Here is a 144,179-nt window from a genome sequence, read left to right on the forward strand (position 1 = left end):
TCAAGGGCCCCTGCGCCTCCAGTGACGCGTCCCTCGAGTCATGGGCCCCTGCTGGAGTCAAGGGCCCCTGCTTGAGTCAAGGGGTCCTGCGCCTCCAATGACGCGTCCCTGGAGTAAAGGGCCCCTGCTGGAGTCAAGGGCCCCTGCTTGAGTCAAGGGCCCCTGCTTGAGTAAAGGGCCCCTGCTGGAGTCAAGGGCCCCTGCGCCTCCAGTGACGCATACCTGGAGTCATGGGCACCAACTTGAGTCAAGAGCCCCTGCTGGAGTCAAGGGCCCCTGCGCCTCCAGTGACGCATCCCTCGAGTCATGGGCCCCTGCTGGAGTCAAGGGCCCCTGCTTGAGTCAAGGGCCCCTGCTGGAGTCAAGGGCCCCTGCTGTGAAGTGAAACGTCTTCAAGCAACTTAAAGAAGTCCAGACGCTTTTCTTTGCAAGCTCCATTGACTACGATGACCTGGATGACTGAGAACCTTCACAGACAATTCAACAACAAGGTGATTCAAAGTGCTTTACAGAGACATTAGAAACAAAAACAAATAAAAAGCATGATTTAAAAGTGATTTAAACAAGCAAACAAATAAAATCAGAAATAGATAAAATCAGTAGTTAAAATGTTAGTTTTGAAATTTAAGCTTAAAAGTGTGGATTTGGTGCTTTATTCAAATGCAGCTGAGAACAGGTGAGTCTTCAAGTATGTTTTTTAACGAGTATAGTACAGTTCCTGAAAAACCTGCCCAGTTCTCCAGTCGTTTGAGTAATATGTTGTGGTCAACTGTGTCAAATGCTGCACTGAGATCCAGTGAAACTAAGACTGATAGAGACGCCTCCAATGACGCGTCCCTGGAGTCAAGGGCCCCTGCTGGAGTCAAGGGCCCCTGCTGGAGTCAAGGGCCCCTGCGCCTCCAGTGATGCGTCCCGGGAGTCAAGGGCCCCTGCTTGGGTCAAGGGCCCCTGCATGGGTCAAGGGCCCGTGATGTAGTCAAGGGCCCCTGCTGGAGTCAAGGGCCCCTGCTTGAGTCAAGGGCCCCTGCTGGAGTCAAGGGCCCCTGCGCCTCCAGTGACGAGTCCCTGGAGTCAAGCGCCCCTGCTGGAGTCAAGGGCCCCTGCTTTACTCAAGGGCCCTTACTGGAGTCAAGGGCCCCTGCTTTTGTCAAGGGCCCCTGCTGGAGTCAAGGGCCCCTGCTGGAGTCAAGGGCCCCTGCGCCTACAGTGACCTGTCCCTGGAGTCAAGGGCCCCTGCTGTGAAGTGAAACGTCTTCCAGGAACTTAAACAAGTCCAGACGCTTTTCTTTGCAAGCTCCATTGACTACGATGACCTGGATGACTGAGAACCTTCACAGACAATTCAACAACAAGGTGATTCAAAGTGCTTTACAGAGACATTAGAAACAAAAACAAATAAAAAGCATGATTTAAAAGTGATTTAAACAAGCAAACAAAGTAACTAACTAATTAACAAGCAAAAAAACAAACAAACAAAAACAGTATATAAAATCAAAACAAATAAAATCAGAAATAGATAAAATCAGTAGTTAAAATGTTAGTTTTGAAATTTAAGCTTAAAAGTGTGGATTTGGTGCTTTATTCAAATGCAGCTGAGAACAGGTGAGTCTTCAAGTATGTTTTTTAACGAGTTTAGTACAGTTCCTGAAAAACCTGCCCAGTTCTCCAGTCGTTTGAGTAATATGTTGTGGTCAACTGTGTCAAATGCTGCACTGAGATCCAGTGAAACTAAGACTGATAGAGACGCCTCCAGTGACGCGTCCCGGGAGTCAAGGGCCCCTGCTTGGGTCAAGGGCCCCTGCTGGAGTCAAGGGCCCCTGCGCCTCCAGTGACGCATCCCTGGAGTCATGGGGCCCCTGCTGGAGTGAAGGGCCCCTGCTGGAGTCAAGGGCCCCTGCTTGAGTCATGGGGCCCCTGCTGGAGTCAAGGGCCCCTGCTTGAGTCAAGCGCCCCTGCTGGAGTCAAGGGCCCCTGCGCCTCCAGTGACGCATCCCTGGAGTCATGGGGCCCCTGCTGGAGTGAAGGGCCCCTGCTGGAGTCAAGGGCCCCTGCTTGAGTAATGGAGCCCCTGCTGGAGTCAAGGGCCCCTGCTGGAGTCAATGGCCCCTGCTTTAGTCAAGGGCCCCTGCTGGGGTCAAGGGCCCCTGCGTGAGTCAAGGGCCCCGGCTGGAGTCAAGGGCCCCTGCTTTACTCAAGGGCCCCTGCTGGAGTCAAGGGCCCCTGCTTGAGTCAAGCGCCCCTGCTGGAGTTAAGGGCCCCTGCTTGAGTCAAGGGCCCCTGCGCCTCCAGTGACGCATACCTGGAGTCATGGGCACCAACTTGAGTCAAGAGCCCCTGCTGGAGTCAAGGGCCCCTGCGCCTCCAGTGACGCGTCCCTGGAGTCAAGGGCCCCTGCTGGAGTCAAGGGCCCCTGCGCCTCCAGTGACGCGTCCCTCGAGTCATGGGCCCCTGCTGGAGTCAAGGGCCCCTGCTTGAGTCAAGGGGCCCTGCGCCTCCAATGACGCGTCCCTGGAGTAAAGGGCCCCTGCTGGAGTCAAGGGCCCCTGCTTGAGTCAAGGGCCCCTGCTGGAGTCAAGGGCCCCTGCGCCTCCAGTGACGCGTCCCTGGAGTCAAGGGCCCCTGCTGGAGTCAAGGGCCCCTGCTCCTCAAGTGAAGCGTTCCTGGAGTCAAGGGCCCCTGCTGGAGTCAAAGGCCCCTGCGCCTCCAGTGACGCATCCCTGGAGTCATGGGCCCCTGCTGGAGTCAAGGGCCCCTGATTGAATCAAGGGCCCCTTCTTTAGTCAAGGGCCCCTGCTGGAGTCAAGGGCCCCTGTGCCTCCAGTGACGCGTCCCTGGAGTCAAGGGCCCCTGTTGGAGTCAAGGGCCCCTGCTGGAGTCAAGGGCCCCTGCGCCTCCAGTGACGCCTCCCTGGAGTCAAGGGCCCCTGCTGGAGTCAAAGGCCCCTGCGCCTCCAGTGATGCATCCCTCGAGTCATGGGCCCCTGCTTGAGTCAAGGGCTCCTGCTGGAGTCAAGCGCCCCTGCTGGAGTCAAGCTCCCCTGCTAGAGTCAAGGGCCCCTGCTTTACTCAAGGGCCCCTGCTGGAGTCAAGGGCGCCTGCTTGAGTCAAGGGCCCCTGCTGGAGTCAAGGTCCCCTGCGCCTCCAGTGACGAGTCCCTGGAGTCAAGCGCCCCTGCTGGAGTTAAGCGCCCCTGCTGGAGTCAAGGGCCCCTTCTGGAGTCAAGGGCCCCTGCTAGAGTCAAGGGAACCTGCTGGAGTCAAGGGCCCCTGCTTGAGTCAAGGGCCCCTGCTGGAGTCAAGGGCCCCTGCGCCTCCAGTGATGAGTCCCTGGAGTCAAGCGCCCCTGCTGGAGTTAAGGGCCCCTGCTGGAGTCAAGGGCCCCTTCTGGAGTCAAGGGCCCCTGCTGAAGTCAAGGGAACCTGCTGGAGTCAAGGGCCCCTGCTTGAGTCAAGGGGCCCTGCGCCTCCAATGACACCTCCCTGGAGTAAAGGGCCCCTGCTGGAGTCAAGGGAACCTGCTGGAGTCAAGGGCCCCTGCTGGAGTCAAGGGCCCCTGCTGGAGTGAAGGGCCCCTGCACCTCAAATGACGCGTCCCTGGAGTCAAGGGCCCCTGCTGGAGTCAAGGGCCCCTGGTTGAGTCATGGGGCCCCTGCTGGAGTCAAGGGCCCCTGATGGAGTCAAGGGCCCCTGCGCCTCCAGTGACGCATCCCTGGAGTCATGGGCACCTGCTGGAGTCAAGGGCCCCTGCTTGATTCAAGGGCCCTTACTGGAGTCAAGGGCCCCTGCTTTTGTCAAGGGCCCCTGCTTTTGTCAAGGGCCCCTGCTGGAGTCAAGGGCCCCTGCGCCTACAGTGACCTGTCCCTGGAGTCAAGGGCCCCTGCTGTGAAGTGAAACGTCTTCAAGCAACTTAAAGAAGTCCAGACGCTTTTCTTTGCAAGCTCCATTCACTACGATGACCTGGATGACTGAGAACCTTCACAGACAATTCAACAACAAGGTGATTCAAAGTGCTTTACAGAGACATTAGAAACAAAAACAAATAAAAAGCATGATTTAAAAGTGATTTAAACAAGCAAACAAATAAAATCAGAAATAGATAAAATCAGTAGTTAAAATGTTAGTTTTGAAATTTAAGCTTAAAAGTGTGGATTTGGTGCTTTATTCAAATGCAGCTGAGAACAGGTGAGTCTTCAAGTATGTTTTTTAACGAGTATAGTACAGTTCCTGAAAAACCTGCCCAGTTCTCCAGTCGTTTGAGTAATATGTTGTGGTCAACTGTGTCAAATGCTGCACTGAGATCCAGTGAAACTAAGACTGATAGAGACGCCTCAAATGACGCGTCCCTGGAGTCAAGGGCCCCTGCTGGAGTCAAGGGACCCTGCTAGAGTCAAGGGAACCTGCTGGAGTCAAGGGCCCCTGCTTGAGTCAAGGGCCCCTGCTGGAGTCAAGGGCCCCTGCGCCTCCAGTGATGAGTCCCTGGAGTCAAGCGCCCCTGCTGGAGTTAAGGGCCCCTGCTGGAGTCAAGGGCCCCTTCTGGAGTCAAGGGCCCCTGCTGAAGTCAAGGGAACCTGCTGGAGTCAAGGGCCCCTGCTTGAGTCAAGGGGCCCTGCGCCTCCAATGACACCTCCCTGGAGTAAAGGGCCCCTGCTGGAGTCAAGGGCCCCTGCTGGAGTCAAGGGCCCCTGCTGGAGTGAAGGGCCCCTGCACCTCAAATGACGCGTCCCTGGAGTCAAGGGCCCCTGCTGGAGTCAAGGGCCCCTGGTTGAGTCATGGGGCCCCTGCTGGAGTCAAGGGCCCCTGATGGAGTCAAGGGCCCCTGCGCCTCCAGTGACGCATCCCTGTAGTCATGGGCACCTGCTGGAGTCAAGGGCCCCTGCTTGATTCAAGGGCCCTTACTGGAGTCAAGGGCCCCTGCGCCTACAGTGACCTGTCCCTGGAGTCAAGGGCCCCTGCTGTGAAGTGAAACGTCTTCAAGCAACTTAAAGAAGTCCAGACGCTTTTCTTTGCAAGCTCCATTCACTACGATGACCTGGATGACTGAGAACCTTCACAGACAATTCAACAACAAGGTGATTCAAAGTGCTTTACAGAGACATTAGAAACAAAAACAAATAAAAAGCATGATTTAAAAGTGATTTAAACAAGCAAACAAATAAAATCAGAAATAGATAAAATCAGTAGTTAAAATGTTAGTTTTGAAATTTAAGCTTAAAAGTGTGGATTTGGTGCTTTATTCAAATGCAGCTGAGAACAGGTGAGTCTTCAAGTATGTTTTTTAACGAGTATAGTACAGTTCCTGAAAAACCTGCCCAGTTCTCCAGTCGTTTGAGTAATATGTTGTGGTCAACTGTGTCAAATGCTGCACTGAGATCCAGTGAAACTAAGACTGATAGAGACGCCTCAAATGACGCGTCCCTGGAGTCAAGGGCCCCTGCTGGAGTCAAGGGACCCTGCAGGGGCCCTTGACTCCAGCAGGGGCCCTTTACTCCAGGGACGCGTCATTGGAGGCGCAGGGCCCCTTGACTCAAGCAGGGGCCCTTGACTCCAGCAGTGGCCCATGACTCGAGGGACGCGTCACTGGAGGCGCAGGGGCCCTTGACTCCAGCAGGGGCCCTTGACTCCAGGGACGCGTCACTGGAGGCGCAGGGGCCCTTGACTCCAGCAGGGGCTCTTGAGTCAAGTTGGTGCCCATGACTCCAGGTATGCGTCACTGGAGGCGCAGGGGCCCTTGACTCCAGCACGGGCCCTTGACTAAAGAAGGGGCCCTTGACTAAAGAAGGGGCCCTTGACTCCAGCAGGGGCGATTGACTCCAGGGACTCGTCACTGGAGAAACAGGGGCCCTTGACTCAAGCAGGGTCCCTTGACTCCAGCAGGGGCCCTTGACTCCAGCAGGGGCCCTTGACTCCAGCAGGGGCGATTGACTCCAGGGACTCGTCACTGGAGGCGCAGGGGCCCAGGACTCCAGCAGGGGCCCTTGACTCAAGCAGGGGCCCTTGACTCCAGCAGGGGCCCTTGACTCCAGCAGGGGCCCTTGACCCAAGCAGGGGCCCTTGACTCCAGGGACGCTTCACTGGAGGCGCAGAGGCCCTTGACTCCACTAGGGGCCCTTGACTCCAGCAGGGGCGCTTGACTCCAGGGACTCGTCACTGGAGGCGCAGGGGCCCTTGACTACAGCAGGGGCCCTTGACTCCAGCAGGGGCCCTTGACTAAAGAAGGGGCCCTTGATTCCAGCAGGGGCTCCATGACTACAGGGATGCGTCACTGGAGGCGCAGGGGCCCTTGACTCCAGCAGGGGCCCTTGACTCCAGCAGGGGCCCTTGACTCAAGCAGGGGCCCAAGACTCCAGCAGGGGCCCTTGACTCCAGGGACGCGTCACTGGAGGCACAGGGGCCCTTGACTCAAGCAGGGTCCCTTGACTCCAGCAGGGGCCCTTGACTCCAGCAGGGGCCCTTGACTCCAGCAGGGGCGATTGACTCCAGGGACTCGTCACTGGAGGCGCAGGGGCCCAGGACTCCAGCAGGGGCCCTTGACTCCAGCAGGGGCCCTTGACCCAAGCAGGGGCCCTTGACTCCAGGGACGCTTCACTGGAGGCGCAGGGGCCCTTGACTCCAGCAGGGGCCCTTGACTCCAGCAGGGGCCCTTGACTAAAGAAGGGCCCCTTGACTAGAGCAGGGGCCCTTGACTCCAGGGACGCATCACTGGAGGTGCAGGGGCCCTTGACTCACGCAGGGGCCCTTGACTCCAGCAGGGGCCCTTGACTCCAGCAGGGGCCCTTGACCCAAGCAGGGGCCCTTGACTCCAGGGACGCGTCATTGGAGGCGTCTCTATCAGTCTTAGTTTCAATGGATCTCAGTGCAGCATTTGACACAGTTGACCACAACATATTACTCAAACGACTGGAGAACTGGGCAGGTTTTTCAGGAACTGTACTATACTCGTTAAAAAACATACTTGAAGACTCACCTGTTCTCAGCTGCATTTGAATAAAGCACCAAATCCACACTTTTAAGCTTAAATTTCAAAACTAACATTTTAACTACTGATTTTATCTATTTCTGATTTTATTTGTTTTGATTTTATATACTGTTTTTGTTTGTTTGTTTGTTTGCTTGTTAATTAGTTAGTTACTTTGTTTGCTTGTTTAAATCAATTTTAAATCATGCTTTTTATTTGTTTTTGTTTCTAATGTCTCTGTAAAGCACTTTGAATCACCTTGTTGTTGAATTGTCTGTGAAGGTTCTCAGTCATCCAGGTCATCGTAGTGAATGGAGCTTGCAAAGAAAAGCGTCTGGACTTCTTTAAGTTGCTTGAAGATGTTTCACTTCACAGCAGGGGCCCTTGACTTCAGGGACGCGTCACTGTAGGCGCATGGGCACTTGACTCCAGCAGGGGCCCTTGACTCCAGTAGGGGCCCTTGACTAAAGCAGGGGCCCTTGACTCCAGCAAGGGCCCTTGACTCAAGCAGGGGCCCTTAACTCCAGCAGTTGCCCATGACTCCAGGGATGCGTCACTGGAGGAGCAGGGGCCCTTGACTCCAGCAGGGGCCCTTGACTCCAGCAGGGGCCCCATGACTCAAGCAGGGGCCCTTGACTCCAGCAGGGGCCCTTGACTCACGCAGGGGCCCTTGACTCCAGGGACGCGTCATTTGAGGCGCAGGGGCCCTTGACTCCAGCAGGGGCCCCATGACTCCAGGGATGAGTCACTGGAGGCGCAGGGGCCCTTGACTCCATCAGGAGCCCTTGACTCCAGCAGGGGCCCTTGACTAAAGAAGGGGCCCTTGACTCACGCAGGGGCCCTTGACTCCAGCAGGGGCCCTTTACTCCAGGGACGCGTCACTGGAGAAACAGGGGCCCTTGACTCAAGCAGGGTCCCTTGACTCCAGCAGGGGCCCTTGACTCCAGCAGGGGCCCTTGACTCCAGCAGGGGCGATTGACTCCAGGGACTCGTCACTGGAGGCGCAGGGGCCCAGGACTCCAGCAGGGGCCCTTGACTCAAGCAGGAGCCCTTGACTCCAGCAGGGGCCCTTGACTCCAGCAGGGGCCCTTGACCCAAGCAGGGGCCCTTGACTCCAGGGATGCTTCACTGGAGGCGCAGAGGCCCTTGACTCCACTAGGGGCCCTTGACTCCAGCAGGGGCGCTTGACTCCAGGGACTCGTCACTGGAGGCGCAGGGGCCCTTGACTACAGCAGGGGCCCTTGACTCCAGCAGGGGCCCTTGACTAAAGAAGGGGCCCTTGATTCCAGCAGGGGCTCCATGACTACAGGGATGCGTCACTGGAGGCGCAGGGGCCCTTGACTCCAGCAGGGGCCCTTGACTCCAGCAGGGGCCCTTGACTCAAGCAGGGGCCCAAGACTCCAGCAGGGGCCCTTGACTCACGCAGGGGCCCTTGACTCCAGCAGGGGCCCTTGACTCCAGGGACGCGTCACTGGAGGCACAGGGGCCCTTGACTCAAGCAGGGTCCCTTGACTCCAGCAGGGGCCCTTGACTCCAGCAGGGGCCCTTGACTCCAGCAGGGGCGATTGACTCCAGGGACTCGTCACTGGAGGCGCAGGGGCCCAGGACTCCAGCAGGGGCCCTTGACTCCAGCAGGGGCCCTTGACCCAAGCAGGGGCCCTTGACTCCAGGGACGCTTCACTGGAGGCGCAGGGGCCCTTGACTCCAGCAGGGGCCCTTGACTCCAGCAGGGGCCCTTGACTAAAGAAGGGCCCCTTGACTAGAGCAGGGGCCCTTGACTCCAGGGACGCATCACTGGAGGTGCAGGGGCCCTTGACTCCAGCAGGGGCCCCATGACTACAGGGATGCGTCACTGGAGGCGCAGGGGCCCTTGACTCAAGCAAGGGCCCTTGAGTAAAGCAGGGGCCCTTGACTCGAGCAGGGGCCCTTGACTCCAGCAGGGGCCCTTGACTCGAGCAGGGGCCCATGACTCCAGGGATGCGTCACTGGAGGCGCAGGGGCCCTTGACTCCAGCAGGGGCCCTTGACTCCAGCAGGGGCCCTTGACTCAAGCAGGGGCCCTTGACTCCAGGGACGCGTCATTTGAGGCGCAGGGGCCCTTGACTCCAGCAGGGGCCCTTGACTCCAGCAGGGGCCCCATGACTCCAGGGATGCGTCACTGGAGGCGCAGGGGCCCTTGACTCCATCAGGAGCCCTTGACTCCAGCAGGGGCCCTTGACTAAAGAAGGGGCCCTTGACTCACGCAGGGGCCCTTGACTCCACCAGAGGCCCTTTACTCCAGGGACGCGTCACTGGAGGCACAGGGGCCCTTGACTCAAGCAGGGTCCCTTGACTCCAGCAGGGGCCCTTGACTCCAGCAGGGGCGATTGACTCCAGGGACTCGTCACTGGAGGCGCAGGGGCCCAGGACTCCAGCAGGGGCCCTTGACTCCAGGGACGCGTCATTGGAGGCGTCTCTATCAGTCTTAGTTTCACTGGATCTCAGTGCAGCATTTGACACAGTTGACCACAACATATTACTCAAACGACTGGAGAACTGGGCAGGTTTTTCTAAGTGCATGTCTGCTACCACATCGCTTACAGGAATACACTGTATCCTCTTTGCTGGGCTTCTGCGACATATTCTTCCTCACGTTCTTTTTAACCATAGCTATTCTTGCACCATCATGTACTGCAGCGACGCTCGTCTCATTAAATGTCTTTGCATGCTGCAGGGCTAACTCACTCGCATGACACAGTCTTTCTGCCTCATCCAGAGTTAGCTTGGAATCTCTGAGCAGCCGTTCCCTAGTCCGTTTATCATGGATCCCATACACAATTTGATCACAAACCATAGAATCTTTCAGCTCTCCAAAATCACATGACTGTGCCTTCAGCTTCAAATCAGTCACAAAGCAATCAAAAGTCTCTTCTGGTTGCTGCATCCGAGATCGGAAAACATACCTTTCATATACTGTGTTCTTCTGTGGTGAACAGTGTGCATCAAACTTTTCAATCACTCTGTCATACGTACTCCTGTCACCAACTTCCTCAAACTCAAACGTGTTGAAGACTTCAATGGCCTGAGGACCAGCTACCGTGAGCAGCAATGCAATCTTCCTGGCATCGGGTTTAGAGTCCAGTCCCATGGCATCCATGTACAGCTCAAACTGCTGCTTAAAACACCACCAGTTGATGTCCACATTCCCCACCAGTTTTAGTCCATCCGGAGGCTTCAAAATTTCCATCTCAAACAGAACTTTGAGCTGCTATAGCTTCCGCTCTCCCACCCCACTCCTGGTACCATGTGTTGTCTTCGTATAGCTTTGAATAATTACACAGCATCCACTTGTGTTTTGCGAGCGTCTGCTCCAAACATTTTATTATCATTCACAAGTCAGCCTTCTTTTATAGAGGCATTCATGAGCCCTCTCAAATACAGCACCCCCTACTGGCAAAACCCCATTAGCACATGAACACCCACACATTACCACAGCCGCGTCCTGCGGAAAATGCGCTCATAATTGGGAGGTCGCCACAGCCTCCAGCAGAGCTCTTCCTCCAGCTGGGCGATCACTGCCCCCTGCCGCTTGTACAGCTCGCAGTCTGCTGGGTCCATTACATGGTCGTTCTGTCATGAAACAGTTGTGCAGGCAGGTGCGGACCCAAATGCAGACTCTCAGAAACAGGACATAACTCAATAAAACAGCTTTAATTGCTGAATGCAAAAACAAGACACATTGGGGAAAATTTTAAGGGCAACTCACGGAGGCAAGCACAGACAATAAATACAAAAGGTGAACAAAGAGGCAAAGAGGGAACAGCTGGGAGACACGGCTGAGGATAATTACACATGATAAGACAGGGAGGACACAAAACTGAATACACTGACACAAGACGCGGACCTTCAACGTAAATCAGGAAATACGACATGCATGCTCAAATACTATGACAACAGAGGGAACACAGACTAGACACAGCACAGTGGAAAAAAGAGTTTCTAACCTTAACTTCCTAGCCTAAGTTATGACCTTGGCTTACTGTGCATTATGTTCTGTTCTTTTCTAATCAGACAAATAAGGCCATGACTCTCTGAAAACAGTATTTCTTATAACTCAACAGTATCATGCATCATAAAACAATATCATTCATTCACAATAAATCAGCAGTCTAATGTAATGCAAATCAGTTTAACAAATGCAATAATAATAATAATGGATTGGATTTATATAGCGCTTTTCAAGGCACCCAAAGCGCTTTACAATGCCACTATTCATTCACTCTCACATTCACACACTGGTGGAGGCAGCTACAGTTGTAGCCACAGCTGCCCTGGGGCAGACTGACAGAAGCGAGGCTGCCATATCGCGCCATCGGCCCCTCTGGCCAACACCAGTTGTAGTTATCACCTTCTTCTAATTCAGGAGAATAATGCAAACTAAAACGACATAATAATTCACAATCTTTAATTAGGGGTATAACGTGGCATAAGATAATATTATAATCTCACAAAAGGCAGACGAGAGTGAGCGAAGTCAATTTCATCTTGTAAATAAAGAATAAAAACATCCCTGCCTGCTAAAACAAGTCTGCATATCTGAGAGAGAAGCACAGCAACAACATGAAAGCTTCAGGATTATTTCTTCTGATTTGGTCCAAGACTGTATATGAACTCAAAGATTAGCTTCATGCTGTTCTGGTGTAGTACCTGAATGGAGGAGAAGCCTCCGTAATAGTTCTGCTGCCCAGTCAGCCACCTGATAATACCAGAGGCATATCCCAGATCCTCAGCAGTCGGGGAGGCGCTGAGTTTGGCCAACAGCACATAAGAACTGATCTCCACTGACAGGGAGGCTGATGTTTCTGCTGCTGTCTGAGACCAGCAGAGGAAACCTCCTACAAACACACAATAACAGTCACAGTGATGCTAATAAAGCCTGAATGATGTCCTGCTAAAGGATGACACACCTTCCCTCACTGCAACTGTGTCTAATTCAATTCAATTCAATTTTATTTATATAGCGCCAAATCACAACAAAAGTCGCCTCAAGGCGCTTCATAGATACAGAGAAAAACCCAACAATCATATGACCCCCTGTGAGCAAGCACTTTGGCGACAGTGGGAAGGAAAAACTCCCATTTAACAGGAAGAAACCTCCGGCAGAACCAGGCTCAGGGAGGGGCGGGGCCATCTGCTGTGACCGGTTGGGGTGAGAGAAGGAAGACAGGATTTCAGCTCATCTCCTTTATACGCACCTTTAACAGGAAGAGTTTTATACAGCTAGTGTTCAAAATCCAGTGTTCCTCACAGTACACAGGTAATGAGCATAATGATTTGAGGTTTGGAGTCTTCTCTCACCCCCGCTCTCTGCAGCCCGCTGGAGCAGGGGGGCTAGGAGGAGGAGTTGGCCGTCCGACTGCGGTCTGGGGTGTGGGGCCTCCCTGCTGCTGCGGAGTCGGGGCGGTCTGCCTCTCCCCACCGCAGGGAAAAGGGTAACACCACCTGGGTCTGGGTGCAGTTCCCCCCTCCAGGGGCAAGGGTACCTAGACCCGGTTCATAGAGTACGCTTGGGGAGTGTGATTGTGTGTACAGCGTCTCTTTATGTCTGTCTCCACGTTGGTTGAGTGTGGAGCAAGTGCATATGAGAGCATGAGGGTGGGAATGGATGTTTGTATCTGTGTGTGCCTGTATGTCTGTGTCTATATGTCAGGTTGGGTATCAGACGCCACCTCTCTGGGGACATCTCAGGCCCTCCAAGGTTTGGAGGCCTATCTCCCCCCACCACCGCTTCCCCTGCCAGTGGCGGACTCCCTCAGACATCGGTGCGTTGGTGGTTCTTTGTGTCTGGGGATGGGCGTCCAGGTACACACCAGCTCACTCCTTGGCGGCCGCTTGTCGGGGCCTGGAACCTGGGGCTCGCTCGGTCCACTTCGGAGGTGGGGTGCCCCCGGCCTCTCGGCCTGGAGCTCGGTCACTCAGGCACAGCTGGCTGCCGGCGGAGCTCACGGGCGCGTCACTGCAACTCCCCCTGGCTTCTGCTCCGCGGCTGCTGAGTGAGCCCTCATCCGGGACTCTCCTCAGCTCTTTCTGGGACAGTGGCGCGGCGGCCCCTCTGTTGGTCTTCCTTGGTCTCTTGTGTTCTGAGGGCATCTGGATGTAGTATTTACTGTCATATTCCCATATATCATTGTGATGTTGTTTATTCTATTACTCTTGTTCTCTTCTGCTTGTTTTCTTTTTTCTTTCTCAACAGGTGATCCAGGTGATCGATATATGCATTTTCTTTTTCTTTTCTGCCCATTCTGTTGGTTTTTGTTTTTTGCCCTTCTCCCCCGTCCCTCTTCTCAGCTGTTTCTCTCTCCCTCTTTCTTTCTCCCCTTCTTCCCCCAGTCAAGTCTGTCCCGTATTCAGCAAATGAAAATAAAATAAACAATAAAAGGTGAATCAAATAGACCATTATGGCAAGGCTGGGATGGTCAATTTGGTAAAGTAAATCCGTTGGGCATCTTTCTTTGCCTTTAGACAATAATTCTGATGGCAAAAGAGCCAAACGGGACAGGCAAAAAAAAAAAAAAAAAAAAAAAAGAGCATAATGATTACTGAATTACTAAAATTTTCTAAAATAATTGTTTTAGTTAATATTGTATGATAGTGTAAACAGAATTATTAGCTCAGTAGGCAGAGTGGTCGCCCCATGATTGTAAGGTCAGGGGTCGAATCCACCGAATAGTTACCTTGTGGTACCCCTGAGCAAGGTACCATCAAGGTACCAATCATGTGCACTGGATTGGTAGCACTCATAGTCTCATAGGTTTAAAATAAAATTTAAAAAAAAGGTTCAACATATAAACAAATTTAATTTGATTACATATATTGTTTGGGTTTTTGTTTTGTTTTTTCCCTCTCTCTCTCAGACTGAGCAGCTGTAACGTCTCAGAGGAAGGCTGTGAAAATTTGTTGTCAGTGGTCAGCTCCCAGTCCTGTAGTCTGAGAGATCTGGACCTGAGTAACTCTGACCTGCAGGATTCAGGAGTGAAGCTTCTGTCTGCTGGACTAAAGAGTTCACAGTGTGCAGTGGAAACTCTCAGGTCAGGATTCAAACTTTTCCACAGATGATCATTTGAAATGTGATTTATATTATCGTATAAACATGTAACTTTTATACAGCTGTCAAGTGAACTTTTATTTACATTTGAGTGGATAATTGGACTCTGAATTACTAAAAGTTGTTATAGTCATGTCTTTGTTTATTTAAAAATATACATCATGTACTGCCTAATTTAAAGATTTAGGCTCCTTTGGGCCCATAATATATATATTTGATTTCTTTTTGAATGAAATTAGGAGGACATTGGGGACTACTGATTGGCTCGCTGTTTGTTTTTTATTCACAGTACTTACTTAATTTTAAAGGCTTATTTCTCAAAATGAGATGTTTATCTTTTCTTCTACAACACTTGGAGCCACCAAATCTTCTTGCTTGATTTATTCATTACAGTTTGATTTAAAGAATATTAGACTGGTAACATAATAAATACATTTATTTCACTTCTTCTTGAGAGAAAGAAAGGGATGACTGGGTGAGCACCAGTGGTTCATCCCAGCAGAGAGAGCGGCACACTGGGCTGTAAATGATCACAGTAGTAATAGCCATAGTTTGATAAAACAGGCAGTCTTACCCTGTAGATAATACAGGGTTCTGGTGCCGATGTGGAGGAGGGGACTCACCCGGTACTAACTACATACTACTAACTACCTCATCCAGATGTCTTCCCTACTAAACCTGATAAGAAGTAACTGCAGTAGCCTTATAGGTCAAATCAGTTTCACCTGTTAAAGTTAGCTCCACTATTAATGGTGTCACTTGTTATTTCTGGGATGAGTTTAGTAGCCTGAACAGCTGCTCAAAGGAAAGGTTATTTTTATTATTATTATTTAATCATTAAGTCTGGGGGAACCTGCAAGAGCTTTTTGCACAAAGAATAATACTCAGACTTTTAGGTTTTATTGTTTTACACAAGGTTTAAAAGTGAATGTCCACCATTGAATTGCAGAAAATGTTATTGAGCTAATACTGATGTAGTTGTTATCTTTGGTAAGGAGACGTTGGAGGAAGAATGAGCACAGTCAGGCCTAAAGATGCTCTTAATAATAATAATGGATTGCATTTATATAGCGCTTTTCGAGACCCTCAAAGACCCTTTACAATTCCACTATTCATTCACTCTAACACACTGGTGGAGGCAGCTACAGTTGTAGCCACACCTGCCCTGGGACAGACTGACAGAAGCAAGGCTGCCATATCGCGCCATCGGCCCCTCTGGCCAACACCAGTAGGCGGTAGGGTAAATTCATTATATTATATTACATTATATCCTCTTTCACATTAGAGCCACAACAGGACCCACTAGAACACGGGAACATGTAAAAGTGAAATATAAGAATATTCTACAGAATGGTAATATTTATCACTTATATTGCTTTTAGTCTCTTGGAAAGAGACCCTGAAATAATCTGTTTGTATGTTTATAACAGCAACCAAGAAAAGGGCAGAGCAAAAAAAGACAGGTGGTGGTCCTGCACCCCCTCGTCAACAAGTTGGTTAAGTAAATAATACCCTCACGGGAAAATCGATATCTCTCAATGAGCACACTGTGGCGCTGAGCTAAAGGATCCTGTCTATCCCGCAATATACGCTGAATTCTGAAAACTCTCCTTATCAATCTTGCACCTTCCGCAATGGGTTGCTCGCGTATACGAACAGGACATGGCTGCGACAGACTTCCCAAATCCACCTTCGCTTTTATAGCCGTGGTCTCTCATCTTGATTACACGAAGTAATTTACTATTACTACTCTAAAATATGAATTACATCTGAAATAATCAAATACATGAAATAGAATGATTAATAGTACATTTCCCCTTTTTTTTAGGAAATGACCTGTATGCATCTGTGTGAAATCAATAAAAGAATCAAATACTGCATTTTCTTTAGTTACATTGATAATATTTATTTATGGTAAAACGGTGGTAAAATATCGCTGTTGCTTTCATATAAATGAAGCGGACATACCTGAGTGGCCGCGATCTAATCCTGTTTACATAAAGTAAGCCTGCCTCCCAAGCAGTAGGCAGGTCATAGCCTCCCAAGCAGTAGCCTCCCGGATGACTGTCATAGCAAGTCATCCGGGACTTGCTATGACAGCAAGTCACTGCTGGACTCACAGCTGGACCAACGAGGCCGAGTGTGTCCGCCACTCTGAGCTACATTCATGTTTGTGTACTTGTAGTTTGTACTTTGTGAGTTCACTCAGAGCCCACAGAGGACGCAGCGTACGTGATGACGTCACAGCCCTTTACCTCCTTTACTGTCACTGTGATTAATATTTACACACGAGACACCTGCAGAGCTCTGACGCTAAGCTAGCCACACAGCATGCTAACACTAAGCTAACGCTACGCTAACACTAAGAGTTCTTACAGACACGAGTTAAAAAGCTGCTTTTAGTGTTTAATCAAAATCCAGGACTGAGAGCAGCAGCAGAGGTGATGGATGATGAATTACTGGATGGAAGAAGCTTCTCATTAGCAGTGAATCAGTGTGTGTGCAGTTCTCTGCAAACTCAGCAGGAATAATTAGTGTGAAGCTTTAACTCTGTTGATCCTCTTTGAATCATGGATCAGCTGAAAGGTAGTGATGTGCGGATCGATCCTGAAATATCGATTCCTCCGATACCAAACATTTATGTTCTAGAATCGATTCTCACATTAAAATATCGATATTTTAGTAATTTAGTGTAAATTTGTAGTTTATCATTAACAGGAACACAATGGAAAGAAACTATAACATTCGGATTGTCTACATTCAAAGGAACTACTTCCTCTTCCACCTTTCATAGTCATGTGCGAAATACGACTGTATAAATGTCTCGCAGCCCCTTGGCGCGCGCACTCACGACAATGGCTGAGCCTAATTGTGCGGACGTATTTTACCTCCACAAACAGCTGAGATGTGGTTTTCAATAAATGTGGCAGAAAAGTGAGGTGTTGTGGCCATACTTGCCAACCTTGAGACCTCAGAATTAGGGAGACATTCAAAAGGGCTGTTGTTGGGGGGGGGGATAAATATATTTTACAGGGTTTTTTTATCGGATAAAATACGTTAAATGTCACCGTTATTATTGGCCGGCGGGGAAACAGCGGGGGTGTCCAAATTCAGAGGCTGCTTCCACCTGAGGACCCGGCCTTCTCGGTCTAAAGAAAGCCGGGTAGTACGTCACGAGCTCCCTCGGTGGAGTAAAACTCAGCCGTCTGCTCCTTGCTATCTAAAATATAACAGGACACTGACGTAAACTCTTCTGTTTAAACAGTTTTCTGTTTGACTTTTATTCAGCTGTGTGAAAACCCCGGAGGAACCCTCCCGAGGGAATAATAAAGTTTAATTTGATTTAATCTAATCTAATAACTTTAATCTCAGCCAAACCGATTTACTCACAAACAAATAAAACACTGAAAAAGCCAAACAATAACATTTTGAAGTTATCAAAGTGACTTGTACATCATGTTTAACCCGAGTGGTGAAAGACCGTGGGGGTTTGAAGACGATGTGTCGGTCGGCTCAGATATTTGAAGTTTACACAGCTACATTCTCACCTGAAAATATGTTAAAAGTTTTTTTGCGACCCAGAAAGAGAAATAAGAGTGATATTAAAACTAAGTCGCTGCCGTCATTGTTGGAAACTGGAATTGGCTGGGCCACGCTATGAATTCTGCGATATGGTTTTTCAATTTTGTTGTCCGGGTGGAAAATCTGGAGAAAGGTGGGATTCTCCCGGAAAAATCGGGAGGGTTGGCATGTATGGTTGTGGCAACATCACGAGCGTATGTTGAGGTGAACTGAAGAGGAGGAGAGGGACAGGTGCTGCTAGGGTGAGAGTCTCTCACGGAGTCCTTTAGTCCTTGTGGACAAGAGATATTTTATTTTGTATTCTTATGGTGACATTTTATAATCAGAACTATCATGGATTAATCATTTATCATTGTTGAATCTGATGACAGTATAATCTTTGTTTTATATCTATGGTAATCTGAGTAAAGATTAATGTATGCATATTATCATCATTTTAATCAAGTCTCAAATGGTATCCACAGCATTGTATTCACCGTCCATAACTGGAGGGTCCAGCAGGACCTTGTTCTAATTCATTTGCAGGCCTACATCAGAACATGCACATACGGAGTTATGTAAACACGCACGTTCACATACACACTTATTTACACAGGGAGGTCGTGTCAGGACGTTCTCTAGTTGGACTCACAGTCTCACAAACTGTATCATCCGATGTTTATATAAGGAGAACTTTGGACTATGGGGAGACTGTTATCATTTCCAGTAAGGTCTAACTGTGTGATGTCATCATGGGTAATATAAGGATGGGGACCGGTCCACTCTTTGAGGAATCTGTTGCAAGTTTTCTTCCCACACTTCTGCGCAAAGTGTGTAATTAAAGATCACTATTTTGACACCTCCCTGGACTCAGCCTGCTTTCTTCTCTTACCCAAATCGAACGAATCTTAACAATTCTTGGTGCCGAAACTCCGGTGGGGAGGAGAGGAGCTTGTGGCTGCGTGGAAGGTGCCAAAACGAACAGAGATCAGCAGCTTATCTGAGTGAGTGATGACAAGCCAGGCGAAATAAAAGGTGAGTGCCACCTGTTGACTTTTATCCAAAGGCGCTAAAATTGGAAGTTAAAACTAAATTTAATAAAATAATATTCACTCAGTATGGGCTTCTTATGTCTGTTCATAGTGATTTTGGGGTAATTAGTGTTAAAAGCAGGGAATATTGGACTGATTAAATGTATTGCTGTTTATTTTGGGAGTGAACTTTTGAGTTAAGAGGTTATGTGTTTAAGTTAATACGATTTAAAAGGGTTTAAAGTAATGGGGTTGACTGGGTGCCAGCCAGTCAACCAGTAGTTCAGGGTATTTGGTTTGTTTGACCAGCAGAAACGCGGTTTCGGGCGTCGAAATAACTGGGGGCGAAGACCTCGCAGTGACGCTTATAATACACTTGAATAAATTGTCTAGGACTGGGGCGTGGCCCCTAAGGGCGCAGTTGCTCAGCACGTGGCGGTGACCCCTGATCATGGACGCGTGGTCAGGTTAACAGCCGGGGTGGTCCCCCGGGGATTTCGGGCACCCCTTAAAAACTAAAGTGAACAAGGGGTTCACTTTCCTTACTGCGCTAGATTGATTGACAGAGTCGGACTCGGCTGTGACTATTTAAACGTCAGGAACTTGTGAACTTTAAGTAAAGCCAAAAGCGTGATCTGGGGTATTTCACGCGGCTGGTGGAGGTCCTAGTCACCTGGCGGGAAGCAGTTATAAATTAATTAGGGCTTAGGAATCTGACCGCTCTCGAGAGGGCGTTCTTGAAGCGAATATTGATCAGCAAGGCGCGGCCTGGGCTGAAACATGCTTTTAAATTAGTCAAAAATTTAGGAACACCAGCAGAGAAATAGAGAAGATAAGTTGTTCTGGCATATGGTGTTTTTCTTACGTTTATACAGGCCCGTGTGTGTAAATAATGTAATGTAAAGAATGTACATTACCCCTGTGTGTGTGTAAATAAGTGTGAATTAGTTGGATCTGTTAATTTTCTCCTGTGTGCTTGGAAGAGAGAAAAAAAAGGAAAACGCTCTCTTTTCTCTGAGCGCAGGAGAGGGGGACTCTCTGTGTGTGTGTATTTCTTCTTAGGAGAAGGAGGGGTTGGGCTGTGTTGTGCTGTAACGCACTCGCGAGCGCACGTGGTGTGTGTGTGTGTAACTGCTGGCGTGGTTCCATCGCCCTCTCCCTATTTCTCCACTGCTCTGCTTCCCAGTTTCTAAAACCTTGTAGACTGCCTGGAAAAGGCAGAGAGGTGTGTGCGTTATTCTTGATGTGGTGTATATAAAGTTTTTAAAGATTGGTTGAGTCTCTTGCTATAAGGAGGGAAACGTATAGTATTACTACTATATATTTATAGTAGATTGATTGGATTATTTGCATGTGTGAAAACTTTGTAGTTGTTAGGGGAGTGAATGTGAGAGTGAATTTTCGCTGGCTTTGGGTGCTTAAACTGTTGCAGTAGACGTTTGTGAAGTTTTGTTGTGAAAGGAGGATTAGAGTGTGTGTGTGTAGGTGTGTCTGTGAGAGAAAGACAAGGTGGGGGCCGAGTGCTGTGTGTGTGTGACTTTCTGCATGACAGAAGAGGAAGGAGAAGTAGGTCAGTTGATTTTCTGTGAAATAATAACAGTCAAGAAAAAAGGGAAAACAATAAAGTGTGGAAGTGTGAGTGAGATATTGTCTCTGACTGGGGAAGCAGTGAGAGTAGAGGTCACCTTATTCCCCTGCTGGACACAAGAGAGAACATGATTTGGAGTGTTGTGGAGGAAAATAATTAGTAATAACATCAAGCAGTTTTTGTGTTTGCAGTCAAGAACATATGAAATTTTTACTTGTGGGGTTTAAAGTTAGTAAAGAGTTAAATCTACCCTCCTCAAGACTAGGAGTGAGTGATAAATACGGGAAATGAAGCAGGATTTATAAGGTCTTCAACTGATGCTTGGTTCAGTTCAATAATATAGGCAGTTATGTTTATACAAATACTAAGTGTATGTTTAGTGTATTCATACAGGTGGTTTTTTCTTAACCTGGAAACCTGAGTACGGCAGCAGAAGACAGGCCAAGCTTTGGCTCAAAAATTCACGGCTGGACACCAGAGTTGTCCCCACCCGGGAAAAAGAGGGAAGGCAAGTTTTAGGCAAGTTTCTCTCGCTGAACTGTTCTTGGTGCTGTGTCCCTGAATCTCACCAGTGTTAACCTCTGGCGGAAGACATGGAAAAAAGGAGAAGATGTTCCTGGTAAATGACTGAAACAAATTAAACCACACACAACCAGAGAAAGGTATGAGAAGTGTGAGGAACAGACACATGTGCGTGTTAGAGAAATGCCTCATTTGAGAAAAAGTTAAATTAACCCACATACAGACGCACCCACACATGCAATGAAGAAACAGCTTACATACGTGTGCACGTACAAGCAAGGTTAAAATAGCGACACTTAACATACACCGGTTTTTAAAGGATATAGTTTATCCACTAACTCTCTGGGTTGCAGGACAACAACTTAACTTCGAAAGAAAAAGAGACTGGTCTGACCATCCAGTGAGGACACGACAAATTTAGTGGTTAAAAGAGTCAAATTGGGACATGTTTTTGTTGATTGCTTAATACAAATGATTACTGAATGACAGAAAATTCCTTTTTAGGTTTTTAAACATGATCTTAAGAATTTTAACACGCACCTGTGTTGTCCTGCCAACTTGGGGGGTTATGAGTTGATTATATGGTAAGAAAAAACAAAAAGGGGGAGAGGAGGCCCCGTTGTTTCTCCCCTCTCTGAATAACACAGCCAACACAACATCATTTTCCTGTTCGCCTGTTTTTGTTTTGTTTTTTCTTTATGTTTGATTACTGGCTGCTTTGACGGCCCTGAAAGCCGAAGCTGACCTGAACTCCTCCTCTCCCCGCTATCATCGTTGCCCTCTCCGCTACCATCTTTGACCCTTTGACCCCTGAAGGCCACACCAGCTGGACTCATAACAACAACTTGAGGATGTCAACAGTGCTGCAGAAAACAATCTCATGCAGCGGAGATGGAGAACGCTAAAGCTTCAGCTGACAGAGCTGTGACGAGACGCACATTAAGCCCGGAGGAAAAGGGAGGGTGAGCAAAAGAATGCTGACCTCTGAGAAGAGCCGAACAGCAGAGCTGCAGAAGGCCGTGGAGCAAAGTAAGGACAACAGAAATAGACTCCGATCTGACGTGGAAGGAAAAGATGCTGAGCTTTTTGCCCTCAGTAAGAGCTTAAGGCATCAGAGCAGAAACTGAGCATGGCTCCGGAGGAGATGGCTGCTAATTGAACCCATCAGTCAGACTTGGAGTCCCACATACAGGACTTGAAATCAGGCGGAAGCTTGCTGGAGCAGGAGGTCGCCAGACCTGACGCAAAGCTCCAACAGTAAGAGCAAGCCCTGAAGGAGCCACAGAAGCAAAAGGGTCAAGTTACAAGGAGAAGATGCAGGCAGCTGCAACAACGGATGCAAACAGACCCAAAGAGGAGGGCAGGACCTCAGGGCATGCTTCAGGCCACTGGTTTACCCAAACAACAGAACAGGAAGGTGATGAACACAAACACACCCCAACACACAAAAAGAGAAACACACACATGAACACTTATGCACTCGTTGAGTGAGTGAAAACTGATACACACCCATGCACCAAAATCAAAATGTTGATTCAATTCACTAAGAAGTGACACACAATGCTCCAGCTGCTGCAATGAAGAATGCTTTATTGACAAAGGCTCAATGCTGCACACAACAAATCCAAATACAGAATCTGTTACAATAATAAGCCCAGAGGGCATTTGTGTGGTTTGGGGAGCAGAGTCCAGAGCAGTTTGGTTATGAAAACGATGCCCGTGCGAGATATCTGGGGCTTAAGGCCTCGACTCAATTGTTTACTGTACACTAAAAAAAGAAGAAAAGAAAACAGCCTGAGCAGTGGTGCAGAGTGAAAAAAGATGAATTAACAGTGTGAGTCTTATTTCAGAGCGCCACATCATTGTGATGGAGATTTAATAAAAGGAGGAACACACGGACAAAGAAGAAGAGAAAGGGGGGGGGGGGGGGGGCAGCCCTTGAATACGATTGCCTGAGGTATTAAAGATCTGTACTAAATTCTGGTTTCCAGTGGGAGAAAAGCCACGCAGTGCCAGTGTTAGAGCTAGGTTGAGTGATGATTCTAAATTAGTGTAAGTAAATCATTGTAGACCCGTTCAAGTTTCATGATAACTAGGATCTAGACTTTGTTGAACCCTAGGCAATTTGAACAGGTAAGATTTGAATGACCAAGTAGCAGTTGAATAAAAGTTCTTGAATGAGTGTTGAGGTAAACTGGCAGAATTAAGAGAACTAAAACATTTCAAGAGCTCAAATTACTTAATATGGAAACGGTTCAATTTTGTTTCACGAACACAAAAACATATAGGTTTAGGAATATGAAAAGGTTGAGGTGGTGTTGATTTGACTCTGTTTAGGTTTAGGTTTGGCATTTTTACTGATAGGAGGAATATTCAGTGACAAGTCCTAAGACCCGGGCGTCTGCATTTTTGTTTTTGTTATCTTTCATTTTATTTTGATTTATATTTTGAACAGTGCACTGATTTTTGTTTCTGAAATCTTTTCTTTAAGCAGATCTGCACATCGGAAATTACAAGCATTACACGTCGGCGAGAAAAAGTGTTGTAAGTGAGTTTCTCCACATTGAAATGGGCTCTGGAGGAAACCACTTATGGGGACAATTAGAAATGAGAGTCCCGGCCCAAAAAAGGATTCAGCGAGGTAATCCAATCTCAAGTTCTTGTTTTTCTTTTTGAAATGACGTCATTTTGCTGAGGGCGGAAATCTAAATGCGGCGAGGGTTTCCACTATCAGCAAAGAAAGAAAGAATGGATGAATGAATGAATGGATGAAAGACTGGAAATAAAACAAACGGACTGACTGGTAAAAGATGACAAGACTTGACTACGACTTAAGGTTAACCTCCACCTAGATAGAACAAGAGGGTGGATGAATTTATGTGTGATTCTTTTTACAGGAAATCTTTTATAGCATCTCTGGTATGTAGATGGCTGACCGCGGTCAATGTGTTGATAATGTTTGCTTTGCATTGTTAAGAATGCGTGAGGAGGGTGCAGTGGAAAACAGACAAGTGGCATGAAAACAAAAAATAATAATAACAAATAACAAATTTGGGGACAGTTTGACGTAGAGCTCACTAACTGGCCATTAGGGGGCTCTTAGTGATAAACAAGTGGAGTAACATTGCCCAAGTGTGAATAAAACAAATTGCGGCAATAATAGTGATTTAATGATCGGAGAAAACCTGAACATGATACTTGCCTGTTGTGTTGAATCTTTTATTACTCTTATGATTTACAGGGGATTGTAAATAAGCTTTTAGGTGAATTGGGAGTTAAAGGAGCTTAACAGGTAACTGCTGACTAATGTTTTTATACAGGGTTACAGGTTGGCGGGAGAGTGTTTTAGAGAGGATGTGTAGTGTTCTTGTGCAGTTTGCAGTAGGGAGATTGCAAATACAACTAGAACTATTAGTTGAGACTAATTAAAACTAACCTGACACTGAGGAGGTTCTATATAAGGAAGAATTAAAACAGATATAAAATGCATCTGATCTTTAATTGCAGGTGTAACCATGAAGATTTTTGGTACATATTGCAGGTTGTTGCTCATTATAGAATTGTGCTCAGCTTCATAAGGCAAAAAAGCTATATCAGGGGTCTATGATTTCGTTTGTGTTTTAATGATTTAGGTATGGCAAAATTAAAGGTTTCTAGACAATTTAGGGAACCAGTGAGAAGCATAATTAGATGATCAGAAACTGAGTACTAGACTTAAACTTAAGTTAGAATTAAGAATGCCCAATTTGTTTGAGGTCTGTTGTTCACTTTTATACACACATTGCAAATGTGCTTATAAGGAGCTGGCACTTAGTCTGTGAAGGTCAAAAGCTTCATCCGACAACGGATCGGATTGATATATTGGAGGTATTGACTTCAAGTGCAGAGGGTTAAATGCATGCACGCTTACACACATAGGCATAGCATAGGATTGGAATAAACAAAGTCAACAACATTAGGTTAGGAGAGCCAGCGAGGGAGATGTGTTGGCTTTCTGTCTCTTGCAGAGAAAGGAGTAGACACCAGAACAATGAGGTCTCGGGAATGCTTGGATGAGACGTGAGCGGAGAGAGGCGTCAGGGATCATCTTGAGCAGAACAGCGGAAATGGCACAGAGAGCTGTGCTACTGAGCTTCCAGGAGATGGAGGGAGTGTGCCAAGCTCCGGAAGTAATAGTTCTGCTTCCAGTGGTCTCAAGGTGAATGAGCAGAGGGGAGCTCAGGGAAAAGCTCATTCCAAGTCACAACACGGGTGGTAAAACAGAGGCAGAATAATCCTCTGCAACGTGGCTAGCTCACTCAGTAGTCTACCTGGGGAGCTGAAGAAAGAAGAATCGGAGGGCGTTTCTTCACTCCAAGAGGAGGTGGCGAAGAGGCCTGAAGCGTGACAGGCTGAGACTCGAGTCTGAAGCTAAAAGGACAGCTGGGTTGTGGGGAAATTGGAACAATGGACAACTGTACCCTCAAACACACAATAATAACATGGAGTGAACCACCACTCACAACCACTAGCACTTTATATAGCCTCTGTAGAAACTATCTACACCCTCACTTATCTTAACTGCACTACTGTATAGCTCTGTGTAAATAATCATTCTGTACATTCAATAATCTTTAATCCTACAATTGTTTACAACTTGCATAGTTCCCATTTCTGTATAGCTGTATATCTCAGATTTCTGTAAAGTTATTTATTTCATATTCTGTATAGTTTTTCATATTTATATCCTGTTCATAGCCTGTACATAGCTTGTACTCACTACAGCCTGTACATACTTAGTTATAGAATATTCACAACATACTTCATACCGTGTACATTATAACATACCATAATAGACCCATTTCTGTAATATACTTACATATCTATACTATTGCTAATATATATTGTAATATATCTATATCACTAAGCACTTCTGGATGGATGCAAACTGCATTTCGTTGCCCTGTACCTGTGCATGTGCAATGACAATAAAGTTGAATTCTAATTCTAAATTCTAAAGGGGGTGTTGACATGTATGAGTGTTGCTACATGTTTGTTTTTTGACAGACGGGTGAATTGCCCAGACGCAGAGGTCTACCCGCTCGAGAGTCCAAATTGATTGAGTCGCCGGATGGGATGGCTCAAATTGATAAAGAACAGCAAGTAGATGATTGTGTTGCTTGTGATATTGCCAGGCCTCGTCTGTTTACTGAGCCTGCGCCTCTGTATCCAGAGGATGACTGGGGTTATCAGTGCATTTCGAAATTAACTAGAGAGGCTGTGGACACAGGTAACTGCACCACCTTATCAGGTTTATATCCGCGAATTGACAAACGTACGCAAACACGTCGATCCACACCTAAACGAAATATTTACACATGTCTTGAATTTGCGACGGACGTGGTGAAAAACACTTTAACAATGCATGTACATCCAGGGGTGAACACGGCGCTGGAGGATTGGATGACGTCTGTCTTTGGGCAATGGAAGGGTGTGTTTATGTCTGCCATGTTTTCTCTTATAGTTTTTCTAGGTATATTGATGATCGGGTGTTGTCTCATTCCTCTGGTGAGGCGGCTCTTGGTAAAACTGGTAAGCAGGGCCCTAGACTCTGGTTCAGCTGGTTCAGCTGGTCCGGGGTATATGATGCCGTTGCGAGAGGCCGCCTGGACGGAGGAGTGAAACAAATTTGGGTAAAGGTTGGCCGATGGCCAAAGAGGAGGAGTGTGGACAAGAGATATTTTAATTTGTATTCTGATGGTGACATTTTATAATCAGAACTATCATTGATTAATCATTCATCATTGTTGAATCTGATGACAGCATAATCTCTGAATTATATCTATGGTAATCTGAGTAAAGATTAAAGTATGCATATTATCATCATTTTAATCAGTCTCAAATGGTATCCACAGCATTGTATTCACCGTCCATAACTGGAGGGTCCAGCAGGACCTTGTTCTAATTCACTTGCAGGCCTACATCAGAACATGCACATACAGAGTTATGTAAACACGCACGTTCACATACACACTTATTAAGGACAGGGAGGTTGTCTCAGGACATTCTCTAGTTGGACTCACAGCCTCACAAAATGCACATCATATCACACACTTGTTTTTCTCTAAAGTATCATCTGATGTCTATATAAGGAGAACTTTTGGGGTGTGGGGAAACTGTTATCATTTCCAGTAAGGTCTAACTGTGTGACGTCATCATGGGTAATATAAGGATGGGGAGCGGTCCACTCTTTGGAGAATGTGTTGCAAGTTTTCTTCCCACACTTCTGCGCAAAGTGTGTAATAAAGATCACTATTTTTGACACCTACCTGGACTCAGCCTGCTTTCTTCTCTTACCCAATTCGAACGAATTTCAACAAAGTAAATGTACTGTGATTTTATTTCACCTGTGAAATGATGAAAAACAGCAGAATAGCTCACGCTAACAAACGGGTGTTGAAATGTTTCATTTTCTGCTGTTTCACAGGTCAAAAAGGGCGTCGAACCAAACTGAAGCTGCTGCTGCTGTTGTAGTGCAGCATCTGCTGTGTGCTTCATCAGAGAACCTTCTGTACACAGCAGACAGAGGCTGCTGCCACTGAAGTCCATCTGCTAGAGAGCTTTAAACACTGGTTATTGAAGTGGCTTTGATGACACTGATACACAGTCTTTGCTGCTGTCACAGGACAGGGATCCACCAGGGAGTAGTTGTCAGGATAAAGAGCCTTCGCTTCTCTAAATATAAACTGGATACTTGTAGGAAACTTTGGGAAGCAGCATTTTTCCTCATATCGTCTAAACTGAAGTTAGCTCAGGTGCTTCTTCCATACTTGCTCTGCAGAAAGCCAAAGAGTTTGGAGCTCTGCAAACATTTGCAGCACAGCTGGATGTTTGTAACTTTGGTCACCTCTGTATCATCCCTCAGATTCTTTCTGCACAGCTTTGAAACCATGACAGCACGAGTGATGCTGAGGAGACGTCCAGTTTAAACAGACCTTTATTCCTGGAACACAAACACATGAAGTGATGCTGCTAAAGAAGAACATTTAATCGCACTAATGAATCAAGCATCTGTATGTTTGTCTGTCAGTCTGTCAACAGTTCCTCTGGTCGACTTCAGACTTGGTGGGTATTTTGTTTTTGCAGCTGTCAAAGTCGATCAGCGTGTTGCTTTGTCTGCTGTAAATCTGCCTGTACAAAGGGAAACCTGGTTTGTGTGTTGCCGGGGTTGTGGGCGGGTGGGTGCATGGGAGCCCATCCCTGGCGCAGGGTGCCGCCGGTGTGTCGAGTCGCCTGTGGGGCTCTTCAACCGGTGGGGGAGATTGTTACACCTTGCAGGAGCTTTCCTCCCCTCAGGAACTCTCTGCAGGAGGGGGAGATAAAGGAGAGGTGGAGGAAGATCTCAGCCTGGGCGTCTATTGTCTCATGTAGTCTGGAAGACGAGTGGATGGTGGGGTGGGTGTAGTTTTCTCTGTGGTGGGGTTGGGTGGACTGTCCCGGGCTCTGTGGGGCCGGGGGGCGCTGCTGCGCTGGGCCCCGGTCTGGATGGGCCTGGGCCCCCTTTTCCCTGGCGGGTCGCGGAGTGTGGGAGTGCCTACTGGGGTCAGCGGGGGAGCTGGCCCCAGGGAGGGGTCACTGCCCCTCCCTTCCTTCCCTCCCCATCTCCAGCTGCCTCCCTCCTCCCGCTCCACCACAACCACCCACACATGCAGGGCCTTGGAGTAGGGGTATGTCACCAGGATGCAGAGGAGGCTACCCCCCCCCCCCCCCCCTCTGTCCCCTTCTGGCTGCCTCTGCCTCAATTTTATCCCACAACTTAGACATTCACATTACTCACACCCTCACTACACATACATATAGGATCTTGGGGGTGGGCACAATACACGGAGTCCAAGTCGCCATCAGGGTGTACACCTCACCCCTGGCATCGTTGCCCACCTCTCAATTTTAAATACATGTAGACATTGAGGGCTAACAGGAGGGACTATGCGCTTACCTGCTGCTCTCTGGCAGGTAGCTCCATGCCCTCCTGGGTTTTAATTGCACCTTAGAACACACATGCGTCAACACTACAATGAGCGGGTGGAGGGAGGTTTGGAGTCTTCTCTCACCCCCGTTCTCTGCGGCCTGCTGGAGCGGGGGGGCTAGGAGGAGTTGGCCGTCCGGCTGCGGTCTGGGGTGTGGGGCCTCCCTGCTGCTGCGGAGTCGGGGCGGTCTGCCTCTCCCCACCGCAGGGAAAAGGGTAACACCACCTGGGTCTGGGTGCAGTTCCCCCCTCCAGGGGCAGGGGTACCTAGACCCGGTTTGTAGAGTACGCTTGGGGAGTGTGATCGCGTATACAGCGTCTCTTTATATTTGTCTCCACGTCGGTTGAGTGTGAAGTGCACATGAGAGCATGAGGGTGGGAATGGATGTTTGTGTCTGTGTGTGCCTGTATGTTTGTATCTATATGTCAGGTTGGGTATCAGACGCCACCTCTCTGGGGACATCTCGGGCCTTCCAAGGTTTGGAGGCCTATCTCCACCCACCACCACTTCCCCTGCCGGTGGCGGACTCCCTCAGGTGTCGGTGCGTTGGTGGTTCTTTGTATCTGGGGGTGGGCGTCCGGGTACACACCGGCTCACTCCTTGGCGGCCGCTTATTGGGGCTCGCTCGGGCCATTTCGGAGGTGGGGTGCCCCCGGCCTCTCGGCCTGGGGCTCGGTCACTCAGGCGCAGCTGGCTGCCGGCGGAGCCCACGGGCGCATCACTGCAACTCCCCCTGGCTTCTGCTCCGCGGCTGCTGAATGAGCCCTCATCTGGGACTCTCCTTAGCTCTTACTGGGACAGTGGCGCAGCTGCCCCTCTGTGGGTCTTCCTTGGTCTCTTGTGTTCTGGGGGCCTCTGGATGTCTGGAGTTTTGATCTCCTCCATACCCGCTTGATACCATAAAGGACAGGGCTGTGGCTCCCCACACTCCCTAACAGATCATTACATGGAGAAACCTTTGGAATGCAAGCATGCTGATCCACACAGGTATGCACACAGGTGTACACATGGGTATTCACAGACGCAGACTAAAGCTTTCTTGGCTGCTGCCTCAAAGCACACTGTGCGCTGTCTATCTTGCGTGCTGAACAATATCGTCTATTATTTAGTAACTATTGATATCTATGACTAGTTAGTTTATTGTGATGGTGCTTTTTTTTTCTATTATTATGTTGCTCTTTGTTGTTTGCTGTCTCCTCTGTTTGTTTGTTGTTGTTTTTTTTTCTCCATACAGGTGACCCAGGAGTTTGTTTTTTTTTGTTGTTTGTTTTTTTTTTCTCTCTTCCCCCCCTTCTCACCGTCTCTTCTCCCCTTTGGTTTTCTTTCTTTCTCTCCCCCTCTTTCTTTGATTCTTTCCCCCTGTCCTATTAAAAAAAAAAAAAAGATGACAAAGGATGAACTGAAGCTCCGCCATCACGTGATGTCACATGCTACTGTTTCTGATGTCACTTAAAAACAAAAAAAAACAAAAAAAACAAAAAACAAAGGGAAACATGCATGTTTTAGATGCAAACTTACAACATGGCTGCATTTTTGTGATTATGTGTATTTTATATTGATTTATTCTATTATGTTTTGTATATGAATCTTTACAAGTGTGTCGATACAAAGGCTTGATTAAAACAAAGGTCTCAGCTGTGCTGTTAGGGATGCTCTCATATTTGTTTCAAATGTAATAAATCAAAGGATTTCAGGCTTTTCATCCTTTTTATTTGTTTGGTTCTAACAGCAGGTGGATAAAAACATGCAGGTGATGAATATAATTGTGTGATATTATGAGCATTGCAAATAAAGAAAGAGCAGAGATAGTAGAAAGGAAACAGGTGATGGACGTGAGATTTTCAGAACAAAAGCTCCTCAGTGAGACGATCACCTGGACACAAGGTCAGGCAGCTGGGACTCATCTAGAGAGCAAAATGGAAAAGTGATCTGTGCAGAACATCACTGTTGATTGCAGTTATTTACATCAGACTTCTTCTCTGAGATAAGAGCACCATTTGTGGGAAAGATGACAGTATTTCCAGGCTGGATGCTGTTTGCAGGGAGAACTGAATGAAACTCTCCTGCACCTCAGCGCTGAGGTCCACACCTGTGAACACAGATGAGGTCAATCTGCTGCAGCACGTAGAGCTTTACTGATCAGCAGGTTCAAAGGATTCAGCAGAGCGTAGAGTCAGAGCTAAATGCCACATCACCATAGAGTTTGTTAACAACAGCTTTCTTTGCCCTTTGTCTCGATGGACTGAATCAGGGATACTCGTCATATTTCACCTCAACCACGTCACTGAGAGACCCCAACCTGACACAGCAGCAGAGATGATGAAAGCAGAAACAGCAAACAGATGCTTCAGTTGTGTTTCTCTCTATGTGTGCGCTCACGCCCACTTGTGTGTGTGAACTTTCCACGTACCTCAGCTTGTTTCTCCAACATGAGCCATCAGGGCTGAAAAACATCACTAACACATGAATTCTTTCTCTTTTTGTTATCACCTGTGATCATGTGTCTTATGTTTCTGTCATTCACCAGTTCTTGTATAGTTACGTGTAACTAGACTTCTGTGGGACGTAAATGATTGTTTTGTATGCAGATCTGTACAAAGGATGTAAACACTTGATTACAAAGGAGATCTCAGCTGTGTTGTTATGGATGGACTTCAACGTATTTGTTAAAAAAGAGAATAAAGCAAAGTGTTTTAGCTGTTTGGGAGTTTTTGTTTGATTCGATTCAGTTTTATTTCTATGGAGTCAAATAATAAGAAAGGCTCTAGAACAGCCCTGAGTTTGTCCAGGTGACACTCCTCTGAAGAACAAAGACAAAGAGGAAGAAGGGGATTCGTTTTCAAGTCTTGTTTCTTTCAAAATAAAAGCTGAAATGTTTTGGAAGCATGATAATATTTCAGCCAGGATGCCGTCTCCAAGGAGACCTGCACCTCAGCGCTGAGCTCCACATCACGCCCTGTGAAAGCACAGATATAAATCTGCTGCAGTGAGAAGAACTTTACCCAACACAAGTGTAGAAGTAGACATTTGACTTTATCTACAACCTGTTAACAACAAAGCTTTCATTGCCTCTGTTGTTGATGTCATGTAGGACTAATCATACTTCACATCAGCCATGCACACGTCAGAGGATCTCCAGGCTTTCAGTAATAAAGCCAAGCAGATGATGTGAACATAGCAATAGTAAAACATGCATCATAATCAGCTGTATGTGTCGACTATGTGGCACCTCAGTCTTGTTGGCATGAAGAAAAGTTGTGTAACATGTAGCATAAGGGCTGCATAACATCATGTAGACAGCAGTCATCTGTTAGTCGTAACGTATCTCCTGTTAAAGAGTTAAATGTGCGTTCTCCATCTCTGTCCTCTCACAGCTCGCCGTATACCAACTCCAGCTGTGGTAACCATGGCTGTGCCCAGCAACACGCTGAAGCTGAGATGCCACCCGTCAAAATAAAAGTCTTAGTTCTGATATTTTGTAATGAGTTTGTAGATTTCCCACAGCTGATCGTAACAGCAGGCTGCCGGTTTGGAGAAGCCAGTCCAGGAATACTGGAACAGAAGCTAAACAAAGTCCTGCTGTGAACAGCAGCAATATGGATTTTACACATCCATCCATCTTTTCAGCTCATGGTCGTGTGTGTTTGCACCATGTTTACAGAAACTGGAACGTGACTCCACTTGTGGACAAAATGAGCGTCGCCAAGAGTTTGAAGGCGTTTTTGAGACTAAACATGGTGTTTTAGTGTCAGGGGTACGATTAGGTTGTTAGGTTGTTAACCTCTGCTGCCACGCTGACGGCGTATGCGGCCAAACGGAAGAAGACAGTCTATATTCTTAGCAGCATGCACAGCGTGGTTCAGACTGATAACACTACCAAAAGGAAGCCAAACACTGTCACCCTTTACAACAAAACAAAGTGTGGTGTGGATGTGATGGACCAGATGGTTCGGGAGTACACTGTCCGCAGAGGAACACGGCGCTGGCCAGTTGCCGTGTTTTATAACATGATTGACATGGCAGCACTGAATGCACATGTGCTGTATCAAGCATGCATCGGGATGAAGGAAAGACGGGTGGACTTCCTGGTGGAGCTTGCAAGAGAGTTGGCTCACTCTCATGTAGCTGAGAAGAAGGCAAGGAAAGAACAGTTGCTTTGGACACAACCCTCCACACCTAGCCCTGGAAAAAGAGCCATGTGTCAGGTCAAACACAAATGCAAGAACAATCATGCCACTGTGCGATGTGTTCACTGCAACAGATACACATGTGGTAAATGCAGACTACAGATACAGTGGGGCAAAAAAGTATTTAGTCAGCCACCGATTGTGCAAGTTCCCCCACCTAAAATGATGACAGAGGTCAGTAATTTGCACCAGAGGTACACTTCAACTGTGAGAGACAGAATGTGAAAAAAAAAAATCCATGAATCCACATGGTAGGATTTGTAAAGAATTTATTCGTAAATCAGGGTGGAAAATAAGTATTTGGTCAATAACAAAAATACAACTCAATACTTTGTAACATAACCTTTGTTGGCAATAACAGAGGTCAAACGTTTACTATAGGTCTTTACCAGGTTTGCACACACAGTAGCTGGTATTTTGGCCCATTCCTCCATGCAGATCTTCTCGAGAGCAGTGATGTTTTGGGGCTGTCGCCGAGCAACACGGACTTTCAACTCCTGCCACAGATTTTCTATGGGGTTGAGGTCTGGAGACTGGCTAGGCCACTCCAGGACTTTCAAATGCTTCTTACGGAGCCACTCCTTTGTTGCCCGGGCGGTGTGTTTTGGATCATTGTCATGTTGGAAGACCCAGCCTCGTTTCATCTTCAAAGTTCTCACTGATGGAAGGAGGTTTTGGCTCAAAATCTCACGATACATGGCCCCATTCATTCTGTCCTTAACATGGATCAGTCATCCTGTCCCCTTGGCAGAAAAACAGCCCCATAGCATGATGTTTCCACCCCCATGCTTCACAGTAGGTATGGTGTTCATGGGATGCAACTCAGTATTCTTCTTCCTCCAAACACGACGAGTTGAGTTTATACCAAAAAGTTCTACTTTGGTTTCATCTGACCACATGACATTCTCCCAATCCTCTGCTGTATCATCCATGTGCTCTCTGGCAAACTTCAGACGGGCCTGGACATGCACTGGCTTCAGCAGCGGAACACGTCTGGCACTGCGGGATTTGATTCCCTGCCGTTGTAGTGTGTTACTGATGGTGACCTTTGTTACTTTGGTCCCAGCTCTCTGCAGGTCATTCACCAGGTCCCCCCGTGTGGTTCTGGGATCTTTGCTCACCGTTCTCATGATCATTTTGACCCCACGGGATGAGATCTTGCGTGGAGCCCCAGATCGAGGGAGATTATCAGTGGTCTTGTATGTCTTCCATTTTCTGATGATTGCTCCCACAGTTGATTTTTTCACACCAAGCTGCTTGCCTATTGTAGATTCACTCTTCCCAATCTGGTGCAGGTCTACAATACTTTTCCTGGTGTCCTTCGAAAGCTCTTTGGTCTTGGCCATGGCGGAGTTTGGCGTCTGACTGTTTGAGGCTGTGGACAGGTGTCTTTTATACAGATGATGAGTTCAAACAGGTGCCATTCATACAGGTAACGAGTGGGGGACAGAAAAGCTTCTTACAGAAGACGTTACAGGTCTGTGAGAGCCAGAGATTTTCCTTGTTTGAGGTGACCAAATACTTATTTTCCACCCTAATTTACGAATAAATTCTTTACAAATCCTACCATGTGGATTCATGGATTTTTTTTTCACATTCTGTCTCTCACAGTTGAAGTGTACCTCTGGTGCAAATTACTGACCTCTGTCATCATTTTAGGTGGGGGAACTTGCACAATCGGTGGCTGACTAAATACTTTTTTGCCCCACTGTACCATGGCAATGCACTCACTCACTTTTTATTATTATTTGTAAATATGTGTACAAATGGTTGGCTTTTTGTACTGTTTTCATCAATAAATCTCAGCAACAAAGGACCTACACCCATGTGTGTTGATTTATACAACATGGTGGTGTTATCTACATTTGAACATTAGGCAACAGTCTCATGAAGACACTTTCTATTGTTCACTAAAGACCAACAATAACAGAGACAAAGGGAGAGCAGCAGAACTAGTGCTAACAATTAGCACTGCTAGCCTGCCCACCAACACCAGCTAATGTTATAAAAACGATGATCAATGATTTTGCTGTAACGGCTCCAGCTGTCTGTGTCAGGGACACGTTGGAGATGAAGTGAGTGATCCAGTGACAAAGGTTTGGAAACCTGCAGTCAGCTGAGACTAAAGGAGTCACCTGACCGAGAGACGAAATGTTTCACTGAGAACGTCCAGATGAACAGAATCAACCTTTGGGATAATCTGTTCCACACATCCATGTTTCACTTACTGCATTATATTTCCTCATTGCTGTGCACACAGGCCTGTGGCTTATAACCAACTCCAAGTTCAGACTCAGAGGCTGCTGAAGCTGTTTTCTGGAACAGAGACGTGTTGGATATAAAACCAACTCTTCTTTATGTGTCAGCACTGAGGAAAGGAGCAGCTTCGTTTCTAAGTGTATGAAGGACTGTAGCAGTGTGTGTGTGAGGTTTATTTCACAGACAGAACCATGTCAAAAACACAACTTCAGGTAAAAACAATACAAAATCAAAGAGTCTGATCAGAAGGATTAAACAGAGGAGTGTGGGACTGTTTTTAACAGACAGCAGGTTAAGCCAGGCTGGAGGAGTAAACTGAGCCTCGGTGTGAGCAGCAGTGTGTTTGACAGGAAGCTGAGATAAACAGTCTGGAGCCCATTTAGTGCTTCATATGAAAGTGTGAGGATTTGAAAGCAAATCTAAAATCAAGCAGGAGTCAGTGTGAGAATGATTTGTGCTTTTCCTCAGTCAGATGCTGGGAGTTTCAGTTCATCCATGTTCAGCATGCTGTGCTTTGTGTAACAGGAGAATATGACAGTATAAATCAAGTCTTCATGTCACTGAAAGCCTCCACAGTCTGCTATGGAGGTGCATCAGTTTGGATTTACAAGAATAACATTTCTTAAACCTGCCACAAGATGGCGCTCCAACAGAAGGGATGTCCACAGTGTAACACAGACACACACATACTGTGTGAATGTGTGAGTGAATGGGCTTTCAACACAAGGCTTCTGCTGCTACCTTTAATTACATAATTATAAAAAAATAATAATAATAATAATAATAATAATAATAATTACATAATTACCTAACAAGAACAAACTGTTAATTACCACCAAAGAACGGCTCCAGATTTTAGCTGCTGACCATTTTGTGAAACGTTGATTACATCAGCTTATTGTTGATTTTTCAACCTTAATATCAGCTGCTTTAAAGGAGCCTCGTTCTCTCGCAGTAACAGTTTTCTTCACTAGATGCAGTGCAGGCACAGTCTGTGTTTCTAAACTACACACTAATGTTCATTGTTGTGCAGCTAAATCCTCCCTCTGGATGGGAAGAATCCCTGTCAGGCTTCAAACACCTGGCTTGGTGTTCTGGAGCTAATGTGTCACCTGTGAGGACTCTGAGATGAACACACAGCAGACACTTCAGTTCTCCGTCTGTGTGTCCTCAGTTTCCCAGCATGCCTTGGCTGTGGTGGTGGAGGTGAATGAGGGGGAACATCTGTCCTGCTGCTCTGTCAGCACTCAGGTTTCATACCTGGTGATCTCAGAGGACAAAGCGGCGTTACAGCAGCGCACGTTGATGAGACCTGATGCTCTGAACAGTTCAGACTTCAGCCTCACTCTGAGAAAACAAACGACTGACTGTCAGCAGCAACTACACCTGCTCCATCAGTGACGGAGAGAAGAACTGAGATTGAGAGACATACAGCTGCAGGTCAAAGGTCAGAAACGCCCGCTCTTTGTACGGGTCAGGAGTTAGTACTGCAGAGGTCAGAGGTCAGCTTGCTGACAAACCATTTGAAACAGTTTGGAGCTAAAAGCACAACAGCAGAGGAAAGAAGAGACACTGCAGAGATGATGCAAAATATTGTGTTTTGTTCTCAGCTATCAAAAAGTGTAACTGAAGGGTGAAAGTGGATCGTTGAATGAAACCAATGAACCAGAACTGGTTTGTAAAAATGCTGCAGCTTCAGTGGTGTGGAACTGGTTTAGCTTTCCTCCGTCAAACACACAACAAAGCACTATTTTTGGTAGAGCATGCTAGCGGGCCGTCGTTATTACCGTGTTGTTTGGAAAATACAGCACCCTTAAAATCAATCCTTTGATTTTTCTGAAAATCGACAGTGCCCCTTATAATCCCGTGTGCCTTATGTATGAACTCTGGTTGTGTTCACTGACCTCGAAACGATTTTATGTACTCAAAAATATGCTCGAAAATATGTCAAATGTTTCAGTACAACTTTGCTAAGCTACGAAGCCGCACCGCTTGATGGATTGTGGGAGCATTACGGCTATCGTAGCAGGAGCCTCGCGGAGTGATACGTACTGTGCTTCAACATAATATTACCGTATTGTGTGTGTGTAACCTCTTTGTAAGTTTTGTGGATATTATACATGGTTATGCTGAGGATATGTCGGCCAGTTTCCACTGGAAATGCCTTTTGGTTAAACTGTCAGTGAGGAATTTCCACTGTTACGTTTTTATGTAACTTTAATGCACATAAAAAACAGCTGCTTGTTTAAGTGAAAATACATTGATGGGTTTTTTGCACTAATAAAGTTGTGGAGTTGTAAAGTATTTTGTCTCGTGTCAATTATATCGTCAGTTATATCGTTATCGCAAATTTTCAAATGTATATCGTGCTAAATATTTTTGGCCCTGCTCTAGTGAGAGGCATGGTTTCATCTGGCCTGATGGTTTGACCATAACACAGGACACTTGGGGAACAAAAAGAATGAGCAGTGATAAATCTTGGAACAACGTTCAGCCGCAGTCTAAAAACATATTGCCAGAGCTTTGGTTCTCCAAGTTGCTTTGTGACCCACCTTCACTATGGTTCCTTCATTACATGCCATGTCTGACTCATGTCATATCCATTGTTAGAGATGCCAATCTGTTTTGTGTTGGGGTGTTATATCTGCTCTCAGTTCTAGTGCTCTCTGCTAGTGTGACAGAGGCTTCCCTCTATGAGAGCGAGGACACAAAGAGCTGGTTGCTTTCCTAAACACCTTAGTCCTGTCTAGATACATGCGTAATGCTCCAACAGGACAAAGTGAATTAAGCCAACACTGGCTCTCATCAGCAAATGGCTGTGGATCAAAAGCTGACACTTCCATGCTTCCAATGCAGCTCACTCAGTTTTGAGTGACAGAGTCTTTAAGTCAATACACTAAGGTTTCAAAAGGCACCTCTGAGAGCCCCTTATAACCTGTGGGAAAATCCCAGGAGGAATCAGCAGGCTAAGAGTAGGCCTCGGTGTGCAGGTCCCTTTCATTAACCTACTAATAAGAGAATGCTGGGATGTTGGTGGAATGGCATTCATGTCTTGTTTGATGGTAAATGGTAAATGGACTGGTTCTTATATAGCGTTTTTCTACTCTTCTGAGAACTCAAGCGCTTTATACAACAAAAAAACAAACTAAAAACCAGCAAAAAAATGACTTAAATATAAAAAATCACAAAGAAAGAACAATACTGTCACGGAAAAGAGGGACCCAGGCGCGGTTCTTGCTCACAGAAACACAGTGCGTTTATTTACAGTGAAACAGACAAGTCCAACAATCCATTCAAAAGTGCAATTTTCCAATCGTGCTCGTCCTTGCTCCCAGTGCGTTCCGTGTAGTAACTCCCTTAGTGTGTGTGCTCCCCAACTCACTTCTCCGCTCGCCCCTCCTGGAGGAAGAAGGAAAATCCAGCGTTAGCCACACGCTAGCCGAATAACACACTCACACTGCTCGCACAGGCTATACCAGTTCGGAGTAATAATCCCACGTCGACTGTCGCCGTGAGTCCAGGTTAAATACCCCTTTCTAGCCTGGAGGAATGATTACCAACCACTGGTCAGGTAATCAGCTGCAGGTGGGCCGGCAACAGCGAAGAGGGACTCCCAATGACGACAGTCGCCAGGACACGCCTCTCCCACGGCGCGCACTTCCGTAAACAACCCCGAGGGCCAGGGAGGGAGAAGCAAACACATATACAGAAAACATAAACACAAGCAGGGTCGTCCGGAAAGGGCCGTCCAACCGTGACAGTACCCCCCCCCCTCTAATGGGAGCCTCCGGGCGACCTGGCAAACTTGTCCGGATGCCGGCGGCGGAATTCTCTCACCATGCGATGATCGAGAATGGCAGACCGCGGCACCCAAGAACGTTCTTCCGGACCGTACCCCTCCCAATCCACCAAAAACTGAAAGCCCCTACCGCGGCGCCGGGCATCCATTATGCGAGTAATGGAATACGCCGGGGCGCCGTCGATAATCCGGCGGGGGCCCAGGGGGCGGGCACAAAGGGCTGGTCCGGACGGGCCTAACCTGAGAAACATGGAAGACGTTATGTACCTTCATAGCAGGCGGAAGGGCCAGCCGGACCGTCACCGGGTTCAGGACCTCCTGGATGGCAAAGGGGCCAAGAGACCGAGGGGCCAGTTTCTTGGACTCAGTCCGAAGAGGGATGTGCTTGCTGGAGAGCCACACCCGCTGGCCGACCTGATAATCCGGAGCAGGAGTGCGGCGGCGATCCGCCAATGCCTTGTTCCGCTCGGCCGTTCTCAGGAGTGCTGCGCGCGTGGCCCGCCAGACCCGACGACAGCGCCTAAGGTGGTGCTGGACCGAGGGAACCGCCAGCTCTCCCTCAGAGATGGAGAGGAGAGGGGGTTGATACCCCAGCGACGCCTCGAAGGGCGAGAGTCCAGTCGCTGATGACGTGCTGGCGTTGTGGGCATACTCCACCCAGGCCAACTGCTCGCTCCAGGTCGCTTGGTTCGATGATGCGATGCAACGCAACATGGCCTCCAGCTCCTGATTGGCCCTTTCGGTCTGACCATTAGTTTGGGGGTGGAACCCGGAGGACAAACTGACCTGAGCTCCCAATTCTGCACAGAACTCCTTCCAAACCCGCGAGGTGAACTGAGGGCCACGGTCGGAAACGATGTCCTGGGGTATGCCGTGGAGCCGAAACACATGCTGCGTCAGTAACTGGGCCGTCTCCAAGGCAGAAGGGAGCTTGGGCAGAGCAATGAAGTGGGCAGCCTTGGAAAAACGGTCAATAATGGTTAGAATGGAGGTGTTACCTGCAGAGGGAGGCAAGCCGGTGACGAAGTCCAGGGCGATGTGCGACCATGGGCGTTTTGGAGTGGGTAACGGTCGCAGGAGGCCAGAAGCAGGCGAGTTGGTGGTTTTGTTCCGTGCGCACACCGGGCATGCCGCAACATAGTTCTGGACATCGAGAACAAGAGAGGGCCACCAAAACAAACGTCGTAGAAAGGAGACAGTGCGATTTTTACCTGGGTGGCACGAAAACTTGGCAGTATGTGCCCAGTGAATGACCTGGCTACGCGCTGTGGCCGGAACATATAGTCTCCCTTTTGGGCCCGTGCCAGGGTCGGGCTCCTGTCGCTGGGCGTCCCTGACCACCTTTTCAATCTCCCATGTTAGTGCACCCACAATGCAGGTGGGGGGCAGGATGGGTTTTTCCATCTCGTCCTCATCGGTCACGGGTGCGAACTGGCGCGACAACGCGTCTGGCTTAGTGTTCCTAGAACCGGGCCTGTAAGTAATGGAGAAGTGAAAACGAGTAAAAAATAAGGCCCACCTGGCTTGTCGGGCGTTGAGGCGCTTGGCTGCCAGATACGCCAGATTTTTGTGGTCCGTCCACACCACGAAAGGCTGCTCAGTGCCCTCCAGCCAATGTCGCCATTCCTCAAGGGCCCACTTGATGGCCAGCAACTCCCGGTCGCCCACGTTGTAATTTCTCTCGGCCTGAGACAACCTGCGGGAGAAGAACGCACAGGGATGCAACTTGCCGTCGATCCGTTGGGAGAGAACCGCCCCCACGCCCGAATCGGACGCGTCCACCTCAACGACGAAAGGCCGGCCGAGGTCCGCCTGGACGAGGACCGGAGCCGAGGAAAACAGGTGCTTGAGCCGATCAAACGCTTGCTGGGCTGCGGAGGACCACTGGAAAGACAACTTAGGAGAAGTTAGGTTGGTTAGAGGAAGGGCTACCTTGCTGAAATCCCTGATAAAGCGGCGGTAGAAATTGGCGAAGCCCAGGAACCTCTGCACCTCCTTGCGGGTCTTGGGAATAGGCCATTCCACTACGGCTTTGACTTTGGCCGGGTCAGCTCGCAAACGCCCCTGTTCCACAATGAAACCCAGAAAAGAAACAGTTTCCACATGGAACTCACATTTCTCCGCTTTCACAAAAAGGCGGTTCTCCAATAGGCGCCGTAGAACCAGACGTACATGGTTGATGTGCTCAGTCTGCGACCTGGAAAAAATCAGAATGTCATCCAGATACACGAAGACAAAATGGTTAATAAAGTCCCTGAGCACATCATTAATCAGGGCCTGGAAGACCGCAGGGGCGTTAGTGAGACCGAAGGGCATCACTAAGTATTCGAAGTGCCCCAGGTGGGTGTTGAAAGCCGTCTTCCACTCGTCACCCTTGCGGATGCGAACCAGATGATAGGCACTCCGAAGATCCAGTTTGGTGAACAGGACTGCCCCCTGTAATAGTTCGAATGCCGAGGCCAGCAGGGGGAGTGGATATTTATTCCTAACAGTGATCTTGTTCAGCCCTCGAAAGTCAATGCAGGGACGCAGGCTCTTATCTTTCTTCTTTACAAAGAAGAATCCTGCTGCTAAAGGCGAAGTAGATGGGCGAATAATACCTGCGACCAGAGACTCCGTTATGTAGCATTCCATGGCCTCGCGTTCCGGTTTAGACAGACTGTAGAGCCGACTTGCTGGCAGGGGAGCGCCTGGGAGTAGGTCGATTCCACAGTCGTAAGGCCGATGTGGAGGCAAAGACAACGCCTTACTTTTGCTGAATACCTGGCCGAGGTCGTGGTAGTCGGCGGGCACCAAGGAAAGGTCGGGGGTGAGGAGCTTTTCGCAGAGGCGGTCCCAGGATTGTCCGGGACAGCGGCAAGTAAACATTGTTCATGACACCGCGTGCTCCAGCCAGTTACACACCCTTTGGCCCAGTCGATTTGGGGGTTGTGATGTTGGAGCCAAGGAAATCCCAGTACCAGTGGGGTGTGGGGGGCTTTGAATACCAACAAACTGATTTTCTCAGAGTGATTTCCCGAAATAATGAGTGTAACCTCCTGAGTGCGATGTGTGACGGAGGCTAGATGGCCGCCATTTAAGGCTGAGACCTTCAGGACCTCTGGAAGGGGAAGTAGGGGCAGGCCTAAGATGTTGGCTAACTCCTCGTCTAGGAAATTTTGTTCAGAACCAGAGTCAATGAGTGCGCAGCAGGAGTGAGTGAGGGAGTGAGACATTAATTTAGCAGGGCAGCTGAGGTGAGGGAACACTTTTGTTGTGGCGCCCGCCAGTATCCCCACAATTACTGACGGGCCGACTCTTTTACTCGGTCTGGGCAGGAGTCAACAAAATGTCCTCTTTTTCCACAAAGAAAGCACTCACCAGTCCGTTGTTTGCGCCCCAGTCTAGAGGAGGAAAGCTTGGCTCCGCCGAGCTGCATGGGTTGCTCTTCATCCCCGTGTTGCTCCTCCTCACTTCTCCACATCAGAGTAGGAAGGTCCCTAGATGTACCCGTGCCCCCAGCAGGCCGCCGACCATCCCCGGCTCTTCTGCCGAACTCCCGCATGTGGTCGTCTAAGTTAATACACATATTGATTAGAGCAGACAAAGCTTTAGGCAGTTCCTTGGTTGCTAACTCACGCTTAATATTCTCATTAAGGCTGTTGAGGAAGGCTCCACGCAGTGCTTTCTCCTCCCAGCCCGACTCCTCCGCCAGGATCCAGAACTCCACGGAAAAGTCAGCAACACTCCTCCTACCTTGCTTCAGAGAAAACATGCGATGACCTGCAGCATCCGAGCTAGCGCCTTTATCAAACACACAGCGAAACTTGCTGAGAAAGACGTCATATGACACAGAGGGCTGGGTATTTAAAACTGCCTGAGCCCATTGAAGCGCCCGCCCAGTCATAAGTTGCACCAAATAAGCGATTTTAGCAGAATCAGAGGCAAAGGCACAAGGTTGCTGTCTAAACACAAGAGAGCATTGCGTCAAAAAACCCCGGCTCCTCCCCAACTCGCCGTCAAATTTTTCGGGTGCGGGGAGTGAGTACTCCCGCTGCCGCGGTGGAGGTGAAGGAGGAAGCGGACAGGCTGCCGCGGCTTCCAGCGAAGGGGCGGGCTGCGTTGGAGCCGTATTAGGTGAGGAAATCAACATACCTTTAAGCTCTGTCATGGCTTGCAGAAGCGCGGTTTGTTCCTTTGAAACGTGCTTCAGCATTTCCTCGTGTCGCTCCAAAACCTCCGCTTGGATAGACAGCTGGCGTGAAGCAGAATCCGCTGGGTCCATGGTGGTGGGATTATTCTGTCACGGAAAAGAGGGACCCAGGCGCGGTTCTTGCTCACAGAAACACAGTGCGTTTATTTACAGTGAAACAGACAAGTCCAACAATCCATTCAAAAGTGCAATTTTCCAATCGTGCTCGTCCTTGCTCCCAGTGCGTTCCGTGTAGTAACTCCCTTAGTGTGTGTGCTCCCCAACTCGCTTCTCCACTCGCCCCTCCTGGAGGAAGAAGGAAAATCCAGCGTTAGCCACACGCTAGCCGAATAACACACTCACACTGCTCGCACAGGCTATACCAGTTCGGAGTAATAATCCCACGTCGACTGTCGCCGTGAGTCCAGGTTAAATACCCCTTTCTAGCCTGGAGGAATGATTACCAACCACTGGTCAGGTAATCAGCTGCAGGTGGGCCGGCAACAGCGAAGAGGGACTCCCAATGACGACAGTCGCCAGGACACGCCTCTCCCACGGCGCGCACTTCCGTAAACAACCCCGAGGGCCAGGGAGGGAGAAGCAAACACATATACAGAAAACATAAACACAAGCAGGGTCGTCCGGAAAGGGCCGTCCAACCGTGACAAATACAGTTTCCACATCTGAACCAAAGAGTAAAACAGTGAAATGTGGATTATTAAATATTAGGTCTCTCTCCTCCAAGTCTCTGTTAGCTCATGACTTAATGATTGATCAACAAATTAATTTACTCTGCCTTATAGAAAAAAAGGGCCTCAGATCAGAAGTACCCGACTCCGTGGTATAATTCTCAAACACGTACCCTAAAGCAGATGACTCGTAATCTGGAGAGGAAATGGCGTGTCACAAATTTAGAGGATCATCATTTAGCCTGGAGAAATAGTTTGCTGCTTTATAAGAAAATTACCAATAATCATCCCACAGATGTAATATTATCTACAGCTACTCTTAGTACCATTGATGTTAAGTTAGACTCTTTTTCTCCAATTGATCTTTCTGAGTTAACTTCAATAATTACTTCCTCCAAACCATCAACGTGTCTTTTAGACCCCATTCCTACAAAACTGCTCAAAGAAGTCCTGCCATTAATTAATTCTTCGATCTTAAATATGATCAACCTATCTCTAATGATCGGCTATGTACCACAGGCCTTCAAGCTGGCTGTAGTGAAACCTTTACTCAAAAAGCATCTCTAGACCCAGCAGTCTTAGCTAATTATAGGCCAATCTCCAACCTTCCTTTCATATCAAAAATCCTTGAAAGAGTAGTTATCAAACAGCTCTTAAAATTATCTTATTATGTATGCGTATCATCAAGCAGCTTCTGAAGAAGGCTACAGACAGTCAATCAGATCCTTATTTAGCTCTGCTGAGCTACAGGACTGCTCCTCTTGACTGTGTTTTATCCCCTCAAGAACTGCCGATGAGTCGTAAGCTACACACAACTTTGCCCTGCTATGCAGAAAGCAAGCAGAGTGAAGTAAAACTAGTGAACTGGATTTGTTTTTATCTTATATTCTGATGGTGTTAAAAAAAACTGAAAAATTATTAATGAAAAAAATTATTATGTGTATATGTTAGTTTATAAGACCTATGTTGTATATAATTCAGAGAAAAGGGGATGTGTTGATATGTAGATGTTAATGTAATGATAAGGTTTACCAGCAGGGGGCAGTGTATTTAAGAAAGTTCATGAATACCTCCAGGGGAGCACATAAAAGAAGACTGGTCTGTGGTGTGACAAAATAATGGTGTTAATAAAATGTTTGGGGCAGTAACTCGAAAAGCACAAGTTGTTGCTGTGTTTATTTTTTAACAGTGTCCTGAGATAATGGTTTGATGGGACCGCTCCATGGTGCAGATCGGTGAGTGGGAATTTCCTCCCCAGCTTTTAAAGTGAGCCCAGTCTGTGGTTATGGAGTCACGCATTTACACACTTGGTTCCAGGTCATGTTTTAGAGCATGTGCTGACCAGCTGCCAGAGATGTTCATCATCTTCAACCTCTACCTGAAGTAGTTGGTGGTCCCCACATCCTTCATTATCCTGTCCCCAAGAACCCAGGAGTGTGACTAAAGTCTCAGGGTTCTGGCTGAGCAGGAGAGGGACAATGAGAACCAATTTATGCTTCCCACTGTTGCCAGGAAGGAGGAAGGAGGATCATATGAGAACAAACAGCAGAGCAAGAGGAAAGAGATCATCTCTCACTCATGGTTCAACTCCACTTTAACACCACCAGGGGGTGCTGTAAGCAGCCTGTTCTACATGGGCTTGGTCTACTGGGGAAAGTGGCCAAAGCCCTGGCTCCACACATCAGGATCCAAAACCAAGAATGAACAGTGTGCCACCTTCACCTGTAGAATGTCACAGCCTGGTGTCAACACAGGTAATGGAGACATTTCATTGGCCACACCCACATCAACAGGCGCAATAACAGGACTAATGGTTGGGAAAAGACAAGTGGTGCTGACAGTGGACTCATCTCTGTGCTTGTCCTGCTAGACCTCAGTGCAGTAGAAAAGAAAGTGGTGGATCTATGTTTCTGAGTGTGGGGCTGTTGGGTCTGTGTTTCCACAAGCCCCGCTAGTTTAGAGACTTATTCATCATGAAGAAAACAAGACAGTCAGCGATCGATCGATTTACTTGTGCAAGGGAGGCCTCGTCGGTATCTTAGGAACGCACTTCGAATCCTACCACAAAATGACCCCAAATCCAGCCTCTGCTCGCTGCCTTTTATTGGGAAAAACAGTTCACACAATACACATCACAGCTCAAGCACCTCCCACCGTAAAAACCCCAAATGGTTCTAAGACAAGGCACTATGTGTGTGTGTAAACATCTGTATGCATGTGCAAGAACGTGTGTATGTGAGTGTGTGTGTGTGTGTGTGTGTGTGTGTGTGTGTTTGAGTGAGTGTGTGTGTGTGTGTGTGTGCGTGTGTGTGTGTGTGTGTGTGTGTGTGTGTGAGAGAGAGAGAGAGAATGTGTGTCTCTCTGTGTGTGTGACTTCCAACTGTTTCTAACAGCATCCTTAGCCATAAAATGGTGATCTCCCCCACACCCAATATATGGTTCACTTCCTGTATTGGTTCACCGTGCACAACACAGTGAAGCCACTAAAGGGCAGGAAGCTGACCACACAGGAAACAGAATCTTCACAAGAGATGTGTCGACAATAATCCTCCCCCAGCACAGAGTGGCTGGAGAGGTGGTCAGGATCAAAGGAATGTCTTGATCCTACAGATTGAACTAAGACCTGTAAAATTTAAGAAACCCTTTTAATGTGTATGTGTTAGTCCCCATAGGGAAATTGCTCCTCTGCATTTAACCCATTCACCCAGTGAAGCAGTGGGCAGCCACCAATGCAGCGCCCGGGGAGCAGTGTGTAGGGGCGGTACCTTGCTCAGGGGTACCTCAGGGTAACCGTTCAGTGGAGTCGAACCCCCGACCTTCCGATCATGGGGCCACAACTCTACCTACTGAGCTATCCCTGCCCCCAAACACATTGACAACATTCAACAATTAGACTCAACAGGGGCCATTAGGAAAGCCACAATGTTCATAGAGGGGCCATGCAGTCACCGACCCAGGACCATAACACTTCAGATCTGAGCAAGCACGCTGCCATGGGAACGTGACATTGACAGAGAAACCCCCGGATCCTCCCACTGACATGACCGCTGTGGGCATCATATCATGATCCTGGGTTAGTGTCTCGGTCTCAGATCACAACATCAGCACAGGCTTGGCTTGGGTGAGGTATTGAGTGGTTCTTGTCCATGACAGCTGCAGGTACAGTGCCATCAGCCATGCTGCACCACATGTCTGCCCAGGAACATTAGTGTGGCTGAGTCTCATGTAAACATTGTGCTAAAGTGGTGGGAAAGTGGCTGCAAGCTGGCTGCACTGTGTCCAATACTCTCAGTATGATATCCACAAACCTCTGAGTGTCACAGAGTGGGCCTGTGCTCAGCTCACTGTGCCCCATTCAATTCTACTTGCATAGTTTTACAAGTAAAATTAAATATACAAGTTGCTCAATGATAAGTTATTGTAGTAACAACTAAGTCCATTTCTTCTTGAGCTCTCAGCGAAGGCGGTCGCACTTTCTCCTCTCCTCCTCACCCTTATCTTCCCTGCTTCGCCTCTATGTCCTTGTCTTGTCTTGTGTGAATTTACTTTCCCTGGAACAGTCTCTCACTGTCGTTCTCTAAACCTAAAAGAGAATTATGGATTTGATCAACTGGTCTCTGAGTGCTATTGTCACCCTTTTCTCAACGAGAAGTCGGGGCTCGGGAGAGCCTGAGTGCCCTGGAGGGACTTTCCCTGCCGGTTACACGATGGATGGGTGGCAGAACTGGAGGACCGTGTGCCTGGCGGGACTGTCGATCGAGGACGCTGAAGATATCTACCTATTCGGAACCATGATAACAGGGTTCATGCTGATCGGCGTTGGCTTAGCCCTGGTTTATTAGAGAAATAAGAAAGCGGAACCGGCTGTTCAAACCCCCACAAGGCTGACCTCCACCCGCCCCACTCGGGAGTGGAAACACAAAACATTATTTTATTTCATGTGCTGGAATATACAGGAAATAGGTTTAAATGTTAAACACATTTCATCAAGTCAAAAACAGTTATAATATAATTTAATCTTTTCTTGATGCATAAAATAAAAAGATTAAAAACAATAAAACAATTAAAAGAAAGGCTTTTTAATTAGATTCATTTCTATATGATGGATTATGCAGAAAAAGTCTCAGGCTGAAACATCTACTTTCTACTTTATTACGTATTCAAGTCGTGTTTTTTTAAAGAGTAAAGTAACCAATTACTTTTGAAAATAAGTAATCAGTAAAGACATGGGATTACTTAGTAACTGAGTACTTATTTCCAGTAACTTGAGCAGCACAGCTTGTAATGAAGTAAATGTTGTGTATGATGTGAATGAAAGAGAGCCTAGTGAGGTGAGTCAGTCTTTACACACACACAGCTCTGTTAACAACATGTTGTTGCTGCTGCACAAAGATCAGGAATGCTGCAAACTGAAACTCTGCTGCAGGCAGTGACTCGTTTTTCTAGTTTAAACTTCCCTGGAAGATTGTTCAACTTGAAAACAGCCAACATCATTATCAACACCTCTCACTGTAAACTCAAACCATAAAACCTTAAGGATCCACAGCCTTATGGTTTTTTAAACCGATGATCTTAAACATGTGAGCTCATCAGAACTGAAAATGAAGACAACCAGTTGGCTCAATTCTACTGAGTGCAGCTACATTTCAAGCTTAAATACATTTCTCCTGTAACTGTGTTTTCTTGGCCTCCATCAATGAAATACTGCACAGTTTATATTTAATAAATATACAAACAGATCATTTTAAAAAGAAAACATGTTTAAGATAGTGTAAGTACTGTTGAATATGTTAATGGAAGGTTTGATGAAATTACAAACGTGGTCAGTCTGATGTATGATCTGATGCAAACTGCAGTTCTGTTAAATACTGTGTTGACATGTTGATGCGTCACAAAGATCAGGTCTGCTCCAAATGAAACTCTGCTGCAGTTACCAGTGTTTCCAGTTTAAACTTCCATGGAGACTGTGTGCTTGGCTGAAAACAGCAGCATCATTGAAACACATCTGATTGTCATGAATATGATGTGAGAGCGAGCAGAGAGCTGATGCTGACTTCAGTAAAGAGCTCAGCTGTGACTGACTGTGTGGATTATATATGTTATACCTGGAAGTGTCTCTGCATGTCTGTGACTCTGGATTAATGTGATTCGTGAACAACTTTGTGACGTCTGCATGTTAGTGATGGTCTCACAGTAAAGTCTAGAGTATTACATGAAACATAACCTTATGTTCCACTGATTTGTGTGTTGTTTCCCAGAACACACAACTCTTAGCAAGACTTTCTTGGAGATACACGTTTACCTCGTAAAGTCTGGTTAGCGTTGCTGAAAGGTTTTAATTCAACCCAAACGATGATGCTGAAATAACAGTCCGAGACAAAACTGTTTGATTCCAGTGTGTCCAAACTCTGATCTTGTGTTTCCTATATTAGAGCTGGAAAGCTGCTGAACACGTTTCCATGTTGGTTCCTGCAGCAGCCACTGAAACAGCATTTCTACAGTCCAGCACTGATTCAGCTCATAACAAGGTTCAGGTTGGTTCCTGCTGTAGACTCTAATAAAAAATGACTATCTATTACAAACCAGACAATTTTTCTTGGATTGACGTTTTGTAAATGTCAACAGCAGTAGGTGGAGGAGGAGGTGGGGCCCTCAGGCAGCAGACTCTCTTTGTAGGACCAAGAAACCAATCAGAAGGAATTCGGGTTAAAGAGAGCGAGGAGGATTTAAATGCAATGATATCCTGCTCAGCTACAGCTGACGGTCAGTGAGAAACAGCAGCTCATTAAAAGTTTTTAAATTACTGACAGACGGAGCAGCTGCTATGTAAAAGTGCAGGTTAGATATTTGGAGCCATCACTGAAATCCTCGATCAGCTCTGCTTTTGACCCCACATCTAAAAATGTCAAAGTACAGTTGGTTTGTAGACGTCAGGCTCTGAGGTTTACCAAGAGAGTCTAACACAGGGGTGCCCAATCCCGGTCCTCGAGAGCTACCGTCCTGCAGCTTTTAGATGCATCCTTGTTCCCACACACCTGAATCAAATGAATGGCTTGTTATCAGGCCTTTGCCAAACATGATGGCATGCTGAAGAGATCAAACCATTTGATTCAGCTGTGTTGGAGTAGGGATGCATCTAAAAGCTGCAGGATAGTAGCTCTCGAGGACCGGGATTGGGCACCCCTGATCTAACAGGAAGCCCAACAGTGCACGTCAGAACTTCTCTGACACTGTTATACCAGAAATGTCCTTACCTGGTTGGCAAACCCACCAACCTGACACACCTGAAGTCTTTGGCACAAGTCGTGTTGACTATGTTCACTCAGGTGCTTGGTCTTCACACCATGTTGTGATTGATGAACCTGACTTGACTCCTACCAAGACTGACTCAGATCTCCCTGCACCACAGCCAGTAAGGTGGAGGCGCTCTGACAGAGAAAGACATCCACCTGAGAAGTTTCCTTATGAGGAAGTAGGAGAGCCGCTGACCTTGGCTATTAGCTCCTTTTCTCAAACCTCAGCTGTTGCATTCTCCACAACTGTTACTCCACCACGTCCACGTTGGTCAACGATGCATGAAGGGACTTGCCCGGTGGCGCCAGTGTCCGGCAGCCTGGCCTCTGTCAGTGCGCCCCAGGGCAGCTGTGGCTACAATGTAGCTGCCATCACCAGTGTGTGAATGTGTGTGTGAATGGGTGGATGACTGAATGTAGAGTAAAGCGCTATACAAATGCAGGCCATTTACCATTTAAGTCGTGTGGAAATGCGGAGAGTCTGTGAGCTGCATTCACAAACAGGTTGGATCACTCTGAATGACAACGATTAGAGGAGGGTCTTCCATCAGTACCAAGCTCTGCTGATTTTCATTAATAAAACTTAAACCTGCTCAGTGAAAAACAGAGTGAAATCAGACAAGACTGAGTCCACTTTTAACTTTGTTTCGTCAGATTTAACAGGAACTCATCTGAAGATCAGCCTCCTCCCTGTATGGGGAAAATTCTTATTAAGTCTGCACCTGTCCTGCTTCAGGTGAAGCCCCGCCTCCTTCCAGGAATCACCTGTGTGTCTGTGTTTAGTGTGCAGCTGTGGAGCTTGTTGTTGGTGTGTGAAGAAGCTGTAAGTTTGCTCTGTTTCCTCCTTTAACAGTTTGTCTTTAGGAACTTGAGCAGATCAGGAAGTGAGACGTTTGTATTTACATAAAATAAAACCAATGAGATGATTTGATGATTGGCTGAATCCACTCTGGTTATCAGTCAGTAACTCTGCACTCAAACATTTGTCTTTGATAAACAGTTTAAAACGATCTGAATGAAACTTTGGATCCAACATCACTGGTGGAACAATGATCGTCCCTTTAACTGGAAACAGATGAAACCAGTTTGTTCTTCAGAAGCCGACATTCAGGTTTTACTGAGTGACGTCAAAACAACATGAAGCTGCTCCAGCTCAGTTCAGGGTCACTGCAAACAGAGATAATCAGAAGTAAATACAGACTCTCTCACACACCATCAATATTTAAGGATGTTTTCACTGCGGTTTAAATCCTACATATACTTGATGTTGATGCAGGAGTAAAGCCTCTCAGAATCAAACACATTTAAGCCTCTGTGACTCAGGACTGTGTGAAGTGCACAATCGAACACTTTTTAATCTGTTTCAAGTTAAACACAATGAAGTGTTCAAAGGAAAAACATGTTACTATGTGAATCCTGCTTGATGGACCAGAGCAGAGCCTCCCTCTGTGCTCTGTTCATTACTCTGTCAGTCTGAGTTATTCATGAAGCACAAGCAGCTGATGATAAGCTGGTTAATGTTGGCACACACACACACCGTGACACTGTCAGACATGAGGAAGTGTGCAGGTAAACTCTGCTTAGAAATGACAATGAGGAGGTACACAGACTGATGGAGCTCATAGAGTGAGACGTTTATTTTACATGAAGTAAACCTGATGTATGATCTGAATCCATCTGTAGATCAAACTGATGTGTTTAATAACCTGTTGTTTAGGGCTGGGCGATATGGCCTCAAATCCATACAATTTGAAGCATGTGCGGTAACAATATATATCACGATATATTCTTTTCTTCTGTATAACGTATTTTCCACACTATAAGGCTTAAAATCCTTTAATTTTCTCAAAAATCGAGAGTGGGCCTTATGTATGAATTCTGGTTGTGCTTACTGACCTCGAACCGATTTTGGCTGCAGAAATCTGTTAAAAATGTTTTAGTACAACTTTGGTAAGCCGCACTGCTTGATGGATCGTCAGAGCATTACGGCTGCCGTAGTAAGGAGCTTCACGGAGTAATCTGGGTCCAAAACTCCGACAGCTTCAGGTCCCAAAGTCAAACGAACACTAAGAGTTAAAAACGGTCTAAATTCTTTCATCTTTAATAAAATCATCAGCGTTGCTGCTTTACCAGGTGTAACAATTAAGTTTAACATCCAGGTAGGGCTGCTCAATTAATCGAATTTTAATCTCGATTACGATCTGGGCTTTCAACGATCATTAAAAATGACTGAGCCGATTATTAGCCCCTCCCTCGTGCTTTACTCTCGCGCTGCTCCGTGTGGCAAATTGAGCGCACCTCTCTGCATTTCGAACACGTGTCACAACAATTAAGAGCAGCGGTCTCCAACCTTTTTTGCTCCACGGACCGGTTTATGCCCGACAATATTTTCACGGGCCGGCCTTTAAGGTGTCGCGGATAAATACAACAAAATAAAACTAGTGCCGGTACCGAAAAAAAGATTTATTCATAACACACGTGAAAAGACCCAGGAAAACCGAGTAAACGATAAAAACGATAACAAAATAACGTGGAAAACCGATAAAAACCCTGAAAACCATACATTTCACACCTGAGCCTGAGCCTCAACTCTCGTGGCCCGGTACCAAACGACTCATGGACCGGTACCGGTCCGAGGCCCGGGGGTTGGGGACCGCTGATTAAGAGGACCCGAGGGAAGCTCGGAAAGCTAAGCAGAAGTTATTTGGAGAGGAGAGTGACTGCTGTTGGTTGAAAAGAGAGGTAAAAAAAACTTCAGTGGTGTGGAAACATTATGGGTTCAGTCAGACGTGGATCAAGTAGACATAGTGTGTAAACTTTGCTATGGTGTCGTAGCTGCACCAAAGAGCAACACTGCAAAGTTCACTAAACATAGATGTTTACATTTTTCATTAATTTTTTTATATTGCAAACATTTGCACTGTTATCAGTATTTGCACACTATTTTATATTATTTTTTGACAATCTTTAAAGTCATTATTCAACACATTGACGATATTTATTTAACAATAACAAATAATCAAGATCTCAATTTCAGTGAAAATAACCGTGATTATCATTTTTGCCATAATCGAGCAGCCCTACATCCAGGCATCCATGAAAACAGAATTTATTAAATTTAACGGAGTTAGAAGTTAACAGGAAGTTAGCTCGGTAGTTTCCACCTAAACATTTCATAGCATATTCTGACTGAGAGATTTTTGAAACTAATTCAAACGTACAGCTCTGCTATCACTTCCAACATAAATGAAGACTAAACAGCAGTGACGTTTGTAGGGTTACTGAAGTTGGACTACCTGGTATATAATGTTGTGCTACATGATTGCTAGCAACACAGCTATGTTAGCATAACATTAGCACAGTGAAGCTGGAGGATGAACGCCAACTTTTTGGCTTTCCCCATATTTCAATAGTGCTTCATCTCTTTGTTATGACTGTCGCCCGCCATAATTGCAGATGATAATTGTTGTAGCCGCTGCAATGCTTTCGACCAAAACAGGCGCAGCTTGATGACATCATCAACATGCGGTATAGTCAAAATCTCTATCTTTGGCCAAATTTATATTGTTTCTATCGTATATCGTTTCTATCGCTCACCCCTACTGTTGTTACTGTTGATGCGTCACAGAGATCAGCTGTGCTACAAACTGGAACTCTGCTGAACTGGATTTACTCGTTTGGTGAACTTCCAAGAACGAATGCTTCCTTGGCTGAAGGCAGTGAACATAATTAAAAAAAACAGCTTTACTTGCACATAATTCTGTCAGTAAAGTGTGGATAATAAATTCTGGTGGTGTTATAGGTTCTCTTGGTCAGCTTGGTGTTGGTTTGGCTCCTGCATAAAACAGTTTGCTCTCATATTTGACACTGACAGGAATAAAGAGTAAAAAACACGATAACCAAACTAAAAAAGAGAGACGAGTTAAAGCAGAAGATATTTTGTGTGTCAGAACATGTGATCCTCACCAAGACAGGCAGAGAAAAGCTCTGATTATTGTTGCTGAACTGTGATGGTGAACAGTCTCCTCTGTTGAAGTCCGTGTGATGAGTGAGGACTGAGCCTGTGTTGGTCGATCGTCTCTAAACAGGATGTGAAGCATCAGTTCAGTCGTATTAAAGCCCTGAATAAACAGTCCTTCTGTATCCACTGTCTGTGTTTGGCTCCTCATCTTCAAAGACTCAACACAAGATGTTGGTCACATGACCATCAACATAAAACACAGGATTTGCTGCAGATGTTGAAGTTCTCCATATGAGAGAAGCTGCTGATCGTGTTTGTATGTTAGCACCTGTAGGATCGATGAAAAGCTCTGATTCAGTTCACTAACCAGACTCAGGGGAATAACTGGGATATTTCCCCAACAGAGACGTCCTGCTGGGATCGTTTTCCTGCTCTACACTCTGGTGTTTCTGCTCAAAAAACAACAAAATGAATTTCCATGAGCCTACAGATCGTGGACTTCTTTGAGAAACTTAAAGAAGACGCTTTTCTTTCCTTAGATTGAACTTAAACAAAGGATTTGAGGAGCAGAAAAGTTTTTAAAGAGAAATTAAACATATTAATAAATATTCTGTTTATTTTACATTATTTAGCTGTTTAAGTTATTTTTCTGTTTTCTGTCACACGTCTGGTCTCGTGTCGTTATCAACAGTGTATCAATGCATTCCTGTGGGTGGAGACAGAAACACACACCCAAAAAGAGCTCAGAGCAAGAACAAAAGAGGAGGAGACAGGATCAGAGTGGGACAGTGGAGCTTATTGTTGGTGTCTCTGTGTGAAGAAACTGTAAGTTTGCTTTGTTTCCTCCTTTAACAGTTTGTTTGTTTCTGTGATGTTTGGACCTGATGTTCTCCATCACACCGACACTCTCTCTCCCCTCTGTTCCATATGTAACAGAGGGGAGAGAGTCTCTCACTCAGAGAACCAAGGTTACAATGTAACCACACGTTCAGCTCTTGTGTTTGAAGACAAATCCTCATGATTATAGATTATTGATTGGCTGGAATCAAACAGTTTGAAGAACATTTATTCGTGTGGTAGTTTCAGCTGCTGCTCACAAATCTGATAACAGGAACAAGTTAGTTCCACGAGGAAGACATTCGTCTGGGCGCGTTGGCCTCGTCGATCATGGGACCGTGTTACTGTTTGGGCTCAAACTGATACGAGTGGTTTAGCAGGTGTGACAGGACGATGCTGCACAGCCTCATTGTTCAGGTGTGAGTCAGACTCTTAGTCTTTATACAGTCCTGTTTAACAACATGTTGTTCCTGTTGATGCGTCACAGAGATCAGCTTTGCTAAACTCTGCTGCATGCAGCTACTAGTTTCTTTAGTTTGGTGATGGAAACGTCGATGAGACTGTTTCCATCACCAAGCATCATGAGGAACACCTCTGACTCTGATTCTGACTCTGTGCATAAAACCACAAATATCCCTTCATGTCTGTTCATCTGATTCTGTAATGTGAGAAACTTTGATGTCTGAATTTTGAATCATTAATAATTAAAGTCCAGACTCGTAATTCTTAGAGGTTGAACTCAGCAGACACTCCATAACACAATATCATCACAATCCTTCACTTATGATTTCATATGATAGCAGTTTTGAACATTTTTGAGTGTTACAGTGATATGTTTTCTTTCTTTTTTTTTTGCCTGTCCCGTTTCGCTCTTTTGCCATCAGAATTATTGTCTAAAGGTGAAGAAAGATGCCCAACGGATTTACTTTACCAAATGGACCATCCCAGCCTTGCTGTAATGGTCCATTTGATTCACCTTTTATTGTTTATTTTATTTTCACTTGCTGAATACAGGACAGACTTGACTGGGGGAAAGAAGGGGAGAAAGAAAGAGGGAAAGAAAAACAGCTGAGAAGAGGGACGGGGGAGAAGGGCAAAAAACAAAAACCAACAGAATGGGCAGGAAAAAAGAAAAAAAGAAAGAAAAATGCATATATCGATCACCTGGATCTCCTGTTGAGAAAGAAAAAAGAAAACAAGCAGAAGAGAACAAGAGTAATAGAATAAACAACATCACAATGATATATGGGAATATGACAGTAAATACTAAATATTAAACATTATTGTGCAGCACATAAGATCAACAGAACACAGTGTGCTTTGAGGTAGGAGCCAAAAAGGGTGTAGTTTGTGTGTGTGAGGACCCGTGTGTACACCTGTGAGCATGGACGCGCTTGTTTTTTAAAAGGTTACTTCATGTAATGATCTGCTAGAGGGTGTGGGGGGGCCACTGCCCCGTCCTCCAGGGCATGAAGCAGGTATGGAGAAGATCAAACCTCCAGACATCCAGAGGCCCCCAGAACACAAGAGACCAAGGAAGACCCACAGAGGGGCAGCTGCGCCACTATCCCAGAAAGAGCTGAGGAGAGTCCCAGATGAGGGCTCATTCAGCAGCCGCGGAGCAGAAGCCAGGGGGAGTTGCAGTGACGCGCCCGTGAGCTCCGCCGGCAGCCAGCTGTGCCTGAGTGACCGAGCCCCAGGCTGGGGGCACCCCACCTCCGAAGTGGCCCGAGCGAGCCACAGGCTCCAGGCCTCGAAAAGCAGCCGCCAAGGAGTGAGCCGGTGTGTACCCCGACACCCATCCCCAGACACAAAGAACCACCAACGCACCGATGTCTGAGGGAGTCCGCCACCAGCAGGGGGAGTGGTGGGGGGAGATAGGCCTCCAAACCTTGGAGGGCCTGAGATGTCCCCAGAGAGGTGGCGTCTGATACCCATCCTGACATATAGACACAGACATACAGGCACACACAGATACAAACATCCATTCCCACCCTCATGCTCTCATATGCACTTACTCCACACTCAACCAACGTAGAGAGACGCTGTACACACGATCACACTCCCCAAGCGTACTCTACAAACCGGGTCTAGGTACCCTTGCCCCTGGAGGGTGGAACTGCACCCAGACCCAGGTGGTGTTACCCTTTTCCCTGCGGTGGGGAGAAGCAGACCGCCCCGACTCCACAGCAGCAGGGAGGCCCCACACTCCAGACCCCAGTCAGATGGCCAACTCCTCCTCCTAGCCCCCCCCTGCTCCAGCAGGCCGCAGAGAATGGGGGTGAGAGAAGACTCCAAACCTCCCTCCACCCGCTCATTGTAGTGTTGATGTATGTGTGTTCTAAGGTGCATTTAAAACCCAGGAGGGCATGGAGCTGCCTGCCAGAGAGCAGCAGGTAAGCGCATAGTCCCTCCTGCTAGCCCTCAATGTCTACGTGTATTTAAAATTGAGAGGTGGGCAACGACGCCAGGGGTGAGGTGTACACCCTGATGGTAACTTGGACTCCGTGTAGCGTGCCCACCCCCAAGATCCTATATGTATGTGTAATGAGAGTGTGAGTAATGTGAATGTCTGAGTTATGGGATAAAATTGAGGCAGAGGCAGCCAGAAGGGGACAGAGGGGGGGAGGGGGGGTAGTCTCCAAGGCCCTGCATGTGTGGGTGGTTGTGGTGGAGCGGGAAGAGGGAGGCAGCTGGAGATGGGGAGGGAAGGAAGGGATGGGCAAGTGACCCCTCCCTGGGGCCAGCTCCCCCACTGACCCCAGTAGGCACCCCCATACTCCGCGACCCGCCAGGGAAAGGGGGCCCAGGCCCATCCGGACCGGGGCCCAGTGCAGCAGCGCCGCCCAGCCCCACAGAGCCCGGGACAGCCCACCCGACCCCACCACAGAGAAAACTGGAAGATGTTCCCGGGGAACCCCCCGAAGCCCTAAACCTGTCCCTACCCCCACACCAATCACAACAGTGAAGGCGGGACCAAACTATGACCCCCACCCCCACTAGGTGATGGAGCTGATCAAAGGAGCCCAGAGCGATTGATCTGATGTGGTGGCAGAGGCTGTATCAAGACTAATGTAATCTAATAGATAATTTCTATATTGGTTAGAATTAAGATTATTTTTATCTTTCCAGTTCATGAGGATTGTTTTCTTGGCTATGCATAGGGTGGTGAAAACCATATGGACTATATTCTTTTCTGTAGTGACATTATCTAAGCTGCCCAACAAACACACTAAGGGGGAAGTTGGAATGTTACATTTCAGACACTTTGATGTTGACGCTTTTGAAGTATTCATGTCGTTGGGTGTTTGAGCTGATAAATGGTAGATCTGAAATCTCTAGATTATTGCAAAGTGCTTGTTCTACATCTAGCCAAGGTTCATCTAAGAGGGTATGTTTTAGCCATCCTGAGAAAAACTGAAGCCTGTTGGCTAAGAAGTAGTGCTGAAAGTTAGGTAGTTCTAATCATCCGCATAAAGGCTGATTTTATGTTCCACGTTCTTGCATTTTATGCCCTTAATTACTGAATTCTGTCTAATTGCTGCTGCTAGTGGTTCAATAAAAATTGCAAACACTGAAGGGGAGAGTGGGCATCCCTGCCTGGTGCCCCTCAGGAGACAGAAGCTGGAGGATGTCTGGTCATTTGTTCTGACACAAGCTGTTGGGGAATTATATAATATTTTTAACCAGTTGATGAAAGAAGATCCAAAACCAAATTTGTGTAAAGTTGCAAATAGAAATTTCCAGTTAACTCTGTCAAACGCTTTTTCTGCATCTAAAGAAAATATTGTAGTTTCAAGGTTTTTACTGTATGAGTAGTCTATCAAATTAAGTAATCTACGTGTATTTGTTGATGAGTGCCTACCTTTTATGAAACCAGTTTGGTCAGGATGAATTAAGAGGGGGGGTATTTTCTCCAGTCTCTTTGGGAGAGCTTTGCAGATTATTTTGAGGTCTACATTTATAAGGGATATCGGACGATAGCTTTAAGGATATACAGGGTCTTTGCCTGGTTTTAGCAGGAGATTAGTGTTTGCAGAATTCATATTTGATGGAAGTCTGACCTTTTCTTTGATTTCTAACAACGTTCTTTTAAAAAACTGGTGCTAGAATCGTCCAGAATTCTTTGTAGAATTCTGCAGGAAAGCCGTCTGGACCTGGAGCCTTATTATTGGGCATACTTATCAGGGCTTCCTGGAGTTCACCTGATGTCAGTCGCGAATCCAGTGCCATTGCTTGAGAGTCTAATAATTTTGGGAGAGTTATGTTGTCCAAAAACTGATCAATTTCCTTTTTAGATGGGTTTATTTGTGGTGAATACAACGTTTTATAGAAATCCCTGAAAATGTTGTTTATTTGTTTCGGTTCATATATTGTGTTCCCAGATGAATCTTGAACAGCACATATAGTTGTTTTTTCTTTATTTATTTTTAGCTGGTTTGCTAGAAATTGACTGGATTTATGACTATGTTCATAATTTTGTAAGCGTAGTCTTTGTACTAAGAATTTTTTTTTATCAATTATCTCATTTAATTCTAGTTTTATTTTGCGTATTTTGTTCAATGTTTCCTGATCTTGGTCGCACGCGTAGGCTTCTTCTAGGGATTTGATGTTTTTTTTCTAGTTCCTGAATATTTTTGTTTTCTTTTTTCTTTTTATGTGATGAGAAAGAAATTATTTTACCTCTCATCACAGCTTTCCCATGAAACAGAAGCTGATGTTCCGGGAATGTCATTAAAGTCTAAATATGAAGTCCACTCTTTTTTAAAATATTTAATAAAGTCTTCATCTTTAAGCAGCGATGTATTAAATCTCCAGTTTTTACTTGGCGTAGTATTATTCTTGTGCATTAGTGTTAAAGATACAGGAGCATGATCGCTGACAGCTATAGGGTGAATCTCAGTGTCTGAAATGTTTCTCAGCAGTGAGCTGCTGACCAAAAAATAATCCAGACGAGAGTAGGAGTGATGAACATGTGAGAAAAAAGTATATTCCTTACTGGTGGGGTGAAGGGAGCGCCACGCATCGCAAAGACCAAAGTCGCTCATATACTGTTTGATTATATTTGTGGACTGCCAATTACGCTGAGTTCCTGCTGTATTGAGCCTATCCATGTCTTCATTTAGTCCAAGGTTGAGGTCACCTCCAAGAACAAGTGTGCCATCTAAGTGTTCAGAGAGTGCACTGAAAAAACCGTGAAAGAATGAGGGATCATCAACATTTGGACCATATACGCTTGCAATACATAGCTTTTTATCAAGTATAGATAGTTTAATGATTAAGAATCTGCCCTCTGGATCTATAACTGTATCGAGTACTGTGAAATTAATTTTTTTATGGATTAAAATTGCTACTCCCCTTTGTCTAGAAGTATAACAAGCTGAGAACACATTAGGAAACTCAGGTTTTTTAAGTTCATTCGAACCTCTAAGAGGTCTGTGGGTCTCTTGCAAAAGGACAACATCTGCCTGTAGTTTTTGAGTTGGTTAAATATTTTTAACCTCTTTTCTCTGGAGCCAGCTCCATTTATATTCCATGTAATGAACCTCAGTGCACCCATAGATGTGTGTGTATAACTAGGGATGTATGCTGTGTGCGTCGCTTAGACAGGTGGAGAGAATACGTCACTTGTTCATAAATAACGAGAAGGAGAGAGAGAAAAAAATGTGTGGTGAGATGCTCCCTGAGTTTGACTATGTGTGTGCATATTTACTAATATGAGTAGGCTTGGCTTAAGTGTGTGTATCCCATAGGTCTGTGTGCGCTGTCTGACTGATGTAAATGTGCTGCTGTTGAGCGCATGATTGTGCGTGATCATGCTGTGCTTATGTGTCGAAATAAAGGATGTTGTTTGTGGATGAGTGTGGAAGCAGGTGATCAAAGCAGTGAAATAAATAAAGAAAGAAACCAAGGACAAGGGTGAGCAGCGTAAAAACAAGAGGGGGAAAAGAGAAAAAAAAACGAGAAAAAAACAAAACAAAAATGTAAACATTCCAATTAAATCACTGACGGAGAGTGACGGTGTTAATTCTGCTATGAAATCACACTTAACATGCGATTTGATACCGGTAAGTTCAACAGATGTTAATGCAAGTTAGTGTGAGTGGATAGGGAAAGGGTGTAGCTGATTCTTATCTGGTGTGAGGTTAATAAAGCCACGGAGTGGATGGACATGGATGACTTGGATTTGACATGGATGGAAACTCTGGTATGAACATCATTCATAGAACAACTTCCAGCTTCTTTTGCTCGGCTACAGTTTGGATGGATTTGCATTTAAAGATGCAACAAGATTAAAATGGTTAGGGTCAGGAGGTCAAAGGTCAGAGCTCCTGTGGGTCTGAGGGCGGCCTCACGCTGGAGACGGATGAAGGAGTCTGACCTGAGCCAGTGTTTGACATGAACACATCAGCACAGCTGTCAGTGAGCCTAACGACAGCCGTTAGCATCATTTCAGTGTTTCAGTCATTTAAAAACACTTCCTGTCACTGTGGTGGTTACAGTGACATCATGCAGTTTGTGCTTTGACCTCCAGAGGGTGACAAATCAGCACAGACAGAGAGCTCCATTCAAACTTTGCTGCCATCAGGAATAATTCTTCAAATATAATCATCAGTGTTTGAGCAGTTATGATATCAGGGACAATCTAGACACGTGTGACAATACTGAACATGTCACATGACACACCTTAAACATCATGTGATCCACTCTCAGTCTGCACTTTGATTCATGACTTCAACAGGTTGAAATGAGCTTTGAAGAAACATTCAGTGAAATAAATCTTTCATGGATTCATGTGAGCAGCAGATGAACTTTGTACCAACAACATCTTCAATAACAGAGTCTGAATGAAGCTCAGGTGTTGATGCTGCTCACTGATTGGACGCTTGGTTTCAGCTCTGCTCTCAGTCTTTACTGCACAGGTGAAGGTAGAAAGTGTGACTGGATCTATAGACTGGAAACAGAGAAACATGCTGAACATTTGAAGCTTTGCAGCAGAAATGTTCATGTTACAAATACAGCAGAGCTGATCTGGGATCAGTGTGTTCACACCTGCAGCTACAACAAGGTTTCATGTCTCCACACGTCAGCATGTGAACTTTACTCTGACTCAGTCTGAGCAGTCAGACGGCATATTTTTAAAGTTAACACATCAGCACACACAGAGCTGAGCCCCTCCCACCTGTGCTGAGTTTCAGGTGGAGCCCCGCCTCCTTCCAGGAAGCAGCTCACCTGTGTGTCCGTGTTTAGTGTCCTGGGGCCCGTTCTTCGTACGTCGCTTACTACATCCAAGATCAAATGACACATCCAAGACCAAATCATCGCGCTAACCGTGAGCTCGCTAATCCGGTTCTCCGAACACACCTGCTGTTGACGATTAGTACAGCTGTGAGATCACTGGGTGTCGTAAAAGGGGCTACGCATCGATAGTAGAAACATTGATCGGCAACCCTCTGATTGGTTGGCGAAAATGTCGAAGGGGCGCGCTCGGTATTTTTCGGCAGCAGAGCAAGAACCCTTGAGTGAGGGATTTCAGGAGTTTCAGAGTTTAATCAGAACGCAAGGGAACACTGCAAAGGCTGCAAAAGCAAGGAGAGAGGGCTGGCAGAAAGTTGCTGACAAATCAAACTCGTAAGTAATTTACTAATAATAATAATAATGGATTGGGTTTATATAGCGCTTTTCAAGGCACCCAAAGCGCTTTACAATACCACTATTCAGTCACTCTCACATTCACACACTGGTGGAGGCAGCTACGGTTGTAGCCACAGCTGCCCTGGGGCAGACTGACAGAAGCAAGGCTGCCATATCGCGCCATCGGCCCCTCTGGCCAACACCAGTAGGCGGTAGGGTAGATTTATTATATTACACTATATTATCCAATAATATATTACATTATATTATGTTATATTATATCCCCTTTCACATTAGAGCCACAACAGGACCCACTAGAACATGGGAACAAGTAAAAGTGGAATATAAGAATATTCTACAGAATGGTAATATTTATCACTTATATTGCTTTTCGTCTCTTGGAAAGAGACCCTGAAATAATCTGTTAGTTTGTTCATAACAGCAACCAAGAAAAGGGCAGAGCAAAAAAAAGACAGGTGGTGGTCCTGCACCCCCTCGTCAACAAGTTGGTTAAGTGAATAATACCCTCACGGGAAGATCGATATCTCTCTATGAGCACACTGTCGCGCTGAGCTGAAGGATCCTGTCTATCCCGCAATATACGCTGAATTCTGAGGACTCTCCTTATCAATCTTGCACCTTCCTCAATGGGTGGCTCGCGTAAACGGACAGGACATGGCAGCAACAGGCTTCCCAAATCCACCTTCGCTTTTATAGCCGTGGTCTCTCATCTTGATTACACGAAGTAATTTACAATTACTACTCTGAACTATGAATTACATCTGTAATAATCACATACATGTAATAGAATGTTAATAGTACATTTCCCTTTTTTAGGAAATGACCTGTATGTATCTGTGTGACATCAATAAAAGGATCAAGTGCTGCATTATCTTTAGTTACATTGATGTTATTTATTTATGGTGAAACAGTGGTGGAATATCGCTGTTGCTTTCATATAAATGAAGCTGACATACCTGCGTGGCCGCGATCTAATCCTGTTTACATAAAGTAAACAGGGACTTGCTATGACAGCAAGTCCCGGATGAGCTTCGGGGAACCGAACGATCCAAGATCACGCGAAATCGTCAACAATCTAATCCAGCTAACTTACTTAGCGAGGTACGAAGAACGGGCCCCAGGTGTGGAGTGGAGCTTGTTGTTGGTGTGTGAAGAAACTGTAAGTTTGCTTTGTTTCCTCCTTTAACAGTTTGTCTTTAGGAACTTTACTGTTTGTTCAGCTCGTGTTTGATTTCTTCACACAACAAACTGTGTGTGTTTGTATTTCCGGTCTCTCCATTAAAGTCAGTGTGTAATGTTTTCCTGGCTAACATCAGCTTTGTGCAGCTTAGTTCAGCACAAATCTGCCGCTCCATAGTTCACGGTAACGGACTCACAGCTGGACCAACGAGGCCGAGTGTGTCCGCCACTCTGAGCTACGTTCATGTTTGTGTACTTGTAGTTTGTACTTTGTGAGTTCACTCAGAGCCCACAGAGGACGCAGCGTACGTGATGATGTCACAGCCCTTTACCTCCTTTACTGTCACTGTGATTAATATTTACACACGACACACCTGACAGCATGTTAATGCTAAGCTAACACTAAGCTAACGCTAAGCTAGCCAAGAACCCAGAGTGACGTTAAAGCTGAGTAAACACTGACCCCAGACCAGCACCGTGATAAAGTGAGCTGCTGCTGCTGAACTTGAACAGGTAACAAAGTGATGAGCAGTCAGGCTGCAGGTTTCTACCTGTTCATGTTTCTACAGTAGAATCACTTTGAAGTGTCTTTGTGCTGTTTCATCTTTGATTTGTGTTCATAAACACTCAGAGAAACATCACGTGACCTCATCAGGATCTGTGTCGGTGTGTGGGGCTGTACCTCAGCTTTATGTTGTTACATGCTCATTTGTTCATTTTACACAGTAACATCAAAGTAATGTTATGAGGAGTAATGAAGTAACGTACTCCATTACTTTTAATTAAAGTGTTTTGTGTAATATGTGTAATAATGACTGTTTTGAGTAATGACCAACACTGATCACAACAAAGAGGAAATGCCTCCAACATGCACAAACATTTGAGCCACAACATGCAGTTAATGTGCACAAATGTCTTTGATATGCTGCTCAGTGATGGTGGTGACTGTCAGAGCAGAGCTACTGAGAATCAATAAGTAATATCAATGATGGGATCAGAATCACTAAATTCTTCTCATCCCTGTCAGTATCATACATGTGCTGTATAATGTGATAAATGTAGAGGTGCTGGCTGTTCTCTCACTCTGCTGTTTAGCTGTAAAGGACGCCTCCCTGCCTTTGTCTCATTCATGACCTTTAATAGTCTCTTCTAACATGCAGAGATCTGTATGATCTGTTTCATAGAGTCTAACCAGCCTGTACAGGTAACAACAACAGTCACTGCATCACTGACACACAAACGTCATCTCTGTCAATAACAACATTCATACATGGAATAAAAACACATCAGTGGATCATTGCTGGAGCTGCCTGGACTTCAGTCTTCAGGATCTCAGCCAACAGCATCGACATGCTGCTCCAGATGTTTGTGCTCCAGATGTTTGTGCTCCAGATGTCTGTGCTCCAGATGTCTGTGCTCCAGGTGTCTGTGCTCCAGATGTCTGTGCTCCTGGTGAACAGGCTCTCAGTTTCCTCCTTTAAATAAGTGTTTATATTGTAGTTATATTGTTGACCCACTATTTATCGTGTTACTTATCACATGATCAGTGGTGAGCATCTCTTTCCCTCTCAGGTTTAAATAGATCACAGCTGAAGAAGCTTCTCTGATGAAACATCTTCCAGAAACTTAAAGACGTCTCTTTTCTCTCAAGGTTCAAGGTTCTTTATTTGTCACATGCATAGTTATACAAGTATAACACACAGTGAAATGTAGCCTGACACGCTCCTCGACATGTTGGGGGGGGGGGGGGGTGTAGAGGAAGAACATTATATATATATATATATATATATATATATATATATATAGATATATATATATATATATATATATATATATAGATATAGATATATATATAGTATATACACTGGGTAAATGTGCAGTAGTAGCAGCAAGCAGGTGAATTCTGTACATTAATAAGAATAGACATCTGACTATTTTACAGGATAGACAATATAAACATATTTAAAATTAAAGGAATTTGAAATGTACATTGTGCCTTGGTTTAGAGTGTCTGGAAGAGAGTCCTGTCTCAGTCAATTATAGATGATGTGAGAGGGCGGGTGTGTGTGTTTAGGGCACGGATGGCTTGGGGATAGAAGCTCCTCTTGAGTCTCTCTGTCCTTGCCCGGATGATGCGGAACCTTCTACCAGATTGCAGAAGTTGGAACAATTTGTTGCCAGGATGGGACGGGTCCTTCAGTATCTGCGCTGCTCTAGTCCGGCATCTCCTGGTGTAGGTGTCCTGAAGTGGGGGGAGAGCAATTCTCCAAGCTCCTTAGATCACATGACCTGGATGACTGACCCTACAGACATATTGACCTGGTTTCTAGGTCACATGACAGGTCAGAGGTCAGCGACTGTAACTCAGTTACTTCTGTTAATGTGAACTCACTGAGTGTTTGTGGTTTACCTCTCAGACTGACTGAAGATGATGATGGAGGAAGAGGAGGACAGAGCAGAGTCTGCAGGGTCCAGCTGTCCGTCTGTGAGGAGTGACCGGTCCAAAGATCTAAATCCAGCCTTCAGTGGTGAACCTGGAGCAACGAGGTCAGAGAGCTGAACTCACTGAGTAACAGAAATAATTCTGCACTGACATTATAATCAGTGTTGACTCTGGTTGATTGTCTGACTGTGTTTGTGAGCTGAGAGGAAATGAAAATGAGTTTGTAACAAAAATCAGTTTTGTCCAGTTTTCCTGTAAAAAGCTGAACTCTAATCTAAGAGGATGTTACTGACAGGAAACAGCTGCATTATCTGCAGTCTGTGTGATCACAGTTGCTTCAATCATGTTTGTGTCTGCAGAGGTCAGAGGTCACAGTCTGCAGGGTCCAGCTGTCCGTCTGTGAGGAGTGACTGGTCCAAAGATAGCAATCCACTCTTCAGTGGTGAACCTGGAGCAACGAGGTCAGAGAGCTGTGATGACTCCTTTACATGTTTGTGTTTCCTGGATAAATATGACCTGAAACATCCTCAGATTGTTACAAAGATTCATTAAAAAGAAAACAATGAAAGAGAAAAGATCCAAATGTTCGACTTGGTCATTTGCTGTTTGAGGACAGTGATGCTCATATCTGTGGGGAAAGTGTGACCTGAGTGGGTTCATGTTTGTCTTTAAAGAACAGAGCTGCTCTGATTCTCTTTGTGTCTGATCTGTTAAACAGTCTGAGAGGTCACACAGAGACCCAGCAGCTAAAGCCTGGATCATACTGGCTGCTGTTACTCCATCAGGACAACACTGAACCACAGTGGTGTGGATGTAGTGGATAAATCCCACCATACTGATGCTCAGAGTTAATCACAGGGAACAAAACCAGATGTTACCTTCAGATTGTGACCTTTGGAGTGGACGATGCAGATTTCAATAGAGAATAAATGTTGTTGTTTTTCAGCTGTGAAGAAAGAATCTAATTTTCTGAACTTAAGAATTTATGATGCTGGAAACAACATGGAGACTATAACACAACATTTCCACTGTGTTCATAGAATGAATGTAAAACTGTCAGACATTCATTAAATATGCAAAATGTCCACAGAAGCATCAGAGGGTCAGACGTGAAGCACTCAGTGATTTTGATCAAATGACTCATCAGTTATTGATCTGTACTACACTGATCTACCACGTTAGTAAAGCTGGTGTTCTGGTGGTGGAGGGAGACTCGGATCATGTTCTGGTTTTGGAGCAGTGATCTGCTGATGGTTCAGTTTAATGAGCTTCTTCAAAATCATCCCTGACATCACCACTGAAAGGACGTCCATGAAAACAGACTGAAAATTACCGATATGTTCACAATCTGAGAGTTTAAAACTTGACAGACTTGATTCAGATGAAGTTATTTGAACAGAAACTCCTGGATCTTTATCCTGTGTTGATCTAATCCTTCATGGTTCCTCCACAGAGTGGACCAGCAGAGCTCAGAGGTTCCCAGTGGTCAGTCTGCCCAGCAGCATCAAACACAGCTGGACTCCATATTTATGGTCTGTACATGTACAACAACTACTGTTACATCTGTTCTGTTCACAGTCATCTCCATGCTGCTCTTTGTAGACCAGTGGATCGTCAGTGTGTCCAACATGGATCTGATGTTTGGCTCCATGATTTCAGTCTGATTGGCTCATTCATAAATATTCTGTTCCAGCTGCTGGAGGACAACATCATCACTTTTGTGAAGAATGAGCTGAAGAAGATCCAGAAGGTTCTGAGTCCAGGTTACCCAGAATGCTTAGAGAGTCAGAGGAGCAGCAGCAGAGAGGCGTTTGTGAAGATCACAGTGGACTTCCTGAGGAGAATGAAGCAGGAGGAACTGGCTGACCGTCTGCAGAGCAGTAAGAGGATTTCAAAAAGGATTTAAGCTGCTGGATGAATTTTCCATTCCATTCCAACATTTTCCAAGATGGAAGCAACATGGTTTAAAGAATCATTCTTTTTGGAATTAATTGTTTATTTCCACTTTCAAATTATGTTCTACATATTTCTTCTCATTCAGAACTTCAAGCTCCAGTTTGTCATCGTAACCTTAAATCCACCCTGAAGAAGAAGTTCCAGTGTGTGTTTGAGGGCATGGCTAAAGCAGGAAACCCAACCCTCCTGAATCAGATCTACACAGAGCTCTACATCACAGAGGGAGGGACTGCAGAGGTCAATGATGAACATGAGGTCAGACAGATTGAAACAGCATCCAGGAAACCAGACAGACCAGAAACAACAATCAGACAAGAAGACATCTTTAAAGCCTCACCTGGAAGAGACGAACCAATCAGAACAGTGCTGACAAAGGGAGTGGCTGGCATTGGGAAAACGGTCTTAACACAGAAATACAGCCTGGACTGGGCTGAAGACAAAGCCAACCAGGACATCCAGTTCATATTTCCATTCACTTTCAGAGAGCTGAATGTGCTGAAAGAGGAAAAGTTCAGCTTGGTGGGACTTGTTCATCACTTCTTTACTGAAACCAAAGAAGCAGGAATCTGCAGCTTTGAAGACTTCCAGGTTGTGTTCACCTTTGATGGTCTGGATGAGTGTCGACTTCCTCTGGACTTCCACAAAACTACAATCCTAACTGACCCTAGAAAGTCCACCTCAGTGGATGTGCTGCTGATAAACCTCATCAGGGGGAAACTGCTTCCCTCTGCTCGCCTCTGGATAACCACACGACCTGCAGCAGCCAATCAGATCCCTCCTGACTGTGTTGGCATGGTGACAGAGGTCAGAGGGTTCACTGACCCACAGAAGGAGTACTACTTCAGGAAGAGATTCAGAGATGAGGAGCAGGCCAGCAGGATCATCTCCCACATCAAGACATCACGAAGCCTCCACATCATGTGTCACATCCCAGTCTTCTGCTGGATCACTGCTACAGTTCTGGAGGATGTGCTAGAAACCAGAGAGGGAGGACAGCTGCCCAAGACCCTGACTGAGATGTACATCCATTTCCTGGTGGTTCAGGCCAAAGTGAAGAAGGTCAAGTATGATGGAGGAGCTGAGACAGATCCACACTGGAGTCCAGAGAGCAGGAAGATGATGGAGTCTCTGGGAAAACTGGCTTTTGATCAGCTGCAGAAAGGAAACCTGATCTTCTATGAACCAGACCTGACAGAGTGTGGCATCGATATCAGAGCAGCCTCAGTGTACTCAGGAGTGTTCACACAGATCTTTAAAGAGGAGAGAGGACTGTACCAGGACAAGGTGTTCTGCTTCATCCATCTGAGTGTTCAGGAGTTTCTGGCTGCTCTTCATGTCCATCTGACCTTCATCAACTCTGGACTCAATCTGCTGGAAGAACAACAAACAACCTCCAAGAAATCTAAATTATTTAACAAACCAAACCTACAATCTCTCCACCAGTGTGCTGTGAACAAGGCCCTACAGAGTCCAAATGGACACCTGGACTTGTTCCTCCGCTTCCTCCTGGGTCTTTCACTGAAGACCAATCAGACTCTCCTACGAGGTCTGCTGACACAGACACGAAGTAGCTCACAGACCAATAAGAAAACAGTCCAGTACATCAAGGAGAAGCTCAGTGAGAATCTGTCTGCAGAGAAAAGCATCAATCTGTTCCACTGTCTGAATGAACTGAATGATCGTTCTCTAGTGGAGGAGATCCAACAGTCCCTGAGATCAGGACGTCTCTCCACAGATGAACTGTCTCCTGCTCAGTGGTCAGCTCTGGTCTTCATCTTACTGTCCTCAGAAGAAGATCTGGATGTGTTTGACCTGCAGAAATACTCTGCGTCAGAGGAGGCTCTTCTGAGGCTGCTGCCAGTGGTCAAAGCCTCCAACAAAGCTCTGTGAGTACATTTCTACTCATGTCTTTACTTTTAACATCCAACTGTGTCAGTAATTTATTTCACCAGGTTTTCTGTCTTTGTATGAGTTTGTATCCTAAAGTTTTGGGATTTCTCCAATACAACTGTAACCTCTTTGATGCCTCCAGAACTCGGTGTACTCGAGACGCTGGATTCACCATAAACTCTGATCATCACTGCTGCTGTTATGTTATCAGTCTTTGTTTAAAAGACTTAGGCTGCATGTGCCTGATGTTGTGATACTTCATATTCACATGGATGCTCCTAGATACATTTCTACTGCAGGTCTATTTTTAGTCACAAATGTTGGTGAAACACTTGCTTTTACATGCATGGTGGGTCCTGCATTAAAGAAAGCATTTGAATTACTCAGTGAATCATGGCAGCCAGAGAAACATCCTTAGTTCCACTTTAAACTAAACTCTGCTTCGGTCTTCCACAGTGTGTTTGTTGTTTCTTTGTTGTTGTTGGCCTGCTCTCTCCTCTCACTCCAATCTGGTTGCAGCAGATGTTTGTCCCTCCCTGAACCTGCAGACTTGGGTGCAGCACCTCAGTTCATCTTCAGTCTGAAACCAGCTGTTGTAGCTATATCCCCTCAAGCACACCTTCCCTGGTCATCTCTGCTGTGGTTGCTATAAAATTTTATCTTGATTTAAAAAAAGACTTGATGCCATTTGCTGGCAGCATGGTGCCTGTTTGTCTTTGATGATAAACTGCAGCACAGTCTAAAGCAAACCTTCTGACTTTATTGACTTTATGCATGTATATATTCTTCCTGTTCACCTTGGACACACAACAACTCTGTTTGTTGTGATTGGATCTAGAACAGCCAACATATCCTAATCTAGATGATTTCTAAGGTGGTATCTGGGAGGAAAAGTTAAAAATCAGCTTGGATGGCCTGTACTGTATGATGGCCTTCGTTGCACCACATTGATAGCCATGCAGGGTGGTTCACTCCTTGGACAAGAAGACCGAGGAGTGAGCCACCCTTGGTCAACGCTTGGTCATTCAAGCTCACTGTTTTCCCCTTGTTGGTTGGTGATAAGTATTTTTTTTTACCTGACTTATAGTCATCATTGTCTTCAAATTAACTCACACACTGCTGACTGCTGTAGCTTACCTGGCTGAGCAGGTGACCCATGCACTGAAGGTTAGAGTCATGACTCCAGGGCCTGGTTTGAGTCTGCCCAAGACCATTTCCTGTGTGTTATTCTCCTCACTTCTCCCTCCCTTCCTGTCTTCTCTGTCCTATACAGTGAAGACAAAAGGCCTCAAGTTGTGAAAACTCTTCCCCTTCATCATCTTCCATCTCTCTCATCTAAAATCACCAGTATTCTCTGAGTAGAGAATCTTTTCACAATCTTGAATGATAAGGATCCAAGTGGGTAAAGTTATTTATTTGTTGTGTTCCTATTTGCAGCTGGGATAGATTAAGAAAAACTATCGGCTGCCAAAATTACATCCAGTTTAGAAGACAAACATTGAGTGAAGTGTTTGTTTCATCATCCTTCACAACTCATCAATCAGGTGTCACAAACTGCAGCAGAACAGTACAAAGCATGTCATACTGGGTGGCTGCAACAACCAGAGTTTTACCTACCTTTGGTATTTCTTGACAGCATGAGCGTAATATTTACTGAACAGAGTCATCTTCGGTAATCTTTTCAGATTCAGATTCAGAACACTGTATTTATTTTCAAGGGGCAATTAGGATACTGACCTTGCCAACCATACATACAATACACAAACATCACATTGGGGAGACAGGTCAGGCTAGGTAGCTGGCCGGTCAGCCGCTAAAGCAGTGACCCGGAACCGAACAGCAGAAAATGCACAACATCAGGAAAGATGAGGAGAAAAAAGAACTCCTCCCAGACTGAGCTCCAACAGGGAGATCAGTTTAAGAACAGAAAAAAAATGACCTCAGCGCAGAGCACATGAAAACTCTTAATACGCCATAAAAACACATGACAAGCAACAGGGATGGGTAAAAGGTGAGCGACAGCCGGTGTAGACAGCGCACCCGGGCCTGCAGCATTAGCGCTGGTCCCCTCGACCCACCATCTGCACTGGGAGGGGATAAGCATGCTTAGGATGGGAAGGAACAGTCTAAACACCGTCTGTCATCAGGGTGAGATTTGTTATGTTCAGCTCCAGCCTTGAGACCACAGCTGGCGCCGGTATGTTAGCCGCATGAAATGATGGTGGTTTTCTTTGGTGCGAACAACTGCATGTCAATTTCACAGCTGATCTAACAGTCCGTCACTCGTCTCTCAATCTCCCGTTGGAGAGCCACAAACTTCTCAGAGAGGTTATCGGTTTTGTGCTCAAAGAGCAAAGTCTGAGAACTCACGACCACCATGAGCTTCTTCAAGATCTTATACGTGCTGCGTTCCATGAGCCCAATTTGAGAAGTCACGACCCGTCCATTGTTTCAGTCACAGCGGGCAGCCTTGTGGGGTTTTGAACAGCTGATTCTGCTTTCTTTAATCTTCAATAAGCCAGGGCCAAGCCAGCTTAGATAAACAAGAACCCTTTGCTGCTGTGAATGTCCGTGCTGCTATATTTCAGCATCAGGCTCTAAATGTACAAATGGATCTGAGAAGATTTCCAATCATGTTTCTACTAGGGCTGGGCGATATGACCCAAAATTCATATCTCAATATTTTTTAGCTGGATGGCGATATAAGATATATATCTCGATATATTTTTTTTTAAACCATAAAGTAAGAACAAAAAGAGAGTTCTTAGTCAAAGCTGTGTCCCAGATGTCACACAGGCACTTTTATTAACATAGAGCAGATGTACATAAAATTTACTCAAAAATAAATTATGAGCATTCATTAAATAATAATGCTCCATAAATAAAAGAAAACAATGTTGTTTTTGTGCATAACAAAAAGCTCACAATTGTGCAGTCAAAATGTAAACTAAAAGACGCTGAGCACAATAACAAAGACAGATTCCACAGCTGCTCTGTTCCCAACTTGTACTGCGTGACTGACAGCCTGGAGTTTGAAATCCGCTTCGCAACCACGTCTCTTAACAGGTGCCATTTATGGTCCTTATACACAGTAGGGTAATATTACGTTGAAGCACAGTACTTATCACTCCGCGAGGCTCAGCTGTAATGCTCCGACAATCCATCAAGCGGTGCAGCACCGTAGCTTACCAAAGTCGTACTAAAACATTTTTTGACAGATTGCTGAGCGCCGTGTTCCACATAAAATCGGTTCACGGCCATCAAGCACAACCAGAAATCATACATAAGGCTTTTGAGAAAATGAAAGGATTTTAGTCCGTGCAGCACCTCTGGGCTTCATGGCGTTAGCGTGGTTAGCTCGTTAGCGTGGTTAGCTAGCTAACACGTTGACGCCGTCCAGCCCCACGCACGGGTCGATGCGTTAACTCATTAACGGAGATTTGCCGTGTCCATCTTGTCGCTTCCTGCAGGTGAAGCGATGGGGGAGGAGGGGGAGTTGTGTTCAGTGAAGGAGAGGCGAGGCCAAGTAACATTATAAAGAGAGGCAAACTTGCGGCTCCACAAGTATAACTAGAAAAATTTGCATTTCCTGCGAAAATGCTGTGTGGATGCCTTAACGCTGAAGATGTCGGCTGAAAAAAGCTGAAAAAAACAAAAAACATTGCCCTGAGCAGGATTTGAACCAGGCCCTTCTGGTCTAAAGGAGGCGACTCACCTCACTGCGCCAAACTCATTCTCACAAAGAAGAGGTGGAGAGACTGACAATTCTGGTGAAATTAGCAGAAGCTGCTTAGAATTGTGCTGATAAGAGGTGAAAAGGCTAATAATTTTGCATAAAAGAGGTGAATCAGAAGAATTTCTGCTGAAAAGAGGTAAAGAAGCAAAAGGATGAGCTGAAAAGAGATGAATCAGGAGAATTTCTGCTCAAAAGAGTTTTTTCTGAAAACAGCTGAGATTTGTGCTAATAAGAGGTGAAAAGGCTGAAAGTCTTTCAGAAGAGGTGAATAAGCAGGAGTTGGGCATAAAAGAGGTGAAAATTTTGCTGAAAAGAGTTCAATCAGCTGAATTTCTGCTCAAAAGAGTTTTTTCTGAATACAGCTGAGATTTGTGGTGATAAGAGGTGAAAAGGCTGAAAACTTTGCAGTAAAGAGATGAATCAGCAGAATTTCTGCTCAAGAGTTCAATCAGCAGAATTTCTGCTGAAAAGAGTTGCTGATTAGAGTTCAATCAGCAGAATTTCTGCTGAAAAGAGTTCAATTAGCAGAATTTCTGCTCAAAATAGTTCAATCAGCAGAATTTCTGCTGAAAAGCTTAAAATTCTAATGAAAACAGCAAAAGAGGCTGAGATTTGTGGTGATAAGAGGTGAAAATGCTGAACCAATCAGAGGTACTGGTTCTGTCTGCTTCATCAGGCTGTGTACTTGTATGTATTTCTGCCATAGACTGTTAACAAGAATCTGAGGTCCATATTAGAAAAGCTGCTAAAATCATAAATCTTTGCAGAATTGTAATAAATTATCAATATGAATTACGGTCTGTGATGGTGTATCAATTTGTAGTGAAAAAAACATGTGGGCCAAGGTGGAATCGAACCTACGACCTTCGGTCTGAAGATCCGTTTCATTACCAATCACGCCACCTGGAAAGGGGGCGGGGCGACTCAAAAACAGGATGATGAGCAGTCAGAATTAGATCGCGGTGAGAGGCGAAAAACGCCGTGTTTTGGAGTTACAAAACGTCATGTAACTCAGAAACTAGGTGGGATGGAAGCATAATTCTTGCACTGGGTGAATCAGCGGACTTTGGTGTACTTTGACTGCGATTTACATAGCTCTTTGTACCTCCGTCGTGTATGGAGCGCCAGGACTGCCGTAATGAATTAATTAAATACACCATTAAATAATTAATTAAATGTGGCAATAATTAATTAAAATTGGAATTAATTAATTAAATAAATAGTTATGACACATGTAATTAATTAATTATTGACACATTTAATTAATTATTTATGTATTTCACATTTTAATTAATTATTGACACATTTAATTAATTATTTATGTATTTCACATTTTAATTAATTATTGACACATTTAATTAATTATTGACACATTTAATTAATTATTTAATGATATATTTATTTATTTCATTTTGGCAGTCCTGGCGCCTGGCTCTCATCTTGAAATAATTTTATCTGTCAGCCTCACCCATCAAACTCAGGGGGCGGGGTTAACGCTGATCGAGTCAAAACCATTGCTTTGGCCTGGTGGCCACTGTTTCTAGCACACAACAACCGGCATGTGGAAGCTAACAGAACTGAACTTTGAAAAACCCTGTTTGTGTGTCACTAAATACCGTTTTAATATTTTTTTTAGCCGAGAATGTAGTGGTTTAATCTTCATGTGTCTGGTCGGTTTGTCAAGATACAGCCTCTTTGCAAAAGTGCTTCGATGATTTCGGAGATGTCTGCCCAGTCTCACGGCGAAGCGTGGGATAGACCTGCTCGCCTCGCAAGCAATCCCACCGACAAAGCGCAGGCCCCGGTACACAGCTGTAGTAACCCCCGCTGACTTCTTTTGCTGAGGTTATATTTATCGGTGTTTTATTTCCTAATGTTCTTATGTGTCCTACGTGTTTCAGTTGCCAATTCTGAATTATAACTAACATTAAAACATGTTTAAGGAGGAGAGAGAGCAAATAAATCTGTTTAACATCTGATATTTGGGTTTTTGTTCAGTAATCAGCGTGACCTGTGTATAAACGCATAAAAGAGATAACGTTGGTGTTTCTGTCATGTAGTAACTGCTTTAACTGTACAAAGGTTGTTCGACAAGAAACACATACAGACTTCATGATGTTCGTCTAGTATTTTTATTGTGAATATTAATCATGAGGGTAAACGGCCCTGTACAGCAACTGAGCGAAGGACAAATTTCCTACCCTAAAACAAGTCCAACTCATCTCAGAACGGTAATAGGTGAGAAAATAATTCCTGAATTGTGAGCGTCAGGAGTGTCTGAAGATATACGGGGACAAGCCTCATGTCTTAACTTTGCTTTGTTAAGGAGATGGGAGACGATTTGAAAATGCCTTCAGTTTCAGTATTTCAGCTCTGAGTTTCACAACCTCCCCATAGACTTTGAATGGGGAGTTTTTAGACCTTGTGTCACTTCGAGGCAAATTGTGAAAAAACCGTAACTCGCACGATAATTATAGTGACACTGTCTTAAAGCCAGCAAAAATACCTACGTTTTGATGTATAATTTGTGGAAGTTGAGTGGAAATTGAGCGAGTAGCAAGAAGTTGTTCAGACATGAAGTGAAAATTCAGAACGGACGAGTGTGCACTCTGAGTTAATTGCATAGCAACAATAGCAACGCATGTGTTTTCTGAAAAATCACAATTTTGCAACTGAAAACTTAAAGAGGCATTAAATGAAAACGGTAACAGATATGAAAAAGCTGAATCACACAGGAATAGCCCAATCATTTGAGAACGTTTTAAAGTTAGAATGGAGTTTCTAGGTGAAAGTATAAGGAAGTAGTTAAGTTTCAAAGACAAGAAAGTTTTAGCAGAATTGTGGAAGTTTTCCATTCATTTCAATGGGACACATTAAAGGAAAAAAGTGTAATTTTTTAAAAGTATAATAGCAGAAAATACCAAAAGCGATAGCAATCGTTAGCAGAAATAGCTGAATAGTTTAAAATTTGAATGGTAAAAATCGGACAAAAATTGTGGGAGTAGTTAAGCGGCGGTTAAGCGGCCTATTCAGGCATCCACACAATTATAACGTAACATAGACTATATCGATATAAAAGATATTGTCACATCTTATATCTCGTATAAAAATATATCGATATTTTTTAAAAACTCGATATATCGCCCAGCTCTAGTTTCTACTAGATTTACAGTTTGTTTTCATGTCTTCTGACGCAGAAGGTGGAGCAGGTGGAGCTTACAAGGAGTAAGTGCTGATATAGAAGAAGAGTTGTGTTGTAATGAAGGTATTTAGTTAACCAATAATTGTATTGCATGCTGGCACTAAAAATGTTTCATTTGACAGATTTTTATTAATTTGTTTGTTTGTTTTCTTCCAGACTGAGTGGATGTAACCTCTCAGAGAGAAGTTGTGATGCTCTGTCCTCAGTTCTCAACTCCCAGTCCTCTAGTCTGAAAGAGCTGGACCTGAGTAACAATGACCTGCGGGATTCAGGAATGAAGCTTCTGTCTGCTGCACTGCAGAGTCCACATTGTATACTGGAAACTCTCAGGTCAGGATCAAAACATATCATTAAATTATATTATTGTATAAACAACCAAGCTTTATAGAATTGGCAGGTGAACTTTTCTTTATCTTTGGATTGCTTAGGAGATTCTTAATTACTGTCTGAACATTTTTTACAGTCACATATTTTGTTTTAATGGTCAAACAGAATTATTGTTCAGTTCAATGAGCAGGTAGCTGTGAGATTCATAATAATGAGGTATATTTGTATTAAAGATGACTAAACTTGAACAGTAGCTGTGAGTTACTTTGTTTACTCATGTGTGCTGATGTTGTGAGTAATTTAAAGCTGAAGTAAACTTGTAATGAGGTTAATAGTGTTTCTGAAGTAAGTGTACTTGGAGACATTTATGTGTTTACTAAAGTCCAGGAGCAGGAGGCTGTGTGTAGCATAGAGGAACCCAGACCTCAGCTTTGTCTCCTGGTTTCTGTTGCTGCTGTTACAGTTTCCCCTCATCGTTCCTTCAACAGTCTCCTCACTGTAACAAATCAAAGTGTTACTGTATAGATTCACGTCTGAATGTTGCCATGTGCTATTAAAACTAAAAGCAATGTTTCATACACCCACGTGGTTCAGTCACACAGTAACTGATGGTAAATAATGTTTGTGTTGAGCACATCGTACAGGTCAGCTGCTCCACACAGATCTCAGGTTTACATGCTGGAACAGTTTGTGATCATGAAGGACAAACCTCACTTCGCTCTCATCACTGGATCAAAACATGAAAACAAATCTGAAGTAAAGTTTTGTTGAAGTGAACTGTGGTGGTGCCCAATGTTCCCTCTAAGCTGCGCGCGTGCGCAATTGCGCACTGCTGGCACGTCTCTGCGCACAGACAATCTGTGTTGCACACAAAAAATAATCAAATCTCAATTGAAATTAAAATTAATACGTTAACAATTCTGTTTTGCAGTGTTAGTCAGTGACTGGCTGCTCCCATATGGGATTAGAACGGTGCCACCTTATCCCATAGTCCAGCCAATCACGCGATTCACATTCGTATATACGCAGCTAATCAACGTCGCTGACAGGCTATGACAGCGTCCTTATGTGCCGACACCGGTGTTATAGCGATCAAAGTGGCTGATGATGAGGTGAAGCCACGTTAATGACAACGTGTACACCCATTGGAGATGTGAGCAGGACAGACGGAGCAACTGAGGGAAAAAGTGTGGACTTTATACCAGTTTTTAAATTGTGTTGATCGGCCACGTAAAACCAGAGTTATGATAAAATATCTGCAATGTTTGGTTTTCTTCCTGAATAGTATTGTTGTTTATAACAACGATAGTATTCAGTATTTATTGCAACAAACTTTGTTGTTTGCAAAACTCAGTTACTTTTTTGAAGAAGTAACTATATAATTAATTGCCCAACATTGGTCATTATATCCTGTATTTTGCAGACAGAGTTACAGACTCTCTCCCAGACCACAGACTCATAATACAAGTCAGAGCTTTATAAAAATAGAAAAAATAAAGTTGTCTTTTCAAAATTGGAGTTCAAGTTATTTTTACTTCCAATAGTGTTAACATGCTACAGGTCATCAACAAGGTTGTTTTAAATTTTTATTGTAAGTGGGCTAAAGGAGTTAATTAAAAGTAGTCTAACATAAATGTAAATGCTGTAATTTGATTACTTTAATAAACCATGTAACTTGGATGGATAAGATGCTGGCGTGACCACAGTGCACACGTCTGCTGTTGCTCACAGTGGTCCAAGGGACGCTCAGGGAGTTTGTGTGTTCGCTCAGACACATGAAACATTAGAGGGAACATTGGCGGTGACTGGCAGGGAAAAGGGGAATGATAAGACTTACTGTAAATATAATTATTTACGTATTGAAAAAAGAACAACTAAAATGTTCCAGCTGAAAAAATGAAATCAGTTTCAGTTTATGAGCTCTGTTTGTTTTCTTTACAGTTCCAACCTTTTATATTGAAATGAGCTGCTCGTTCCTGTTTAGATGACCTGCATAAACAATACAGAGCACATTGGGCTGAATATGGAGAGGAAGCATCACAGTACAGCTTCACTGAAGCTTTAAAGTCTCTGATATGAGATGAGAAATGAAGCAGCCAGAGCTTTTTCATGAGTGGAAATCCACTGTGACTGTGAGCTGCTGCTACAGCCTCCAGATTAGCCAGCAGCTCATCCTGCTCAACATTTTCTCACCAACTTTAATGGAAGTGTGATGTTTTCAGCTGGAGTGATGGTCAGGGTGGCCTCCCTCTCCTCTTCTTCTCCTCTTCCTCTTTCATTTGTAAATCCACATCTGCTGCTTTCATTCATTTGGAAGTCCTGTAGCTGAGTTTGGGAGAGACTAACAGCCTCGGCAGCAGAGGGGAGAAAGGCTGTAACACCACCACTTTACTCTGTTCTACCTGTCACATCATTTTATCAGGAAACAAATATGCTCATGTTTTTACTATGTTTGTCTTGAAGATGTAAGAAGATCACATGGTGGTTTTTATTATTGTGTTGGTTTGTTTGCTGTCTCTTGGATGGAGCCCAGCTGTGCGTGGCCCCTGGGCCTGTGGTCAGAGTGTGCTGGATAATCCGGCCCAGGATGAGGCCAAACTGACATGGGATGAAATGTCTGTCACATAATTGAGCTTAGTGTAGTTTCATTTCTGCACAATTTAAAAACAACCAAAACTTTTTTCTGTCTTTTCTATGTTATACTGTAGACTTTCTTTGATACAGTGTCCAAAAGGAGCAGCTTTTACTTTGAAGGGGAGGCATCTCTGTTTCCTCTTCAGGTTGGATGATGGAAGCAAATGAGTGTGTGATGTTCTTTCAGTGTTGCACTTTGTAGACGCTCCCTGAGCACTGGTCTCACAGCCAGCTGCACATAGAGAACAGTGTTGTTAGTCCAGGTCAGAAGATGACTTGTTGGAATGAAAATGAGCTTGTAGTTTGTCTGCTTTAATAATGTGACTGGAAAAAGGTGTTGGACTTCAAATATGTCCATTTCTTTCACACTTCAACTTTTTTTTAAACAATGTCTTTTTTATTAAGAGGTTTCCTTTTATACACATAAACATCAACATATATATTATACATATAAACAGAAAGAAAAAAGAAGGATTACAGATGATATGTACATTAAGGTCAAGTAGTACATTTAAGCTGTGAAATGAATCCAAAGATGTATCTCCGGCTGTGAAATAAAAGAAAAAAAAAGGAGGAAAAAAGGGAAAAAGAGAGAAAAAAAGAATATAAACAAATGTATCCCAAAGTAACATAATCCCTGCAAAACAATCCCATTCATTCCCACCCAGGTCACTGCCTGCACCCGCACACTGTATTTCCACACCTGACTTAAGAGAGTCCGCTGAAAAATTCTTATAGATTTTGAAAAGCATCAAGGAAGGGTCCCCACATGTCTTGAAATTTCCCAGTGGAGTTCTGAAGTGAGTGTCTTATCTTTTCCAGTTTTAGACAGGCAATGAGGTCATATAACCACTGTTTGTGGTTATATGACCCGTCCCGCCACCTCAGTAGGATTGCCCTCCTGGCCAACAGGGAACAGAATGATAATGCCTGTTTTTTAGAGGCCGGTAGAAGCACCTCATTCCCACTGATGCCAAACAGAGCAAGAAGGGGACCGGAGGCCAGTGTCACACTGAGAATTCTGGACAGGGTACGAAAAACCTCTGACCAGAACTGAGTGAGATTGGGGCAAGACCAGTACATGTGGACCAGTGAGGCTTCAGCAGTTTTGCATCTGTCACAGTATGGAGTGATTTCAGGGTAGATACGGGATAATCTGGATTTTGAGAAATGGGCTCTATGCACCACTTTGAACTGGATTAAACAATGGCGGGGCACATAGTGATGTAGTGTTGACATGTTTGAGTATAGAGGCCCGTGTTTCGTCAGAGATTGTCATGTTTAAGTCTCCTTCCCACAGTGTCTTGAGCTTGGATGAAGAGGTATGTGTCAAATTTAACATTTTATTGTAAAGCAAGGAAATCAGCCCTCTATTGGTTGGATTGAGTTGTAGGATAGTTTCTAGTAGTGTAGGCTCTGGTGGAGGGCTTGAGCCTGAAGTCTGGGAACAAATAAAGTGCCTGACTTGCAAGTATCTGAAAAAGTGTGATGGTGGGAGAATATATTTATTAGCAAGTTGTTCAAATGATGCTAGTTTGTTGGCTATGAATAGGTCCTTAAAGCAAGTTATTCCACTTCTGTGCCACTCCGCAAACCCACCGTCCTGGATAGAAGGTTTAAAGAAATGGTTAGATGCAATGGGGCTGAGAAGGGAGAAGTCACAAAGTTTACAATATTTCCTAAACTGGCCCCATATTTTTAATGAGTGCACCACTACAGGGTTGGGAATGGAGTTGAATGAAGAGGATGAGAGTGGAGAACAAAGTGCAGCTGGTAAGGATATACTGTTGTCACTATGCAATTCCATAGTGACCCAGTCAGGACAACCACTCCGAATATGGTAAAAATACCAAAACACCAAACATCGTATGTTAGCAGCCCAATAATAAAAACGAAAGTTGGGAAGTGCAAACCCACCCTCAATTTTAGATTTTTGAAGATGCATCTTATTAAGCCTTGGGCGTTTACCCTGCCATAGATAAGATGAGATGACAGAGTCCAGCTTATTGAAAAAAGTGTTGGGAATGAAAATGGGTATGGCCTGGAAAAAGTATAGAAATTTGGGTAGAATGGTCATTTTAATTGAATTGATACGTCCTACCAGAGACATAGAGAGTGGTGTCCAGCGGGTAAGGGACCGCTTCACTTGGTTCAGCAATGCACTCACATTTTCTGTGAAAAGGTTTTTATGTTTTTTTGTCACTGTGATTCCCAAATATGTAATTTTTGTCCTTTCAACTCTGAAGGGCAAGCAGGTGAAGTCTAACATACTGGCTCTGCTACTTAGTGGGAAGAGCTCACTTTTATTAAGGTTCAGTTTATACCCTGAAATCCGACCAAATTGACTAAGCAGATTCAATGCAGATGGTAGTGAGGCTAAGGGCTTAGAAATAAAGAGCAGGAGATCATCTGCATAGAGCGAGACCTTGTGTTCTGTATTGTTTCTCCAAATGCCGTGTACCTCTTTGCAACTGCGGAACGCAATGGCAAGGGGTTCTATGGCCAGATCAAAAAGCAGGGGGCTGAGAGGACATCCCTGGCGTGTGCCTCTGTGAAGTTTGAAAGGTTTTGACAATTGGAGGTTAGTTCGTATTGTAGGAGATGGTTGAGAATAGAGTAATTTAATCCATGAAGTAAATTTCGCTCCAAAGCCAAATCTATCAAGGACTGCAAAGAGATAATCAAACTCAACTCGATCAAAGGCCTTTTCAGCGTCAAGCGAGACCACGCATTCATCAGAGTCTGTAGAGCTGGAGTAGACTATGTTAAATAGCCTCCTTATGTTAAAATATGAATGACGACCTTTAATGAAGCCTGTCTGGTCTTTCGAAATAATTTTTGGAAGAACTATTTCTAGTCTACGGGCAAGTATCTTGGCTAATATTTTAGCGTCTGTGTTCAGTAGAGAAATGGGTCTATAGGAGACACATTCCAACGGATCTTTTCCTTTCTTTTTAATAAGTGTAATACAGGCTTCATAGAATGATTGAGGAAGAGATCCTTGTTCCTTGCAGTCCGTGAGGGTTGCACTAAGCTGCGTGGACAGTAATGAAGAGAAGTGTTTGAAAAATTCTGACGGAAAGCCATCCGGACCTGGACACTTACCAGAGTGCATCAAAGCTATAGCCAAGGAAACTTCTAACTGGGAGATGGGTTCATCCAGCCTTGTTCTAAGTTCTGGTGGAATTTCTGGAATGTCAAGTTTAGCTAAGAACTCATTAATTGCATTACAGTCAGTTTGGGACTCTGAGGTGTAAAGCTGTGAGTAAAAATCCCTGAACACTTCATTGATTTTTTCGTGATCTGTGACTGTGTTGCCATCTTGTTGTCGAATTTTGAGAATACTTTGCCTTGCCCTAGAACCTTTTAGAAGGCTCGCCAGTAATTTATCAGGTTTGTCACCATGCATATAAAATTTGGATTTGTCATGTAAGAGTAAACGTTCAGTCGAGTACGTTGTGAGTAAGTCAAGTCTTGTTTTAAGTTCTACACGCTTTTTAAATATTTCATGACTCTGTTTGAGAGCATACTGTTCATCAGTCTCCTTAAATTGTTGCATTAACTTGTTCCTTTCATGGGTGGACTTTTTTTTAATTGTTGCCGAATAAGCAATAATCTGGCCTCTGATATACGCCTTAAAGGCATCCCATACGACAAGGCTGGAAGTCTCTGGGGAAGAGTTGGTGGCAAAGTAAAGGCGTATCTCATCCTGGATAAACTTTACAAAATTTTCATCCGACAGGAGGGTCGAGTTGAAACGCCATTGTGCAGCTTTAACAGGAGGATGTGGAAGAGACAGAGATAAAGTAAGAGGGGCGTGATCTGAAATAACTATGCTATGGTAGGCACAGGAGTGGACCTGCTGTAGACAATTAGTGTCAATGATAAAGTAATCAATTCTTGAATATGTGTGGTGCACATGTGAAAAGTAGGAGTAATCTCTTTTATGAGGATTTAGAGTGCGCCAAACATCGCACATTCCATATTCTGATAGAAAGGCATGAATGACAGATGCAGATTTGCTTAAAACATTGCTCTTAGTGGATGAGCGATCCAGGGCTGGGTCTAACCAGCAGTTAAAATCACCCCCCAGAAAAAGAGAGTAGACATTTAAGTCGGGTAAAGAGGAGAATAGTTGTTTAAAGAAATTCTCGACATCTGTATTAGGAGCATACACATTTACTAGAGCAACAAGACTGTTATACAGTTTCCCACTGACTATGACATATCTACCATATTTGTCTGCTATGACATTGTGGGCCTCAAAGGGAATGTTCTGCCTGACCAATATAGAGACCCCACGTGCCCTAGCTTGGAAAAGTGAGTGAAAACACTGGCCCCTCCAACGGGAGAAGAGACGGACATTATCAGAGGCCCTGACGTGGGTCTCCTGCAGGAAAGCCACGGAAAGGAAAGACTCATCTGATTTGTAGAGCAAAGAAAATATGCACACTGGCCTTAGATGATAAGAACAGAATAACTTTACAGTGGGTGGAAGTTAGTTCAGAACAGGTTAAAAAAAAGAACAGTGTATGAGGTTCATAGCAGTGACCCTTACCCTCCCCAAACCCTCCCCACAACAGAAAATGGCTGCCAAAAAAAAGAACAAGAACAAGCAGCGAGCTCTTCAAACTTAACATATTTAGAGTGTTACTCCTCCTGTCTATGATACCAATAACCTAGGTATTGAAGCAGTCGAACCACTGCTCCGGTGGCCATAGCATAGTAAGCTGAGACCCCTTATAATACTGTTAAGATATAACTGAATTATTGAATAAGAACAGACAGAAGGCTACGAGTAGATAACAAAACTCCCCGTCTCCGTGCAACAGGTATTACGTCATTATTACCTCATTGACTTCTACCCAACAGGTAGAAGTCAATGAGGTTGTCTCCTTATTTATCAAAGAAAAAAAATAAGATTATCAAGTTAAATTAAGGTAATAATCAGCATTTCAGTACTATAGCACTCAGACTACATCGCTACACTCGGAAGGGAAAAGCAACGTCTTACGTGGATCCCGACTGCGCCTCTATAACTATATGGAGTGTTTGGTACCTGCATTTGGTGCCATTGTTTTATTAGTAATACTTCTTCATGGGGCTTCCGGAGCCTTTGGGAGCCTCTCAATGTACTGTTGAGCCTGGTCAACGGAGCTGAAAAACTTTCTGGCGCCGCTGGCCTGCGTTATGCGAAGCCGTGCTGGGAAGAGGAGAGCCGGGCTCAGGCCTCGCCTGTAGAGCTCCGACATAATGTCCTTGTACTGCGCCCGCTGATTGAGGACCTCAGGGCTGTAGTCCTCCACAATTCGGATAGGCACGCCTCGGTAGTCGAATTTCCCTCTCCTCCTAGCTTCTCGGATGATAAGGTCCTTGATCTGGTATCGGTGCAGGCGGATGATCACCGGGCGAGGTGGGCGTCCCACGGGCGGCTTCGCTGCGAGGGAGCGATGCGCTCTATCAAGCTCCGGTGGAGACTGAAGTGTTTCTTTGCCCAATAACTCACAGAGAAGGTTGGAAAAGAAGTGAGTGGGGCGCCCATTTTCAGTGTCTTCAGGCAGTCCAAGGACGCGGATGTTCTGACGCCTGCTACGGCTCTCCAGGTCAGTGACTTTGTTCTTTAGCTGGTTGTTGTCTTCGCGAAGAGCGGCACACGTGTTTTCAAGGTCGGCGACACGTTGGCTCAGGTCTTCAGTTGCAAGCTCCAAGGATGAAACTCTCTCGGCCTGTTCCTCTTGGGCTTGTCGTACCTGGTCCAGTTTTGAATCGAGGGCGTTAAATGAGGTCTTAAATTCAGATGCCAACTCATCTCGGTGCTGCTGGAGCAGCGTGGTGATAGCCTCCAGTGTTAAGCTAACGTCCTCCTTTTTGTTCGCTTTTGCACTCTTAGCAGCCATGGGAAAGGGTTAAAAGTGTTCAAAACACTAGAAAAGTAGTTACGAGTGTAAGCGACTTAAAGGTGGCAGCTGAAGGGGTGAAACTGGTCAAAGCGGAGTTAAGTTCACCGGAGCAGCTCGTTCCTGCGTCTATTCGGGTCGCATGCTGACCGGAAGTCCTCCACACTTCACCTTTAAAAGTGAAGCCTTGTGGTTCCTGGAAGGAAAAACACGACTTTTTCAAGTCTTTGTCCTGTTTTTATGATAAATGTACGACTTTAATGTGAAACATTCAGAGTTTTTTCTCCTGTTGTGTTTGTTTGAAGCTGCTTCCTGTTGGCTTCAGCTGTTTGGAGTTTTCATTTTCTAAACTTCTACATTCTGAACCTTCTTCAGCTCTGAACAGATGATGAAACACTGAATGATTTCAAGCTCACACTTTGTCTAATAAACTTACATCTTTCATTCTTTATACAGACTGTGGGGCTGTGGTTTGTCAGAGATCAGCTGTGATTATCTGGCAGCAGCACTGAAGTCCAACCCCTCGTATCCCAGAGTGCTGGACCTGAGTGGAACCTACAACAACCTGCAGGATTCAGGAGTGAAGCAGCTTTGTGTTCTTCTGGAGAATCCACGATGTGGATTTGAAACTCTGAGGTCAGTCACATGTTTTACTTGTGCTGAGATGAATATGATGTGGATGTTAATGTTGGAGGACTTCCGTTTTCGGGCAATGGAGTAAGGTGTGTCGGGCACTAGCACCTGCCTAACTTTTTTTGAAATTTTACTCTCTGAGCCCCATTTTGCTGTTAGATATGAATTTTTCGGGTCATTTATGAGTGTCACACTGGAAGAATGTCCAAGGGAAGGAGACAAACCGAGAAAAACCTCACTGGTGAGAGCTGTGCTAACGCTGGTGCAGCAGAGGATGCTAGTGCAGCCCTGAATCCGCCGCTTGTCGCCCTGCTCGAACAGCACAGAACAGCCATAGCCGCAGATTTTAAGGCTACATCGGATGTAATTAACGGTAAGCTGGACAAGATTCAAGCGGAAGTTGCAAATCAAGAAGTACGTATTGGTGAGCTTGAATCAAACGCAGTGGATGTTGTTCAGCGTTTAGCAGTGCTCGAAGCTATGTATGATTCACTACAGGAGGAAAACAAACTTTTCAAAACTAAACTTTCCGACCTGGAGAGTAGAAGCAGAAGGCAGAACATCCATCTGGTGTGTTTGCTGGAATCGGTGGAGCCGGGTCCACAGGCCAACTGAGTTCTTTTCCCGGCTGCTGGTGGAGGTCTTCGGCGCACAAACTTTGCCATCCCCCCCGGAGCTTGACAGAGCACACCGTAGCCTTATGCCCAACCCGGGCCCTGATGGAAGCTCAGTCATTATCCGCTTCCACTGCTTCCAGATTAAGGAGCTGCTGATAAGGGAAGCACGGAGATGCCGAGGGACGTTGGAATACTGCGGACATAAACTCCTGTTTTATGAGGATTACAACGCCGACGTCCAAAAGCAGCAAGCCCAGTATAAGGATGTTATGGCCGAGTTATACCAGAGAGGCCTTTGTCCTTCCCTTCTCTTCCCCGCCAGGCTCCGCATTACTCTTTCAGATGGGAAAATCCGGCGATTGGAGTCAGTTGAGGAGGCCTCTCGCTTCATTCAAACCATGGAAGAAAATCGAAGCTCTCCATCCTGAGTTGGACACTGTAGAGCACTCACCCTAATTTACAACTATAACGGGTCGGACTAGCCTAAGTGGCGTCCTCGTTGTGACTGACATTATACAGCCGCACTGTTGGCATAGCAATATATTCTTTGCTGTTCATTTTAAGGTAAAACTGGTTCGTTGTTTGGTTGATTTGTTTTTTGTTCTTTCTTCTTTCTCTTCTTCGTGGCCTGAAAACTGAGACCCTGGCTCGAGTTTAGGGGCTACTGTTCAAGGGTGCAGGTATGATGCTGGTGGTATGGGGAGTTCTTGACTAATATGGGAAGAAAGCAGGGCTTTACGCGGTTGCTTTTTAATGCAACCTGCTGGGTGATATTGGTGGGTGGTATTGTTTTAGGTTTTTTTTACACAGTGATATGTTATTGTATTGCATTTTCTTTCTGGGGTGGGGTTGGTTGTCAGGTTTTGTTTTTTTTGTTTTGTTTTGTTTTTGTCCCCTCCCTTCCCTCCTTTGGCAACTCTGTACATAAAAATGTGGGACTTCCTTGATGAGTGGTAATCTTACCTTTGTTAGCTGGAATGTGAGGGGGTTGAACCACCCAATAAAGCGAAAGAGAGTCTTATCACGTCTGAAGCAATTTAAGCCCGGGGTAGTTTTTTTGCAAGAGACCCACTTGCAGGATTCAGATCACTCACGATTGGCAAAATGTTGGTCAGGACAGATGTTTCACTCTAATTTTAAAGCAAAAGCTAGGGGTACAGCTATTCTTATCGATCGGAACATCCCATTTGTTCCATCTAATGTTTTGTCAGACAAAAACGGACGGTTTATAATAGTGTCTGGCAAACTCTGCGACAGGTCTGTGACTTTGGCTAACCTTTATGCACTCAATTTTGATGATGTGCAATTTTTTCAACGCCTGTTTTCACACCTCCCGTACTTAAATACTCCCTCTTTGATTCTGGGGGGCGATTTTAATCTTTATTTGCATGTGGTATTAGATCGTTCATCCCCCAAACCTGCTACTCTTAATAAATCTGCAACTTATTTCTAGTCTTTTCTTGAAGATCATGGTCTCACGGATCCCTGGCGGTTTTTGTTCCCTACTGGTAGAGATTATTCTTTCTTTTCACACGTACACCACACCTACAGTAGAATAGATTATTTTTTTATTGACAATTTGCTAATTAATAATATTAGATCCTGAAGCTATGAAAGTATTACTGTCTATGATCATGCCCCCCTCGTGCTCAAAATAGCTTTTCAGGCCTGCGACTCTGTGAGAAAGGTCTGGAGATTGGATCTTCTGAAGTTAAAATTTTTCTTACTGAGAATAGAACACCTGGTATGCCAAACAGGACTGTGTGGGAGGCTCTGAAGGCATTTCTGAGAGGAGAAATCATCTCAGTGGCAGCATTTAAAAGACAGTGAGCACAGAGGGAACAGAGGCTTATTTCAGACCAGATTTTAAACATCGACAGGCAGTACGCTCAGTCTCCTTCACTGGCGCTATATAAAGAACGCTTAAGTTTACAAACCAAACTCAATCTATCAAACTCAATCAATGTTAAAATTCTGTCTAAGCTACTGGCGCACAGGCTGGAAAAAATTCTTCCTGCTATAATATCTCCCGACCAAACTGGCTTTATAAAAAATCGGCACGCCTTCTTTAACATACGGCGACTTTTTAATATTATCTATGCCATGTTGTGCCTGAATGCCTTATTGCTATGGACGCGGAAAAAGCATTTGATAGGGTGGAGTGGGAATATTTGTTTTTTACTTTAGAAAGGTTTGGAATGGGCCCCTTATTTTGCTCATGGATCAAACTTCTTTATGCAAGCCCCACGGCTTCAGTGGTAACTAACTGTCGCTACTCTGACCATTTTAGGCTCCACCGTGGAATGAGACAGGGCTGCCCTTTAAGCCCTTTGCTTTTTGCCCTTGTAACTGAGCCATTAGCAATTGCAGTCCGTGGTAGTGGGGACATAAAGGGCATATGGAGGGGGGGGGGGGGGGGGGATTGAGCATAGAGTTTCACTGTATGCCGATGACCTTCTTCTATTTCTTTCCAACCCGCTTACCTCCTTACCCGCTGTACTTAATATACTGAATGCTTTTAGTCATCTCTCTGGATACAAAATTAATATGAATAAGAGTGAACTGTTTTTGATTAACGAGAGTGCTCGAAATCTGGATTTGGTAAATGTTCCCTTTAAAATAGTCACGGATCACTTTGATTACCTTGGGATATGTGTCACAAAGCAATTTAATTGTTTGTTTAAGAAGAATCTCCTCTCCCTGCTGGAACAGTGCATGCACATGCTGTCCAGATGATCCCCATTATCCTTATCTTTAATAGGTAGGATTAACTCATTGAAAATGATGCTACTTCCAAAATTCTTATATGTTTTTCAATGCCTCCCTATCCTGATTCCAAAATCATTTTTTAAATCTCTAGACTCACTGATCACTTCATTTATTTGGAATGGTAAACCTCCTAAATTGAAGAAATCTATTCTTCAAAGGCCCAAGCCGGCTGAGATTTAGGCCTCCCTAATTTCCAGTACTATTATTGGGCCGCCAATATCATGTGTTTGTTGTATTGGAGACACTATCATCTTGACCCGTCACCACCAGTTTGGGTTGCCATGGAGTCATATTCAAGTGGGAAAATTTCTCTACCTGTGACTTTAGGTTCATCACTCCCTTTGGCATTACCTCTACCCAGTAACAATAGAGTTGTCCAGCAGTCTCTTAGAATCTGGTCTCAGTTTAGGAAGAGTCTGGGTATCCGGGCTTTCTCACTTCAAAGCCCAGTTGCAGCAAACCACCTATTTGCTCCCTCAATGGCAGATAATGCTTTTCATATCTGGCATAAAAAGGGCCTAAAATCCTTTGCAGACTTATATGAAGATGGACAATTTGTAAGTTTCTCTCAAATATCCACCAAATTTGGCATAGCTGCAGCTCAGTTTTTTCGGTTCTTACAGGCCAGACACTACGTGCAGAGTGTGACAGCAGAATTCCCCCAAATGCCTCCACACAATCCAGTAGATGATTTTTTTAATGGTAAACCCAACCTCAAGGGGCATAATATCAGCCTTGTACAGCTCAATTTCCAATTTACAAGGCTCTTCAGTAGCTGCTGTCAAATCTAAATGGGAACAGGACCTTACCTTTCATATTATGGATGAACTGTGGGACTCTATCCTTGGCCAGGTTCACAATATATCAATGTGTGCTCGACATACACTTATCCAATTTAAGATAGTTCATCGGGGGCATTGGTCCAGGGATAGACTGGCACACATATACCCAGGGGTGGACCCAGCCTGTTTAAGGTGTGGGGGTGCTCCTGGTACATTGTTTCATATGTACTGGTCCTGCCCTTCTTTGTCCACCTTTTGGAAATCTGTTTTCCATACCATGTCTGAAGTCCTGCAGCATCAAATTGAACCAGAGCCACTCTGTGCTATGTTTGGTGCGGTCCAGAATCTGAATCTGTCCAACTCCAGACTCAAAACATTAAACTTTTCATTATTGTTGGCCAGGCGAGCTATACTGCTGAAGTGGAAAGGCTCTTCTCCCCCCTCACACACACAATGGCTAAAAGATATAATGTCTTGTATGGATTTAGAAAAAATAGATATACAGTTCGTGGGTCTAAAAAAATTTTTTATAAACTGTGGTCCCCCTTTCTGGACTTCTTTGAAAGGGCCACAACTACTGTTACTGAGTAGTCCAAGGGAACCCCCCCCCCCCCCCCCCCCCCCTTGTTTTTTTTCCTTTTCTTTTATGTGTCTGTTTGTTGATTTTTGCTTTTGTTTTTGTTTTTTTCTGTTTGTTTTTTGGTTTAGTTGGGCAGAAGGCTGCCAATTATTTGTTGTTTAACGGTTAGGGTGGGAACAAGATTGAAATTTTGGACCATTCTGAAGCATTTTGTGTTATTGTATACATTGTATTGGAACCTTTGTCTAATAAAAAGACCTTTGAAAGAAAGAGATGAATATGATGTGAAAGTTGTGCTGACACTGTGGATCAGTAGGCCCACACACCTCTATACAGGAAGTCTGGTTCTACTCTTTGTAGAACTTCTGATCCCTGATCCTCTGAGTCTTTCTCAGTAGATAATGCAGAGTTCTGAGCTGATGTGGGTGAGAGGACTCAGGCAGCCTGACAGAGTTGATGTCCAGGTCTTCCCTGCTTGTCCTGATATACATAAACATGAGTATCCTTGCAGGTCAGATCTCATCAGTCACATCTCTTAGTGCAGTTCTCCTCTAGATTGTAGTGGATGTTAAACTAGGATGATTTTAAGAGCCTGGACCGCGGACTCCAAGGGAAGTTATGACTTGGAAAGACTAAACCAACCTATTAGAGGTCTTCGCACTAACATAGATAAATACTCAGATTTACACCTTTAGTGTCTCACAAAGGGTTGAAAAGTGAATGTGCACAGAGAGGTTGGTGGTGAGACGGACACTTCCAGCACTGTAGATGTGTTCCAGATCAGTGTTCATGGAAATAATCCGGGGAGCAGGATTCCTTGATGAATGTCACATCTTCTTAAATGTCTGTGAAGGTTCTCAGTCATCCAGGTCATCATAGTCAAAGGAGCTTGCAAAGAAAAGCGTCTGGACTTCTTTAAGTTGCTTGAAGACGTTTCACCTCTCATCCGAGAAGCTTCTTCAGTTCTAAGGTCAAATGGTGGAGAGTCCCAAATATAAACCTAGTGGGAGTGACCCCCACAGAGGGACAAAAGGACCCCCTGATGATCCTCTAATTGCCTGAGCCAAGGTGTGAAATTGGGTGTGAGACCCAATCAGCCAGAGTTTCGGGTGTGTTCATTGTGAAACCTGGCCCCACCTTGTCATGCGAATTCCTGAGGTCAGATGGCCCAGGATGTGAGTGGGCGTTAAGGCGTCTGGGAAGGGATCTCAAAACTGGATTATAGATGGCAGAGAGTTGGTGTCGTAAACCCCCGCCTCTGTTCAAAGATGGTCGCTCACAGTGGACATAGATGGCTTCTTTCACTCCTCTTTCAAACCATCTGTCCTCTCTGTCCAAAATGTGAACATTGGCATCCTCGAAAGAGTGTCCTTTATCCTTAAGATGCAGATGGACTGCTGAGTCTTGTCCTGTGGAGGTGGCTCTTCTGTGTTGTGCCATGCGCTTGTGAAGTGGCTGTTTGGTCTCTCCAATGTAGAGGTCTGAGCATTCCTCGCTGCACTGTACAGCATACACCACGTTGTTAAGTTTGTGTTTTGGCGTTTTGTCTTTCGGGTGAACCAGTTTCTGTCTGAGTGTGTTGCTGGGTCTGAAATACACTGGGATGTCATGCTTGGAGAAAACTCTCGAGTTAGGAGAGTCCCACACCCAATTTCACACCTTGGCTCAGGTGATTAGAGGATCATCAGGGGGTCCTTTTGTCCCTCTGTGGGGGTCACTCCCACTAGGTTTATATCTGGGACTCTCCACCATTTGACCTTAGAACTGAAGAAGCTTCTCGGATGAGAGGTGAAACGTCTTCAAGCAACGTAAAGAAGTCCAGACGCTTTTCTTTGCAAGCTCCTTTGACTACATCTTCTTAAAGTTATAATCCACAGGGAAGACTGTGAAACTGTCGATCTGATATCTACTCAACCAATCAGGTGTTTACATGCCCTTCACTGATCTTCAGCCCCACCTTATTATCACCCCCTCTCTCTCTTTTACATCTCAATTATCTTCACTTCACATTTCAGTCAGTTCAGATTTCATTAGCACGTTCACTTTAGCATAATCCATTTTAATCCAAACACCTTTCTCTTTAAACTCTGTTTGTCAGTCACAGTATATCCAGTACAATCCTCTTTTTCACTGAGTCACACACATTCAGAGATCAGAGTGTCCTGTGTGTGCTCTCATTCACTCACACTCACTCTCATATGGCTGAAGTCTGTTTGTACACAGGCTAATCTGGGACTCTCCACCATTTGACCCTAGAAATAAAGAAGCTTCTTGGATGAGAGGTGAAAGGCGAAACGTCTTCAAGAAACTTAAAGAAGTCCAGATGCCTTTTTTTCTAAGCTCTTTAGATAACTGCGAACCTTCACAGACACCTCATCAGTGTCACTCTCAGAGCTACCAGCCCTTTGCTACAATCACAAAGCTCTTCATTGAAATCAATGATATCAAAGCTAGAATCAAATGAGTCCAAGTCTTCTGCTGATTCAGCATCACATTCATCTTTGCTCCTTGTCCTGCATCCCCACCATGGACTTCATTCCTTTCCAAGCCAGCCTTGAGTGTCCTTTATTCAGCTCATCCTCTGCTTTACTCTTATACCTGATTTTAGCTGCTTTATCTCTCTTTCGACAAGTTTCTGTGCCTCGATCTTTTTCTTCTCTCCCTCATAACAAGACAGCTTCTTATGACTGAGAACATGTTGGAGTGATTTACTAATCCAGGGCTGATTTTTGGGGAAAATAGTTCCTGTTTTCAAAGTAATCCCCATTTTTCCAAGAATGAAATGTAAGTAGAAATAAATGATCTAAGTGAGAACATGAGCCTTTAAAAAGGCTCTTCTGAGGCTGCTGCCAGTGGTCAAAGCCTCCAACAAAGCTCTGTAAGTACATATGTGATCATAGCTTTAGCTTTTAAATGTTTATTCTAGTTAACACAGATCAGGTGGAACAACTCAAATAAAATATCAAAAATATTAAGTGGTCATCGGTACTCAGTTTGTTCAATACTGAATACATTGGAGCACCAATTGTCCACATTTCTGAAATATTTCTGGGTGTAACTGTCACCAAAGTGCAATTTAGACCTGGCCTGTGGTTGTTATCTAAGTGATAATCATCAATTCTACTAAAACAAATACAAAATAAAGAAGTTTGACACATTCTGTTGATATCAAAAGCACACTGAACAATTCAGTGTTGTTTTACTGCTGTTCTCTCTTCACTTCTTCTCTGATTCTCTCCACATGTTGCTCTGCATCAGTGCTCAGTTTCCTGACAAAACAAGATGAAATATTGCTAAATATAATAGTATCTCATTACACTTCAACATAAGTGTTTTATTTTTGTAATTGTTTATCTGTTATTTTTCAGACTGAGTCACTGTGACCTGTCAGAGAGAAGCTGTGAAGCTCTGTCCTCAGGTCTCAGCTCTCAGACCTCTAATCTGAGACAGCTGGACCTGAGTAACAGTAACCTGAAGGATTCAGGCGTGAAGCTTCTGTCTGAAGGACTGAAGAGTCCACGCTGTACACTGGAAACTCTCAGGTGAGATCAAGCATTTTTCTTTCATCAACTGACAGAATTAGCAGATTAATAATAAGGCAGTCCTCTAATAAGAGGAGAAGTGGAGGTGTTTTGAAGGGCAACGTACTCTTATGTTAACAAGACAGGAAGTAGTTCCTGGGAACTGCTTCCTTTGTTATTGTCTAAGTAGAAACATGATGGTGAAACAGTGATGAGTTTGCAGAGGTGGATCCACAGCACACAACACAACAATGCTGTTGCGTGCTGAAAGCAGACTTCTCACAGATTCTGAGGCTGCAGGTTTCATCACTGTCCAACCAAAATTCACTGAACCAGCAGTAAATGAACGTCCAAAACGACGCTTCATGTTTAAAAAACAGATGATCAGGGGGATTTGTGTTTACATCTTTTTTGTGTGATCTGTTCACCTGCTGTTTCAGCTGTTTGGTGGTTGTTGAGATGGTTTTGTGAACTTTTAGCTGAGATTCTGACGTTTCTGTAGATACCACACATGTCTAATTACTTTGTACAGCATGAATGGCCATAACGAGGTTTTTAACAGTAAGAAAAGTTGTAAAACTTCAGAAAATATAGTTAAAAGTCCAAAACCTTCTACGTCTGGTGGCTTGTGGTAAGGAGCAGATCAAACGAGTAAAGAATTACGTTAAATGGCTTCAACAGCACATTCAGGTCTGTGAGACTCATTCAGACACTGAGCCGTGGCTCTGTGCTACATGCACATATTTCTGCATCTCTGCCATTCAGACACACTTTATATATAGTTTATTTTATGTAGTATTCAATACTGAACTGTACATTTAGTCTTTTTAAAGGCAGCAAGTTTTATTCAGTGTTTTCATAAAAGCCTTATTTCTATCCATTTACTGCTATTAGGAAGAACACGTGAGGTTTAAGACCTGGACCAGTTTGAAACCTTTTGTCCTCCACAGTGGAAAATAGGTGGAAATAAAAATGGGTCTCATTTTAGCCAGCTCCTAATTTTATCAGTTCTACTCTCAGCGTCTCCTGTATATCTCCTGTATAAATGTTGCACTCAGCTTTGTGGTCTCCAATATCACTGAAATGCAGCCAGATGCTGCTCATTTTGCCTTTTCACTCTTTCCTGACACGCTTGCATTTCAATACAGCTCCCATTTCTCTGTGTACTGGTCTCTACCACTACCCTTGCTGTCTATGGGACATTTCCGTCCTCTTTCACATAATGGTATGATCCCAGTCTGTCTCTTAAAGTGTTTGGCCAAATGAAGGGCCGTGCAGAGAGGTTTAAAGGGGCGGGTGCTCAAAGTTAAAAAGGGGCACATTGAACCAGGCTGAATAACAACAACACACATTCATCAAGAATCTAATATGGGAAGGGCAGGGCTGTGTTGATCTGAGACTGTAGACATTAAAAAGTCCATAGGAGAGATGGTAGCTGATTAAACAAGTGTCATGAGATAATAACAAAATGCAAAGATTGGTGACAGCGCTTGGAACCATAAGGCAACAAAAAACCGTGAGAAATAATTTAAGCTCTGCCTGTGAATCACTCTTTGCTTCTCTTCTTCCTTCCATCCCATCATTTCATATATCACTCTCCACTTGCTGTCTATGTGAGAACAAGGCACAACTTGCTATTGCAATAAACTATAATCTAATTATCCACACCTAACAACTCCAGCACTTAATCTAAATGATGACAGAAAAATGTTATAGCACTGCCTTTAGTAGCCTCACACATCTCCTACTGTTTCCTCCTCATGTCCTTACCAGCCATGTCTGCACAATGTTATATCATGGGTAATATTTTTTTTAAAAATCCATCTAAATAAAACACACACATGCACACACACACAGTGACATTTTAGACCTTCTTCAGAATACTGTATATACTATGGGCATCATGGTGCTGATCCAGAATCCTTACATTATTATTTATTACTAGAGCTACAATAATAAAGCAAAGAGGAGGGGGAAGTAATAAATATGAAATTATGTATTTATGATGATTCCATTTGTTTCACTATCCACTCTGTGCAGGGCAAAGCTTATTACATGTTTAAACTGTAGAGATACAATCATTTTACTGCTGTAAAATCCAACTTTTGTCTTCTTTAAAATATAAATCTAATATAATCTGCTTCTTAATGTATGTTCTTTAAAATACAGCGTGTGTTTTTAATATATTATAATTATAATAATGCATAATTATGTGGACATGCATATTAGATCGTTTTTTAGTGAAATATAATCCCCCCAGAAAGGCAGGAAAAGCCCGGAAACTTACTTTAAAACTAAATATGTTCTAAATACTTTAAAACTAAATATGTTCCCGAAAACGGTGACAGAGCTGCAGACCCATGACAGCCTTACACAGGTAGCCAGCAGCTGTGACCAGCACTACTTGTGCAGTTAATAAAAGGACAGGTAATGTTTGTCGCGCTGTTGCACACACAGCACGCTCGTTTGTTTCAGTTCGTCAGTAGCAACAAGACAGCTTACCAACGTGTACGTAATAAGCTAACACTCCTGGGTGCTACACACTACAGTGTGCGCTGTACACCTACTTACTGGTTTTGTCGCATCAGTCTGTGTCTCTGAGTTCACTTGTGTTTCTCCTACAGCTCCGGACCGCTAAAAATGCGCGTGCTCTTTGTGAGCTCGTTCCCGGCTCGTAACCAGCGCGTTCTGCCGTCAAGGGCGATCATTGGTTAGATGTGATCATGTGACTGATGCAAGCCAGATCCTTTTATTTAGCAAAACTGTGATTAATAGTTAAATGTTATTGTTGAGGGGCACAGACAGGACTCCGCACGCACACACACATTAAAAATATATATATATATTTTTTTAAAAAGTTGCCCCAACAAAAGGGCACTTTGGGCACCCATCAGGAAACGGGCAGGTGCTCAAGCCCCTCTAGCCCCCCGCACGTGCCTGGCCACATGGTTTGCTCATCAGAATAAAACCTCAGCCGTGTTCACATTGATTATCAGCAAGCCTGAAAATTCATCAATATTTGACATACGAAATTATCTCAAGGCCTAGATTTGGCCCACGGGCCATATGTTTGACACCGCTGGTTTACACAGTTTGGTATTCAATGTACAAGTGAGTTAGCTCTCAGCTAACTAGCAGACAAGCTAACTGCTGGGACTGCGTCTTTCTAACAAGAGCGTCAGACACTCAGACTGGTTTCCTTTGTGGATGATGATGTGTTCTCACGCTGATCCTTCATGCTGATGCTGCCATCCACCCACTGCTCCTGGATTCCTCATCATCATCTCCATCAGCCCTCACAATACTCCACCTTCATCAGCTTCATGTTCAGCATGCTGGATGGACAGTAATTCTTTCCATGGGTTATGGTGGGACATTGAGAGCTGAAGTCAAACAGCAGTGAGAAAGACTTTAAGCTGCTGGACTCAGTCACTATATCCTGTTGTCCTCATAGAACCTGGACACACAGACTCACCTGTGACACAGTGACACACAGTGTGGGCTACACACACATTAGAAAGTGGATCAGTCACACTTGTGCAATCATTTGTTGTGCTGGGAAACCATGAACACTTTGAATCACATTAATGGCTTTGTTACAGCAACATTCAATCATGAGTTCAAAAGTAGTGCATTGTGTACTTATTTTAATAGTACTGCAGTATGAGAAGTGCAACATTCAGTGTGCAGAAACAGATCAGGTGCTTTCTAACAGCAGTGTTCCCTTTAACACAGCAGCAGTTCAAATATTTCTGTCAGTCTGAGCTGAAACATGAATCTAATCAAATATCAAATCAAAGTTCTTTGCCTCTGCCAGGACGTTAACATTTGATCTAGTTTTTTACAAAGTTCCCTCAGCGTCCAGAGCCACCAACATACCTTTGATCAACAGCAAGTGAACATTTATAAATGTGTGTTTCCAGAACAGGAAGCAGCAGAACTATTGTTCTGTTATCAGGCAGCAGCACAAACGCTCATCAGCTCATTTACTGTGCAGGACTTTGAGTGTGTGAAGTGTGTGTTTGTGCTGGATTTCCTTTGGAGAATCTCAGTCAGAAACCAGACAAAGAAAAACTCTTTCAACAGTCCAGGTTGAGTTGACAACATGAACTGCATTTATCTTCCTCTGACTTGACATGTTCTTCCTCCTCTGCACCGAGCCAGCTGCTAAGACTCACAAGCTCATTGACATTTTCTGATGATAAAGAAACTCTCTTCTTCTGCACAATATGAGCAGCAACAGAGAAGAAGCTTTCACAGGTACAGATGTTGCAGCTGTGGCCAAGTACATGTGCTTCATGTTGGAGCAGCACTCTAATGGACAGGCCTCTGTACTGATGGTGGGCTCTGCTCTGTAGCCACCACACTGTTCTCAGCTGAGTCTTCCTCCTGTTCACACTCTGATGAAGCACCAACAGGGCCAACTTCTTCTCTGGTGGCTCGGATGTTGTTGCTTCCACAGGTTTCCCTCCAACAACCCTCTGTTCCTGCAGTGAGTTCAGTAAGATCTGGGTAAACACTTGAGCTCCTTGAATCTGGCTCCAGCAGCAGTTTTCACATATACAATGTTGGCTTGCGTGTCTCCAGGTCTGTTCTGAATGTAGACTTGAATTTGACCACGTAGGCGGGGTCATCACCTGAGCTGTCCATCACCTGAGAGAGATGACAAAACACAGAATCACAGAGCATGAAACCAACGTTTCTCCTCCCAGAAGTTCAGTCACAGACCTGCAACAGAAACAAGAGTCAAAGATTCAAATGACGCAGAGCTTTCATTTACTTATATCCACAAACATGTCCTCTACATATTCATGCTGTATTTACACACACATACAGAGGCTGTTTGTCTCTCACACACAGACAGGACACTGAGAAATACATCATGTTAAATATACCTGCAGGCTTCCAGCTGTGCACTTTGTCCCTGTCAGCTGTGATCGCCATGGCAACCTTGGTGTTGTGCGCGATGCAGGGATGTGTTCAAAGGGAGACGTCTGGCAGCAGCATCATATTTGATGCACTATCTGTACTGAGTGTGCTGACTTTATTTCAAATGTCCCACTGCTGTGCAACATGAATCACATGTTCTGCACGTTTCTGTAACTCCCAGGTAACCATGGTTACCCAGCCACGCCCAGTAGTCTCCAGAGAGACCAACAGCTGGTTCATGTTGTAACGCCGTGGCTTTCTTAGTCTCCCCTTTTTCTACAGCTCATGTGTTCTTCTTGTGATGCTGCGTCTTGAGGCTCATACATGCCGTCATTTGTTGATCCTAAGAACGTTCCTCAGACCGACTTCTTCAACAACACAAACCTGCAGTTTGTAGCTACTCACTTCACTGTGGCGTTTGTTAGCTTGTCTTTCTTTGGTTTATCTAGACTCCTCCCACCAGCTGAATCTACGTAGTCTGCCCAAGCCTCCCACCTCTGTTTGTTTGGGTGGTTTGTTTGCTGCCATCAACAGCGTGTAATGCATTTAAGTGATACTTCAGACATGAAGCACTCCGGTGATAAAAAAAACTCAACTTTGCTTCCAGATAACTTTAGTTGTATCAACACTGCCTCCTGGAACAGTTTAAAATGAACATGTCAAAGATCTGTACCTGTCTCCATGTTTCTGTCCCCGCCCCTTTCTTTCTGTCCTGGGTCATGTGAGCGCTGCAGTAGTATTAGGCCCACCCTCAATGCTCCCATTGGCTGAGATGCATAATGATGCCCATTTCAAGCCAGCCCTGATCAACATCCCTCCTGTGACCCATGGCTTTTATATTCAGAGCCAGTGAGCACTTTCACAATAATCATGATTTTAAAAACTGTGATTAAAATAATTGCTGACGTTAATCAATTAATGAGTTAACGAGATTATAACGTCTTCTGTAAGACGCTTTTCTGTCCCCCACTCGTTACCTGTATGAATGGCACCTGTTTGAACTCATCATCTGTATAAAAGACACCTGTCCACAGCCTCAAACAGTCAGACTCCAAACTCCGCCATGGCCAAGACCAAAGAGCTTTCGAAGGACACCAGGAAAAGTATTGTAGACCTGCACCAGACTGGGAAGAGTGAATCTACAATAGGCAAGCAGCTTGGTGTGAAAAAATCAACTGTGGGAGCAATCATCAGAAAATGGAAGACATACAAGACCACTGATAATCTCCCACGATCTGGGGCTCCACGCAAGATCTCATCCCGTGGGGTCAAAATGATCATGAGAACGGTGAGCAAAGATCCCAGAACCACACGGGGGGACCTGGTGAATGACCTGCAGAGAGCTGGGACCAAAGTAACAAAGGTCACCATCAGTAACACACTACAACGGCAGGGAATCAAATCCTGCAGTGCCAGACGTGTTCCGCTGCTGAAGCCAGTGCATGTCCAGGCCTGTCTGAAGTTTGCCAGAGAGCACATGGATGATACAGCAGAGGATTGGGAGAATGTCATGTGGTCAGATGAAACCAAAGTAGAACTTTTTGGTATAAACTCAACTCGTCGTGTTTGGAGGACGAAGAATACTGAGTTGCATCCCAAGAACACCATACCTACTGTGAAGCATGGGGGTGGAAACATCATGCTATGGGGCTGTTTTTCTGCCAAGGGGACAGGACGACTGATCCGTGTTAAGGACAGAATGAATGGGGCCATGTATCGTGAGATTTTGAGCCAAAACCTCCTTCCATCAGTGAGAACTTTGAAGATGAAACGAGGCTGGGTCTTCCAACATGACAATGATCCAAAACACACCGCCCGGGCAACAAAGGAGTGGCTCCGTAAGAAGCATTTGAAAGTCCTGGAGTGGCCTAGCCAGTCTCCAGACCTCAACCCCATAGAAAATCTGTGGCGGGAGTTGAAAGTCCGTGTTGCTCGGCGACAGCCCCAAAACATCACTGCTCTCGAGAAGATCTGCATGGAGGAATGGGCCAAAATAGCAGCTACTGTGTGTGCAAACCTGGTAAAGACCTATAGTAAACGTTTGACCTCTGTTATTGCCAACAAAGGTTATGTTACAAAGTATTGAGTTGTATTTTTGTTATTGACCAAATACTTATTTTCCACCCTGATTTACGAATAAATTCTTTACAAATCCTAACATGTGAATTCATGGATTTTTTTTTCACATTCTGTCTCTCACAGTTGAAGTGTACCTCTGGTGCAAATTACTGACCTCTGTCATCATTTTAGGTGGGGGAACTTGCACAATCGGTGGCTGACTAAATACTTTTTTGCCCCACTGTATCTGAACAAGAATATTTTCAATTCTTTTGGCAAGAATGTATGTAAATAGCTTAAAGTCCTGGTTAAGAACACTAATGGGGAGATAATTTCCACAGTCAAGCCTGTCCTTTCCTTCTTTAGCTATTATAGAAATAGAAGCCTCATTCCAAGATGGGGGAATTACTCCCGTCTTTAAAATAGAGTTGAATGATGTTCTCATCAAAGGAATCAGTACCTCTTTCATTTCTTTATACCAGTCTGATGGGAATCCATCTGGGCCAGGGGATTTATTCGGTTTCAATTTTGTAATAGCTTTTTTAATTTCAAATTCAGATATGTCCTCGATTAGGGTTATATTCTGTTTTTCATTCAACTTTGGTAGGTCGAATGAATCTAAAAAAGATACCTTTAGTGTCCACTCTAGGTTGTGTATATAGTTCTTTGTAGAATTTTAGGAAGGCTGACTGAATATCTTCAAGTTTATACACAATGTTATTTGTTTGAGGGTCCTTTATTTTATATATTGTATTTTCTAATTGTTGTTTTTTTAATTTATAGGCCAGTAATTTAGCAGATTTGCCTCCTACCTCATAGTATCTTTGTTTTAAAAAAACATATTTTTTTGTATTTCACTTGAAAAAATTTCATCAATTTCGTTTTTCTTCTTTTGTATTTCTAGTTGTAAATTTGTAACTGCGCTTATTTTATGGGCTTCTTCAAGATATTGTAGTTGTGTCTGGAGTTTTCTTAAATGCTCATTTCTCTTCTTTTTAAAGTTAGCGCTGTAACCTATGAGTTTTCCTCTTGTCACTGCTTTTAGGGCGTCCCATAGAATACTCGGGGAAACTTCTTCATTATTATTTTCCGCTATATAATCTATTATATCTTGACTAATTTGTCCTTTCATCGTGCTTAGAATACTTGTATTTAATCTCCAGGATGTAACTCTTCTTTCGTATCCAAGCACTACTTCCAGGTACATTGGGGCATGATCCGATAAATCCATCACTCCTATCCTGCAATTGATCACCCTGTTAAAGTCTTTTTGGTACATAAAAAAATAATCCAGTCTAGAATAAAATGAATGAGGGTGAGAAAAAAAGGTATAGTCCTTCTTGTTGCGGTTTAGTTCTCTCCATACATCTATGAGCCCTACGTCCTTTAAGATTAATTTGATGTTTTTGGTTGTTTTATTCAATCCCGGGGCGTGTGGGTTTGATGAGTCCAAGGACGGGTTGAAGCGAACATTCCAATCTCCTCCCAAAATCAGAGTACCTTGTGCCTCTCCAACAATCAGTTCAAAAACCTTTTTGAAAAATTTTATCTCTGATCCTGGGGGAGCATATACATTTATAAGAGTAATCAGTATCCCCTCCAGGTACCCTTTGACTAACACAAACCTCCCCTCCTTATCATTGATTTCTTGGATGCATTCAAAATTTAACCTACTAGAAATTAGAATTACCACACCCCTTTTAGAGCTCTGAGGGCAGGAAGAGGAATACTGATTAAATTTCCATTTCTTTAATTTATCATGTTCAAGCTTTGATAAGTGAGATTCCTGTATAAAGGCAACTTCTATTTGTTCTCTTTTTATTTTTGACATAATTTTACTTCTTTTAATATGGCTCCCCAGGCCATTTACATTAAATGACACTATTTTAGTTACCTTACAGGGCATTAATGTACGACCTTATATAATTCCAATCTCTGTACATAGCCAAAGATCGAAAAGTACTCCCCCAGAACAGAAAAAAGAAGAAAAAAAAAGAAAAAAAAAAGAAAAAAACATTGTACAACGAAAACATATAATCATGTTGACTTCCAAAAACATAATCGCTATATTAGCTATATTTGGTGAGGGAAAAACTCTTCTGTCCACTTGTGGAAGAGTGCCCTCTCCGGCACACAGGCCGAAAGCCCAGTGGTCTGTAGGGTCCAATTTATTGTGCAAATAAATGACCCGACTTTAATGTAATTTTATATGCCCTCTTTATAAGATTAACTAATTATATAACAAAACAAGTTAATCGAAATAAAATTCATATACTCAGTTCATCTTAGGTCTCAATATTCTTGAGTTTACCTCTAGTATAGTGCTCCATCACACACTTGCTGTTTATCCACTGTCATCTTGGTGCCTAAATATCTGAAGGCGTTCCTTGAAACCCAGTTTTGGGGTCGAGTTTCCACCTTTCTTCTTCGTACTTGTTTGCCAAGTCTGCTGTTTTATTTGATCCAAGAATGAGTTTCTGTCTTTCACAACTTCTGTTTATATTCTTTATGATCTCTGGCACCAGTTCATCTGTAGGCTGAGCTCAGTCCATCCATTTAGTGAAATGATGTTTAAAGGTCTCCTTGTTGTGTGAGCGTGCACAGATCCTGAAGCAGAAAGCCTGGGTTACAGAGAAATGATCATCACTGTGATGATGCTCATCATCTCCGACTGGGATGGGACTGTTGGTGGACTTCCCATGATGCTCTGCTTTTTTCTCCCCTCTTTTCACTCCTGATGCTTTTATATGTCACTACTGTATGTCCTTAACTTTTGTCTTCTCTCTCCTTAGTTTGTGTTTTGTTCTTGTCTCTCTGAGCTCATCTCTTCTCTTTCCCCTCACCCTGCAACCAGTCATGGTAGATGCTCCTCCTGGAGCCTGTTTTCACTGGGAGGATCTTTGTGTCAAAGGGAGTTCTTCTTCCCACCATCACCAAGTGCTGCTCACAGTCGATTGTCTGATGTTTGGGGCTTTCTCTCTAATATTGGAGGCTGTTACCTTACACTGTTAAACAGCTTCAGATGACTGTTGTTGTCTGTTGGGTATTGTCACTTATAAATAAAGTTACATTGAATGGATGTAAATGAATAGATGTTATTGTGACAAAGAGAAAACGGTTGTTGACAGATAGATTGTTTTTGTGTGTCTGCAGTCTGTCAGGCTGTCTGATCACAGAGGAAGGCTGTACTTCTCTGGCCTCAGCTCTGAGCTCCAACCCCTCCCATCTGAGAGAGCTGGACCTGAGCTACAATCATCCAGGAGACTCAGGAATGAAGCTGCTGTCGGCTGGACTGAAGGAACCAGGCTGGAGACTGGACACTCTCAGGTATGAAGAATGTCTGATAGAGGAGGAAGAGCTGGAAGCATTTGCTGTGTCTTTCACTCACTTCCTGTTTGTTTCCTGCAGATGACACATGAACAATCACACATGCAGGAATATTTTCAGGGACAGACACACTAGTCTAGCTGGATAGTACGTGGATATTTATGTATTTATGTCACTCATGGAAGCCTATTTAGCATTAACGTCTCACATCATTATAACACAAGAGAAAAGGGTATTAGCGTTAGCTACTAATGCTTATTCACCTCAAATTAGCTTTAGCTGCTAATGGTAGCCTACTTAGCATTAACTCCTCACTAATATAATGCTAATTCACATCAAATTAGCAATAGCTGCTGATATTGTTATAAGGAAAGAGAAAACGGTATTAGCATTAGCTGCTAATAATTATTCACCCTAATTAGAATAAGCCGCTAAAAGCAGCCTACTAAGCATTAACTCCTCACATTGTTGTTACCCAACGGAAAAGAGTATTAGTATTAGCTACTATCATTTTTAATAAGTAAGAGAAAACAGTGTTAGCATTATTGAATAATGCTAATTCACACTAAATTAGCATTAGCTATTTACAACAGCATACTTAGAATTAGCCCCTCACATTGTCAAAAAGTAAGGGAAAACAGTATTAGCATTAGCACATAATGCTAATTCACGTCAAAGTAGCATTAGTTAATAATGGTAGCCTACTTAGCATTAACTCCTCACTAATATAATGCTAATTCACATCAAATTAGCATTAGCTGCTCACATTGTTAAAAGGGAAGGGAAAACAATATTAGCATTAGCTGCTAATAATTATTCACCTAATTAGAGTTAGCCCCTAATGGCAGCCTAGTTAGCATTAACTCCTGACATCGTTATAATGCAGGGGAAAAGGGTTACCATTATCAGATAATGCTAATTCACATCAAATTAGCAATAGTTAATAATGGTAGACTTCATATCATTAGCTGCTGTCATTCTTACAAAGCAAAGGAAAACAATATGAGCATTAGCTGCTAATGCTTTTTCATCTAAAATTAGAAATTGCCACTAATGGCGTCCTATTTAGCATTAACTCTTCACATTGCAGGGAAAAAGTTAAAATTGAATGAAAAAAAGTGTTCACATTACCTACTCATATTGTTAAAAAGTAAGAAAAAATATTGTTGGCATTAACAGATAATGCTATTTCACCTCAAATTAGTATTAGCTAATAACGGTAACCTACTTAGCATTAGCTGGTCACATTGTTATAAAGCAAGAAAATATGGTATTGACTATGTGCACGTTAGCATATGCTACTTCCGGTGCGGAAACTCCTGTGGGGAGCTTTGTTTCCGGTGTCCTATTCGCGCCTGGTTTACGGTCCAAAACAAGTTAAGCAAATGAATGAATCAAGCGGTGATTTACATTTCTATAGATGCCTTGGGCATTTATCCAATATATCTGTAAATGATGTTCATCAACTTGTCAATATTTTTCCCCGGCGCCTCAGAGCAAAAAAGAAAATGGATTCAAATGTTATATTTCTCAGCTGTCCCTCGTTTATCACGGGTGTTATGTTCTAAAAATAACCAGCGATAGGTGAAATCAAGTAGCCAATTTTATTTTTTGAAGGTGCAAATCGTTTCGTGGACATCGTGGACATATAGTACTGCACTTCAGAGTCACACTGCTAGCAATCGATGCAGCGATTCTGTACTGTACAGGAGAGACGTCACGGAGGAGATCGTCTGCAGCGATCCGGACGCAGGACACAATGTGACGTAAAAAGAAATAAGCACGCAAACTTGCACTAAAAAATCTGCGAAACAGCGAGGTGAAAGTTGAATCGCGTTATTAGCGAGGGACCACTGTAATTTTTAAGGTAAGTCACAACATACCCTTCGTATATACTAATGTATAGAAACCCTTACCAGCAATCATTCATTTTTGTGTGGCTTTTTTCACGGTTTGTTAACATGCTGTGTGGGTGTGTACTTGACTAGCTGATATCGACATAACGGGAAACATCCGGTTTGACTATTCTTCACCTGTACTTTGAATGCTGAACATTTGCCTGTTTAAATCATAAGACCAGTCACTATACAGAGATGTGCTTCTGAATGTGGACGATGTGTCTTCTGCTGCAGTAATGCAGTTCTGCTTGTGTTGAGTTATGTAAACAACTGATCGATCTAAACGCTTTAAACGTCAAAATTGATGATTAGATTTTTTTATGACACAACAGTGGTGAGTGTTCCCACCTTCTGCTCTTTGCAACTTAACGCGATCTTTCCGTTTTCGAGTTTTGGACATGATTTTGGAGTATATCTTCGCAGTAGCGATTGACCGCAAAGTAAAGCTACCGGAAATGTACAACCCCACATCCGGTCTCAAACCAGGAAGTTAGCATTTTCTCGTGCACAGGGTCAATTAGCATTAGATGCCAATTCCTATTCACCTAAAATTAGCATTAGCCACTAATGGCAGTCTACTTAGCATTAACTCCTCACTAATATAATGCTAATTCACATCAAATCAGCATTAGCTGCTAGCATCAGCCTACCTAGCACTAGCTATTCACATTGTTAAAAGGGAAGAGAAAACGATATTAGCATTAGCTGGTAATAATTATTCACCCCTAATTAGAATTAGCCGCTAATGGCAGTATACTTAGCATTAACTCCTCATATTGTTATAATGCAAGGGAAAGAATTAGCATTATCTAATAATGTTGACCTTGGCCCACTGGAAAAGTTCAGAAGTCTGTTTGCTAAAGATTTAGGAGTGTTTCTTGATAGCTCTTTCTCATTTGAGAAACAAATAAATTCTGCTTTTAAAACCAGCTGTAAGGTTTGCTTAGAAATATTTACTCATATATGAGTTATATAATCAATTGCATAATGCAGAGGTTCGATCCTTAGTAGTCTGTGAAGACTCTGTGTGCCTTCCAGAGTGCTCTGGCATGCACACACACCTTAAGGTCATGAGAGAGTGTTAAAGCTCTTGTGATCCTGGACTCTTGGTGGCGCTGTCACTTGGTGTTCGCTCGCTCTGTGGTAGAGTATCACTTCCTGTTCCTGCTCAAACACATTGGTGTTTCTGAGTAGCTTATTTGCTTAGCAATTTAATTAAAAACTTTTAAATACATTCTTTTTTCATAGTATAATCTTCACGTGCTTCATCCGAAGCACACTTTCTGTGTACTCACTACCTAATTTATAGCCAAAGTAAATTTTTGGGAGCATTTCAAGTTGCTATACATCAATACAACCATTATAGCCCAGATTTTAATAATATGTATTCATTAAGTGCATAGTAATTACATAAATTGCAAAAAAGTGCAATAAACTACAAAAAAATTGAAAATCGTTTTTGCTTTTTTAACATATATTTGTAGTTAGAGAAATTTAAGAGGCTTATCCCTCAAAACTGTAAATACAAAAAAGTTGCACAAAATAGTTTCCCACCACAGGAAATTTATTTTGAGTGTCTTCATAATTTTATTTTTGAAATACACCAATTTTTATACACTGCAGGAAAAACGAAAATAAATATTATAGTGCAAATTTGCAAAAAAGCAGCATATGCATCAAAATAAACTATTTCCAGCAGTGCAATATGAGTCCTAAGCATCCCAGAAACGACACAGAAAGTCATAAAGTCAAAGATAACTTTTAAAAAGACCAGTATATGCCCTGAGGCCCTGATCATAAAAAAGACTACATTTCCGCGAAAATGACGTCACTTCCGGTTTCGGGCAGGTAATGGCGGAAATGCAAAAGTTCGCGCTGACGTCTATTCCAACATAGGAAGTGTTATGAACAGCTGATCGGATTGGCAAAGCGTGTTTCTGGAATATTATGTTTTTGTTCCTGCAAGCGCTTTTTATGCAGTTTTTGCAAAGCTTTATGTGGAAGGAAACCGTGACCTAGGACAAGCTGATGGCATGAGATGTAAGTACAACTCCTCCGGTTTCATATGCAAAAAAAATTTTTGCGCTAGCTTACGTGGTTGCAGTGCTACTGGGATTTAAAAATAGTTACGCAAAACAGAGCGTGTCCACTCCGATCGGCTGTAAAGGGTTAAAAGACTGAATAAGAACATTTACATCGTTTCCGGTAAAAAGTGGAGACCTGTCAAACATAATGGAGAACCTCTCAGCACTAGACTCAGTTATTATGCGTCAATGAGTTTTTAACTTCACAGGCATCTTTTAGAGCTAAAATTAAGTTAAACAAAGATACAGTTTTGATCACTCAAATGTACATCCTCAGCAAACACATTGCCAATTTTGAGGCCCAAGGAAAAAAGAAGGTCCAAGGTATGGCCTTTTAAATAGGTTGGACCGGAGACATGTTGGACAAAGTTAAAAGACTCAGATATAGATAGAAGTTCAGCTGCAGAGTTAGATGAGGCATCGTCAATATGAATGTTAAAATCCCCAAGAATTAAAACTTTCTCCAGCTTGATAATAGTAGATAAGAAGTCCATAAAATCCCTTAAGAACTCAGTAGCAGGGCCGGGAGGGTGATAGGCTAAAACACAATAAAAGATGTTCGTAGAGCCCACCTTAATTGTTTGTGACTCAAAGGAAGAATAGTTTTCAGTTTGCATACCTCTGCAGATGAAACTGTCCTTAAAGACAACGGCAAGACCACCACGGCGACCTAAACGGGGGGCGCCCAAGTAAGAGCAGTCTGCAGGACGCAATTCGTTTAGGTGAATAAATTCGCCATCCCTCTGCCTTTCGGTGAGAAACAGAAAGTCCAGGCTTTTCCTTGTGAAGAGCTCATTCAGAGAGAAGGAATTGCTTGCGATGGAGCGAGCGTTCAAGAGCGCAATCCGATTAAAAGCTGGCAGCGCAGGTTTCCCATCAGCTTGTCGGAGTGGAATTGACAGCAAATTGTCCGCGTGCGAGGTCTCCAGCAGCGCCACGGAACCGGCGGGGCCAACCACCAGTTGTGCTATGCGGGCTGTGAGGGCGCAGTGGTGGGGGGATAATCGGCAAAATCCAGAGCATCGGATGGGCAGGTCCACGCTGTAGTGGCTGCAAGTACGTGTTTCCAATCAAATCCGGAAGGGTAACTGGCAGCAGAAACCGGGGACGCCTCCAGACGAGTCGGGAGATCTCCGATCTGTAGGCTCGTCTGATGTGTACCTGGATGCCGGCCCTACAGCCTCTTTTCCTCGATTTCTTCTTGGAATTGCTTAGAGCACGTTTCGCCGGTAGCAAGAAGTAATCCGGTGAGGTGGAAGAGTGCACAAATGGTGGGGGGAAACTTTTTCTATAACTGTCCCAGTCATCATAAAGACGTTCCATAGACTCTTTGATGTGGAGCAAGGAAGAACGGTCATAAATCACAGCAGCATAGCTCCATATATTAAACGTCAGGGCTGATATAAAAGCATAAAATACAATACAGCGTAGGCAGGTAGACGTCAAGCCGAGCAAAGGCGCAATCTTCCTGATGCGTAGCAGGGTGTGAAATTAGCAAGTGTAGCAAGTTAGAAATATCCTGTCTCAGAGTGACGCTGAAAAACTAGTTCATGCATTTATTACTTCCAGGCTGGACGACTGTAATTCATTATTATCAGGATGTCCTAAAAATTCCCTGAAAAGCCTTCAGCTAATCCAAAATGCTGCAGCAAGAGTCCTGACAGGGACTAGAAAGAGAGAGCAGATTTCTCCTGTTTTGGCTTCCCTTCATTGGCTTCCTGTTAAATCCAGAATTCAAAGTCCTGCTCCTCACATACAAGGTCTTAAATAATCAGGCCCCATCTTATCTTAATGACCTTGTAGTACCATATCACCCTATTAGAGCACTTCGCTCTCGCTCTGCATGCCTACTTGTTGTTCCTAGAGTATTTAAAAGTAGAATGGGAGGCAGAGCCTTCAGTTTTCAGGCCCCTCTTCTGTGGAACCAGCTTCCAGTTTGGATTCGGGAGACAGACACTATCTCTACTTTTAAGATTAGGCTTCAAACTTTCCTTTTTGCTAAAGCATATAGTTAGGGCTGGACCAGGTGACCCTGAATCCTCCCTTAGTTATGCTGCAATAGACGTAGGCTGCCGGGGGATTCCCATGATGCATTGAGTTTTTCCTTTCCAGTTACCTTTCTCACTCACTATGTATTAACAGACCTCTCTGCGTTGAATCATATCTGTTATTAATCTCTGCCTCTCTTCCACAGCATGTCTTTATCCTGTCTTCCTTCTCTCACCCCAACCAATTAAATCAGATGGCCCTGCCCCTCCCTGAGCCTGGTTCTGCCGGGGATTTCTTCCTGTTAAAAGGGAGTTTTTCCTTCCCACTGTCGCCAAAGTGCTGCTCATAGGGGGTCATATGATTGTTGGGTTTTTCTCTGTATCTATGAAGCGCCTTGAGGCGACTTTTGTTGTGATTTGGCGCTATATAAATAAAATTGAATTGAATTGAATTGAGAGAGGTCGTACCTTCTCTTACTGATTTATGGTATAGGAGGACACCTGGTTAAGTATAAGAGCCCTTTGTTAGGGGGACCACTGGACTCGTAGCACCAGCTTTGGGGAGTCTTCACAGGGTCACATCTGGAACACACACACACACACACACTATGCACAGACTGGTACTCTTTGTTCGTACCTGTGTAAGACGTCATATGTTAATGAACTTGTGCATATTCATGTAACTCAATAAAGAGCAGTGTTACGAGGGAGCAGACGAGAGCGACTGAGGTCAAGTGAAGGAACGGCGCTGTCACAGTTCTCTCCCTCATGAATTGTCTGCTTCCAGCGGTGGGTCTGTGCTAGACGACCCATCACCAGCTTTTTCCACTGGTTACCAGTACGTGGTAGAATCCACTTCCAGATCTGGTTGTCTTTAAATCTGTGAATGGATTGGCTCCATCTTATCTCTCTTTAACAAAATAATCCAAGTGGAGCCCTCAGGTCTGCAGATAAGCAGCTTCTGACCAGAACTAGACGTAAAAACAGAGGTGAGCTTTATCGATGGCTGCAGCCAAACTCTGGAACAGTCGCCCTTCACATCAGGTCGTCACCAACACTCGACATTTTTAAAAGCCGGTTGGAAACACATTTGTACTCTGTAGCTTTCAATCCTGACCAGTCTTTATAGTCATTACTGTGTATGTTTCCTATTTTCTCTCTACTCTGTGCAGCACTTTGGCTCAACCTGTTTTTAAATGTGCTGATAAATAAATGTAGATTTCTTTGAATAAAACAGTGGAGCCGAGCTTTGAGCTCAGTGTGTAACAGTGTGTGTGTGAGAGCCATGTAATGTCCATGTGTGCATGCTGACTGCGCTGCTCTGACCCCCCTCCTCCTTTCAGGGTGGAGCCTGCTGGAGTCCGATGGTTGAGACCAGGTCTGAGGAAGTGTAAGTGTGTTTTTAATGGGATTCATGAAAACAAAGCAGCACACATTCAACCATCTTCATCATGTCAGGAGTCATCATCAAAGTGTCAATCAATGAACAGATGATGGATCAATAACTGCAGCTGGATTGTGTTTGTTCTCTCCATCAGATTCCTGTCAACTCACAATCGACACAAACACAGTGCACACAAAGCTCCAACTGTCTGACAACAACAGGAAGGTGACACGTGTGGAGGAGGTTCAGTCATATCCTGATCATCCAGACAGATTTGATGTTTATCAGCTGCTGTGTAGAGATGGTCTGACTGGTCGCTGTTACTGGGAGGTCGAGTGGAGAGGAAACGTTTATATATCAGTGAGTTACAGAAGCATCAGAAGGAAAGGAAACAGAGTTGACTGTTTGTTTGGAAACAATGATCAGTCCTGGAGTCTGAGCTGCTCTGATGATGGTCCTCATTCTGTCAGGCACAATAGCAGATCAACATCCATCTCCTCCTCCTCCTCCTCCTCCTCTGTCTCTAACAGAGCAGCAGTGTATGTGGACTGTCCTGCTGGCACTCTGTCCTTCTACAGAGTCTCCTCTGACACTCTGATCCACCTCCACACCTTCAACACCACATTCACTCAAACTCTTTATCCTGGGTTTAGAGTCTGGTCTCGTGGTGGCTCAGTGTCCCTGTGCTGAGTGGAGTGTAAAGAGTGTCTCCTGTTAGAGAAACACTCTGACTGTTGAACAGATAGTTCAGTCTGTACATGTCTGTCTCTTTCACTCACAAACACGTTTTCAGATTCATGGATTCAATCAGTTGATGTTTGAAACTCTTCTCAATGATTCCTTGTAAACTTCTTCCTCTTCAGTCACAAACAAACAGGAAGTGATGTCACATGTGTTCCTGTCCACACAGCAGAATGAGTCTATTGCTGACAGTGATGTACAAACAGAGTGAGCATTTCTGAGGCCCAAAATAAACTGAGTAGTTCACTGAATGAACAATGGACTGTGAGCTCAGTTCCTTCATCATTAGTATGGATTATATATGTATATGTATTATATTAGTATCATATATATCAGGTGCTGCTGCTTTCAGTCATTGTGCAAATGTGCTGTTTGTAAGGTTGTAAAGCTGCAGTCAGCTGAGACTGAAGAAGTCACCTGATCAGTGAGCAAACGTTTCTGAAAACGTCCAGATGAACAGAATCAACCTTTTGGGATCAGCCAGCAATGCAGCATCATTGTTGTTCAGCTTCAGAGGTTTGCAGGAATGAACTGATGACCAGAAACAGCTGCAAAGTCCAAGAAAATACCAGCTGGAGTTCAGCTGCATTTGAAGAAGTCAAAGAAAAGTAAGGATGGCAAAGGGCGACGTTTTCTTCCAAAGAACTGAAAACATGGTCGACGCCTCATTAGAAGAATCATCTGGACGTTTGTGAGGAACTCTAACCAAGAAAGCAACGTCACACAGATCCAACAGACAGTTTCCATGACTGCAAGTGTTGAGTGGAAAAATGCTACATTGCATTATTGCATCCTCTCACCACAGGAGGCGCTGTTGGCACCACTGATTGCTGATCAGCTGTTCTCTGATGATCTGATTGATACTGTGAGGAGAACCAAGGTGCAGTCAAAGAGTCCAGTCTGTCCTCACAGATGTGAACATGTGCTTTCATCAGGTCTGCTGTCAGCTAGCAGGCTCACATCAGAATCACTGTTCCTGAAAAACACAGTCTGTGTGACATCATCAGTCAGCTGATGGTCCCAGATCTGAATGGTTTCTGTCTCTACTGAGGAAGTCAGAGAATATCACTGAGGTGTGGATCAGGTCTGAGTGAGCTGTGGAGGGACAGCTTTAAACAGTCCACAGGTCTCACGTCCTGCTCAGTCTGGTAGCAGATACCTCGTATTGTTCCAGATGTGCTGACATCAGCAGCAGCAGCACAGCTGTGTGATACCATGAATCTCAGTTATTGATCCAACACACAGTAAATACAAAGATCAGGATTTCTGAGAGTAATCATTATGAGTCTGAACACATGATCACTGAATGTTAGTCTCCACAATAATAAGCTAACACAAGCAAACACAGCTTTCAGCTCTTATTTTGAAACTGGCTTATTTAGAGAGCTGTGATGTGAGCGTGCCTGGCTCTGAGGCACTTGGGTCAGCCTCTGTTGTTTAGAAGTGTTACAGACTGTGAATGACACAGACCTGTCAGTTTCCATGTTTGTCTGTAACACAGCTCAGGGGCTCCATGCTGAACGCATCCATCCAGTGTTATTGATCCAGGACTGATACCAGCATTGGGATCAATACTACAACACACAATCACATGTGTCCACGTGATGCAGTTTGAAGAGCAATCAGATGTCTCTGTATGAGGAGGCGGGGTCACAGGAGGTTCAGAGAAACTCTGCAGCAGCATCATCAGCTCACATGGAAACTTTGATGATTCACTTCTGTGGTGTTTTTACAGAAACACGTCACAAAATTAGCTCCACCTGTTTTGTGAGCTTTGAGTTTCTTGTCTTCATCCTGGATTCTTGTGTTGCTGTTTTTACACACAGCAGATATTTCCTGGTTGCTTCCTTGATGACCACATGAAGCTTTCTGAAGCTTGGATTGAAAACGCTTCATTACTCAAAGCTTTCCAACACAGGCCTCTGTGCTGCCATCTGGTGGACAAACATGTGAAGTGCAGCGTGAAGCTACAAATGAAACTGCTTCAGCTACGTTTATATATAACATACTATAACCTATATAACTATATGTATATGCATTCATCAATAAATATCTAAATAAATCAAAAACTCCATGTTTGTTCTTTCATCATGTGACCTCTGCTCATCCATCTCTGTGTGTATCAGGATACATTTAGTTCATAATACACAGAAAAATCAGAGTTATTACCTGTAATAAATGTGAAAGTAAAGATTCCTGCAGTGATAACCAGGCAGGACTGAAACACATCCAAGCTGTCACCACGGTAACAGCACCGTCCATCCACAGGTGAGGGGAGGAGCAAAAAGAGGGACTTTCACCATGTTATACTAAAAACACTCAACTAATGTTTCTAATATGAAACAAATAAGCCCACATTAATGTGAGCATTTATTAAATAATAATGATCTCATTTCCATAGCAGAGAAAACTGTGGTGTTGTCAGGGTTCCTGGGTCGGTGACCCAGTGTTTTCAGTTGTCTTTATGTTCAGTACACCCACACCTGTCCCGGCGCCTAGGCTGAGGGCAGCCAGAATCCAACCTGACCATCCCAGAGGCCCAGCCGAGGCTCTCCAGCCAGTGCCCTCATGCTCTGTGACACAGGCACTGGCTTTACTAGCCCAGGCTGTAGCTTTATCTGCCACACTAGCTCAGTCTATAGCTCAGCCATCAGCCACACCAACCTCAGCTCCGTCGTCAGCCTCGCCTACCTCTGTTCATCCCTTAGCATCCCCACTCCAGTCAGTTCACTCGCCTGCTGTCCAGCTTCTAGCTCAGTCTCCTGCCCTCCAGTCAGTCCAGTCCCCTCCTGTCCAGTCAGTCCAGTCCCCTCCTGTCCAGTCAGTCCAGTCCCCTCCTGTCCAGTCTGTCATCCAGTCTTCTGTAGTCCAGTCAGCTCAGTCACTCATCCACCATCCTGTTCAGTTCCCGGACCTGCAGCCACAGCATCCAGAGCCAGCTGCGAGCTCTCCCGCTCCTCAGCCAGGGGTTTCCACACCCACTGGCCCTGCCTGTCTCCAGCCAGAGGCTTCCGCGCCTGCCGGCTCTACAGCTGTTGCCTCGTCTGGTCCAGCCTCAGCCTCAGCTTCTGCTTCTGCTTCGCGGCCGCCCACCGGACCTGCTCAGTGGCCGCCACTGTCTTCCTCGCAGCCGCCCACCAGAACCGTCTCATCTCGACCGCCACCGCCATCCTCGTGGCCGCCCACCTGAACTGTCCCGCCCTGTTCTGGTCTTTTTCTCTTTTGGCCGTCGGGTGCCGGCCCTTGAAGGGGGGGGGGGGGGGTACTGTCAGGGTTCCTGGGTCGGTGACCCAGTGTTTTCAGTTGTGTTCGTGTTCAGTTTATTTTGCCACTTCAATGTTCTCACTTTCTGCTTTTCCTTTTCAGCTCGTCTCGTGTCATTAGCCAGATTATGTTCAGCTGTGTACTCACCGGTCTCTCATTATCATCCTCATCAGTCTATGTATTTAAACTCTCTCTTCCCTTCAGCCCTTGTCGTGTCATTGTAGTACATGTGATGTTATGTTGTCGTTTCCGCCTGCGTTCAGTCAGCTAGCCATTCAGTCTTTCAGTCGGTCAGTCATCCAGCCAGCCCTTTCCTACTCCTGTTCTGTTTGTTCACTCCGTTGACAATAAAGACCAACCTTCACCTACCTGTGAGTCCATCATTTGGGTCCTCCTTCTCTCATCCACGACACTACTCCTGACAGGTGTATATTGAGGTGGAGAGTGTGGTCTATGGCTCAGGTGTAGAGTGAGGGTGGGGTGCACCACAGCAGCATGCTGGGACTGCTGAGGGTGGAGGAGGGAGTGATGATGACATCAGAGCTGCAGCACAGAGACCAGTGAACACACAGTCTGTTCATCTTTGCATAGATACAATATACAGCACAATATTGAATGACAGACACGCTGTGGGAGCTTCCACAGATACACTGGCGTCAGCATCCAGAGTCCTCCTGCTGCTCCCCCCTCAGAGCCCCGTGATCAGCACCAACACATTCAGTTAGATGACAGAGTCCAGCTGCAGCTAGAATCAGCTCCCCTCTGTGAACAACAGCACAGCGTCAGTGTTTCACACTCAGTGAAAGGAGGAAACAGCAGAAGAACACCATGTGTGCTACGTTTCCCAGGACACACTACAAACTGCACAAATACAGAGCAGCACGTGGAAGGACCTGGAGCTGCATTTACAGAGCTGCAGACAGCGTGATGTCCTGTATGGACAGGTGGAAGGAACCAAGTCCTCAGCTGGAACACTCGTGTTTGTCCACAGACAGGAAACACAGCAGGAAACTTCCTCACAGAAGTGCAGCTCATGGATAACACACTTCCTGTCAGTCAGAATGAGGCTGCAGCCAAACACAGAAAGGTGTTTTTGTCCAGATGAGCCCAGAGAAGAAACACGAGTGTTCACAGACATCAGAAGCTCAGAGAGGTGAAACATGAGGTTGGAGTCCTCGTCAGCATCCAGAAGAGCTGCTGTGAAACCCTGAGTACTCATGACAGACTCTGATGGCACAAACACATCATGATTCAAACAGAAAGACAAACATGGAGCTCCTGATCCTCCTGCATGAGAACAAGCTGACATGAGCGCTGTGTCTGAGAGTGTCTCCCTGTCACAGTGACAATAACACAGCTGCTGCTCACAGTCATTAAACTGACCTGAGGTCAGCTGTGCTCCTTACATATGAACCATGTGACCTCACATCAGTGCTGTGGATGACTGTAGTCATAGAAGAGTAGAGCTGTAGCAGGTGGTGTGAGGAGGAGGTGGTGTATTCTAGTTAACGCAGTACTGAAACACTCCAGCAGAGGGCGCTGTTAAGTCCTTATTGTAACACAGTTACTGTGTGCAGTTAGACTTCATACATAATCTGCACTTATTTCCATCAGACATGCTGTCAGTAAATGATTGGTTTCTATTGATTCTACTTCCTGTTGACTAGTTTGATGACAGTGAAACAATCACAGCTGATTGTGTGATGATGTAAACTGTCACTGTTACATTCAGTGTGTGTGACATAATGTTAGTGCAGGCTGATAACAGCCTGGTTCTGTTAGAAACACATGAACGTGTCCACAGATCAGTGTGTGTTTAACATGAGAGCTTCAGCCCTGCTGATGTGTTAAATAAAGACATGCAGGAAAACTGATGAGACTCTGAAATAACTCTTTATATTTATAATGTAACTCTGCATCAAAAGAACAACAAAGGATCCCAGACAGGTTTCTGTGAACAAAGACCATTCTGATGTTTCTGTGTTTCTAACACTTTGACATTATTAGTAAACAGACTGCAGTGAGCAGCATTTATAAAGAGCTTATATACAGTGGGGCAAAAAAGTATTTAGTCAGCCACCGATTGTGCAAGTTCCCCCACCTAAAATGATGACAGAGGTCAGTAATTTGCACCAGAGGTACACTTCAACTGTGAGAGACAGAATGTGAACAAAAAAAATCCATGAATCCACATGGTAGGATTTGTAAAGAATTTATTCGTAAATCAGGGTGGAAAATAAGTATTTGGTCAATAACAAAAATACAACTCAATACTTTGTAACATGACCTTTGTTGGCAATAACAGAGGTCAAACGTTTACTATAGGTCTTTACCAGGTTTGCACACACAGTAGCTGGTATTTTGGCCCATTCCTCCATGCAGATCTTCTCGAGAGCAGTGATGTTTTGGGGCTGTCGCCGAGCAACACGGACTTTCAACTCCTGCCACAGATTTTCTATGGGGTTGAGGTCTGGAGACTGGCTAGGCCACTCCAGGACTTTCAAATGCTTCTTACGGAGCCACTCCTTTGTTGCCCGGGCGGTGTGTTTTGGATCATTGTCATGTTGGAAGACCCAGCCTCGTTTCATCTTCAAAGTTCTCACTGATGGAAGGAGGTTTTGGCTCAAAATCTCACGATACATGGCCCCATTCATTCTGTCCTTAACACGGATCAGTCGTCCTGTCCCCTTGGCAGAAAAACAGCCCCATAGCATGATGTTTCCACCCCCATGCTTCACAGTAGGTATGGTGTTCTTGGGATGCAACTCAGTATTCTTCGTCCTCCAAACACGACGAGTTGAGTTTATACCAAAAAGTTCTACTTTGGTTTCATCTGACCACATGACATTCTCCCAATCCTCTGCTGTATCATCCATGTGCTCTCTGGCAAACTTCAGACGGGCCTGGACATGCACTGGCTTCAGCAGCGGAACACGTCTGGCACTGCGGGATTTGATTCCCTGCCGTTGTAGTGTGTTACTGATGGTGACCTTTGTTACTTTGGTCCCAGCTCTCTGCAGGTCATTCACCAGGTCCCCCCGTGTGGTTCTGGGATCTTTGCTCACCGTTCTCATGATCATTTTGACCCCACGGGATGAGATCTTGCGTGGAGCCCCAGATCGAGGGAGATTATCAGTGGTCTTGTATGTCTTCCATTTTCTGATGATTGCTCCCACAGTTGATTTTTTCACACCAAGCTGCTTGCCTATTGTAGATTCACTCTTCCCAGTCTGGTGCAGGTCTACAATACTTTTCCTGGTGTCCTTCGAAAGCTCTTTGGTCTTGGCCATGGCGGAGTTTGGAGTCTGACTGTTTGAGGCTGTGGACAGGTGTCTTTTATACAGATGATGAGTTCAAACAGGTGCCATTCATACAGGTAACGAGTGGGGGACAGAAAAGCGTCTTACAGAAGACGTTACAGGTCTGTGAGATCCAGAGATTTTCCATGTTTGAGGTGACCAAATACTTATTTTCCACCCTGATTTACGAATAAATTCTTTACAAATCCTACCATGTGGATTCATGGATTTTTTTTGTTCACATTCTGTCTCTCACAGTTGAAGTGTACCTCTGGTGCAAATTACTGACCTCTGTCATCATTTTAAGTGGGGGAACTTGCACAATCGGTGGCTGACTAAATACTTTTTTGCCCCACTGTATAAAGATATGACAGCTGTTTGACAAGTTTATCACTCTGTGTTTGGACCTGATCAGTCCAGCTGTTTACTTGAAACATGTTCATTTACCTGTTCTGTTATATTCATGTTCTTGTCTCTGTTGAAAACACATTTTAATGTCCCTCAGATTTTTCTCCCAGATGAATAAATATAAAAATGACACAAACTGACTGCAGCTACTTTTTGTCCTTTCTGTCAAAAACCTTAATGTGACTCATGAGAGACACGTTTCAGCTGTTTGTGACAGATCAGAGGCCAACAAGTCATTTATAACACTTTCCATCATTGTTTAGCACAAACACATGTTGACACAGCAGCGGGGCCACAGTGACAGTCAGAGCAAGGAGATAAAAACTCCTGTTTGACCACAGCCTAAACTCAAAAGGAGTCAAAAATGTCCGGTTGTATTTCAGACCTCAGAGGGTGAATCCAGCAAATCATGAAAAATGAGGTTTACATGTTTGTTCATGACAGTGCAGATTTCTGACATTTTGTGTAATTTAAGCTGTAACAATGTGATTGTTTTCTAACAAAAAACAGTGAAACTTAAGTTAGACTTGTGTTTGTAAATGAAGCGCCCCAAGTTGTGTAGCTTTCTGGAGTTTATACTTATTGGGCTACATATTTATTTATTATACAGGCTATACAGTACATAACATCAAAACACACATGTTTCATGTAACTAAAGTGTGTAATCATGTGGGCTACAGACAATAATTAAGTTACAGAATATATTTATATGAAAAACGTGCATACTTACTGCATTTGAATCATTTTAACCATATGTAACCACCTGCATATGTGTTTGGAAAGGAAAGTGTTGCATAAGTAAGTAGTTCTGCAACTACAAACTATAAAGATGTGCTAGTTTAACACGAGCCACGAAGCAAATGACACATGTAAGAACATAGCTGCTGCTGCAGCACCATCTACTGGTCATTTTGATAAAAGCAGCTAATCTTTTAGTATACAGTCTGCACAGCGCTACATTGTATTCGTTTTTTGTTCGGGGGCACATTTTACCTGTGCTGGATTATGGAGATATTCTACATATGAATGCTTCTGCTCCGGTTGATACTGTGTATCCTTCTCTGAGGTTCATCACTGACTGTAAATCTCAGACTCACCACTGTGAGTTCTACTCTCAGGTAGGACGGCCTGTCTATTTTATTCTATTGTATATAGTATTTTATTTTATTGCATTCCAGTGTTTTCTAATTTCTGCTACATAACTTTGTACTTTTGCTGTAACGAAACAAATTTCCCACCTGTGGGATTAATAAAGGTGTTCTTATCTATCTTATCTTGTGTTCCCTGGCTGCAGTGAAACATGCTGGTCATTATTCTCTTTATGAATGTGTACAATATAACAAATCCATTATTGCGTTAGGTTTGCTGTTCCCCATTTTTGCTTCATGTTGGTTTGCTCATGATAGTTTTTAATAGCATTGGTTAACTTCTTGCCTAATACTAACTAAATGGCAGTGTTGGGAAGGTTACTTTTAAAATGTATTCCATTACAGAATACAGAATACATGCCCCAAAATGTATTCTGTAACGTATTCCGTTACGTTACTCAATGACAGTAACGTATTCTGAATACTTTGGATTACTTAATATATTATCATGCTTTTTACAACAACGTGAATGTACTATTGCTGTGTGATTTATTACTATTACTGAAGGTCCGCGACATGTAGTAAAGGGACCTCTGACTAATGCGGCGGGGTCCCTGTCGGCTCGTAGCCGAAAAATAGCTTTACTTTGTTGTGTGGGTCAACTTTTCTTGCGACAGACAGAGAGAGGCGTTGAAAGGCTGCTCTAACGGAAGTTATTGTTTTCGGAGGAAAACAGGAACACGGTGTACAGTCGAGTCTTAATAGCTTACTTACAACTGGGCTCGTCAGGCTCTCTTCTTGGCTGCAGTGGTTATTATTATATTTACATGCTTCCAGCTCCCGTTTTTCCTCGACGACAGCTCGTACCTTTCCACTCGCCTTTTTCTCCCTCCTGGCGCTCACAGACCCATAACGTGTATGGCAGTCCATTCTCCCAGCAGCACGGACTACACTGCCCATGATGCTACATTCTTTAGAGCTATGCTTGTAGCATTCTGCCTGTTAGCTTAGCACAACAACAACAACGAAAAGGCGCTCTCTCACCCAGGAAACACACAGTCGCAAAGAGAGAGAGAGAGAGAGAGAGAGCGTCGCCCTGTAACCATGGCAACCGTAACGCTGCCGCCTGGAACAACAGAACGTAGCTGTCAAACAAAACCCAAACAGTCCTGACCCGCGACAACATGAAACAGGAAAGTACCGCAGTGTAATCCATTTATTTCAACAAAGTAACTGTATTCTGAATACCACCTTTTTAAACGGTAACTGTAACGGAATACAGTTACTCATATTTTGTATTTTAAATACGTAACGGCGGTACATGTATTCCGTTACTCCCCAACACTGCTAAATGGCGAGACTTCGTGATATTCTCTTAATCACCTAGTTTGTTTGTTTTTTAAGCTTCCACTGGTTTTCTATGGGACTGAAGTTTAGAGACTGGCTAGCCCACTCCATGCCCTTAATGTTCTCCTTCTTTAGTCACGGCTTTGTTGCCTTGGCAGTGTGTTTTCACTCAGTGGTATGCTGGAAGCCCACGACCCATCACCACCCCGTGTTCTGGCTGAAGGAAGGTTCACATTTTATGGTGCAAGACCCGTCTGGCCCTCAATGTGGTGAAGTCATCCTGTACCCTCAGTAGCTCCAAAGCATAACAGTCCATGCTTGACTGTGGTTCTAGGGGTCTTTCTGTCATACTCAGCATTTCTCTCCCTCTTAAAATATAAGATAAAATATATAAATGCCAAATAATTGTTTTGTATTATGCCACCGAAAATAAATAAATAAATGAATAAATAAATAATCCATTTCCCGTTCCAGTTCCTTTCCATAGTTGTCAGATATACGTGGATATGAAGCTGCAAAGCCCGGCGTGGGTTCAGCTTTTATTCTGAATAAAAACCTAACCGGAAGTGTCCCCAGTGGAGGCGGAACCTGGGCGGAACAAGCAGCAGGTTTTGTGGCGACTAGCTGGTTGTGACCTAACTGCTGTGATCTGGTGATACTTCAACACTGCATCTAAAGTAAGCAATAACCATCCGACCACATTCAGTTTCTTGGCTTATTAACGATTTTCCAGAAGAACGTCTGAACTGAAATTCTCGTTGTGTCGCTACGAAAGCTAATTTATCCAACTGTCACATTATGCTTTATACCAACTCACACTAATAAGATATCATGTCTGAATTATTAGCTAATGTTATGCTTCTTTCCTTCGTTTTAGTGTTCAATTTAAATGTTCATCTTTGAATAAAAGCCTGATACCTGTCTTCATAAATGCTGAACTTTGACCCATGAGCTATGCTAACTGAACACGTAGCATCAAATTTAGCAAGTTTTGGTAGAATTCGTAAATGGGTGCAGTTAACCGTGATCGTTAGCAGGTCAGGTTTTCTTCGCACGTTTTTACTGATAATATATCAACGTGACGGATGTGGAGACAAAGCTGTACTTTAATCAGGCTTCAAGTGTAAAACTTTCTGATTGAAACTGGGACCATTCTGGTAAAAATGGCATAACCGAGGCTACAAATGTGACCTAAAGGTCAGCGTCACGTTTTATATCGGCAGGAGTGACAGTAGTTGTTACACAGGACTAAACCATTAGAAGTAAAGCTGTCCGGATATTGATGTCTTTGTCACTGTCGTGGCAGTTTGACTTTGCACTTGACAGCAGAGGTTTAGCCTGAACTTCAGCTAACCAGCCAAGTCTGTGGTCATGTAAGGTGTGCAGGCATGCACTGTTTTCACCTTTCACACAGATAACGCCTCTTTCTAACAGGCCCCAGAACCTGAATTTCACTTAATGTGTGTTTGAGCTGCAAGTGACTGACACACAGTCAGCGTCACATTTTTGTTAAAGGAATTGAGTTACGCAATGTTCATAGAACGAGGTCAACGACCCTCCACCACTAACCCTGAATCCAAGCAGATCCACCTGCCGTTAGGGAACGAGTAACAGGCCCGAGCTCTGCCTTCCTGTCAGTCTTCATTTGGTTTGTATGTTGTTGACGTATTTGAAAGGTGCTTCTTTAGTCTGCATCATGTAAGTCAGGCTTTTGATCTTCTTTTAGGAAAAGATGTCGGCAACTGTGAAAAATCCTTTTGAGCACATACTTGAGCCTCTGGACCCCAAACACCCAGAGCAGCAGTTTTTCAATCTATCCAAGCTTGGAGATCCCAGATATGGTAGGAGCACATCTACACTGAATGCTAACATGAAGCATCTCGTCGGTGCACACAACCGAGAAGTATTGACTTGCACGTGCGCTCCTTAGACCGTCTGCCGTTCTCCATCCGGGTCCTCCTGGAATCTGCCGTCAGGAACTGTGATGAGTTTCTAGTGAAGCGTTCGGATGTGGAAAGCATCCTGAACTGGAAGCAGACGCAGTTCCAGACTGTGGAGGTGCCGTTCAGGCCGGCGCGGGTCATCCTCCAGGACTTCACGTATGTCTTTTCCTCACAATTTGAGTGTCAGTGTCTTGTTTTAACTTTCACACATTTAATACGTTTAATGCACCTGGTGTGTCAGTGATGTCATCAGAGTAACGCTGGTCTGTAAGAAGAACGTTGTGTCACGAGGTGTTTGCAGGTGTTGTGAAATCCCTGTTTACATCATCTCAGGTGCAAAAAGAACCTTTGAGTGAAATAACCAGCTCAGGATTTAAGTGCAGTTTGCAGCAGCATCTGCTAAAAGCAGTCTGGACTTTAACAACAACAAAGTTATTCCCTGTGTAAGCAACAGGTTTCTACGGTAACATAGACTCCAAACACATGCTTTTGGGGTCTTATTAGTGATGTTTAAAAAGGTGACATCACATTCTGAGCGGTCCCTGATCAGCCTGTGCTGTGTCACGCAGCGGTGTTCCTGCTGTGGTCGACTTCGCTGCCATGCGTGATGCAGTGATGAAACTCGGTGGCGACCCAGAAAAGATTAATCCAGTTTGTCCCGCTGACCTCGTCATTGATCATTCCATCCAAGTGGACTTCAACAGGAAGTAAGATCTCTCGCCTTTCTCCCACCGTGTGTCAGCTCATAGGTGTTTCATTCACTGCTTCATTTCACTTGTTGTTCTTCACGCAGGTCTGACAGCCTTCAGAAAAATCAGGATCTGGAGTTTGACCGCAACAAAGAAAGATTTCAGTTTCTAAAGGTATGAAACTGTCGTGTGTCCATGTAAGTCTGATGGTTCGGTCCGTAAATATGATCTCTGGTCTTTGCAGTGGGGCTCCAAAGCCTTCAGAAACATGCGAATTATTCCTCCTGGTTCAGGAATCGTTCACCAGGTCAACCTGGAGTACTTGGCCCGCGTGGTGTTTAACCAGGATGGGCTCTTGTATCCGGACAGTCTGGTGGGCACCGACTCTCACACCACCATGATCGATGGTCTGGGCGTCCTGGGCTGGGGTAAGACGTTGAATATTTAGGAGCAGCTGTTTGTCTCACTCTCTTTTACAGCAGTTATGCTGCTGTAGGCTGCTGCTGGTCCCAGTATGAATGCAGCTTCTCTGTTCCATCATTAACTAGATTCTCTCATAGTTTGTTTTTGCCGTGTTTATTGTTTGATTTCTTTTGCTCTGTGCAGGATCCTCACCTCATGAAATACACACTACTAGTCAGAGGTTTTAGAATACACACATTTTTCCATTGAAAATGATTAATGTCTCGTTGCACTCTGAAATCAAAGCACAGCACAAAGTAATTGGAGTCAGTTTTAGACCCAAACATATTCTAACCTTTGACTCGTCAGTCGCCTCCTTTGGCAGATGTAGCAGCTGAACGCAGTCGTGGCTTCTGTCTACAACAGAAATCAAATCTTCTCCCACATCTGGAGCAGAAGTTCCATAAATGTGGACCTTTGTAGCTGCTTTGCTTTCAGTTCAAACCAGCTCGATGGGCTTTCAGTCTGGAGGCTGTGCTGGACACTCGTTCTGGCGCAGCTTGGACTGATGTGTGGGTCGTTATCCTGCTGTAGGATGAAGCCCTGACGGAGCGCAGGGTGCTGCATGGTGCTGCAGAACGCTGTGGTAGCTGTTTTGGTTCAGTCAGCAACCCTGGATCCAGCAAACAGCCCCAGACCATCACACTTCCTCCTCCATGTTGATGCCACACACTGTGGAACTTTGTCCTATTCTGACGTCTGGCTTTCTTTCTGCAGCTCGTCCTGTCAAACAGTAGAAACTGAGACTTTCTTACTACGACCACTATGAAGCTGCTTGAAGCTGTTGTCCTGTGAGCCGCCGTCACACAGCTGTTAACTCTCAGAAACTTGACTCAGTCGTGTCTTTGGCTCTGCAGACCTCTGCCTGTCACAGGTTGCATTTGATGCTGAAGGAAACTGGACTCGCTGACACCTCGACTCTGTCTGCATCTCTCTGCAGCACAGACCTGCATCTAGAAGTGTTGTGATGGTCCGTCTCTCATCACTCTGTCTGTTCAGCTGATGCTGACGAGGGTTTGTGCCACAGTGTGTCCAGCACTGCTTCATGCAGACGGGGGGCTGGAGGTCACACCTGTAGGAGCAGCAGCAGCGTCTGCACTGTTAGCCCATGTTGTTGCCTTTTTGTATCATTGTGAATGTGCATTATGTTGTTTAACCTCTGACAGTTCAACACTTTGTTAACATAATTAGTAGTAATAGTGTTGTTTTTAGTTATGCATCCACACATAAGTGCAGATTGTTTGATTTGCAGTAAGATCACTCAGAAACATTTGCATTAGCTGCTTGTAATGGTGTGAAAGTGAAAAATCAGGTGTGAGCTTGGTGTCCTAAATAAAAGTTGACCTTGCCCCTTCAGGTGTGGGTGGGATTGAAGCAGAAGCTGTTATGTTGGGTCAGCCAATCAGCATGGTGCTCCCCGAGGTGGTGGGCTACAAGGTGCACGGCGCTGCAGATAAGTTCATCACGTCCACCGACATCGTCCTGACTGTTACCAAGGTAGGAGGGCGTTTGATGCAGCTGTTCCAACAGCAGTCAGCGCTCTGACGTCACAGCTGTGCTTTCTGCATGCGCCCGCAGCACCTCCGTCAGGTGGGCGTGGTAGGAAAATTCGTGGAGTTCTTCGGCCCAGGTGTGGCTCAGCTGTCGATCGCTGACAGAGCCACCATCGCCAACATGTGTCCAGAGTACGGCGCCACGGCAGCCTTCTTCCCCGTGGACGATGTCAGCCTTCAGTATCTGGAACAAACCGGTGAGCTGGTGGCGTTTGACGTCAGCACAAAGGTTGCATTCATTCATTGCAGGCGATTCTTTTTGTTTATGCGACTCGTTTGTCTAAAATCAGGACGGGAACCAGAGAAGTTAGCATACATTACCAAGTACCTGAAGGCGGTGGCCATCTTCAGAGACTACAATGATGTTTCCCAGGATCCAGAGTTCACTCAGGTCAGCCTCTGACTTCCTTTATGTTTGTGCACATGTTTGCTGAACCCACAAAACACTCCATGTGTTCATGAGGAAGTCTATTTTCAGGGATCACAGGTCATTGTCTGTTTTGTCTTTTATAGATTTTAATGAAAATTGTGACATGATGCAAATGTAATAAGAATAAAGCTGGATGTGTCTGTCTTCCTCAGGTTGTAGAGCTGGATCTGAGCACGGTGGTTCCCTGCTGCAGTGGTCCCAAAAGACCTCAGGACAGAGTTCCCGTGTCTGACATGAAGAAAGATTTTGAAGTTTGTCTGGAAGCAAAGGTGCGTTCCTACACATTTACAGGTGGAGGCTGCTGACACTCAGCATTAGCTCTGGTCAGTATCACTGCTTGTAGCATGAGGTGATACCTGCCTCTAGCACAGGTGCACAGGTGTCTAGCTGCTGTAGGGGGGCTCATTAGTGCAGGCCGTTCACTTCAGTCTTACCAGGAGTCACTCGTGTGCTGCTACAGCCTTGTTGCTAACCGACACGTCTGTCACATAAGATGCTCTGAAATCGTTCTTTTCTATAATTCTCGCCTCAGCAAGGCTTCAAGGGCTTCCAGGTGGCTCCGCAGCGCCACAACGCTACAGCCCCCTTCCAGTTCAACGGAAAGGAGTACGTGCTGAGTCACGGCTCGGTGGTTATCGCTGCCATCACGAGCTGCACCAACACTAGCAACCCATCCGTCATGCTGGGAGCAGGTGGGTGTGCTGCGCTTCACTGTCACACAGTTTTCTGACACAGTGACTGAATGAGAGTCTCTCGTATCTCAGGACTCCTGGCAAAGAAAGCAGTCGAGTGTGGTTTGAGTGTGAAGCCGTACATAAAAACCAGCCTGTCCCCTGGCAGCGGAGTGGTGACCTACTACCTGAGAGAGAGCGGCGTCATGGACTACCTGTCTCAGCTCGGGTAAGCTGCTTGTTGTTGAAACGATCCCACGTTTGTGTTGACTGACTGTTATTTCACTCACACCTCTCACCTGCTAGAGACCTGGTAGGATCCAGTGTAACCAGTGTTTAAAAGCAGGACATCAGCACAGTGATCAGTGAACGTTTCAATGATTGTTTTTAATGTTGTTTACGTTCAGAAGACTTGAGGTGTTTTAACAACACAGAGTTAGGGTTAGAGTTATTTCTGAGCGCTCAGCATCACTGCGTTAATGTCTCGTCATAACTGCTGTTTGATTCTGAAGCGCCCCTGTGTGCTGCACGTTTGTGGCGCCCCTGTGTGTTGCACGTTTGTGGCGCCCCCGTGTGGCGCCCCTGTGTGTTGCACGTTTGTGGCGCCCCTGTGTGTTGCACGTTTGTGGCGCCCCTGTGTGTTGCACGTTTGTGGCGCCCCCGTGTGGCGCCCCTGTGTGCTGCACGTTTGTGGCGCCCCTGTGTGCTGCACGTTTGTGGCGCCCCTGTGTGCTGCACGTTTGTGGCGCCCCTGTGTGCTGCACGTTTGTGGCGCCCCTGTGTGCTGCACGTTTGTGGCGCCCCTGTGTGCTGCACGTTTGTGGCGCCCCTGTGTGGCGCCCCTGTGTGCTGCACGTTTGTGGCGCCCCTGTGTGGCGCCCCTGTGTGCTGCACGTTTGTGGCGCCCCTGTGTGTTGCACGTTTGTGGCGCCCCCGTGTGGCGCCCCTGTGTGCTGCACGTTTGTGGCGCCCCTGTGTGCTGCACGTTTGTGGCGCCCCTGTGTGCTGCACGTTTGTGGCGCCCCTGTGTGCTGCACGTTTGTGGCGCCCCTGTGTGCTGCACGTTTGTGGCGCCCCTAGAACTGGTACTCCTGTGTTTACATCTGAGGAAGTGACAGAGTGTGTGACGTGCAGATGTCTAATAATCCCTTTGTGTCTTCTGCCAGCTTTGAGGTTGTTGGCTATGGTTGCATGACGTGTATAGGCAACAGTGGGCCGCTCCCAGAGCCGGTGGTGGAGGCCATAACCCAGGTACTAACGGCTTACATCGGAGGCTCCTCCTCCTTCCTCCTGTGACGTTTATTCATTCCTAACACACTCTTTGTTGACTTGAAGCAGCTCCGTGTTCAGTCACCATGAGCCTTCTGTGTGTCATGTGACTGAGGTGTTTTTGTGCCTCAGGGGGATCTGATCGCTGCAGGCATCCTTTCAGGCAACAGAAACTTTGAAGGACGAGTGCATCCCAACACCAGAGCCAACTACCTGGCTTCCCCACCGCTCGTCATCGCCTATGCACTGGCTGGCACAGTGAGAATAGACTTTGACAATGAGCCCATTGGTAAGTCACTGATTGAAACAGGTTTGAGTTGGATCTCCAAGCTTTCACTTACTAACCCAAAACATTTGAGATACTAAGCTGAAGCCTTTTAGTTATAGATGGCTGGTGGAAACAGGTCCAGGTCTAAATAAATAGGAGTGATATTTGAAAGAAAGAGACGAGACAACCTGCGCTCTGGGTTTAAACCTGCAGCTCACTTCCAGCAGCTCTAAGTGTGTTGATGAGCTTTAAGCTGAAGCGTCTGTATATGGTTTAGGTTATTATCACAATCAGCTGAAAAGACGTTTGACTGCTGTCCTCTTTCTTTCTCTATCCCCTGTAGGGATGAGCTCTGAAGGCAAAGACGTTTTCCTCAGGGACATCTGGCCCACTCGAGAGGAAATCCAGGCTGTGGAGAGAATGTTCGTCATCCCATCCATGTTCAAAGAGGTTTATGAGAAGATCGAGGTAGTGTGATCTTACGTTTGTTGGGGAGATCGTGCACTGCTGATATGTCTCGTTGACAGAAAGCCTCGTGCTGTGTTTGTGGTTTCGCTGCAGCACGTGAATGAACGCTGGAACTCGCTGGCTGCTCCCTCTGATAAACTCTACACCTGGGACCCCAAATCAACCTACATCAAGTCTCCGCCCTTCTTTGATGGTTTGGTAAGTACATGCCGTACACGAATGTTCGTCTGCAGACTTATTCAAAGGTTATGTTTTGCCTTCATTGAGAAGAAGAGTGGACTTGCCTCCATAAAGCAATTGGCCCCACTAGTGTAGGGTGTAGCTTACAGTGCCTGGAGGTGACTGTGGTGGTGAACTGTGCTCCACCACAGCTCCACAGTCTGTCACAAGGAGGCTGTTGTGTTATTGGTTGGGCCTCCCTGCAGTAGGACACGCCCGGTTCCAACACCTGACCCAGGTGACCTTAGCCAGAGAGGTGGGCCTACTCTAAAGCCCTTCCGAATGACCTCCGCCCCCTGTCTGGAGCCCATCCACCTTTCAGAGAAAGCTCATTTCCACCATTAACCATTGATTTGTGCCGTTTCTCACTAACGACGCCATCTGGTGGAAGACGGGTGCATAACATTTATGACACAGTAATGTCCCGGCTTCAGTTAAAACAAAGTGACAGCTCGTTGACTAGTCTTGCACATCATTTAGTTAAGACAGTGAGACATTTTGAGCCGTGTGGTTTGGCGAGCGTGTCCCCGCTGCACACAGGAAACCCTGTTGTCTGACCTGACGTGTCTTGACTGTGTTGTATTAACTCAGACCAGGAAGCTGCAGCCTCCTGCCTCCATCACAGATGCCTGTGTGCTTCTGAACTTGGGAGACTCGGTCACAACCGACCACATTTCACCTGCGGGGAACATCGCCAGGAACAGCCCCGCAGCACGCTACCTGACCAGCAGGGGGTGAGTCAGCGCACACGTGTTACTGAATAATAATGGTACTTAGCCCACGTCACAGACAGTTTTCATATGACTTCATCTCTTGATGAAAAACACTTGTCGGTGTGAAGCCATCAACATTTTCTGCTGCTGCTCTTTTGGCAGTTTGAACTCCCGAGACTACAACTCGTACGGCTCTCGGCGAGGTAACGACGCCGTTATGGCCAGAGGGACGTTTGCCAACATCCGTCTCTTCAATAAGTTTCTCAACAAGCAGGCGCCACAAACCATCCACCTGCCGACAGGAGAAACGGTAGGAGCTCGTTACCACTGAGCTACAGGAAGCCTCGCGCTGCATCGTTGTGCAGCACTTGTTTATAAGAAGAAGGGGCACGGCTGTGTCAGCTCAGACTGAACCCACATGCTGAAATATCAGAGCCAGCACAGTCAGGGCTGCATGCTGCCCTCTGGTGGACAAACTATGCAACTTCAACTTCTCAACAGAAGTCAGACACAAGCTGTTTAAACTGTGATGTTAAATTACATTTAATTTATGCCTCGAGCACATTTTCTTTATTTAAATTACAAACCAGCTAATATTATTATAGCTATATATACATGACCGTCAGTGCATCTAAAGGAGTGTGGAGAGCAGATCATAAATGTAAGGTTTTCTGATGATCTTGAGTCAATGTTGTGATATTAATAAACTGAAGGAGAGCCTGCGGACACTCTTGTTTACGAGTTTTGAGGTTGCATAGTTTGTCCACCAGAGGGCAGCATGTACCTAACAGTACCTACCTAACCCTAACAGTAACCTGCAGCTGTTTCAGGAACACCACCAACACCCAGCTGATAATAACTGCACATAGCAAATGTTAGACACATCTATATGTTTCCCATATTTATATCAACGGTTATGCCTGAAAGAGAAAAATCAGAGCTTTGTGCCGTGACTCTTTATCTCGATAATAAGTGAGCTATGAGGAAGTGTGCGTTCTGGTTCTTGGTTGACATCAGGAACTACAAGCTGCATGTAGATTCATTAAACACTGTTACAGTAGCTCTAACGGTGCTCTTAGGTTTGTTCTTGAAAATGAAGTTGTGAAATAAAATGCAGCAGTAATCTAAAGTAGGGCAGGGTTCAGACCTCACAGGGTTAATTATCACTGTTGTGTAAAAGCATCAGTGTAGACCATGTCAGATGTGTGGCATTGCTGACCATGGTAACAGATGCAGTGCTGTTGCCAGGCGTATCTTATGATTGGAGCATCTGTGTTCTTGTTTCAGCTGGATGTGTTCGATGCTGCAGACAGGTACCAGCAGTCCAGAATCCCTTTGCTCGTTCTCGCAGGGAAGGAGTACGGCTCTGGGAGCTCCAGGGACTGGGCTGCAAAGGGCCCCTTTCTGCTGGTAAACTCAAACTACTTTGTTTGTATGCTCACATAGTTGTTTGCAGGTCTCAGGTGTTTTTTGTGTTTGCAGGGGATCAAGGCTGTCCTGGCAGAGAGCTATGAGCGGATCCACCGCAGTAACCTGGTGGGGATGGGAGTGATTCCTCTGGAGTATCTACCAGGAGACACGGCCGACAGCCTGGGTCTGACCGGCAGAGAGCGCTACACCGTGGTCATCCCTGAGCTGCTCACACCCAGGATGGTCGTAGACATCAAGGTACGGACAGACGGTACGCTGCTGCAGGCGTGTTGGGATGTGACGCTGACCTGCTCTCTCCCTGCTCCCACAGCTTGACACGGGGAAAACATTCCAAGTGCGCCTGAGATTTGACACGGATGTGGAGCTGGCATATTTCCGGCATGGAGGCATCCTCAACTACATGATCCGCAAGATGTCTGAGTCCTAACTGATGTGTCACTGTGGGCTACACAGCATAACTGTAGTGTGTGTGATTCTGGTTTTACTACTGGTGCCAGCAGCTGTGTTTGAATGGCAAAGCAGACTGGTGATGATGATGAGTATTTATTAACCGTACTAAAGATAAGATGAAGCTTGATTCAAACATGGGAAACAGCATCCGCCTCAGTCCAGGGCTCAGCCTCAGCAGCTTTACTGCTTTTATTGTGCACATGAAGGTGACCCGTTCAGTCAGGTTTGCCTGGCCCACCGTCCTGTAACCATCCTGCTTTATGAACCATCAGCTGTGTACATGTCACAGACAGACGTGGCTCTCTGCTGTTGGTCCTTAAAGCAAAGACGTCCCCCTGTGCCATAAGACCAAGTGCTTCTTCATTTTAAGACTTCTTGTTGTTGACCTCGTGGACCACAGTTAGTATCACACACATGTCAGCAGCAGCCAGACCTGCACCTTGGGCTGTTCGATGTAACCATATATATGACGATGTAAAAACGTCTGTCGATTCCTATCACGCTATCGTTTGTTTCGTGGTGTCGCAAAATAAACTGTTTACTGCAATATTTGTTCATGGTTTTGATGTCACTGTAGTATTAATTTCTTAAGTTCTCTCTTTCTCTTATATATAATATAACCACACTACAGACGGACAAGCGCCTGTTTTTACATGTTGTTGTTAGCAACAATGACGGTAACACCATCGCGTAAACCTTTCATAATAAAGCTCAAGATCCTGTTGAGACTTTTCAAAATAAACTGAATCACGTGAAAGATGCAGAGAGTTTATGGAGGAGAAGCAAAAAAGAGCCGTCAGGTGCTAAAAATAAACCTCAGCCTGAAACTTTGAGAGAAAACTGCGGCCGTTACAACTTATGTCTAAAAATATATCGTTTCATGCATCGATTGAAACACTCGACTCCAGCTACAGGACGCACAGCTGGAAAAACTAAACGCCAGTCGAGCTGCACGAGATTCACAGGAAATATCACATGTTTGTGATTTATATCGTTGCCAGGACGATAAATGTCTTATATATATGAGATTGTGGTCATATCGCGCAGCCCTACATGCACCGATGACAGCATAAATATGGTGACAATGACCTCGTTAGGTGATGTAGTCGTTCAGCAGGCAGTTTTAAAAAAGCTGCTCTCAGACTCACAGCCAGTGTTTTAACTGGAAACTGAACGTTTCTCCCAGTTATTCCTGCTGGGATTAAAACCTTCAGTCCATCCTCGCTGTCTGCGTGAATCCTTTATTCACACATGTTGCTGTTGTCCTGCTTTTCATGGCTCTGAGAATCACAGTTTTTGTAGCTCTCACATGTCAGATGAAGTCTAAGAATTAAAAGCTGGTTTCTGGCTCCGCTGTCCTGTCGTCTTTATACTTTTCATCATGTTCACTTGTGTAGCTTACATTAGTGTGCACCCTTTGTTGGTTCTCAGACGGAGCCTTAAAAGAGTCGCTGGACGGCCTTCAGCTGCATAAACAGGCTGCCAGCTGACTGAAGGGAAAAGTAGGTCTGAAACGGCTTCAAATATCTTTCTGACAGGAAGTGAGAGCTTTGTGGTTCGCTGGGTTCCTCTGACGTGCCTCACGATCTGCTCCTTTCTGACACTAGAGGGTGAACAGAGCTGCAGAACAGGAAGTTTACTGGCAGACGAAGCTTCCTGCTTCTCAGAAAGGCACAGGCGGCAGCATGAAAGCAGCTCTCCATTGTTTAAAGTTCTGCTTTCACACAGCACTGATTTCTGGAACACCAACAAACAAGGCAAAGATGCACACGCTTCCTGTCTGCCAGCAGTTTTCTCCAGCACCTCCTCTAAGCCACGATCCCATCCCTGAGGTCTACCTGATGCAAAAGCCAGGTGACCAGAGGGCCTGAAGCACCTCAACCAAAGCAGCTCGCTCCTCTCAGTGTGCAGCAGCAGGTTTACTCCCAGTTACTCCCAGTGTGCAGAGAGAAAAAGCCCAGACACGTGGAAACAGATTTCAGCTTGTACTGGTTCAGGACCACAGGTGAGGACGGCACAAAGAGCAGCTAGCAAACTCAGCTCCCTCCTCTCCATGCTGTGCGTGTGTTGCTTCCACAGCCACCAGCAGACAGCTGCTGTGGGTTATGAGCTCACCTGGAGAAAGAAGTGGAGCTTCCCCTCTGTGGAATACCACCTACTGGATCTAGAGATCCACCAGTACGCCTGGCAGACTGACACCAGAGGCCAGTGCCTGCTTCAGGTCTCAGCAGTCCTCAGCAGTGAGCCAGCCAGGCTGACCCAGAGGCATCTGTGAGATTGTTTAGAGCACAGAAACATTCAAGGAGCTGCTGAGACTTGCATGCATGAGATTGGGGCTGTGTGGGTGGGGACGAGCTGATCAGCCCCAGCCAGGTGGGAGAAAAGAAGTGTGGAGAGTTTAGTGACATTACTCAAGTAAAAGCTGTGCTACATTTCCACAGAGTCCTGCAGAGCAGGTCCAGACTGAACACAGCAGAGGAAGCCTTTCTGTCTCCCACACAAACAGCAAAACCACAGTTCACACACAACAGCTGCTTCCTTCTGGGTCCACTCAGCACCCTCCACTGGTCCCCACTCTCCGACATGTTTCAGAGTCCTGCACAGCGACCAGCTCCTCCCACCACCTGTCATCATCCTGGGATACTCTCTCTCTTCTGCTTCTGTTTGGTACTCAGACAGCAAAGCGTTTCCCTGCTGGGTGCTTCCCTCACTGCATGATCGAGGACAAGAAGCTTAAAACATTGCACGTCATGTAACTGACAGTGGCGATGGATGAAGCTGCAGCTGTGTTCAGACTCGTGATTATCTTACCAGACAAAATAAATCCAGCACAGTCTGATTATTTCACACTGTTTCACCGACCTGCTGCTTTTCAGGGATCACTGTGCCAGTTTCATGTGAAAATAACAGAGAGCGCATCGTCCTGTATGAAAGCTCAATAACCAAACGTGATAGGGTCGTGTTTTCCCTTCAGCCTATCAGCGGTGAATACCACACTGCCCCTCCCCAGTTCAGACCACGAAGCTTATCTCAGCTCACAGCTGTCAGAACTGAATGAGTAGATGAAACAAACAAACCCTCTTTGTTGTGAAAGTACGGACATTTGCAAACGATGTTCCACCTGATATTTGAATAGTCTGACTTCAGCTTCTCATGTTGTTAAAGTTCCTCCCTTAAAACTGGACTTTGCACAGGTTTGAAGCCCACACACTGAGCCCATATGAAATGTTTTGCATACTTGTAGTAATTTGCATCACCAATTGAAGAAGCTCATCAATCTATATGTAAGATATCAAGCCTGAAGAGGTTGCATACATGTAAAAACTGTATGTACCCATACAGCCTTTGCCATGACACTCATCATCAGCTATCAAAACAAGCTGACTGGAGTCCACCGGCTGATAGGACATGTGTTGACAGTGCATGTTGGAGCACTAAGCCATGAAGTCCAAGGACTTCTGAGACAGGACTGTATTTAGGCACAGATCTGGGAAAGGGTATCGAAGCCATCCTCCAGAAATTGAAGCAGTTTGGAACAACCAGAACTCTTAGAAAGGAACTCAAGGTGACCACGAAGCCAATGTTCACCCTGACAAAGCTCCATCACCGCTCCTTGGAGAAAGACAGGAGCCACGCCTCAGTTAAAAGCACAGGAGTCTGATCAGAACCTGGTCTGATGCCAAACGTCATGTCAGGAAGAAATCAGGCAGCGGTCATCACCTGGCATGAAGCATGGTGGCAGCAGCGTTTGCGTGCTGCGGAAACGTTTTTCAGCAACAACCAACCGAAAGACGTGTCGGGGTGCCGAGACTTGAGCTGGACTGATCATGAAGTGGATCTGACGTTCAGAGAGCTGCTGTGGGGCTGTTTGCAAACAGGCTCTTGCTGTTCGCTCGTTCCTCTAACTCCCTCACTCGCGCTTTTTCCTTTTGCTTTGGTAAATCCTCGTAAAACAGATAAAACCATTAAAGAAGTCAGATTATAAAACAAATCTCTTTGCCTGCATCTGATGCTGTGACAGTTATTTCTCACTCTTCATTTCGGTCGCAGCAGATGGCCCCGCCCCTCCCTGAGCCTGTTTTTGCCGGAGGTTTCTTCCTGTTAAAAGGGAGTTTTTCCTTCCCACTGTCGCCAAAGTGCTGCTCATAGGGGGTCATATGATTGTTGGGTTTTTCTCTGTATGTATCATTGTAGGGTCTACCTTACAATATAAAGCACCTTGAGGCGACTGTTGTTGTGATTTGGCGCTGTGTAAATAAAGCTGAATTGAATTCATTTACATTAGCCTTTGCCTCCATCACTCTCCCCTTTGCTTTCACCACCTTCTTGACTGTTTAAAGGCTCCCTGATTTAGCAGCAGCTCTGCTTGAGGATGATCTCCACTCTGATGTTCATGTCTTTCCTGCAGCTGTGGATGTTAAAGTCAAATGAGACAAAGTGATGCAGTGGGGTAGAAGTGGAAAAGCCAGCTGTGCGTGCAGGTACGTACACGTGGCAGAGCGTAGGGTCCTGCAGACCTACAGCACACACAGCATGCAGCAGGCTGAGAGGAGGAAGTGCTAGACTTGCAAATCAGGGCAGGACAGGGAACTTCTTTGAAAACATTTGAATTATTCAAACCTCTGAGATCCCCTGACTTAGCGAGTCTAAACACCTATAGACATGTTTGCAGCTGTGTGGGGCCAGGAACCAGGACTGTGTGCGATGGCTGAAACTGAACACGTCACACTTTCATTTGCTTTCGTCTGTCAGTTAGAAGATTAATAACAAATCCATTCGTTCAAAGGTTAAAAATGCACCTGCTAGCATCTGCATGGACACAGATAAGGGTGCAGTTAATATGTTTGATCTCACTTCTTTAATCCAAACGACGCAAAAGAAAAGCTGGGAAACAACGGAGGAGCTCAGCTGCACACGTTAACGCCACGACACAGGAAGCAGCAGCAGGACTTCCCAGTGTTTGTTACGTCAGCTTCAGAGTTTGCAGTTTCAAAACGACGCTTGAAGTGAAAAACAAACTTTCTGTTCTGCACATGAACCAAACATTATTTTGTGATGTCTGCTTTGTGTTCAGTTGCTGCCCACAGCCCACATGACTGTTCTTCAGCCTGCTGTGTTCAGCTTGTCGTCGCACGCTGTTGTCACTTTGTAGAGGCTGGTCTCTGACCCACACCAGCTTACAGGAAGTGTTTGTGTTGCACTCATTACAACGAAACCAGCAGTGCTGTTTGTGCAGCTGAAGCTAAGGACAGCATTCAAGTGGCATTGATTATGAAAGCAGTAAAGAAAATAAAGACCCACAATGACAGAAGTTCTCTGTGTAATTTATTGAAAACTCAAAGATACACTATTTGATTAGGATTTGTACACTGAGTGCTAGAATTACCCTCCTGAAGTCATTCATAATTAAATGCATGTGTAAATAATCTATTAGAGTTTTCTTCACCCTGAGTACTTCACTAGGTAAGATGAGTAGTCAGTGAGTCTAACATCCTCATACTGAACACAGCTTAACAGATTCCAGACTCAACCGGACACGATCGGTTCCAGCGATGGTTTTTCTCAGCAACACAACGATTCGAATGCTGAATTGAGGTAAACACATTGCTTCAACACAGACAAGTCTCTCAGGCCGTTCATCAGACAGCAATACTTTAACCTGAAATGAAATATCACAGCACCACAGACCCTCAAAGGAGCCACGCGAGGAGCCTGAAGAAAGTGCAGCATGATTTCAACCTCTATGTTCCCTCCGTACATATTCCAGTGTCACGTGTAATAAACAACTCTGATCCATGAGAATTAATTTCTGGTGTGCAAGTATAAGCAGGTATATGTGCAGATTTTAGTACATGATCACAACGTCACCACGTGAGATTAACAAACAGGTCAAAGAGAAAAAAACAAACCCGGCGGGGTGGAGGACCGGACCACACCGATGTCTCGCTTCTTTTTGTGGAAGACATGAAACTAAATGATCAGAAGAATATTTCTGTTTAACTAAAATCATCATCATCATTATTACACACTTACGTTTGTGTTCAGCAGTACAGATTTGGGGACATTAGTCACTGTATGGTAAAATCTGGCTCTTATGCAGCTTTTCTAATCTGCTCAAGCACTTTATACAGCAGGTCTCTTTCACCCGTAGATTCATACGAGCATCTTTTCTACATCTTTCACACTCAAACACATCTGCAGCGACTGGTGCTTCGAGTGTCTCGCCCAGTATACTTTGACATCCAGCAATGAAGCCACCAAGCTGACCTGCTCCACCTCCATGTTCGAGTTCTCAGCATATGAGAGGTTATATGTCCACTTCATCCACTACTAATGCTTCTCTGGACAACCCACATCTAAATAACACGATGTACATGGATGGTGTCTAAACCAAACCCTACAGGGTCCAAGTCTCACGGCTGAGGAGGTGTGATCAAGCAACGCCACAAAGCTTAACTTTGCTCAATCAAGACTTGGTGGTAAAGTTAACATTTAACTCGATCGTACAGCCTCAGGCTGTTCATGTTGGACTCACTGAATGTCGCTGGTTTCAGCCTGTATTTAAAAAATGGACACACTGAGCGTATGGCTGACGATAACACACGTGGTCATATCAGCTCGTAGGAACTGAAATTGTGATGTTAGCTCAACACTTTTCAAACTATGGCTTTGACTCTGAAGGCTGCTCAGCACATGAAGGGTCTCGGACACAGAGCCCACTGCTGCAGTCACTGTGCTCACGCTAACAAAGCAAACCTTTAAAGTGGAACAGTGCTCTGCAGACTTTGCTCTCATCATAAAGATATAAAGTCTGCAGTGAGCAGCAGAGCCTAAGGGGAAAACCACACAAACAGCAGAAACAGTCACACAAACACATTTCACCTGTCAAAAACTGCGGTGTCAGAAGGACACGGTTATTTGCTTTGAAGTGTTGTGTCCTTACAGAAAGTTAAGCATGGCTTCTTAATGACGGGGCAAGTATGAGCGGCCCCTGAAAGTGCTTCACTGTAAGACTGAGAAGAGCTCTCAGCTATTTCTGTCGTCGTGTGCAACGCACACTTCCTGCTGCAAGGGTCACTTGCAAAACAGACAGGAAATGAGATTCGTGTGCGAATGTTTGTGCAAGTAAGAGGAAGAAAAGGTATGTTATCAAAGGAATCATTGGACATGAAACAATGGGCTCGGCACAGGCCGCAGCAACACACCGTTTTAGCTCGAAATAACAAACGGAGGAGGAAGAACAAAAAGGACCTAACAGCAGACAGCTCATCAGCAAATGTTCTTAATGGTCCCACTAACGTCTAACATGTTAACCAGTCGTAAAGTGGAACATTAGTTCTCCTGGGCAGCAACCATAATTGCAGAGCCCTGAGAGGTAGTTGTTGTCCCAGCGCTCAGACGTCCTGTTAGGAGGTGCTGCAGCAGCTCTGGGGAAAGAACTGGCAAAGATATGCACTCAACCACACGTGTGAGCTCTACATATAATCCTTATAATCCAAAGGGGGCGGGAACATACGGCGGGTCTAATGATGGCGGTGACTTCTCCGTGATCAGTGACATTTCAGGTGCTTCTTGGGGTGCTCCTTTTCCAGCTGTTCTCTCTGGGATCCATAGATACAGTTGGCCCGCCAGGAGAACCATACGATGATGGAGACAATGGTGGTCTGGAGGAGGAGCATCACTCCGTAGGTGGACGCAACGGTGGGTCCAGGTAGGTGGGAGAGGGAGGTGGGGGGCAGCAGCAACGCTGGGCTCAGCAAGATGGCCTTAATCTCAGCCTTGATCATGTGAAGTTCATCCAGGATGGACAAAAACGTGCAACAGTGGAACCACTGGTGGCTGTGCCCCCAGATGTCAAAGCGTCCTGGCGCAAGGCGTTCGGGGAACTTGCTAATGTTGAAGATGGCTGACACCAGCAACCAGAGGCAGTGGCGATAGAAGAAGCGGGCCATGGGGGTGGAAGCGGTGAAGGAGGAGGAGGAGGTGGAGTAAGGCGATCGGGTGAGGAGGCGGTAGAAGATTGGTGTGGAGGAGATGAGAAACGGAAGGAGAAAAACCAGCGTCCGGATGATATATCGATGCTGCCTCCACCTCTGCCGAGTATTGCAGCAGGATAAAACACAGATGATTGCTACAACACATGCACACGGGATGTAGTAGGTCTCAAAGAACACGTTGCACTCTGGGATTGCATAGGCTGAGGGTGCAGCCTCACGGTTCAACTCCACCCGGGAGCTGCTCCCTGTCTCTGCTATTCCTGCCTGAGGGTGGATGTAGTAGTAGTATGCCAACGATGAGCCGACCGTGTACGCACTGATGGTGCCGTAATCCACGAAGAAGCAAACCTCTCGTACCACAAGAGACATTGAGTTAAGCAGGTGAGCCATGCTGCTGGCCATCAGTAAACAGGACACCCCAATAAAGTAATTCCACAGCGGATAGAAGAAAGGCTCACCGCTATCAGGCGCACCTTCCCAACCAAAAACCTCCACAAAGTAGTAGAAAAAGATGAAAACAGGAAGAAAGTGCGTCCAGAAATTGCCCGTTTCATTGGTAGGCCTGAACGCTGACAGTAAGCAGTCCCACAGGCTGTAGTTTGGGAAGCGGTAGCCCGTCAGGATAAAGTTTTCTATGACTCGAGGCGGCACGTCCGTATGCCTCAGGAGAGGCAATGGCTGACCGCAGTTCAGAAGCATAGTTAGAGTTTATTTATGCTGCCGATGGACAAAAACCTCCGCTGGGATCTCTGTTTGCATAAGTTCTTCACTTTTATTGCTTGGCTGTTGACTTTATTGCTGATCACATCGTGGTTTGCGATTCAATCCGTTGCTTCTGGGTGGATAAGGCATCTACAGACGGGCCCAGCTCTAAAAGACCATTCAGCACCCTCTGTGCACCTCCAGGCCTCGTGAGCTGCACACTAATCCAGTGAGCAGCTACTACAAAGCCCAGGAGTGAACCAAGAGCAAAGAAGAGTTATGCAATATCCAAAAAGCTTAGGCCACTGGTTAATTTTTCATTTTGGTTTCCAAGGTCAGCAGAAACATCCAGCATGCAAAGTCCATCTGCCTGTTGGTCGTTCCTTCTTTTGCATAGTGGATCACACACACACACACACACACACACACACCTGTCTTGTGATGCTTAGTTCTGCAGCAGCGAATAAAATGGAGCTCAGTTATTACTGTGTTACAAGGTGGAACAGCGCGTCAGTGAAGGAGTCCGTACAGCTGGTGTCCTGGAGACTCCGTGGCATGTAGGCCGTGTTGTTCATCAGCACTGTCCTGTTTGCTGCAGCGAGTCTCCACGGCCCGGCTTCTATTCATTCAGCTGCCGGTGTGTTGCAGTGCGCTGCGGGCACGAAGAAATCCTTCAGGACTGACACGAGCCGGCGTTCAGTCCTTCGACGCAAGGTCACGTTTAAAAATAGCATTTTAGAGCCGAGAGCGCGCCTTCATATGTTCCACGCGTAAAGGGTCGATGAGGCAGGAGAGCGCGATGCCCGAGGAGGGCGACGGCAGCCGGCGTTTCTGCGAAACACCGAGCGGAACGGCGCTTTGACAGGCACCTGCGTCAAGTTACGCGCAGTCACAGCGAGTTTCCGGTCAGCGCTTTCAAACGGGAACACCGAGGCTGTGACGTAACACTTCTAAGAGGTCATTGTGTCCACCATTTGAACCGCCGCCGCACTGCCAAAGCGCAGTCTCTAACTACAACACAAGGCAGCACCAAATACAGGACGTGTGAGGTGAAACTGTTATTTGAGCCGAGGTTCATTATTATTCATTATAAGGAACAACTGAGCAGCTGCACTGGGTGCAGAGGGCAGCAGAGCAGAGCTGGCAGCACTATCAGTGTGGCAGGACGTGCGTCTCTGAATTCATCATTTACGTTTAACTACGACCACAAACTGCTCTGGAAAGATGCGCCCGCGTCCTTGTTACTGCTGAATCTGATCCTGAGGCAGGCTTCGTGTTTGACACCTGATCGGGAGTGTTGTGATGTAGCAGTGCGGTGTGTTGAACAGGGGTCCGAGCAGGCAGACAAACGCAGAGAGATCACTCTAATGCGGCCTGTTATTGGTCTTTATAATGGGAAGCAACATGACGTCACTGCTGTTGTGATTTGGCGTTACAAACAAAATTAAATAAAACGGAATCGAAGTGAAATCTTCCAAGAGCCTTATTTTGAAGGGGATTCACTCAGTTTCCGGTACAGTTACGACTCGTGCAGCTGATACAGAAATCTTGAGTGTGCGTGTGTCCGTGTCGTGTGGTTGAGGTTTGCTGTAGTCACACTGGGGACAGATGAGGACTGCACTGTTAGGGGCACCATGCTACACCACTGCATGTCTGACAAGACAGGGAAAAACAAAGGGAATAATCTTCAGTGCAGAGGACGAAGTCTGCTTCCTGTCCACTACCAACATAACAACTCAGTTTTTCAATATCCTAACCAGCTAGTTAGTTCTCTGACCAGCTAGTTAGACAGCTATTAATCACAAAGGCAGCCAGCAACATCCTGTGTGAGAAAAACCTCATTCCTGCAACCAGTTTGATGAATTCCTGTACACTGAATTATTTATTTAAATAATCTTTATTCATCTCGTGTCCTCCTTATTTAGACAAGTGCAAAGATAAATGCAGAGGTAGAGACTAACAAAAGTTACACAAAATACAAACAAAAACATGTACTTGAGAACAGAAAGCTAGTGTAGAGAAGTCGTTCTCAGAGTGAAGTATTGTGTTCCACAAGAACAGGAAACTTTTACCATTTAAAGATATTTGGTTCATATTTCACATTTGGTGACTATCTGACCTCAAACCTCAGCACAGTCATCTGAATACAGGACAAGTGGTCTTAATGTCAAAACGTCCTCCTGTTGTAATGAGTGAAGGGTTCAAATATGACCTTTACAGTTTGTTCAGGGAATAAACAATCATGTCGTGTAGACGAAGCCCAAACGTGACACTGATAGCAAGAAGAACATCGTGGAAATAAAGGATATAAAGATGACACAGTCAGCAACCAGCCCAG

At 45.0% G+C, this 144,179-nt stretch overlaps 3 protein-coding genes across 8 annotated transcripts; 2 read left to right on the top strand and 1 right to left on the bottom strand.

Annotated features, from left to right (window-relative positions):
- The first annotated feature begins 54,794 nt into the window (after positions 1–54,794).
- LOC146672708 (stonustoxin subunit beta-like) lies at positions 54,795–115,248 on the top strand. 6 transcript variants are annotated; one of them, XM_085388792.1, is made up of 13 exons: positions 54,873–54,927; positions 65,849–66,116; positions 66,192–66,321; positions 66,577–66,678; positions 67,671–67,749; positions 67,911–68,097; positions 68,259–70,059; positions 77,158–77,331; positions 86,316–86,495; positions 94,609–94,782; positions 104,902–105,075; positions 112,389–112,435; positions 112,584–115,247. In XM_085388792.1, exons 3-13 carry the CDS (start codon positions 66,203–66,205, stop codon positions 113,117–113,119), a joined length of 3,573 nt encoding a protein of 1,190 aa, XP_085244918.1. In that variant the 5' UTR covers positions 54,873–54,927; positions 65,849–66,116; positions 66,192–66,202; the 3' UTR covers positions 113,120–115,247. The 6 variants fall into 6 exon arrangements, with proteins under 6 accessions (XP_085244910.1, XP_085244936.1, XP_085244918.1 ...); XM_085388784.1 differs by lacking the exon at positions 65,849–66,116 and having other exon boundaries at positions 54,795–54,927; XM_085388801.1 differs by lacking the exons at positions 54,873–54,927; positions 65,849–66,116 and adding an exon at positions 63,584–63,754 and having other exon boundaries at positions 112,584–115,248.
- A 7,868-nt stretch (positions 115,249–123,116) lies between these two features.
- On the top strand, positions 123,117–134,495 carry aco1 (aconitase 1, soluble). Its single transcript, XM_085388928.1, has 21 exons — positions 123,117–123,253; positions 124,303–124,417; positions 124,507–124,675; positions 125,089–125,226; positions 125,313–125,382; positions 125,453–125,636; positions 127,028–127,167; positions 127,249–127,420; positions 127,514–127,614; positions 127,806–127,922; positions 128,186–128,345; positions 128,418–128,553; positions 129,491–129,575; positions 129,726–129,882; positions 130,205–130,329; positions 130,423–130,527; positions 131,140–131,282; positions 131,424–131,571; positions 132,549–132,671; positions 132,744–132,929; positions 133,003–134,495. Exons 2-21 carry the CDS (start codon positions 124,309–124,311, stop codon positions 133,117–133,119), a joined length of 2,685 nt encoding a protein of 894 aa, XP_085245054.1. The 5' UTR covers positions 123,117–123,253; positions 124,303–124,308; the 3' UTR covers positions 133,120–134,495.
- Positions 134,496–138,466: 3,971 nt separating this feature from the next.
- On the bottom strand, positions 138,467–142,752 carry paqr9 (progestin and adipoQ receptor family member 9). Its single transcript, XM_085389276.1, has one exon. It carries the CDS (start codon positions 141,836–141,838, stop codon positions 140,693–140,695), a length of 1,146 nt encoding a protein of 381 aa, XP_085245402.1. The 5' UTR covers positions 141,839–142,752; the 3' UTR covers positions 138,467–140,692.
- Between the last annotated feature and the right edge of the window lie 1,427 nt (positions 142,753–144,179).

Source organism: Rhamphochromis longiceps, linkage group LG3 (assembly GCF_057381845.1).
Source record: "Rhamphochromis longiceps isolate RC_006_pf linkage group LG3, R_longiceps_female_GT1.1, whole genome shotgun sequence".
Taxonomy (NCBI): domain Eukaryota; kingdom Metazoa; phylum Chordata; class Actinopteri; order Cichliformes; family Cichlidae; genus Rhamphochromis; species Rhamphochromis longiceps.

Excerpts from the sequence above, each read along its gene's own strand:
- paqr9 (XM_085389276.1), bottom strand. The coding sequence starts at position 141,838 with ATGCTTCTGAACTGCGGTCAGCCATTGCCTCTCCTGAGGCATACGGAC.
- aco1 (XM_085388928.1), top strand. The coding sequence starts at position 124,309 with ATGTCGGCAACTGTGAAAAATCCTTTTGAGCACATACTTGAGCCTCTG. Across the intron at positions 127,421-127,513 it reads TCAGTATCTGGAACAAACCG|GACGGGAACCAGAGAAGTTA; the intron begins GTGAGCTGGTGG and ends GTCTAAAATCAG. Across the intron at positions 130,528-131,139 it reads CGCCCTTCTTTGATGGTTTG|ACCAGGAAGCTGCAGCCTCC; the intron begins GTAAGTACATGC and ends GTATTAACTCAG.
- LOC146672708 (XM_085388784.1), top strand. The coding sequence starts at position 66,203 with ATGATGATGGAGGAAGAGGAGGACAGAGCAGAGTCTGCAGGGTCCAGC. Across the intron at positions 94,783-104,901 it reads TGTACACTGGAAACTCTCAG|TCTGTCAGGCTGTCTGATCA; the intron begins GTGAGATCAAGC and ends GTGTGTCTGCAG. Across the intron at positions 105,076-112,388 it reads TGGAGACTGGACACTCTCAG|GGTGGAGCCTGCTGGAGTCC; the intron begins GTATGAAGAATG and ends TCCTCCTTTCAG.